Genomic DNA, 144179 nt, shown 5'->3' with positions numbered 1-144179 from the left:
ACAGAGAGTTTACAAATTAAACTGAATTACAATTCAATAAGTAAACATGCTCACCAACTCTCTACACAGCAGAAGATTAAAACCAAAACACTTCTACATCCATGCTATAGAGAATATACCTCAGCGTCTACGACGGTTACTCGAGATTCTAACCTGCACAAAACGCTACACAATGGAATAGTGCATCGGATTGAAACAACAAATCCGGTAAGCTTTTGCAAGCTCGTATGAGTAAACCTAAATAACCACAAAACACCCTTCCGACCCAAGGACAATAAATCAACACAATAATAATTTTCCAAAAGCAAAATTCTTTTCTTTTGAAGGAAAACACGAGTCACCACCATGACAAACCATCATTTGAAAGCTCAACTACAAACCAACGAAATCACTCATTTCCTCTCGACAGGAAGCATTTATCACCACAACGACATGATAAAACATTTCTCGACTCACTATGAGTCTCAGCCACAATTGCACTCTCATCATTAAAGTAAATAAAACCAGTAATCTCTGCTTAGAAAATTAGTTCAGGAGATCACTAAAAGCACACAATTCAAAATCATAGTAATCCTTGCATATAGTTTAGTTCAAGAGATTACATTAAAACCAATCAATTCAGAAATAGTAATCCCTGCATATGATTTAGTTCTTGAGATTTCATTAAAACCAATCAATTTAGAAAACAGTAATCCCTGCATATAATTTAGTTTAGGAGATTACAAAAGCAAACAACAATTCAATAATAGAAATAAACTATAAAACAATACACCATCAATCATAGATAACACCAATCACCCAACAACCACAACCCACATCATTTACACACAATCATCACGCGAATCATCTCACATATCACCATTGGTTATCACAAAAGATTGTTTCTTCCTCAACTCTACAACCTCAAAACAATAATGAAGTCATTTTTCAAATATTGTTTTCTCAACTCAAAACCATCACCAAAATCATACCTACTTCTTTCAAAAGTCAAAGCCAACAAACCATCTTCTCTTTTCAAAACCATATATTTTCCTCAACATCACATTGCACAACAATTGTAAACTACACATTCAATTCCACCAAGATATATATATTTCACATATATATATATATATATATATATATATATATACGTAGTCACCCGCTCAGGAATGTTACTAATACCAATTATAGTTCACAAATACAAAATCCGTGAAAAATTATTTTTATAATAAAACTTCATTTGACTTACCTATGAATCGTTGACGATCAAGTTCATATAATTTTAAAACAAATATTTATTTATGAAAAACGATTTCACAAATTAACCATTAATTCCGAAAATAAAGTAACTCCGTTCATAAATGAACCTCGTGAGATTTACTCACCTCTAAATCTTACTGCGTCTTCACACGCTAACCAAGATAAGCATAAATCTCCGCAATCCGCTCAACACAATTCTGTCAAGTACCTAATCACACACGGTCTCATCTCAGTACACGAATCACCACAACAATTAAATTTCAAATCTCCCAATTTGATCCAAAAATCCGAAAGTGACGCCAATAGAGGCGAAACCTCATCCGAGACCATCCAAAGTCTCTGAAATACTTCTACTGTCAATATATCAAAATTGCAAGTTGATCAGACGGTCCGATCCTCACTGATCGAAAATCGAAATAATTGAAACCGTAAATTTCCTAACAATTTCATGCGATATCCAAAATTAATGAATTGTATGTCAAAACGATCATATCAACATTTAGAACACAAAGAGGGACATAAACTGTCCATGAGGTGGCCGGAGCTAGCCGGAAAACACCACCATAGTGGCAGCGCCGCCGCCCACCCAAAGTCAAAATTTGACAAAACTTCCAACACAAAAAATCTTCATCTCAACTCCAATTACAACTTTCATAACTAGCACAAAGTCTGAATTAAAACCATTTGGCCAGAATTTAACTCACAAGGTTTGAAACCCGAAGAACCCTAGTTTCCCAATCTACAAAATCCAAGCTCCACAGGTTGAATCGTTGCAAGCTACCGTGGGAGAATCCTTCCACGTCCTCTGGGCTCCAAAAGCCCCCAAGAATCACTGGAAACGGTGGCCGGAGGAGGGAGAATCGATGAAGGAGATTTGCAGCTTCATTGCGGAGGTTCCCAGCCATGTTGTCTGTCTACGGTTAGTCTCGTGCTCGATTACCACCACAAACGTCACAAGAAGGAAGAGGCGAAGCTATTGCACTTTGTCTCGCGGCCAACGGTGGCCAGAAGGCGGAGAAAAGGCCGAAACACGAAATGCCCAAAAACCGAGCTCGGGGGGAGAGAGAGAGAGAGAGAGAGAGAGAGAGAGAGAGAGAGAGAGAGAGAGAGAGAGAGAGAGAGAGAGAGAGAGAGAGAGAGAGAGAGAGAGAGAGAGAGAGAGAGAGAGAGAGTCAGTTTCTAAAAATGGAAATGTGGCATTCTTTGGAATTTTCTGATTTTTCTGTCCTTTATACCAAAATGGAAATTTCTCCCGAACGCAATAACTTCTTCATACGAACTCCGATTTTCGCGTTCCACATATGTAAGAACTCGTATCGACGTGCTCTACGACTTTCATTAAGGAAATTTTCACAAAATCAAAGTGTACAAAAAGTCAACTCTTGAATCGAAACATTTCGAGCTAATAATAGTTCGTAATAATTTCCGCTCCACTCTCAAATCACGAAATCGTACTAACGAACACTTTATTAATTCCTATAAATTCTAAGAAATTAATAACGAAGTTTCGAGGTATTACATATATATATATATATATATATTAATAAGATAAAAGAAGCTTACAAACAAAACCCTAGCTCTAATACATTTAAGGAATCAAAAAGAAAAGCTTGAGCAACATTAAGGGGAAGTGAGTTAGACCAAGCCTGAGCACTACTTATATGGCCAATTTTGGCTATTGCATCCGCTAAGAAATTTGCCTCTCGATTAACATGCTTGATGAAATTGATTTGGAGCTAACTTGCTATAAGTTTAATGTCTCGAATAATTGACTTTAGACGCTAAGGAGTCTGGATCTTGCGAGCTATAGCATCGATTAGAACTTTTGAATCGCCCTCAATGTCTAAAGAAGAGTAACCATAAAGCAAAGCTGCATGTAGACCTACTCTAAGAGAAAGTCCTTCTGCTAAAAGGATATCCACCTGATGAAGATTCTTGTAGGCTTCTAAAATGTGGAGATCTTCAGCATTTCTGATGGCAAATCCACCAGCTGCATTTGAATTTTTTAACCATTAAAATTAAGTTTAAAGCAACCTTCGTAGGAGGGCACCATTATTTATGATTTTAGGATCAGACTTTTTCTTACTTAGGGTAGAGTTCATCTGAAGATAACTGTAGTAAGAAGAAGCTGCAGTAAATAAAATTCTTGTTGAAGAAAAAGATTTCTTTTTGGTGCGGAAAAAAGAAGAAGATTTGTTTATGAAGATAAAGATCATGAGTTAATTACAGATAAGTGCATCTTTGAATGTTTTTTTAGCCATACGGTCACCAACAAATTTTTCCCCTCATAAGGCCACTAGATTAAAAATGAAGTTATATTTTGGATATAAAAACCAACATATTGACATACTTGCCACTAGAGTAAAAAGTCAACCGCCATTCTCTCTCTCCTCTCCTGCAAGGTCTCCGGTCAACTCCGGCGAGTCTTCGGTAGACCTCCGGCGAGTCTCCGGTAGACCTCCGGCCAACTTTGGCGAGTCTCCGGCTAACTTCAGGCAAACTCCGGCGACCACAAAAGTTACTGTCACTAGCAACAAAAGCTACTGTGACTAGCAACAAAAGCTACTCTGATCAGATTTCCGGCAACCTCCGGTGAGGTCACAAAAGCTACTATTACAAAAAAAAAACTACGCTCCTCAAAACCAAAGCTACCATCCCCACAAACAAAATCGATTGTCACTAACGCCAAAAACTACTCTCACCAGTAACAAACGTTATTGCACCAACACCAGAAAAATACTTTCACTAGTAACAAAAGCTACTTTCACCATCACCAAAAGCTACTCTCATCAATGCCAAAAGTAATAACCAAGCAGAACAAAAACTACTACAACATAGAAGAAAAACTACTCCTAGAGACTGAGAAAGCTAATTTCAAAGATTAACAAAGCTATAGAAATGTATAATATACAGCCAAAATAAAAAAGCCACTGCAATTAAGACAAGAAAACATATTCACTGATACAAAAAGTATGCAGGGTTCAACAATGATATAACAATGAAAAGCTACGTCTATAGTTGTAAAAAGTCACTACCATAGTTGTGAAAAGCTAATACAATGGTTGTATAAATCTATTGTCAATGTTGTAATGCTACTATCATTTTTCAGATGACCACCATTGATGTTTCTTATTGTCAAGCTCTACCACACTACACTAACTATAGAGGCATTATTTTGCCACCTTCAACACCAGACTTCATTTCAACTTTATTTGGTTGGCCAGATGATATCTTGGTCAATGGAGGCTTCACTAGCCAAATTCACATGATTTTTGGATTTTACTACTGCAAATGAAAAGGGGAAGAATTCTGCAAAAACAAAAATACAACAAAACAAGCAATCTTTATCAACTAGATATTTAGGTATAAGCAATCTAAAATATACTAACATAGATACAGAAAGTTACTATGACATATGTAGAAAGATACTAACCCAGTAATAAAAAGCTACTAACATAGATACTAATTGCAATAAAACCAATTGATTATCCATGTTAATAGTGTAACACAAATCTCAAACGAGAAATGCCACATATACGAAATCACAACAAAAATAAAACTAAATTTCATATAGAATCCTAATTTTTCAAATAGAATCCTAATTTTTCAATATGATAAGCTATTAACAGAAAATAACTTGAAATCAATCAAAATGAAAACAAAAAAGCTACTGGCATCAGCTTAAAAAGATACTAGCATAAGCATAGATAGCTACTATCATTGTGTTGAAAAATCACTATAATAGTTACAGAGAGCTACTGTCTTGAAATTAATCAAAATGAAAACAGAAAAGCTACTGACATCAGCTTGAAAAGATACCTATTTAAGGATAGAAAGCTACTATCACTGTGTTGAAAAGCCATTACAACAGTTATAGAGAGCTACTGATTGCAACAGAAAATAAAAGAATTTTTGAAAGACAAAGATATGACAAAGATCAGCAGGCAGACGTGAATGAAAACACATGAATCTAAAACTAGATAATCACTGTTGAAAGCCCTATGAATGAAGAATCTTATTAGTTTCCATGTACTAATTCTTAATTCTCCTTGTGCATTTTTTATCGGAAAAAGATTATATACTTACTGAAACGTAATAAAACCAGAAGACATACAAAACAACAAACCTTGAATATGACATCTAAAATTTGAACTATTCATCATCTTATTTCCTTTAATAAGAACAAAATGTTACAAATATGAATAAAACACTATGAAGTAGAATGCCAACAAAACAAGAATAAAATATGGCTGATGATCATTAATATAAACAAACAGCAATATAATACATAGAGTGCATTCTCTTATAAAGTTCACAAACTAATTAAATAAGCCTCGCCTTTAGTTGATAACCTTGGTGAACGGAAGAGCAATGCATCTTGGAGTGCTGACCTCCTTCCATCTTCATAGCAACCACAAAGCTCTAGAGGAATTAGACCAGCGAATGTAACTGGGACTACCTCTGATGGGAGAACAAAAAGGTTGTGTTAGAATCATCATAGAGTAAATTAAAGCAAAGTATCTATGTAGATCAGAAGATGGGAAGGGCATCTATAGTTAACAGATGCTGCTCTTGTGGTTCAAATTATGAAGAGTTCGACGTTTCTCCATATTGTACTTTTGTAGAGATATTTAGCAATTTTGGTCATTCAAAAAAAATTAAATAAGCCTTTAGAACTGCCTTTACATTCTCAGTTATTGCAAACACATGAACAACATGCTTCAAACCATGGCATGCGATTACAACAAGCAAAAGCTCTCTACATTTCAAAACCAATGAACAAATAAAATCCATGGATTCTTAAGAAAGAATAGGAAATGAAACTGCAGAAGCACAATTTTAAATAACCAAAAATCACCTATTCTAACCAAACCATCTACTTGGAGATCATTGATTTTGATAACCTAATTTCATCTCCATTACCAAAAAACACTAATCAAAACTGAACACAAGATCCACATCTTCGTACCTATTTGGCAGAGATAAGCCAATCGGATCGTTATCGAAGATACTGATCGGAGCTTCATTGAGATAAGGCCATCAAAACATCAAAATCAAGCAGTTCCAGTAAGTCAATCTGTTCAATTTCGCAAATGCTCAACCAAAATCCTAACAATTTCCATAACCGAGTACAAGCAAAATGAAAAGCTCCGGAATCCAGTAATGACCTATCGCTATGAAGAAAATAAAGAAATTGAAATCGAAAAAGTGTAGAAACTAAAAGGATATCAGATTGACATTACGAACGAATCGCCGATTAGACCTAGATTGAGCTTGGCATCGGGAATGGCGAAGATCTGGAGATCGATCGGCTAGCAGTATGTGAGGTTGGTGAGACCAAGAAGCTATCAGGTTAGTTAGAGCTCGAGCATCGTCATCGGATCTAATGGTTTCATCCATAGCCGTAGTCATCTTGGACATTGTCGGCGGAAGCTAGAGAAACAAAAGCGAGACGAGTGGTTCGTCGAAGGATAAAGAGGAAGAAAGAGGGCTTCTAAGGGAAAGCCGGAGAGAGAGAGAGAGAGAGAGAGAGAGAGAGAGAGAGAGAGAGAGAGAGAGAGAGAGAGAGAGAGAGAGAGAGAGAGAGAGAGAGAGCAGGTTTTGTTAAGTGGAGGGGCAAAATCGTCATGAATGAAGAAATTTGTTGATGCAAGTGGCCTTATTTGTACAGGAAAAATTAGGTGGCCTTTTGGCTAATTAAAGTTTCAAAGTGACACTTATGTGTAATTTTCTAAAAGATCATTCCTAGCTTTCCAAATAAAATAAGCAATTCTACTCAGACGTTGAACTTTATATTTTTCAATTTTCAAAATGAAACTTTTTGTTTAGTGGAAGAAATCAATTTTTCTTAATAAAAAAATTACTCAGAGTACCGTGAAATAAAAAAATTATTATCTAAATAATTCTACCTATTATTGAATAGTCATTTAAAAAATGGACAAATTTTAGAAATTAAACAAATTAATGAAAGAATAATTTATAGTTGAATCCGACTATGACATTTTAACTAACTGGCATTTTAATAAAATATGCTTCTATTATGGTTTCCTAACCGTCAACCTCTTTTCACCTAAGAGGCGGGAATGACAGTTTCAGCCTCCATCCATTTCCCTTATAGCGATCTCCATCTTTGGCTATCGCTTCTATACCTTGCTTTCACTGGTGGACCCAGCTTGGGACAAGTGGGAGCTGATGTGCCCACTCACTTGTTCTTCTAGTATTAGTTAATTGATTCAGCTGATAAACGTTTAGTCTATAATTAATATATAAAGCCCCCACTAAGTCTAATGTGTTGGTCAAAAGGCAGCCAAATCAAAGTGTAAAACTCTATTGTTTTGGACTAATTGCTTTTATTAATAATAGAAGACGATGATCTCCATGTATCTAATAATAGAAGACAGTCACCACTGATCTCCATGTATAATCAATGTTTGATTAAAAATTTAAACAAGGGTAAGCAACAGTACAAGAGGGTGGGCACCAAGAGTCCAAAATATAAAGAAAAAATAGAATAAAATTGCAAACAGAAGAAAAAGTTTAACAAAATTGTTTTGGTTGAGAGTTGAGAGGAAGCACTAGAAGATAAAAAACTTGGGTGGTGGGCATAAATGACCGAAAGACTGAAAAACCGGAAAGAACTGATCCAGACCGGGCGGTCCGGGCCGGGTTTTACACTAAAAATTAATCACTATTTTTAGTCTGGTTCTGTCCCAGTACTCAGTGTTGGCGGTCTGGTCTCGGTCCTTGACTTTCACTGACTTCGTGGACCGGAAAACCCGACATGTGTATATGTCCTCCATTTATAGGTTAGTTTTTTATGTCTATTCTATTAGTATAGACATGACCACACTTGATTGATAAAGTCAAAAGGTAAAGTGGTAAATATTATATTATTCCTCTACCTCAAAAGGCACTATTCATCTCCTTCTCTCTTCTTCTTTCTCTTCTGCTTCTCTCTTCTTCAGTTCTTCTTCTTGTTCTTCCTCTTCTTCAACCAGTCAACCCCAATTTTGCTCCTCCTTCAAAAACTAGAGATCGACCTTCTCCCCGTCGTTGTCTTATTTTCCTTCTCCCTTCCTTAGCCACGACCTCTCGCTCTTCAAGTTCAACTCCGACGCCGTCGTTGTGCTCGTTCTCTTCATCCTCCTTCGTCGCCATCGCAACTCATGCAACGACTGTGACATCAGGAACTAGAAGAACCCAGGACCTTTCTTCTTTTTCCCAGCAATCCAAATCTCTTCTCCCTTTGATTTTTCAAAGCCAAACACCTTTCTCTCTCCTTGTTTCAAAGCCAAACACCTTTCTTCATTTCTATTTCAAAGCCAAGCACCTTTCTTTCTCTGTGTTTCAAAGCCAAAGATCTCAATGTGTAAAGGGTGAGAGCCTGATGGAGAATTGGACATCTGCACATCATTTTTTTCTTCTTCTAAGGACGGGTTGGGCTCGAAAGCTAGAAAATCTGGCCTGTTTAACTGCGGTCCGGGCTCAGTCATATCCCTAATGTCTAAAAGTGAAGGCCGGGCCCGAATTAGTGATGCCGGTTCCGGTCTTGGTCCCTGGAAAAAGGGTGCTGTTCTGGGACCGTGCCCAGCCCTAAGTAAAAACTTGTGAAAGCAAAAAATTCTTCTACAAATTAATTTTGTTTATGCTTGGCTTACTTCTGTTGGCGTGTTGCTGCACAACGATTCACCGACACAAGTTAGATTTTGTCACGCTCTGATTTTTAAACACAAATAAAAATTAATATATAATCGCATAATTATACATATGTGATGGTTCAGCCATCAATACAAAATACCTGGAAAACTTTTTCTTTTTAACCCAAGTACATATTGATACCCGAACCTACAACGTCAATATATACCTGCTCAGCAGAGTCATATATTACACGAGTTTATGAATTAAATTGCCATAACAAGATATATGTAAATGCTCCTCAGAGCTAACTACATAGTAGAAGTCATAACAATGGCAAAACCAACAAAATTTGCTTCCTACCCGTTCTGTTGCCAACAAGCTACCTCAGCTTCAACCACGATTACCCTGACCTGCAAGATTAACCCCTACACCATTAAATAGTGTACCGGGTTGCCACACAACAAACTCTGTAAGCTCATGAAAGCTTGTATGAGTAACTCATAAACATCAATCAACAACTCACACCAATCAACTTAAGGAAACAATGCAACTATGATTCCTTCCCACATTCCATGTCCTTTCCACCTTAGGAACAACATAAGTCACCGCTGTGACAAAGTACTATTTGCTAACTCAACAATCAATAAACAAATCAAGTTTCATCTAGACAATAAAAGAAAAAAAATACTCTCGAGACTCTCTTTTAAACTACATACTTACGAGTCTCCAGCAATCTCGACTGTTACCCCCATAAGCCATAATGGCAGACAGACTAGAGCTCTAACAGATCGTAACCACTCGCTCGTCCAAAAGCGTGATTCCTAATTTCTTGCCTTGGTCACCATCTGTGACATGATTTTCAGACCCCGTCTGATCTTAGAATCAAAAGTTAAGTAAGTCGCACCCAACTTAAAAAATTTACATAAATCTAAAAGAAGATTTCCTCATCCCTACTCACCATCTGTGACTCTTGGTACAAAGACCAATACATTTAAAATAAGTCACGCTTGACTAAAAAATGTAACACCAAACTCAACACTTTTCAAACAATAGAAAACATCTTTTTCCACAATATTGTTTCCCAAAAAGTCGCATTCAACAATAATATGAACGATTATACATATTAGTCATCACACATCACTCACAAGAATATATAAATTTCATGTAAATATATATATATATATATATGTAGTCATTCGCTCAGGAATGCCTATTAATACCAACTATAGTTTGTAGTTAAATAAATAACGCCAAAACAATAATGGTAACTCCGTTCGTAAATGAACATTTGAGATTACTCACCTCTGAATCCTGTTGCGTTTTCAATACAAAACAAAGTAGCACAACCACAAAATATCCGTCCGAGAGTACATCGTCAAGTATCTAATCACATACAGTCTCAACTTAGTATATGAATCACAAGCGATTTAAGTCCGAAACCCTCATTGTGAACTAAAATCCCCAAATGTGACGCTAATCGAGGCAAAACCACATCGAGACAACCCAAAGTCTTCGGAATACTTCTACGATCGATATGACAAAACCACAAGTCAATTGAACGCTCAAATCCTCACGAATCGAAAATTGAACGGTTCGAAATTGTAAAAATCATAACATATTCACCGGAAAATGGAAAATCCGACCTGGTTGGTCTGCCGCCACTTTTCACTGCTTCGATCTCCTTCTGGGTTGCTCTACCAATGAAACTGACGTTAGGCGTCAACGGAGGAGGACTGGGCGGATCGATCTGGGCCGGGTATGCCGCCGTACGTCACCGGGAAACGGAGATGGGTCTAGGTGGGGTCAGCCGGAATTTTGTCGGGTCTGAGGAGAGAGAACAGAGAGAAACCGGGGGAGGAAAATACAAAAATGGAAATTTCTGGGTTTTATGAAAAAAAATCAGGAAATTTCCATATTTATAGAAATTTCCCCAATTTTCAAACACCAATAACTTTCTCATACGAACTTCGATTGATACGTGCCGCATGTCCATGAACTCGTATCGATGCGCTCTACGACTTTCATGAAGGAAGTTTTTAGAGAATCTTAATGTATAAAAAGTCAAACTTCATACTCCCCCCTAAATCCACACTTTTCGAATAATTATTCATCCGAAAATAATTCCATTTCACATATGACTTACGAATAAAGCGCAATACTCATAATTTGTACAACTGGTCCATTATTAATTACTAAAATTAAGTAACGAAAATCTAGGTCATCACATATTTTCTCTCTATTTTTAGTTTTTTACAATTGTTTCTTTCTTTAACCTCCTAACTTGTAAATTGGCAATAGATTTTTTCTCAATTTTTAGTTTGATTATTATTGTATGACATTCAATGTTTACAAGTTGTGCTAAACAATGAATTGTCTCTAATTTTCTTGTTTAAATTTTTTGATATATTTTTCATTACGCCCCCATATAAATAAAATTCTGGGTCCGCCACTGTTTGCTTTGATTATCCATTATCAACAGTCTATCCTCTATGGAGCAAGATAATGCCTCACGCTCTCCAAATAATGATTGCTCTGGCGACGATGCTTTGGTCTAATTCTGTGTACTTGGTGTCGCTGAAGGCGCACCATGGATGGAGCAAGAACGATCATCCCTAAACCGAGGCTCCCATTGTCAATCTAATTCCAATCAGATTTGGTGATTAGTGTCTCAGTTTTGGCGGCCCTACTAGGAGTTAGATGTATGGTTAAGGGGCAGCATGTTGGCACTCTCAAGAATTGTACGGTGGCCCTCGATGTGGTCTCAATGGTGTCGGGTCAACGCTGCTGTCAAGCTTACCTGAGCCTATTTGTTGGCTTGCTTTGTGGAGCTAGATAGGGCCTTTGGGCCTCGTAAGGAGTGGGTTAGTCTTTTAGGGTTGGGTTTTATTTAAGTTTTTTGTACTTTGCCTATTTACTATGTCATAGTGTTACCATAGTATATAGGCTTGTATTAAATAGGTGGGCGATTAATTTGAATATAAATGGTCTATCCCTACGTACCATAGTGGCTTCACCACAACTTTTTGATTTGTCTATAGAAGACAGCAGAATGGTATGTATGACTATTTTAGCATGCATATCAATGAAATTCGTTTTTTTTTTAAAAGGACATTTTCATAAAAATAAAACAAAAAAGCTAAGTTTTGAGAACACACAACAAAAATTTGGACACAGATTAGCTACATGCTTAGCAGACTTATCCCCAAGGAAAACTTAATTATGAAATTTTACATGTGGTGTAAGAAGAGAGTGAGCTATTGTCAACTTAAACCCTAGTTCCAAAACTAACGAAAACAGGTTTAGCTAAAAGTAGAAACCACCTTCCTATTTACTGATAGAGTTTTTCATAGTTAGCCAAAATCCAGCATTGACTAGAGACAGGCCATCCAACTAAAAACAAATCATCACTAACACAATAACATCATATAATATCGACAATCAATCAAACATCATCTTCATATACATAACAGTTGCAAATGTTGAGTAGAAAAGTTCCTCAAATTAAATAGAGGATATCATCTTGATCAGTGAATTATTGTATCACACAAAACTATCTCAAAAGTTTCGGATACCATATCTGAATTCAAAATATGGTCATCTTCATTAATAAAAATATACCAAAAAAATCACTTTTCAATAGTAGTTTTTTTTTCTTTTCCCTTTTATAGGAAGCTGAGATGACAACAAAGTTATACACCCATCCCCTTCGAGCACGACATAAAGAGCCACTAATTTCAGTCAAAATAAGTCTCTGAATTTTTAGTACCATGACTCCATGAGATTTCTTCATTTTTCCTCCCTTAACTGGTCCCCCCTATGTTTTTTTCCTCCAAGGAAATGTCTTATGCTAGTAGATTGAACCCAAAGTCATATTTTACTCCAAGGACAAAAATTGATGTTAGCCATGTGTGCCTTACACCAAACATGGCCCTATCTTTAAAGCATCATCGTGTGATGCTAGATACGGAACCATGGAATCTGCCATCATCAAATTTGTCATTAAATCACCATGTCTAGGTTGCTTCTTAGGCAAATTCGTCACTCTTGCATCTTCTAAGCTAAACTCAAGTCTACCAAGCTTGAAATGTCCTAAAAACATTGTTTTAGCCTAAAAAATCATAGTTGCCACTATAACAAAACATTCTATACTACCAACAAACAATTTATCCATCCATAACAACCATCACTGCCATCTTCACTAGCATCCACCAATCCAACTAAAGAACTAGCTAGGCCACCAACATGATGCATCAACATGAAATATATCAGTGCAGTATATCATAAAGAAAAAAAATCCAAAACAACCATAGCCAAATGTCCCAACAGTCGAGAAACACAATCCTTGACAAGATGTATGCCTAGGAGAAGACAACTCCAATCTAGAACTAGAAAAGAACTACTATAGATCCAAAGAAGGAGCTTAATATGCTGTCAAAAACCTTAAGTCACTACTACAAAAACTGTATCACACAACGGTTGAAATCTGTTGTGTGATGTGGACCATGTCTGTCGTCTATCTCGATGTTGTGTGATGAGCACAACACCGTTGTGTGAATATCATAGACACAACGCACTGCTTATTACCGTTGCATCAATTATGCGCATGCCAATGCCAGAAATTGGATGCGGCGCATTCAATTGTTGTTTCGATGGTGGTCAGACAACAGAAGTAAGTATGGACCGTTGTTCTCACATAACATAAAAATGACACTCAGACAACGAAAGTAATACCATACTATTATTGGTTAACTTCTCATACAACAGAAAAATATAGGAACCGTTGTGTGATTTAACGTTGGACAACTGATACCTATTTATTCTGTTGTGTGAGTATTAATGAGACGACAAAATTTTATAGGTACCGTTGTGTGATTAAAATTGATTTGTTGTGTGATTAACGATATACGTATTCATACAACGTAATGTAATTGACTGTTGTTTGATTACTTTCAGTTTTTTACCGCCAAATATTTGCTAAAAAATAATGCACAATATAAGATTGAGGCATTGGAATACTCTAATTCAACCATTTAATGTACCAAAAAAGTTAGCATTTGTCAATTGTCTATACATTCATGTATCCAGAAGGCATTCTAGCTAGCTTGATGGCTGCTGCATTCTAGCTAATTACATTGAAAGATAGCAAAAGCTGATACAATCAAATAGTCGTGATCGAGAGAAACTTTGCCACTAACGTTCTCCATACTTGCATAGTGTAGTGCCAAGGCAACAACACCTACCGTGTCGGGTGGAGCATCCAAAAGCTTGTCCTCCAGTTCTAACTTCTTTTTCAGAATGATCTCTTTGAGCTTACTTGACTTGAGCTGCTCCAATTTTACACTTCAATCTCAACCTGCAGAAGGAAAGTTAATACTATTAATTAGCTCATATAGAATAGAGAACTCTAACTTTTGTATGGTACTACTTGCATAGTAAGTATTGCATCTAAGGTGGGCTACCATATAGAATAAAGAACTCTAATTTTTGTATCTCTAATGAGAGAAGATTAACTAGATTGTCGAGCATCAACTCGATTGTCCAATTATATGTTTGTCTCCATTGGGGTCCGAAAAAATCAAATGGATTATATGATTGTATGGTATTAGCCACTCAAGAAACCCACCAAAGAAGCCATAAATAAGCAAATATAAAATCAAAACCATCACCTCACAAAATTGGTAATAATAATGAGAAAGGGATCCTAGAGTATAGACTACCTGGCTTATCACCATTTTGGCTAAAACAGGGTTTCCTTGGAGATCGAGCTTGTTCATAGGCAATCCAATTATGTTCAGGTACATACTTCAGTATCTCGTAAAGGGTCTATCCCTAAAAAATAGCTCAAAATTAGTTCTAACATGAAAAATGCTACATACATATATAGACAAACCCCTCATTCAATGAGGAAAGAACTCGAGTTTGGTTAAGCTCATCATTAAGTTCCAAACCCAGAAGATACTTTGTATAGTCTAGTAACATCAATAATGTATTCACGATCAACTAAATCCAGCAAGAAAGCTTAGAACTTCACACCTATCATGAATAAATTAAGACATTCCTAGTCCAAACTAGTAGAGGAAAGAACCCAACTTTGGTTCAACTCAGTCATTATACTAAAAAACATTCTACCTAAACAAGTTCTAAACTTGGCTGAAACCAAGTATAGTTTCGTAACATCATTACCTATCAAAGATCAACTAATTCCAAAACAAAGCTTAGAGCTTTAAGACATGCCCATTTCAAAGCTTATTAATACTAATACAAACCAATTAAAACCTTTGCAGCTTATTTGCATATGAGCATCAAAACCCAACATATATAGTAACCATAATAAAGGATACCATAGTAAACAAAACGAAGAACATAATCTAATACAAGAAAACATACATGCCAATAATCATGGTCGATCGTAAGCAAGCACCGCAAAGGTCCCATGATTGCTTCCATCTTTTACTTTGTAGTACTTAAAAAATAATTGACGAAGACCTTAAATTACTTAGTTGGCAACTGGCACTATACAAGTCCTATTAAACTTTTTTAATACAAAATTTTAAGTTCTCTTTCTTTTAGCATGTAAATTCCAAGTTCTCTTCCTGTGTCTTCAGGTGATCACATTTAAGGAGTATATAAATTCCTCTATGATTATGAAAAATAGAACAAAACTACAAGGCTGCATACAGATCATCTAAGTTAAATATTAATTTCACAACTGGACATAGCTATTAAGGATTCATGAAGGTTTACCTCAATGAATTGGCCAACACCTCCAGAAGCATTTGTCAAACCCCTCTAGAAATAACTAACCTTAACGATTGAGTGTGGAACATTCCTGCATAGTACAGCCCCCCATCCAACATATAATGAAGTTAAACCACCCTTCTGAATGATGCCAACCAAAGCATTCCTAAAGAAAATGAAAGGTGAAGTAGTATTTTGAGTTTTGACAGAATAGAACTTCTATGTAGGGGCATGCCAACCAAAGCATTCCTAAACAAAATGAAAGGTGAAGTAGTATTTTGAGTTTTGACAGAATAGAACTTCTATGTAAGGGCATGCCACAACTAGAGTGATATATAGCTACGAGAAGGCTTCTTGCAAGAAATTCAAACTACATGTTATTAGCAATAAACCTTAAATTTCAATATTCAGATAAGAATCTGAAGAACCCAGCAACAATACTATATGAGTAGTGGTATTGGTAAAGATAATATCAGGATCTTAAGAATATACCAGCAGTTGTGATACTGTGACCTAACTTACATCTGTTACTTTATACCAAAAATAATTTTATGCAACTGAACTCCAAATATCCTGTCCTCTTGTAGATTTTAGAAAGCACTGCACTCAGAAGGGGTGGTTGGCTGAAAATTTTCCCCTAAGATCAGTTTTGAATAAAACTACATGTGTGTAAGACAAAGCAAAACTCTTTTTACTACCTCAAGATCATTTTGTGGCTTGCCTTGTCCTAAAACTTTGTAATCTGCTGCAACCAAATTTTCTTGCAGGAAAGAATCATTCCTATTATCCATTTTAGATATAAAATCAGTCAAATCAATTTCTTGGTCAATAGCCTTGCTAATTGTCTAGAGCTCTTCAAGTAGTATGCTACGAGCAACTAACACTGATTTAAAAACATGATCCCATTCAAGTCTGCAGTAGCTACTTACCCTACTTCCTAGTCAATCACAAATTTTCAACTGTTAGCACATGATAGAACAGTACATCAAGAGAGATGGAAAATGAGATAAAAACAAATAGAAAAAGATATCAAAGTGCCCATACTTGACATTCAAATCACTAATCAAGTATAAACTCGTCTACTCAACCAAATCAGCAATTCACCATCCAATTGTCAATCTTTTAGGAAAAAATCCAAAATGAAAGTAGCCTAGAATGACCAAAACTCACAAAGACACTTAATCAAACACTCAAGAAGAAAAGAATGAGCTGAAAATAGATAAATTCTTTTGATACTAGACCGTTGTGACACATCTAAGGAGGTTTATATTTGCTAGATAACATAATGATCCATTTAATAATAAGTCAAACAAATAATATGCGTAAATTATGTGTTAAACAAAAAGGACATACATTACAAATCTACATCAAGTCCCTTCCTCGGTAAAAGGACCAATGATCTAACTTTACACTTCTTCCCAACAAAAACCAGTCCCACCAAATTACTCTCTCCCTGCAACCACACCCCAAAAATCTAGTTTAAATTAATTTGTTCCCCTTTCTACCTTTATACGGTTTCACTATTTTGAACTAGAACCTCTAACTAAAAATTCAATCTAACTCTTCTTCTCATGAACAACCACTTTACACTTCTACTCAAAAATAAGCATCAATACTCCAGTTAAGAAATCTGTAATATATTTTTCAAGTTGTACCTTTTCTCCAAAGGCATGCACTAACTCTCAACAATCAAACTCACACCACCTTGACACTCAGAAATCATGTTTGTCTCAACTATACAGATAGAGTGTAAAGTACTGAGAAAGGTTACTACAACAGTAAATTATGAAAGAAACGACGATTCCTACTCAATTTAACAAACCAAGTTTTTTTAAAAGAAAAAAAATTTTCAATGAAGTAATACCATAGAAACTCGTACTTGAGTAGTTCAATTTGTTATCCCAGTAATCTTACAAGCTGAGAGAGAAGCCTAGATGAATTAAAACGCAATAAACATTCTATCCATCAAAAGTTGAAATTCACAAAATAGTACCGTCCAAAATTCTCCAGAGTCATCATCAATCAAGCAAAAGCAAGAACAGAGAAGAATTCCAGTTGTACTGACCCAATAGATGTGGAACGAAACCGGATAATTTTGACTCACTAACACAATATTGTCGCCGCCGCTCTCCCCCTTCAAGTACCGTCCCTCACGTCGGAGTCGGCATCCTTGAGCCTTTTCACGATGTGGGAGATGATCTTGGTGAGATGGGTCGATGTGAAATCAGCGTGGGAGACGGAGACCAATGCGAGGAGGCGTAAAAACTCAAAGACCCTTTCTTAACATCAGGTTTGGGATCGGCGAAGGCATCGTAGACGCAGTTGAGGAGGACCGAGAGGCTGTTAGTGGCGAGGGTCAGGGTTATTTTCTCTAGATCTTCAATGGCGATTTCGAAAGTGTTCCGGTCGCCCAGATTTGGAGACAGAGAAACCTGATATCTAGGTTTCGAGAGCGATTGACAGTGTTTTGACTCGGGCTAGAAAGTTTATATAGTGATTTAGAGTTTTGATAGTGATCGAGAGGGAAAGAACAAGTTTTTAGGTTTACAACAATTTTTTCCTTTCTCTCGACATATAGCTAAGTTTGGTGAGAAGGAAGTAGCGGCTTGGTGAGAAGTACGGTTTGGTGAGACTAGCTTAGACACTTGAATAAATTTGTCCAAGTTCATCGTACAACAGATAATTAAACAACTGTCGTAGGAGAGTATATGATGTCAAAGCAAGGACGGAAATTTGCCTGCCTAGCTAGGTTTGGGGGAAGCAATTCAAATATATTTGAGCCTTCACACAACATAATGCCCACAATCTGTTGAGCCATTTTTTATATCACACACTCGGTATACCTAGTAGAAGGTGTCAAATTTTTACAATATTGCCGCCCACTCAAAATTTGGCACAGAATTTGGTGCCCAGTTCTAGTCATACAACAGAAACAACTACACCGTTGTAGCATGCAGCATTCTTACAACAGATGAAACATAATTATGTTGTGTGATTAATTTGGTGAACTTGTCTTGAGAGGGAATTTTGAGTTCAGTGATGGTGGGATATCTGCCGCTAAATTTTGTGTCATTTAGACAACAGAACATGCATAATTGTGTTGTGTGATAGAACTCTGAAGACAAAGTCATCAATTTGGTAGCATTCCCACAACATAACTTCATTAACACCGTTGTACAATGGAGTTCACGTTATCAGACGAAGGTAAACTTTTAATCTCTTGTCTGATGGGTGTTGTGTGATGCACTTTTTATAGTAGTGAGTTCCAGTAATATAAGTCATTGTACTTTTCTTTGTAATAATATAATTCATTTAAAATGGGACTAGTAACATCAATTTTTATTAGTCCCAAACCTTTCAATAGGTTCGAAAATCTGCTTCTGGTACTGCACATAGATGGATGCCAAAATTTTGGTTTCCACCTTCAGTTGGTTGGTTAAAAGGCTATATTGATGGGGCATTTAATTTTCACTCTAAACATGGAGGAGTGAGAGTTGTTTCTAAGGACCATGAGGGGACTATGGTAGCTGGAGGTTGTGTGACTGTGTAGCGAGCATCTTCTGCGAAAGAGGTAGAGGCACTAGTAGAATGGCAGGTAGGTTTGCTTGCTTTTTGGTAGTGGATTTTGCTCTCCCTTCGGTCAACTTTTATGAAAATTGAAATTCATGCCTCTATCTAAATGGACCATCTTTTATGTTTTTTGTTTGATAGTAACTTCTTAGGCACAATAGCCCACAGAGAAGAAAGAAGAGGCTACAGGATCGGCTCAGAGAGAAGAAAAAAGCTATTGACGGTTCATGAAAATGTTCATCGACCACAAATTCAAGGCCTCCCTAAATTTAGCTATCAATTTTGAGTTGTTACCCGTAATTTGAAGATCATCCACGTATAGACACACAATGACAACATTTGCTCCTCGCTGATCTATCTTTCACTGTGAATCTCACGTTTACATATCCACCTGCTTGATTTACCATGTATTTGTAAGCATGGCATGGCCTAATTGACACTCAACATATGGCTTGGGCATGGGCCAAGTCTGCTTTCTTCACTTTTCCATGTGACCGCAAGAATGGGGTCTCCCTCTTTCAAACTCAACATGTGCTCTTTTACAAATGCTTTTACGACATACGCTCTTTCTCTTCGAATGACTCCTTGACCATCACTATTCATCTTTCTGAGTTTGAAAGAGTTAGAAGATAATAGGAGTGTGGAAGAAATAGAGGATAGTGAGACTGTAGAGATATGAAAAGGATAGTGAAAAGAGTGCTCAGCGGTAAGATTGCAAGGAGTGCAAAGATATGAAATCCAAAAAAGTACTTAGATAATATGAAAGCACCATGTTCCCGAAATTTGCAGAGTAAAAAAGATAAACAGTACTTAATTTAACAAACTCGATCATCTCAAAAAGCTGTTTCACTCCCAACCTCATTTTCACCACATTCCAATTCATACCTAACATAAACCCAACTCAATACAACCGTTAAAATCAAAAGCATAGTCGTGCATGAGCTGGGTTATATTGAAATTGAGTTATTCTAAATACAACCTTTAGAATCATAACGATAGTATTACCTACATAGCAGGTAGCCAGTCTCTTATGTAATTGCTTTGGTCTTTTTATAACCGTTGAATTTACCCTGTGTAAAACAGACGGCCCCAATGCAATGACAAATTTTAATCTACTAATATACATTAATGCTCGGCAGAACTTTGCTTGCACATTTCACTTCCAAAAACTTCGCCATGAATATGACACGTATGTTTCTAAAATGAACGAAGAGAGATAAAGTAAGTGAACAGAGTTATTCTTTTTTGTATGTAAATTATATAGTAAATTTTGTCATTTAAAAAGAAAAAAAAAAGGAGCTGTGAAGAGTATGAGAGGGTGGGGGGAGGATTTAGAGGTTTTAATAGAAAAACTCATAAATTGGTTTTACTTTTTCTTTCTTAAGGTGGCATGTGAATATGTAATTATTAAATTTACAATACATGGCGAGGATAAAAAAAATTTAAAAAAAATTTCTCTCTACTCTGCCGCCTCTCTCGTAGCTTCGTCACCTCTGCAACTGAAGTTTTGATAGACTATTTTCTTGAGGAAATCAGAGAGGATATTCTGTTCAAACTAAGTGGCGGTTGACCAGATGCACCTCGGTGAACAAGACATGGTTATCCATTGTCAAAATTGTTGAAATTATGAATTTCAAAATTGTTGACTTACATCACTTGGTTGGCTAAGAATAGGAAAAAAGATAGGAGCCTAATTCTTAGCATAGACTAACACGAAATTTATGTAAATATATATATATATATATATATATATATATATGGATTAAATTCTGTTTACTACCCTGTACTTTCAAGGGTTCCTCAATTCAGTCCCTGCACTTTTAATTTAATCAGAAAAATCCTCGCACTCTCCAATTTCATCAAATCGATCCATTCCGTCACTATTCCGTCAATTTTCTCTGTTAAGGTGCTGACGTGGCACTTTTTCATAGGGAAATTCCCAAAATACCCTTACTCAAAGCCTCTTCCTGCAGAAGCACCTCTCTCTACCTCTCTCTCCCACTTCTTCTCCGTCCTTCCCTCACCCTTAGTAACCACCCAAATCAGAACAAGCCCACCACCTCTCTCTCCAAAACTCATTTCTCCAACTTAGCCTCCCGCGCCCTTTTCTAATCCGCCATTGACAACACCACCGCCGCCGACGTCGTCTTCGCTCAGCCGCCACCGAAGAACATCCCCAAGCCCATCGGAGCTCGTTCGTTGTCTTCTCCCTAGATCGGATCAGCTTCTCCCTGGATTGGATCATCTTCTTTCTTGGCCTCGATTTTGGGTTCGAATCTGAGCTCCAGAGAGCTGCTCCACCTTAGAGCACTCTGTCGCCGACTCCGTTTTGGGTTTGGCGTTGTTGGACCGGACGAAGTTGGAGAATCCGATTCACAAGGTTCTGGGTTCATTGTAATTGTGTGTTGATGATGGGTGTGATGAGGTTTGGAGAAGAGTTGCCGAAATGAGGAGTTGGGCTTGGAGGGAAGTGAGAAATCCGGAGAGGAGGATTTGAGGGAATTAGGTCTGAGGGTGGCAGAGAGGATTTGTTGGAAGAGGAAGTAAGGAGGTGAAGAAGGAGAAGAGTTGGAAGAAGGAGAAGAAGAAGAGAAGAGTTGCTGAAATGAGGAGTTGGGTATTGTTGGTCTCCTCCGAGGTTACTATTCACGGCGGCATCTCCGGATTTTTGGTTCGATTATGGTGCTGGCTTAGTCACAGAACAGGAATTGATATTCAAATTGATTGTCAAAGGTAAATCTAAGTTCTTGGAATGAAACTGTTCTTCAAGAGATTTCTTGTTGAAAGTTTGGTTGGATGGAAACTGATTGGAAAATTGAGTACGGACTGATATGTAATTACATTGAATTGGCTTTGGAATTCTAAATATGTTATGATTGTTCTTGGCAGTGAAATCTTGAATTTTGCTACTGAAGTGGGTGATTTACATTTGAACTTTGAGTTCGGGTCAAGTTTGTTAATTAGACTTTGAACTCTGTATAGCAAAGAGGTTAGAACAAATTGATTAAAGGCAAAACTTGTTGTGCTGGAAGGTGATATTGTTATCTTGGTCTAAGTATGTTTACTGTGAAATTAATTGGGAGGTGGGCTTGGAGGGAAGTGAGGAATCCAGAGAGGGGGATTTGAGGGACTTGGGTCTGAGGGTGGCAGAGAGGGTTTGTCAGAAGAGGAAGTGAGCTCAAAGGAGAAGAGTTGGAAGAAGAAGGAGAGTTTGTGTTTATACTTGTAGGGGTATTTTGGGAATTTCCCTGTGAAAAAGTGCCACGTCAGCACCTTAACAAAGAAAATTGACGGAATAGTGACGGAATGGATCGATTTGATGAAATTGGAGAGTGCAAGGACTTTTCTGATTAAATTAAAAGTGCAGGGACTGAATTGACGAACCCTTGAAAGTACAGGGTAGTAAACAGAATTTAATCCTATATATATATATTTGAACTAGAAATAAGGCAATATAATAGATAACTATCATAGGTAGGTTGGGCATGAATTCAAATAGGCCTTTGGGTCATATTCAAATAGATTACAAATGCCATTATGCGAAGTCAATTGTAAGTTTATAGCCCATAGAGCAATTTTCACAACTTGGCTTTGATCATCCCTCAAAACATTTTTGATGCAACATGTTGAAAATGTTACCAAATGGTGTTTGAGAAAACTTATCTTAAAAAACATCTTTCATTGTAGTTAGGGTTTCATAGTTTGTGATAAAATTTGATATTTGCTTGGTTTGCACATTTCACCTCTAAAAACTTCGACTACGAATATGACATGTATGTTTCTAAAATGAACGAAGAGAGGTAAAGTGAGTGAATTTGGAGTTATCCTTTTTGTATGTAAATTATTTGAGTAAAGTTTGTCATTTAAAAAGCAAAAGGGAGTTGAGAAGAGTATGAGAGGTTAGGTGGGGAAATTTAGAGGTTTTAATAGAAAAACTCATAAATTGGTTTTACTTTTTCTTTCTTGTGGTGGCATATGAATATGTAATTATTAAATTTATCATACATTTTTTTGAATCGAAGGAGGTCAGCAATTTATTGAAATTGAAAGATTACAGCAATACAATGCCAAAAGACGTCAATAAGAAAATAAAACAGTACGAAAGGACAATTGCAAATGAAATATAAAAACTTAATAACGCAAGAGCAACAACATTGAGACGCAGCACTAATTTTACACTACGGATTGCAGTCGTGTAGTGAATTGAGTAGTCGGTAGTTTGACTACCCATGCAACTCCAACGCACAAATTGACAAAAACCAACTTGGTGCCGAAATGAGGGCACTCTCCCACCTAAAGATCGAAGCCGGCCAAGGTTGTCAGAACATGGTCATGTTGGCAAACGATCTTTCACGAATAGATACCATAAATTTGGGTCTCGAATCCAAAACCAGTAACATGCAGGAGCCCAAACCATTCTAATATTTGATAAGCAGGCTACCAAATAAAGTGGGTCATAGTCCAAAACCCACCTGGATCTCAGATCTGGATCCTTTTGAAAAGTCCACCCGGATCCCAGATCTGACTTCTTTTGCACAATCGGCTCTTGAGATTAAGTTTTGGGCTCCAAACCCAGAGGAACCAATCCAGCCAATTGTGACCCATGACCTAGTTAGCCCCCCACTAAGCCTAGGTCCAAATTTTTCTAAGTCTGCCTAACTGCTATGGTCACCGCCGACAAACCTGCCGCCACAGTCATAACACCAGCAGCCCGACTCCACTCCACGATCATCTCCATCCGATCCCAGGCCTCCAAAGCAAACGATGTCGCTGTAGCAGACGTCTTCCTTCGAGCCAGTCACCCAGACAACGTCAACTACCCGAAACTGCAGAAGGAAACTACCATGTCCACCAAAAGAGAAACTACCGCATCTGTGGCAAATTATCGCCCCAAATCCTATCTCGGACCATGCCACAGTCTAGAAGATCCTCAACGGTTTTGAAAGGAGCACCAACAACCACTAGCTCATCACCAAAGTGAAAAGAAAGTAGAAGAAGAAGAAGAAGAATTAGGGAAGCACCATGGAGAAGATCTCCGCCACCGCTTCCCACAATCCGACCAGAGAAGCGAAATAAACAAAGCCCCGTCCTCCTAGTTGCAGGTTCACCATTACCAGTCATTTGTCGAAGACGGCCAGCCAAATAGTAATTACATGGAGGTCTTGAGCGCCGTTGAGCAAAAGAAATAAAAAAATTTATCATACATGACATGGCTAGAATCAAAATAAATAAAAAATACAAATAATTCAAATAAGCGGAGAATCCAATGTACTCGTTGAGTTCTTTCATTAATAGAGTTTGATGTTTTGCCTTCAAATATGAAAGAAATATACAAATAAGCGGACATTCTAATGTATCTAATAAAAAATAATTGCAGTTCGGTTTAGAAATTTGAATATCACTAGTTGAAAAAAAGGCACTTCATTTTTATTTTTTGAAGAAAAGGCTGGTGCAGTAGGCCACATGCCTTGATTAATAATACAAATGGGAGACACTAATTGTGCCCAAACTAGATATTCCAATAAAGGTAGAGAGACCGTCCTGAAATAATAACAAGAGTATCAATATATATTTTGATTTGCACAAATAAACAAAGAGTGCTATATTGGCTACTTTATATTCTTTACAATGGTGAGATACCGAACAAGGCGTGATGATATAATTAGCCAACTTTCCCCACAACGCTAATGACCATAATTATAATCAGCGACCCTTCATTTCATCCTGTTACTAGGAGGTTGCGCTCAACTAACATAGGCTCACCACCTCCCTAGGCTAGACAAGGCACAATAAATTTGTATACTGGACAAAGGCGCCCAATTAGCCCTATCACTTCAATTTTATTGGCATGGTTTTTTTTGTTTTTTTATTAAAAATTTGTTTACTTTTGATATTAAAGCTACAATATGCCTTTTATATTAGATTAAAAGGTTTACATTTGGTATATATACAACCATAACATTTGGCTATTTCAATATCATCATCCTATTTTTAAGAAAATAGAAAAACTTGAATAAAATTTGCATTTTATTCTTAAAAATCCAAGAAGAACCACTTAAATTGTACTCATATTAATCCAATATAGTGAGGTCTAATGGTGTAAATTTCTCTTCTGTAGGTGAGAAGTCTTGAACTAGTGCTATTATCTATTTTCAATTATTATGTAATCAAAAGAAAAAAAAAATGGTACCCCTTACCAATCAATCTATTAATAATTCCAAATCCTATTATGTTTCAATTTTTTTAAAATTTACAAAATAAAATTAACTAATAGGTATGATTCGAGCAACAAAGAAGGCTCTTTTTTGGAGACATATTACCTCATCTCCTCTTTGTTCTCTCTGCTCTTCAGAGGTGGAATCTATAGAACATGTATTCTTCTTTTGTCCGTGGACAATGTACGCGGTTTGCTCTTCTGGTGAGTTATATATATAGAGTGCCACTGGGCTCCATTACTTATTATTTGATCGTTGGTTTGAAGATTTTGTTCAATCTCACACTCTACCTTATGTTTTCTCATTTGCTTACTCATATGGTCTTTATGGTTTGGCATTTGGAAATATAGATATTCATGTTTCTTTGATCATTGCTCCCTGAATCCATTACTGGTTGCTCGTAAGGCTCATTCGCTACGCTTGAATTTCTTAATCTCTATCCTAGTTATTCTAACATGACTCCTTATATTTCTTCAAGCCCCTCTCATCGATAAAATCTACTGAAGTTGGGAAGAGTTAAGGTGAACATTGATGCAGCTTGGGATCGTGTCTCTCTTAATGGAGGTATTGCTGTTAGGATTAGGTGGTTCTAATGGGCATCTCTTGGCTAGTTCTACTCAATCTGTGCTGGCAGCTATTGCTGCGGAGGGTTTAGCTATTTTGAAAGCTCTTTCACTTGCCTTTTCTTTATCTTTATCTACTATTTTTGTGGGATCAGACTCGTGGTAGCTCATTTCTACTCTCAATAACCATTATGTGGTGGTGGACTGGTCCAATAAAACAACATTCATGCTATTATATCTTTTTCCAAATCTTTTGTCTCAGTTAGCTAGTCTTAGTTTAGCGGAAATGCAAATTCATGTTACGAATCCTTTACCTATGAACAACTTATCTCTACTACTATAAAAGGAAGTCAAAGTTTGATGTCAAAATCTTCACCAAATTTTGGATTGTCATATATGTCTTTTGAATAAAATAAACTAATTCATATATAAAACAAATGTCCTTCTAGTAAAATGCAAAAATCAAATAAAAAGAAATTAAAAAAAATTGATGTAGACAGTTTCTCAATTAACTTTTATTCTCTTTAGTTACTGAAATTTGAGACAAAAAATATCAAGTTTCTACTATTTTATTCAGGATGGAGTAGATGGAGGAGATGGTGGTTGTGGTGGTGATGATGGAGGAGATGGAGTAGTATGAGTATTATGGATTTGGAATTTAGGAGGTGAAGATGGAGGTTTTGTGGTGGAGATGGAGATGGAGAGAAAAAGAAGATGTAATGGGGTGGTATAGTGGTGTTTGAAGAGTGAAATGAAGGGATGCCTATATGAGGAAGAGAGAGAGAGAGAGAGAGAGAGAGAGAGAGAGAGATGTAAGATGATGAAGAAAGCAAAGAGAGTAGTTATGTTTCTTGGAGGAAATGAAAAGGCAAGGAGATGGAGTATTAGAGTGGGTTTGGGTCCCAAAACCAAGGGAAAAAGTAAGGAAATAATGATGTAGTTAGTATAGGTAATGATGGGTAGAATATGATGATTAAACCCTACAAACATGACATATTTTATATGCTAAGGCTGGACTTTTGGGGTACTTATAGAGTAGGGAAAGTGTGTAAAAGAGGGAAAATGGATGAAGTTGATTTGGAACCAAAAAGTTGAGATTTGATTATGATAGAATGATGGTGAATGGATGCAATGAAATGGGTGTAATGTTACTCTTCTTGCTTGCTTCTCCATGAATATGGCCGAAAAATACTTGACACCACCATAAGTTGTGGTTGGCTGCCACCTGTGCTGCCAAAAGTGGTAATTCGCCGGAATTTGAAATTTTACTTTTTGTTCCACATTTGACCGTTATTCTTCCTAGCTCCAATTCTCTACTTCAAAGCCCAAAATGAGTGTTTCCTTCACTCTTGCAATATTCCTAGATAAATAAGATAATGATTTAGTGAAAATTAAAATAGATTAAAAAATAAGTTAAGTTCAATATTTAAGGGAGTGCATATACATGTATATTATGGTCTAACAAAATTTTGTAATTTAAAAAGCAAAAGGGGCTTGTGAAGAGTATGAGAGGTTAGGTGGGGAAATTTAGAGGTCTTAATAGAAAACCTCATAAATTGGTTTTACTTTTTTTTTTCTTTCTTGCGATGGCATATGAATATGTAATGGGAGCTTCTATTCATACCTCCAAACTCCAATATTGGTATTTGGAACTCTTTTTTTTTTTTTTTTTTTCAAATAACAGTTGACTTTGTCAACTGGTGTCAAATTACCAATAAAGACATAAATAAGGAAAAAAAATTTTATTCTTGTCTCTACGAACATTAATACTCTTCAACTTAGGGAAAACTTTATCTTTCAATGTAAACGCTAAAATATATATCGCTAAAAGTTATTTAACATTGTAATCAAAATTTTCAGAATTTGACTTTGTCATTGTAAAGTGATAGACTTCCTTACTCAGATAGATGACAATTTAAAAGATCTATCACTGCGCTATAAAAAAATAAAAAATAAAAGGAGAGAAAATGGGAAATATAAAGACACCTCAGTTGATGAAGCCCTACTCATTCTGAATGCAAACAAACATGTGAACGAGTGGCGACAAAAAGCAGTACTCCAGCACGTTTATATGATAAACGCAGCAATGGATAGTTGTCCACAAGATCTTCCCACACATCATCAGTCAGAGCAATTTTATGTGAAACTATTCTATAGATATGATGAAAAATTCAACCCTATGATATAAATCTATAGAGAATGCACTAGACTCATGGTTGATTATTGTAATTTTCTCCACTATCCCATACATATCTAAAACAAAAGATCCATGTTCATTTCAAGTTGCTATTGAATCAGTTTAGGGACAATGACACCTAAATGCAATGAACATAATACTTGGAAAACATATTTGTACGAGATGATGAGCAAACATGGTAGTGTTGCCTACGCTAACCAAGAGTTGACAATTCATTGAAAAAGTGCTAGCACCTCTGTAACTCGTATAAGGAGGATGAACTTCCAAAAAAAAAAAAAAATTGCTGCAATTCCAAATCTTCAAAAATTAAAGGAGGTCCAACTAATGATTTTTGAAAGTATGAATAGAATCTTAAAAAAAAGATGGGGTTTTATTGATTTTATTGGACGATGGGCATTATAGGAAGATTAGAGAGGTGTAGATACCTGTAAGTAGATCAGATTTGGATCGGATCGACCTAAATCCAAACTCGTTTACTTAAAAAAAAATTCGATCCAAACCCGCTCCGTTAACCCAACGGATCATTGATAGCTCGATCCAAATCCGTATCCGCTGGATTAACGGATACCTGATCCGCTAATCCGACCATAATTTCAAATATTTTAAAATTTTAAATAATAATATTAAATTTATATAATGATACCTCATAAAATATTAAAGCAACATGAAAAGTATCATCAAAAGTAGAATTACATAACCAAAATTCTTACTACTTTTTGGAATCTTGGGTGATGGACTGTCCCTTAGATTTCTGCAAAAAATTTGTATTAGAAATTCTTCATATTTTATATTATATATATATATATATATTTTAAATAATATTATATTAATTAAAAATAATATTTTATTATTACGAAAACGGGCCGGATCATTAACAGATCGGATCGACCTAAATCCGTATTTGATTCGTTAAATAAACAGGTTAATGGATTCGGATCATTAACGGATCAAAATTTTCGATCTAAATCCGTCCAATATCCATGGATTTGGATTTACAGGTATAGGTGTAGATAGCAAAATGATTATTGATAAAAGTAAGTTGGAGGTCTACTAAGTGGGGAGGTCCAAATGCCAAATTTGGAGGTATGAATATAAGCTCCTCTATGTAATTATTAAATTTATAATACATGTCTAGGATCAAAAGAAATAAAAAATACTAATAATACAAATAAGTGGAGAATTCAATGTATTTCGTTGAGTTCATTCATTAAAGTTTGATGTTTTCCGTTCAAATATGGAAGAAAGATACAAATAAGCAGACATTCCAATGTATCTAATAAATAATAATTGCAGTGTTGTTTTGAAATTTGAAATCTAAATATCACTAGTTGAAAAAAAGGCACATTTTTATTTTTTGACGAAAGAGGTAGTGCAGTAGCCCACATGCCTTGATTAATAATACAAATGGGGGACACTAATTGTGCCCAAACTACATATTAGAATAAGCGTAGAGAGACCGTCTCAAAATAATAACAAGTGTATCAACAAATCTGTGTATTCTAATTTACACAAATTAGCGAAGAGACTTTATTTATTTATTTATTTTTATTTTTTTGCAATGGTGAGATACCGGAAAGACAAGGGCGATGATACAATTAAGCCAACTTTCTGTACAATTCTAATGACCGTAATTAAAATTAGCGACACTTTGTTTTATCCTGTCACTAAGAGGTTGCGCTCAACTGACAACAGCTCTCCGCCTCCCTAGGCTAGAGAAGACACATAAAATTTGTATGTCAAACAAAGCCCACTTAGCCCTATCAATATTTGCTAGGAACTTATTAATAGCAAAAAAAAAAAAATACAACCTACAACTTCAGTTTTTTATTACCATGGTTTTTTCTATTGAAAATTTGTTCACTTTTGATATTAAGGGTATGATCTGCTTGAATTAGATAAAAAAAATTTACATTTGGTATATGTACAACCACATTTGGCTATTTCAATATCCTCATCCTATTTTTAGGAAAATAGAAAAACTCGAACAAAACTTGTACTTTATTTTGAAACTCAAGAAGAATAACTTAAATTGTACTCATATTAATCCAATATCATCAGATCTAATGGTATAAATATCTCTTTTGTAGGTGATGAGAATTCTTAAACTCAACTCATAAGCTAGTTGTTGCCTATCTTCAATTGATATGTAATCAAAAGAAAAAGAAATGGTACCCAATACCAATCAATCTATTAACAATTCCAAATCCTATTATATTTTAATTTTTTAAATTTACAAAATAAAATTAACTAATGGATATGATTAAAGGAGGCTCTTTTCCAAAGGTATATTACCTCATCCCCTCTTTGTTCTCTTTGCTCTTCATAGGTGGAATTTATAGAACATGTATTCTTTTTTTGTCCGTAGACACTTTATGTGGTTTGCTCTTCTGCTGAGTCATATAGAGTGCCACTGGGCTCTATTACCTCTTTTGATCATTGGATTGAAGTTATGTTTGTTCTATCTCAGATTCTACCTTGTGTTTTCTCATTTGCTTACTCATATAGCCTTTATAGTTTGACATTTGGAAACATAGATATTTATGTCTCTTTGATCATTGTTCCCCGAATTCATTATTGTTGCTCGTAAGGCTCATTCGGCTACACTTGAATTTCATAATCTCCATCCCAATTCTTCTAATGTGACTCCACATATATCTTCAAGTCCCTCTCATCGATGGAATCCACCGAATTTGGGAAAGAGTTAAGGTGAACATTGATGCAGCTTGGGATAGTCTCTCTCTCTTAGTGGAGGTATTGCTGTTAGGAATAGTGATTCTAATGAGCATCTCTTTGCTGGTTCTGCTTAATATGCGCGGGCAATTTCGGCTAGTACGTGTTTCGAAGAGTTGCTTGCCTCTTCTTTATCTCTATCTACTATTACTGTAGAATTAGACTCGTTGCAGCTCATTTCTACTCTCAATAACTATTATGTGGTGGTGGACTGGTTTGTTGCTTTATTGTTCATGCTATTATATCTTCATCCATATCTTTTGTATCAGTTAGCTGGTCTTGGTCCAGCATAAATGCAAATTCAGCAGCTCAATATGTTGCTATCCTAGCTTGCTCATAGGAAAGTTTGCCCTCTGAATTCGGATCTCAATCCCTCTTTTTTTCTATCTCAACTTTTGTTGTTTAATGCCGGTCATATTCCACCTTCTATGCAAGATTTGAACTTTGGTTTCAGTTTTCCCTATAGTGTTCTTCATTTCAATAAATTGTTTCTATACCCCAAAAAAAAAAAAAGAGGAACAAACCGTACATAACATTTTGTTCTTTGAAATTAACATTTAAAAATCAAGAAATCTATGTACGTAAAAGTCCGGAAAGGTTGAATTGGTCAATAAGGGTTCCTTTTGAAAATTTGAAAATCAAACATAATCTAAGTTTTGTACGCTATTCAAGAATTTCAAACTATTTTTTCAAGGAACGGCGACATGTTTCTTACTTTTTTAGACTTTTGGAGTGGGGTCCCCACTCCTTTGCTGCCGTCCTAATAAGAAGGAGGGGCAATTCCGTCCACAATAAAACAAACCCCAAGCTTCATTCAATTCTTTCAATTTTTTTGACATCCCAAAAAAGAAAAAAAAAAAAAACGAGACAGAGAGAGAAGAAAGAAGAAGAAGGTGAGCTCCATTTTCAACTCCGCCATGAAAGTAGCTTCAGAACCCTAAAAAGAAACCTCACCTTCCATGCCCATCTCTCTTTCTACTCAAACCCACTTCTTTCCTTTGACCATGGGCTCTCTCCTCCCAATTCTTGACCTCAATGCCTCCCCTCAATCCGTCCCCAATTCAACCCTAGCCACCGCCACCATATCCCTCAAGGTCCCCAAAATCGAACCCAAGCCCGAACCTTGCGACGACCCAGCTCCCCAACCCCCCTTCGATCCCAGCCCCAGCTCCGACATTTTCCCCAATCCCCAAACTACCCCTCTCCCCCTCCCCCACCAGACCTCGATCGTCGCCGCCGCGCCGGACCACGTCTACTCCGAGTTCCACCGCATTTCCGAGCTCTTCCACACCGCCTTCGCGAAAGGGATTCAGAACTGCGACGGCGGCGGCCGCGGCGGTGGCGGAGACGAGGACGGCGTCGTTCTGGACCCGGAGTCCGGCGCGATTGTTCCGGTGGAGGACAACAGCCAGCAGCAGCAGCTGGCGGAGGTCGTGCAGCGGAAGAAGTACCCGCAGCGGTCGAACGAGCTCGTCCGGGTCACCGATCTCAGCGACGAGGACCACCGCTACTTCCGTGAGGTCGTCAGGAAGACCCGGATGCTCTACGATTCGATTCGGATCCTCTCGGTGGCGGAGGAGGACAAGAAGAATCCGGGTCAGGGGAAACGGACCCGGGGCGACTTGCGGGCCGCCTCCGTGCTCCGGGACCGTGGCCTCTGGCTCAACCGTGATAAGCGGATTGTGGGGTCCATCCCCGGTGTCTATGTTGGTGACCTCTTCTTCTTTCGCATGGAGCTATGTGTGGTTGGGATACATGGTCAAGTCCAAGCTGGAATTGACTATCTTCCAGGGAGCCAGAGCTCGAATAGGGAGCCGATTGCGACGAGCATTATCGTCTCTGGCGGGTACGAGGATGATGAGGATGCTGGGGATATTATTATCTACACAGGACATGGAGGGCAGGACAAGTTTAATAGGCAATGTGCACACCAGAAGCTGGAGGGTGGGAACTTGGCGTTGGAGAGGAGTATGCATTACGGAATTGAAGTGAGGGTTATTAGGGGGAGGAAGATTCATGGGGCTGTTTCGAGTAAGGTGTATGTTTATGATGGTTTGTATAGGATTCTTGAAACTTGGCTTGATGTTGGGAAGTCGGGGTTTGGTGTTTATAAGTTTAAGCTTTTGAGAATCGAGGGGCAGCCTGAGATGGGGAGCTCCATTCTTAAGTTTGCTGAGAGTCTTAGGAGTAGGCCATTGAGTGTGAGGCCGAGGGTTATCTTAGTTTGGATCTTTCACAGCAGAGGGAGAAGATTCCGGTGTTGCTTTTCAATGACATTGATGCTGATCAGGACCCCTTGTATTATGAGTATCTTAGGACACCTGCATTTCCAACTCATGTGTATCATCAGTCGGCAAACGGAACTGGCTGTGAATGTGTTAACGGTTGTAATGAAAATTGCTTTTGTGCTATGAAAAATGGAGGGGAGTTTCCTTATGATCAGAATGGGTTTCTTCTGAGGGGGAAGCCTGTGGTATTTGAGTGTGGGACCTTCTGCCGTTGCCCCCCGCAGTGTCGGAATCGTGTCACCCAACATGGATTGAGAAATAGACTGGAAGTGTTTAGATCAAGGGAAACAGGTTGGGGGGTTAGGTCTTTGGACTTGATACATGCTGGCGCTTTTATATGTGAGTATACAGGAGTTATTCTCACGAGGGAGCAGGCTCAAATTTTTTCCATGGATGGTGATAGCTTGATCTATCCCCATCGGTTTTCTGATAAATGGGCAGAATGGGGAGATTTATCTCAGATCTATCCTGATTATGCGCGTCCAACTTATCCGGCAATCCCACCGCTGGATTTTGCAATGGATGTGTCAAAAATGAGGAATGTTGCTTGTTATATGAGCCAGAGTACCACTCCAAATGTGATGGTGCAGTTCGTTCTCTATGATCACAACAACTTGATGTTTCCTCATCTTATGCTATTTGCAATGGAGAACATTCCTCCTCTGAGGGAGTTAAGCCTTGACTATGGGGTGGCGGTGGCTGATGAATGGACAGGGAAACTTGCTATCTGTAACTGACTAATTTTGTAGGTGTGATACATTCTGAATCATGCTGACAGAGTTATGGGAATATGCTGCCGTAAGGTAAAGCCAACTTCATTTTAAAAAGCATTTCTATATTTTCTTCTATCTTGCATCACAGCTTCCCCTGGTTACCTTCTGATTGTTGAGATCACATACAGTGAGGGTGTCTTTTCCTGTGTTTGTTGTAGCTTGAGTTCAAACTTTATTGTCAACTATTCAACCATTTTAGGTGTAGGTGTGTGATTCCTTAAGAAATTCATTTGCATTATTCCTGGTTCCATGAGATGGAATTGTTTGTGTTGTTTCATATGATTGGCAGACATGTAACTCCAGTATTTCTGTGAAATTTTTATAAACTCCTATATTGTCATTCAGTTTGTTCTGTATTTTGGATAGTTTCTTATTCATCTGCTCTGCCTGTGTGGTAGTATTTGGATCATTTCATATTCAGTTTGTTTCATATGCGAATCTTTTTCTATTCATATTAGGATTCCTTTACCCTTTTTATTTGTCCCTCTTATGGAGCAAGACGATTTCACTTGTTTCCATTGGGACATTAAGTGCGTATTAAATAGTTTTAGATGTTTCTTCAAAGATTAATACTCGAGGGAGTAAAGTCTCAGAATCTCTTATCTGCTTTGTGGTTGCATCATGAATTTCAATTAAGTAGATGGGATGGGTTTTGGATTATTAGTATGAATCTAGTAATTTGCAACTACATTTACAGGATATCATAGTCAAGACTTAGATTGTGATAGTTAAACAAGTTAACTGCAGTGAGGAAAAAGAGCATCAACTTTACAGGAATAGAGGCTTTTTAAATCTACTACTAGAATAATTTGTCAGCAGCAGTGCTCATGGCTAAATCTGCTACTAGCAGTCTTTATCTGGACATTTTGTTTACCACTAGTTTTGGCTTCTGCTGTATGTCACTGAGTATACACAGAATTTCCATTTCTGTTCATGTTCCAGAAGAAAGGAACAATCTCCTACTTTCCTAAATATAGAACTATTCTGTTTTTGTATTGAGTACTCATCAAAAAATTTTGGATGCGATGTTTTGTTTGTTTTTCTTTTACATATGGATAACTTATCTATATGGACGAGGCATAATTTAGGTTGGGTAGGATTAGGTGGTCTGAAGTGGCCAGCTTAGCTTTGACTTGTTTGTATGCTTCTTCTTCACCACTAGCAATTCCGAAAAATATGGACAAAAAGTGGTAAAAAAAATCCCCCTTTCTGTTCCATGTGGCAATAAAAATGATGATAGTTGGTCAGCCGTCATCAGTAGGTAGATGTGGGTATATATGTGGATATTCATAATATCTCAAATACTGATATTAGCATCACACAAGGTGGCAATAATTCAAAGGGGAATCACATAAGCAAACTTATAAATCAGTAATATTAGGAATGTTTGGAACCTGGAATAAAATTCTGGGGGTTAATGAAGTAATACCTAATTTTGGAGTGGTTTTAAACATACTTCTTATGTAGGAGTGTCTGTTCCCGAGTGTAGCTTTAGTGTTTCATCCCTAAGAGCTCTTTTCTCTGTTCTGGATGGCAGGATTTTGTTAGATTTCACTATAATGGGGTTATTTGTTTGCATCAGCAGGAGCAGGTCTTAAAATAGTTAGTGGTGGGGCATTCTTAGTGAAGACGAATAAAATACATAGATATATCTGTTGATGTCCTGAATGATTAATGTAGATTCTTCATTCTAACAAGAGCATTTTAAAGTTATATACTTTCTGGTCCCCAAAATATGAGTCCCTATTTGTACTTCAAACCCACTGAAATTGCAGTCACCAAATATTTGGTGCATCTTGCAGTAATGATTTTGTCATTTGTAATCATGTCACATTGTGTTGTAGTCATTTGGGTAATAACTTAATGAGAAATCATTTTTGCTACATTGAAATACTAAATAGGATGCCTTTGTTGGCAAAAGCTAAGTACTTAATCATGGACTTGATCAAACCTGACCATCCGTAAAACTTAATAAAGACCAACACATTGGTTGTTACAACTTATGGATGACCAATACAATGGGCATCTCATTAAACAAAGCAGCATGTACTTTTGTGGTTATGATTTCAATTTCAAAACGTATATAAAAAAGAGTACGGTTTTGAATATCCCTTGACTGATGGAATTGGTGTCCAAATTCATTGTGCAATATTTGTTAGTATGACAAGGCATTTATTTCCTTAAACGTTATGTGTATATTACCTTTTAAATATTTCATTTAATATTAATGTTCAAGTCAATAACGTGTCAGTCCGAGTTTTTAGAGAGTTGCTGTGTCATGTCGTTTTAAATGTCCGTGTCCGTTTCGGTGCTTCTTAGATTGTGGTGAATTTTAAATAGTTGTTCCTTGGAAGTAACTATAGGAGTAACTTTCTTGAGTTTTCAATAAAAGATGTTTCTTTTTCAAAACTTTAAAGATGTCTTTGTTGGCAAAGTTAAGTACTTGAAATATTTTCTAGTCAAAGGAAAATAAGCTATTTTAGTTGTCTGGCGTTTCTAGTAATTGTTGAAGGGAGTCTAACTCGGAGAAAGGTAACAGTTCATGTTGGATCTGATATGTGAGTGTGTAATGAAAAGAATGCATACTGTTATATGGATTTGTGGTTTACTATAACAAAACGGCAATATTTCAGTTGCTGCAGTTTTCAGAGAAAACTTAAAAAGTTTTGTTTGCTTGTTTGTTTTTGTTTTTTTATCCTGGGGAAATTGAGTTAATTTAACCTTCCTATAGGTACAGTTGGTAGATGGAAGCAGATTCAATGTCACTTCTATTGGTTAAAATCTCTATATCGAATTGATGAATTATCAGTCAATATCGGAACATAATAGTAAATTAAATTTCTGACATAAAAGCTTTCTACATATATTATATAAATGCTATAATTACTTAGTTCTACCACTTCTAGGAGTATCCTTTTGAGTGCTAGCTGAATGTAAAGTAATGGCTTTTGTGCAATGTTGAAAGGATCCTGAATTCCTGATGTAGTGGGAGTGTTCGGATCGTGATAACCTCTAGCTGTTTATCCAGTAGTGCTAATTTCTCCCTTTTTAGAATGGCTCCAGTGACTGCATATAGGTTAAGTCTGGTTGCTTGGGCTGTTGTACCTTTTGGTTATGGATACTGAAAGGAACTTTATTTAAGTCTAGTTATAGTAGGGCTACTTTATTGTTTGCCATATCTTGGCTAGGTGTTTATGGAATCATCATAGCAGGTTGGTTTAGTAATTAGGGGGCAGTCGTTTTGCCCATTGGACTAGTATTTTCGTTTCAAGGTAAAGATGACAAGTATTTTGCAATCTTATTGCTCGTAAATAAGCTTCCTAGAACAGAAATTGATGGTATTCAGCATAGCTGGTGTGTTTATGAGGCATTTGAGGTAATTTAATTACTTTGTACAAAATCATGCTAGGCATTTTATTTAGGTAAGTGTCTGTTTTTGCCATTTTGGGGATTGGGAATGGGTATGGCTTTCCTTTCCTATGTTTGGTACACATCTTGGTAGTGATTTAACTTTTAGGAGGGAATGGTGTACCCAGGATACGGGAATAGGGTATCCATGAACTTCCTTGGGTTTGCAAAACCCATTCCATGAAGGTGGCTATAATAAATAAACATCACTCACAGTTTGTATCGTTAAGAACTAAAAATGTTATCGATATCCTCAAAAACTCTTTAGGCATTTCCCAGCATTTCCAAATACTGGAGTGGGATTCATTGTTTCTCTTTTCCTTGGAATGGGAATTGGATTCCTCATTACCCAGTCCACAATAAGTGATTGCCAAACTTATGAAGTAGGGTACTAGTAACTCTGGAAAGATTTTGCTGAACTCTTTTGTCAGGATTAAAGTTCTTTCATCATTACTATATGCTATCTACTTTCCTTATTGATGCATGCTTTTGCCTTCTTAATTCAAAATCAATTTTGATGTTTGCTGTAGACATTTTCTAACTCTAGTACTTTTCTATACTAGGAATGCAATCACGCAATTCAAGGCGCAATCAATAAGTACCATACATATACACATATGTATTACTTATTGAATATGCTTTGACAGTACTTGGGAAGTAATAGTATTTGGATATGATACAGATTAGGCTCTGTTGTAGAATTTATCCATTTCAAATGATATTTACTATATTAGTTGCCTAGTATTGTTATATAGTTATTTTTATTTTTTATTTTTAACCCCACCCATCATCCGCATGTGCTAGTGAGAATCAAACGCATGACCTGCCCGGTGTTGGTTTTACCCAATAACCTAGTATATATATTTATACTTATTGAGAATAGATCTAGATTTACTGAAAGGAATAACTAACTATAAATATGTAACTATATCGGCACTCCTTATCCGAACTCATGTCAATTTCCTTTTAAGATCATATTGGTTATTTCTCTCATATCATTCATTGTGCAAGTATTTTCAGACCAATAAGCAGTATCAAATTCATTATTAGTCTCACCACAAACCCATCCTAGTATTCTTAGCACTTGCCTTGGTAACGTTAGCTGCCTATCCTAGTTTCAGAGTCTATGAACTTTCTAAAGAACCATTCCTGCAACGTAGTGCACACTCAAAAAATCATACTGGTTAGAGTGCCATTTTCTCTACTTCTCATGCTGGGAAGGACTTATTCCCTTCACTCCACCAGCCTTCATATTTCTTGGCATTGCTAGTTGATCCTGATCTTTACTCCTACCAAGCTAGAGGTGGGGATCCTCTCTAAGCATGCCATTGAACAAACAACATTTTCATTGGTATCCTTTTATTTGAATATATATTCCTTCTCTGATTGAATTTATTAGCAACTTCTTTGTACAAAGTGCAACAATATGCTCTATATCCTTTTATTAGTCTTGCTTATGATCTTGAGCCTGTGTTAGGAATCACAGAGGAATTATCTTTCTCTGTGACCAAGTCACTTCTATTATTAGGAACTCTGTCAGGTTTATTGCTTTGCTAGAACTAAGCAGCATTACTTTCAATATTAAATATGTGTTTGTTAAAGTGTATTACGGTATTACCACACAACCCATGATTGCACACACACGTCGTCTGCACACGCATGCGCGAGCTCACACACACACACACACTCTTATTCAAGATGTATATTTCTTTTAGAAGAATAACCAGAGCAGGGGGGTCTTGTAAATCTTGGTATGTGAAGAGTGTTTCCGAAAGGAAGTAATAATCTTGTTGGAAAAGTTTAGCATATTGCTTCTGGGAGAGCAAGTTTTCTTAGTTATTTATATGAGCAATTATTATATAATTATAGGTGAGAGGGGCCAAAACCTTGCTAATGGCAAGACACTTCTCTCTAGCCATGAAACGGTGCACCAAAGTAGTGCGTATGTGTGTGTGGTGTTGTGACTCTGGTCACCCTACCATGGATGGAGGTATTTGGTGATTGTTGCATATTGCATTTGAAATAAGATATTCTATTGTCATTATGCTCACTAGATTTGTTATCTTATGCAGATAACACTCGGGCCCTGTTTACGGAAATTTGCTATCTTGCTTCTGAGTTCCCCGGTCCTTAAGTTTTGTAGATGCTGGCTATGTAAATTTTCCTATCAGATGATCCAAAAGAACTGACTTGGCTGATGAACACAGCAATTGCAGTCACCAGGTGGAGAAAAAAAAAATGCAATTACATTGCTAGCTGACCAAGCCACAGACGTTGCTGCAATGGTGTGCTCGACATTTTTGACTGTTCGTTTCCTTGACTTTTTGGATGGCGAAGTCTGCACAGCTATGCAATTCCCCTGAGACTGATAATAGTTTCCTTTAGGTTTATTGAGCTTGTAAGCACAACTGTACTAATCTTGTGTACCTACTTGTAGCATTGTATATATAATGACAAATGGCTGAAGTTTGTACAGAATCCCACGTATGTTTGCAAAGATCCATTTGTTTATAGATAATTCATATATTGTAGATAATGGTTGAAGATTAAGGTTTCAGGTAAATCGAGCAAGGAATTGCTGCATTTACTCGGGTAAAGCATCTCTTCTTGAAAGTAAACTGGATGGTGGATTGTGGTGAAACCTTCATGCTTGGGATCGTTTGTTTTGACTTGTTATGTTGCTTATTGCGTTACTTTCCTGCTTAGATACATCTTTTATTTTGCTCCAATTCAGTATGTATAATCATATAAATGTTCTTTGTTATCAATTCGGAGTTTAAATACACATGTAAAATACGATTTCCTGACAACTTTATGTATAATCATATAAATGTTCTTTGTTATCAATTCAGAGTTTAGATACACATGTACAATACGATTTCCAGACAACTTCGGTGTTCAAATTCAAGCGATCAACAAGATGAGAGAGATGGTTCAAGCTTGAGATGTGTGAGTTCCATTTTTCTCCAGGTCACGCAGTCTTGCTCGTTCCATCTTCCGTTTACGCCACTCTTCCAAGGCTGCAGAACATAATACAAGTTGGTCAAATCTAGTTCATTGTAATAATCAACAAATTTTGACATCCAAGGCAATAAGAGGAACACAAAACATTTACTCAAATCATGAGGTTATGTAAATTTTAATAAATTGTCCATAACCAATTCATATATGGAAGACTGTCAATCATACACAACAACAAAAACTATATCCAGCACCAACAGCAAGCACAATATGAGTAAATATTGTTTGATGAGTTCTCTGGCAGCAAATCCTAAATCATACGGAGGAATATTTTATCTATACAAAGGTAACAGACATGCTGCTTCTGGTAGACAGGATGTCACACATGGTCTGACACATTTAAGGTCAAAATGCATTACGAATTGTTCACAATATCATCAATTGTTCTTAGTTCTTCGTAGATTGAATACGCAATATGCACATCAAACAAATGCAATCTTAGAAAAGCAGAACTGTAGATATTCGAGAGGATAGGTAACCAAAGAAGTGTCACGTCGTACAGTCTGATCAAGACTAAAAAGACACAAAAAATTATCGACTCTAGAACCAGAGCCTAGAGAGACATGGTATGATTATAATACAACACAGGCAAGGAGAACACCTGTATCCGCAATTAAAACCCTGAGCTAAAAACTCAAGTGCCTGATAATCTATTACTAGAATTTAGCTTATTGCAAGGACAATTATTAAGTGACCCTGAAAAGGAATAACAGCTGTTTGACAAATAAAAGCAAATATGTAGGGTAGAGAGACATGTATTCACCTTTCAAACTGTTAGCATCATTAGTAGCATGCAGATCCTTCAATCTTTTTGAAAGGTCAACTGCAACTGTCTGCCTTGTGTCTTTCTCTTGGAGTGTTTCTGGTTCTCCAGATGCTTCTCGTTGGATTTCCCTCACCTGACAAGACAAGTTATTTTGATAAGGACAACTATTTTGTTAATATAAAAAACATTTAAACAAAAATCCCAGCTTAGTGGAAATCACAAATATTTCACAAATAAACTCTAAAGCAGATGCAGGTTTGGAGAGACGGTGTTCTAAAACAAGAAAAAGAAAAAGGAAAGGGCCCATGTAGAAAACAATTTCTATTCAGTTTTTGCATGGGCATTCACCACTTCATTTATGTTTAAACTTTAAACAACCAATAGCTGAAACTTTTAACTAGAATTGTAATTAGCAGTCCAATAATAACACCCATACTTACTCTTTTTATTAGTTCCAAGGGTCGCATAGCAAGACGGATCTCTTCAGATTCTCTGATATACCTGAGTGTGGCTGCAGTTGGAATATAAAAGATTGTGCAGCAGTAAATCAGATTGTTCCATGTTCATAAAGAGATTTGTATAGACAGGACATAAGAAATGCAAATAAAGTCAAGAATATCATTATAAATTATGAAACATTGCATTTGCAGAGCAGCAACAATATACAGTTTCAAAGTTTCTCAAGAACTGTGATGGCTCAGTCAAAGAAATGTGTTAACAATCACCACAATGTACCACATTTCCCTTAGAATTAGCTCATTGAGACCATCAAGTTAGATTCCATTATTTGTACTTCACAAGTTCAGTGAGATGAATCTGGTCTAAAAAAGTGATCTTAGCTTCTACTGATCCTACAGTTCAAAAGAAGGATTAAACGGAAAAACATAATTACGACAGAAAATCTAGAGCAAGGCATTAGTTCAAATTTTGAAACCATGTATTTTATTTGATTTCAAAATGAATACAGAGCTCTAGTCAGTCCTTGACTCCTGGCTAACCAGATAGATAGAAAGTAATAAGGCCCTAGTAGCAATACCTAGGTTCAATTTTGATGGAGTAAGTAATTGTATCCTAATGGTTAAGCCGTTAAGGGAAGGGGAAGACAACGTCTGTTTCTGTAGTCCAGACATTGGACCTAAATTGAAATAGAGACTGAAGTATATGTAAAAAACTAATGATCCATATTGGAAGGAAGAAAAGAAGGCACATCACGTTATGAAACTGAACAAATTACTGAAGATGACAATCACCACGCCTTTGACATTTTGTTTACGTACATTTACAAAACTTTCTGTCTAAAAAAAATTAATCTTGTTGTAAGGTGTTCCCCAATCTAAAAAAGGAACTCTTCTCCTAAAGAACCTGACATGGAATTGGAATATGTGGTGCTGTATTCTGGTTCCTCAATCAAACTTCATGGCTGTTCAACAATCTAAGTGCTGGAATATTAAGTGCATTGAACTAAAGCCACAATATTAATGGATATAAACCCACATTTAGTATTTTGTTTACTAATCTAGTCTTCAACATATAAGCTGTTCTGTATCCAAATTAGGAAGAAACTCTCATAAAACTTGAGTATAAGGATTCAATCAATGCATGTACATTCATTTCAACTCTTCCAAACCCAGTTCTTTCCAACACCCTAAATCAACAACAATAACAAATCCTTGACAATTGGGTTCCTCAACAAAAACCCCAAAACTCTTCATTGATCTAGCCACACCCAAAAAGGTTACAACTTCACCAAATCCAAATGATGGGTCATCAAGTTTTGCAAAGATGGACAATACCCAAGTGCCAAATTGGGAAAAAGAGAAAGAAATGGACCTGAACTGGGTGAGGATTTGGAGCGAGAAGAAGTAGAGAAGAGAAAGCCCTGAAGCAAAAGAAGAGCTGTGATGACGTTCAGCAAGCACATCATTATGGTGGCGCTCCTGAACGACAATCTGGGCCTCCATGGCTGCTGTCCGTCCATTCCTATTCCTTCTGTTGATTTTGGTGAATGATATTATGGCATTGAGCACTAGGTGTGTGTGTGTGTATATATTGGCAGCGGAGAAGACCAAACACCCTCCACGGCAAGACTTTAAAAAGTGTCTTGGACCATAAGCTTGAATTACTCCGGTGAGTCCGGTCCACAACCTTCTTTATTTACGAGTAGGTGCTGCGCTGTAGGTAAAAAACAAAGGTTGGGTCCTTGGAATCTATTCCCAAGTGACCCATTTCAAGTTTTCAACTTTTGCTGTCTTTTCCATACAATTTTTTGGTAGCACTTGACTAGACTAGACGGAAAAGGTGTCGGAACACTATACGCCAGTTTTTGTTTTTTTGTTTTTTTTTGTTTTGGTTTATCAGATAAATAACTCAAAATGCTACCATTAATCTTTCGTGAGTCGAACTCACAACCTCCTACTTATAAATAGGAGACTATGTTACTAGACTAAATGGTACTAGGCACACGACATATACTTGTATCTAATAAGAATAGACAATGTCCCAATCAATGACTCTCCAAAACCCTAGGTCAGCGGCGGGTTTCCAAGCCACAAATCGCCCTCGTCCGGTGGCGGCCCGAGCATAGGCTCGCCTACGCTGCCGGACGGGGATTGATGCTAGCATTCCGGGGATCTGGAGGGGTGGTGCTCAGAGTTCTTGCAGGCGGGGTTGGCTTTAGATTTCAAGTGGATATCTTCGGGATGTGATGCCATGCGGTGCAGGATCGAAGGCCCTTTTTTGATGCTCCTGGGTCGACGGAGATGCAGGGCGATAAGGATCTGAGGTGCTAGATCGGTGCAGGTTGAGGCGATGCGGGTTGTGGCGGCTTTATTCGTGGGTTTTGGTAGTGGCGGCAAGGATCATGGCAGACCAGTCGTGGCGGTGTGGGTCGACGACGCTTGCACTGGAACAGCAGTGTTGGTTCATCATCCCCTGGAGGTGGAACTTTGTTTTGGGCCAAGCCAGACCTCATGTGCTTGGGCGGGCCTTCCCTTGAGTTGCTCTGGATTGAAATATTTTGGGCTAGGGTTTTTGCCCTAGGCCCAATTCTATGTTTTCTAGTTTTGTCTAAATTACAATAATTCCTTGTATTAGGAAACTAAACATTTGTGCGTACTTTTAGTACCTCTAGTGCATCTGGAGTAGTACCAAATGAGGATCTCCGCTATCTCTACGTATTTGATTGTATAATGACTATGTCTATTTCTATGTACCACTATGGATACTACCACTATCTTCTTGTCTACCTATGTCCTTAAATAGTAGCGGAAGGGTATGTAATGACCTATTCTGGCTTGAGATGAAAGATATTATTGCCCCTTAGGCTAATTCAAAAAAAAAAAAATCTAATAAGAATAGACAGCTAGATAATATCAAATGTATTTTTTATTTATTAAAAATAAGATTGATTACAAATATTAAGAGTTGAGATCATCTAATAACTGCAGTGTCACTTGCACTGCTGATGCTTAGAAGAATTTTTGAGTAGTAGACTAGTTTTGTGTGGTCGTACACCAAATCTATACTCATACACTACTCCACAACTACATAAAGATGGTCCATTTCTTAAGAGAACTTGGTCTTCAGTTGATACTATCTGATTATCAATTATTTCAATATCAACCTACAAAAATCAATCAAATCAGAATTGACTTACGGACTTGGGCATTCAAATATATTGAATAAATGAAAAATTCATCATCATGAGAATATCATTTTGGTGCAATAGACATGAATTGATTTATGGGCATCCATGGCATGTTATCCTTAAACCCTAAATATAAGTGCAAGTGTTTAAAAAAGCGTGGACGGCAGGATTCGAACCTGCGCGGGCAAAGCCCACATGATTTCTAGTCATGCCCGATAACCACTCCGGCACGTCCACTTGAATGAGAACTCACCCCTAAACAAGCTACTAAAAGTAACTCAAGTTCAAGTTCACAGGTGTGACGGATTGGAGCCAATGTTATGTTGGACTGGGTTTTTATTATCTGATTCTGGGTGGTGGTAACTTCATCTGCTTCTGGTGCGCCTAAATTAACTCACTATCCACTTCACTGTTACTTCAGTTTTGGCTCCATAACCAAAACACCCACTCTTCTGGGATTACAAGTAAGTCTTCTCATTTTCTGTTTCAAGTGCTCTCTGTAATGCCATGAATGCCCTCTACCATTTTGATGAGTTGGGAATGCTGGGAATGTTGGTTTTTGGGTGGTATTGGAATTGGGTTTTGTGTTTTCTGTGTCTACTGTGATAGCCTGAGTTGGGTTTTTCATGTGCTTTGATTATTTGAATAAAGGTGACTGCTTTGGTTCGGATTGTGTTTTTGGGATTGATTGAGTTATCAGTTGTTATTCAATAGTTGATATTTCCAAGGAATTTAGACTCAAAATCTTATCTTTCAGGCATTGCTTCATGTTTGCAAAGACAGGCCCCTGCATTGTTTGATATTGAATTGAATCGAGTTTAAGAACATGGCCTCCACAATTTTCAGAAGCTTTCAAACCCACCCTTTTGTGTTCCATCCCACTACATTACTTAGAAGAAAGAATGTTCTTTTGTATTGCACAATGAGAAGTGAACAAACCCAGACAGCGACCCAAGAGAAGGTTAAGCCACAAGTGAAAGTTTCTAACTTGAACCCGAATAAGAAACTGGGGAATATCTCGAAGGACTATGAAGCAGTCATAGGTATCGAAACCCATGTCCAGCTATCTACTCAGACCAAGGCCTTTTGTAGTTGCCCTTATAATTATGGCTCTCAACCAAACACTAGTATTTGCCCCATTTGTATGGGTCTGCCTGGTGCTTTACCGATTTTGAACTTTAAGGTCATTGAGTCTGCTGTGAAAGTTGGACTTGCACTCAATTGCAAATTGGCAATGAACTCGAAGTTTGATCGGAAACAATACTTTTACGCGGACCTTCCAAAGGGTTACCAAATATCCCAGTTTGATGTTCCAATTGCGACTGGTGGCTACATTGATTTGGATATTCCAGTAGAGTTTGGAGGTGGGCATAGGAAGTTCGGCATTACAAGAGTTCACATGGAAGAGGATGCAGGGAAGCTGATGCATTCAGACGATGGAAGTTACTCACAGGAAAGTACCTTTCGCTTCATACTTGCCATCAACATTTTCTAGTTCTTATAAAATACTGTTTGTTTCTTTTCTGCAGGTTGATCTAAATAGAGCGGGTGTGCCCTTGCTTGAGATTGTTTCTGAACCTGATATGAGAAATGGTATTGAAGCTGCAGAATATGCTGCAGAAATACAGAGGGTGGTTCGGTATTTGGGAGTGAGTAATGGCAATATGCAAGAAGGTTCACTTCGTTGTGATGTCAATGTTTCTGTTCGACCAATTGGGCAATTACAGTTTGGGACGAAGGCAAGTAGCTTTTACTTACTTATTGATATATTGTGTTAGTAACTAGTAATCCAGTATACAGAGATAGTATTTAAAGAAAAGAAGAGAAGAACAAAGGACTGAGGGACAATACCATGATCACTTAATAATCAGAAATAAGAAAAATTTTGTATGAGGATAATTATAAATCAGTGCAATGAAAGCTCTGGATGACTTTAATTAGTCATCCTTACTTTGTTAATGCTTGGTGATCATTGCAATATTATCTTGACATGCCTAAAGAGTCAAAATTTCAGCATTGCCAATTGATTGAGACCGATAGAGCTCAAAGAAAAATACTGTAGATTTGTTTTTTGTATGAAGTTCTTGAATGTTATAACACATATCAGAAGGAAACATGAATAATAGAAAGGTGGATTGGAACTAGTGTTACAGCTTGGCTAGAAAAGAAGTACCCTCTTTGTAAACCCAAGGCATAGACCATGGGACCAACTCCAAAAACAAGGCATTCTTGGTCCAAAAATAAGTCTCAATGGTACTTTAAGAGTCCAAGTCAGTAAACATTAATATAGAAATAAATCAAGACTTTACTTGTTCATATAAAATTTTGTTAGAGTATATGTTTGCTGTAGTTCAATATCTTCAATATTCTATTTGAGTTTTAGTGTAAGTAGTACAATATCTTTAAGAACGGCTAGGATCTAATGGTATTTATTGAGTCCTTAATAAGTCTTTTGGTATTTTACTAGCCCAAGGGGATGTATTTGAAACCTATATGGTTATCTGCTGTAAATCGAGGCAGATTGGAACACATGAAAATAGAGTATTGTTTAAGGCTTGGTGCCTTGGTATCTTTTCAACATGCTCTATTCTTTATTTTCTTAAGTTCTCTGCAACTACAATAGCTAGAAACCATTTTTTTTTCTTCTTCTAAAACTGTTGTATATTTTAAACTTTCTACTTTCTAAGCTCACCATAGCCATTACCCAATCCTATAGGAGCACAGGTGCATTGTCCTACATCAACTACTATTACTCTTGAACACTTGGTCAAATATTCTATCAAATTAGCTGCTTCTTACCTTTTGAAAGAATGATCCAGTGAACAATATTCAGGAAATGTCAACTTTTGTTACTTTTAGTTGTTGGTGGCATTTTCCCAGAAAGAATGTGTGTGGTACTCAACCATCAAACAAAAACGTACACACTATAGTACCTGAATGAACAAATGAGACATGAAAAACAGAAATTGTTGTTCCATGTGATGAACAACATAAAGTAAGTTATATGTATGCCTTTGTATATTATTGACTGTTGAAGTCACAGCTCTGAAATTGGAAATCCACTAGTCACAACACACACACACACTGAAAAAGTGGGAAGAAGAAAGAAGTTGCAACATAACGATTGTTTTTCTTTCAGTCATCTGATGATATAATACTATCATTTATTGCCTTTGGTGTCTGATGACCTTCTTACTTTGGTAGGTGGAGATAAAAAATTTGAACGCTTTTTCGGCAGTGAGCAGGGCAATTGATTATGAAATTTCGAGGCAGGTGCTTCTTCATAGTCAAGGCCAAGACAAAGAAATTGTACAGGAAACACGGCTATGGGAAGAAGGAGCTCAGGTGACTTTACCTTTTCTTTTCATTCTCAGCATCTAGTCAAACAAGTACTGTGTAGCTATCATTTCCTTTGTGTCTAATTACATGCTCTGTGAACATTATTGTAATGTTCAGAAAACAGTTACAATGAGGAAGAAAGAAGGACTATCTGATTACCGATATTTTCCTGAACCAGACCTTCCAGGAGTTTTCCTCACCCAGGACTATGTTGATGGTATTCATAACTCTTTGCCTGAACTTCCAGAAATGAAGCGTCGGAGGTATGAAAAGATGGGCCTAAGCATGCAGGACGTTCTTTTCCTTGCTAACGACATGAATGTGAGTCCCCTGGATTATTCTCTAAATGCTTGCTCTGTCTGGAAGTTGCTAATTGCTCTGGAATTTGTTATCAAACGAACAAAGCAGAAGTTGAAATTTATGACTGAAATGTTGCTTGAAGATCCAACAGAGTAGCTAAGAAATATAGAAAAGCTAAATGTATTTTATCCTTATATTTGTTACAGATATATTCGGTGTAAAATATAGTTTCCAGGGACAAATTATTCAATCTGCATTTCAAACAAGATTAAATGGCAGGGAAAACTGGATTAGGAGATAAAAAGAAAGAAGGAAAGAACTTAAGAACCAGACAAAAGTGAATGTCTGTCTTCTTACATGGTCTGGGCACTGAGTGTAAAGTGTGACCAGAAGGTTTTAGTGCTAGATGTTTCTTAAGTCTTCCTTCAAGGAAATTCTCTAATCGGTCAGTTATATTAATCATCAAGTACTCCTAGTGATATGTTATCTAAATGGTATATCATCTTACATGACCTGAAGCGGGGCACATGCTTAATGTATACCTTAGGTTGCAGAATTTTTTGATACTACTATTAAGAAGGGTGCTGATGCGAAGCTAGCTGCCAACTGGATAATGAGTGATATTGCTGCCTATATGAAAAATGAAGAGTTGTCCATCACTGAGGTCAAGCTTTCCCCTCAAGAGTTGGCTGAGTTAATAGCTTCCATAAAAGATGGGACTATTAGTGGGAAGATAGGGAAACAGGTAATGATTCCGTTATCTTTTTGGGACAAGTTTTACAATTTTATTTATTTCTGAAATCAATAAATTTGCAGATATTGTTTGAGCTTCTAGCAAAAGGTGGTACTGTGAAGGGACTGATAGAAGAAAAAGATTTAGTTCAGGCAAGTTGTTTATTGTATTGGCAGGCTCTTTAATTCATAACACATAATTCTTGTCAAATGGTCAGATGTGTGAATACTTGATGGATCGATAGTCGCAGGCCAGAGCCTGTGGAACTGCCTAATATAGCATTCACTTTTTAATTTAATTTTCTTTTGTTATTTATTGTGTCAAATTCAACACATATCACCATGTTTCTTAAAAACAACATTTTATATTGTTTTTAACAATTTGGCGAATTATTGGAATGTCCTAAGATGTTCTCTAGTTTGAGAAGTTAAAAGACAAACTCTTTTTTTCGTTAGTGTACCCTCTATATGTTAGAAAGTCAATAGACAGAGTCATTAAAAGGATAGTTATGGAAATCTTTACATGTGTGTGTGTGTGTGTGTGTGTTGTATTTATATTTTCAAAAACAATATAAGGAATGATGTCTCCTTCCGAAAGCTGACCTCTTCTTTCCAAGGACCAAAAATTTGGAAAGTAGGGAATAGCTTTTTGGCCTTTCTCCCCAGCTGTATGGACTATTAATTTCTGTACTTAACATAATAAGTTTATAGAATAGAGTAGTTCTGTTATATGATGGTAAACAGAATTTGTACAGTTCAGCAGCCAAGAAAACAGTGAAAGAAAATCATCTTATGATAAAAAAAAAAAAAAATTTGTTAGAAAATTGATGGTTCTCTAATGGCTTTGGTTTTAATAGATTGTAGATCCTGCTGAGATTGAGAAAATGGTGGAAAAGGTGTTGTCAGAGAATCCAAAGCAGCTGGACCAATATCGCAGTGGAAAGACTAAGCTGCAAGGTTATTTTGCTGGCCAGGTAAAATTCTGTCAAATCAATGGAGATATTCTTTTGTGTTGATCACAAGGGTAGATTTTTTTTATCTCTCCCTTTTCCATTCATGATTACACTATTAGTAATTATTTTATTTATCTATTTTTTGAGTGAGGTGGCTTGAACTTTTTTAACTCTGCGCAGATAATGAAACTTTCAAAAGGAAAAGCAAATCCAGGGCTTCTAAACAAGATTCTGTTAGAGAAATTAAATGCCAAAAGCTGATACAGGTATAAGTTATCTGCAAACAATTTCTGTAATTTGCATATACACAGAACTGCTGATTATGCATCTGTTACCATGTTCCTCTATGAATTTTGATGTAAATATAATACATATGTATTGCATTATATCTGTTGGTAACTAGATAATGCAATGACCTGGCCCCGAACTTCAAATTAGATGTATTCAACTCTAGTGAATTCGCTCACACCGGAAGGGCCGTTGCACTTTGTAGCATGATTTATATAGCTTATGGTGGAAGTGGAAGTTTATCTAGACTTTGATGTGTTAGTTGGCATCTCTCTTTCTGAACAAGTGATTGACAGCCGCTTGAAAATCTGCGTGCCCTATCTGGAGAGCCTAGAACTCATTGGCTTCTGATATTGTATTTCCTGCTTCTGTTGACTGGTCTTTAATGCCAGCAAGTTGGATGGATCAATTTTGAATTGTAACCTGACATGCTCCAGATATATAATCACCTCCAGTTTTCAAGCTCCTAATTTTGAGTTCATTTTCTTTCTCTAGATGTTTATCTTCGGCGGACAGGCATACCATCTTTCCTTACCGACTGTTGCCTAGTAACTAATCTTTTAAATATTGATTTATAGAGTTTGTAAATTACTTATTTTTGATGGCTTACTTACCACCGACAATCTTGACGGGTTCCTAGTTGAGTTTTTTTTCTCTAGAAAGCTTAGAGAACATAGAATTTTGAAGGTTGGTGAAAAATAGATAAGAAAAGATTGTCAGTTTTGAAAGACAACTTGGTGATGTTCATACTATTGTTTTGTTTGTTGCTATTTGAGAGCCCGTCAACCAGGTTCTGTCGCGAAGATCTTCAGTGATGCACAAAAATCCTCATGTTCATACTTTTACAATGCAAATAATCATGAAAAAGTAGATTTTAGGTACCCGTCGTATGGCTTATGTTTTGATGTTAGTTTGATACCAAAATAGCTGACTTCAGTCAGCATTTGGTTATCTAGGACCGTAACATAACCATGAATATCAGTATACTAAATTGAACGGAAAGTGCTCTAAACAAGTAAACTAAATTGAAAACATAACATGTACTCATCAGTATAACAGAGAAGTTCCTACTTCAGGGATAGATTGGGAACAATCCAGAAAGGTTCTTTATACGTTGTGGACTTGTCAAATCTGTAACATGGCTTCACAACTTTATCTTTTAAGTTGCAAACGAAAATGCGACGACGATGATAACAGTAAATCGAGTTTTCTTCAAATTCTGTAAAATATGAGGCGGATAATGCTATCGAAGCTCGATTTCGACACCAAATTATAAATCTGTGACCTAAACTTTCCACTTTCTCCCACGTGCCTCGACTTGTTGTAGGCCTCAAATTCATCTTATAGACCTCAAAATACGATTCTTTGTGGGAACTATCATCCAAGCTATTGACCAAAACCAGCGTCACACGCAAAATCTCACCCAATGACTCCACTAAGCGAGAGTATTTCACCATGTAAGTACGAGTCAAAGATTGATTCCGTAATTTCCGTCTGAAAATATATACAGTAGTCCTATCACCACAAGATTTCTTGAAGTCCCAAACTTGAACTGCATATTTGCCCAACAATGCGAATAGTTTGCTGTTGTGGAATACAATCTCCCGAGAGCTAGCTAGCAAGGGACTCCATGTTTTGTCTCCATGATTATAGACTGCAAGGTTATCAGACCCCATGCTTCTTGATGTTTGTCTAATGCAAATCGTCAAGAAAAAATTATTCAGGCCAGACGGCTCCGAAGAAAGGACAGCTTTCAATATTTCACTACTAGAAAAGCTGGAAAAGCCATCAAGAGCTCGAATATCTGAGAGTTGAATGCTTTCACCTGAAACTGGATTGAAAAGATTTAAGATTGAATCCTTGTTCATAATCACCAGCCACCCATGTGATGAGCCCACACAACAGCCTTCAAATAATATGTTCTTGATGGTATAGACCTTTTTCTCTTCGAGACTGAAAAACCGGCAACTGTTGTCTTCTTGACCATTACCAAGCACGAGCCATGGAGATTGAGGCAATGGCTTGTAATAAGGTGCAGCGATGTAAGAGTTTGCAGCATACTTCCAAGAAGAACAAACTGCTTTGAAGCGAAGGATGTCAATGGACGCAAGCTTTTCCAAGATCAACTCTGCGATTTCAATTGGGAGCTCGGACCACTTTGATTCGCATTGTTGTGATCTCTTTTTGGTGCAACAATTCTGATCATCGGCCATGGCTATTGGGATAGTAGTGCATACTGCATAGCAGGATGGGAGAGTATCTATATGATTATGATTTCGGGTGGTGGTAAAATCCTAATCAAATACTACTAGCTAGGGCTAGGGCACAATATTATGAAGTCGTGCTTAGGGATGACCATGGCCCATGAGGAAAACACAGCATCCGGCTTGGAAAACGGTGATCATAATACAATTCACCGTAATAAAGTTCAATTCTTTATTGGAAATATATTTTAGGTAAAAATATTATAATTTGGAATGGAGAAACTCATGGATCAGCTATAAATTGAGAGAGAAATAAGAGAATGGATTGGTATATATTGAAATAGTAATTCCCTAAAGAACGAAAATGGATCAAATATTTTATCCCATTAACAGATTTTTATTCTTAATAACCTAATTTAATTGCTAAATGACAATTTTGAGCTCTAAAAAATTAAAAATTACATATTGCCACTCTCTCTTTCTCTGTGTGCAAGCAGCTAGCACCGACTCCAACTTGGTCACCAAGGTCGTCATCACACCTCTGAAGCTCCACGCGCTAGTACGGAAGTTTGGGTCCGAGCTCTCCCGGTAAGGGCTCTCGACGACGTCGTTTTGGCTGAGTGAGTTTGAGTCGTCATCGGACGGATCCGGATAGTCAGAGTTCAAGACGGACTTGGAGAAATCCATGGGAGGTGAAACTTGGTGGAGGACGGCATTAATTTTTAGATCTAGCTTCCCTTAGCCGGCCAATTTCCCTTTCCTGGCTTTTGATCACTGAACAAGACCCTTGTTTTTTTTTGATACGTGAGTGTGGGAGTGTGGAGTTATAGTCTGTTTGTACGTTTTTTTTTCCAACAAAGTTTGATTGAGCTTTGTACTGAGTGGATCAATGTATAGGTGAATAGATAATGTTGTTTAGATGTGCAGACGTGCCAGCATAATACCGAATTCTAAATTAAAAGTTGTTTATTGCCCTCCTAATAAAACGTTATGAATTGATGTAATCTTCTCATCTTTTTCCTCAATCAAAGTTTTAATTTGTTTAATTTTAGAAAGATTAGTCTCCCTTCCAAGTGCTCAAATTTTATGGGTTTTATTGCTTCCTAATAAACACTTATTGCCCCCAATAAAAGGTTTTAAATTGATGTAATCTCCTCATCATCTTTTTCCTTAATCACAGTAGCTTTTGTGATCTCACCTAAAGTAGCTGGAAATCTCACCAAAGCAACTTTTATTGCTAGTGACAATAGTTTTTGTTGTCGCCAGAAGTCGTTAGAGACATCGCCGGAGTTCGCTGGAGACCTCATCAGAGAGGAGAGAGAGAATGATTGTTGATTTTTTACTCTAGTGGCATTCGAGTAAATATATTGATTTTTATATCCAAAATTTAACTCAATTTTTAATTTAGTGGCCTTATGAGGGAAAAAAATAATAATAAAAAAAATAGTTGGTGACTCTATGGTTAAAAAAAAAAAAAAAAATTCAAAAATGACCTTATATGTAATTGGTCCATCTTTATACTCGAGGTATCAATTAAGCAAGGGTGTCAGTGAGCTTTCAACAATTTAATTTTCCTACAGGAGTTTCCATAATTAAGAAAGATTAGTATCATCCTCAAAAGAGCACAACGTGAAAGAAACTTTTCACACAAACTAGAGTTTATGTCTTTTGTGTTTTATTTTGTTTACTATAATAACCTTTTTAGATAATTTCATTATGAGTTTTATTTATTATAAATGGTATTTTGAACATTCAATATTTGGCTTTCCTTTATAATAGTAGAGATATGCAATAACAATATGATTCTATATATTTATCCTCCAAAACAATACAACACACATTTTTTTCAGTAGTTTGAGTAACCTACCATATCAACTAATATTGTTAAGGTCACAAATTTAAATTTTTATTGCCATCCTGAAATATGTCAAGTAGATAGGGGTGGAGATAAAAAAAAAGACATAAATAGAATCACGGCAGCAATAAATAAACAGTATTAGTTGACATATTTCAGGTAGTTGGTCACTCAGTGACCATTTGTGATATTTTCCCTATAAATAAATAAACAAACAAGTTTCTGCAGCTAGTTTTGAGTTGAAAATCATGGCAGCAAAAAAGACCAAAGGTCACCAAAAGCTGGAACTAGTGAAGATGACAAATGAAACCAGACTCCAGGTCATCTTCTTGAAGATGACAAATGACAAAAGCTGAAATTAATGATACAATTTTCCCATGTCAAGATGGTCCGAATTACCAAAGGAACTCTGTCAAACTAATCCTATCGTCCCTCAACATCCACCCTCAAAAGGCTCATGGGCTTTAAAGCAGTTAATTTGTCCCTCTTGGTCTGCTGCAGTTGATGAAATTACCAAGTCACCATCCTTCACTTGGCTAGCTAGCCGAAACGTGTGGCTCGTTCTTCCTTGAGATCTGAACAGAGATGAGGCCATTGGTCTCCAATTACACTATCCCCATTCTGTCCCATGCATTCATTGGTCCACAAAAATTAAGAAAATATTTTCTTAATCTTTGTGGACCAATGAATGCATGAGACAGAATAGGAATAGTGTATTGAGGACAGCTGATTTCATCCCGCCATTGAGGGGTCTGGGTTTTACAGTCTTGAAGGCAGCTTTTACAACTCGAACATCAACCTGCGGCCTGCCTGAGAAATCAAGAGATGCAATTTGCCTTGGATCGTCTCACGGTTGGCTAGTTTTGTTGAACAACCGGCTCGAGTTTATGCCCTCAACTCCATGCACACTTAATGAAATAAGTGAATATATTACGAATGCCACTGGAGAATCAGTTACAGCAGATTCCAGTGTCCGTACTATACATAAGTATCGTGACACTCTTCCCAGAGACAAGTATGTGTGTTCCATCTGAGATTCAGCTTCCCCTCCAACCACTGAAGACTCTTCCAGACATACTTGGCAACAGTTGAAGTCGTTGAACTCACTAGAAGAGCTGAAGACCAGGGTGGCTCAGGAGGCTATAATACAATAAAATATTGCAGATCAGGAAAATGCAGAAAGCTTTATCTTGCAACAATTGCAGCAAAAGGCAAATGTCCATACCTCGCCGTTTCTTGTTGGCAGTAGGAGTGCAGATTATATCTCCTCCTACTCCAACTGTTGCTTCCGATCACCCGCCAGGACCCTATTGAGATATACAACAAATTAAGAGTTGATGTCAGAGAAAGAAACCAAATATATCAGCTGTTCAAAGGTACAAAAGATTATTGTCCTTTTGATTACTGGGATCATTGCAAGCAAATAAAAAAAATACAAAATAAAGATAAAAAAAATTTATAATCCTCCAAAAACATCAAATCATCGACAAGGTGTTCAATTTTTGAAGAAAATTTGATTTCAGTTAAAAAAATACATTCCAGCGCCATAACTCATATCGTGTGAAATGGATCGAAAACAGAATTAATGGATAGAGTACCTTCTCATGCTCTTCGATTTCTCTGGGGGATATCCCGCTAATAGTCCTGAAGGACTAGCCCTATATTCTGATATAAATTAAAGCAGAGTAAGAAGAGAATGAGGAATTGTTAGTGATAGTAATATCAGACCGATCCAGTTACAAGATTAATGGTATAATAAATCATTTAAAACCCTAACGATCAACACCGACTAAAGAAATGTTAAAACCTGGTAGATCATTGATTCGATGAAGATTAATTGAGAGCCCTCTCCCAGATCTTGGTCTTCGTCGCTGTCTTCATCCCGGGATTCTGCTGGTGACCAGGTATTCACTCCCTTACAGGTATCCATCATCCTTCTTGGTTTGTTCTGTAAACCTTATTCTCCCCGGCTCTATTTAAACACGATGGGAAGGTTCGAGAGAAGGTGGTTTTGAAAAAAAAAAACCCTGTGGGCGATCTATAAAAGGTATGTTGTGTGTGTCCCTGTTTTTTCTGTTTTCCTTTTCTGTGATTTGTGTTGCTCAGATTTTTTCTTTAGGGTTGGCAACATCTTTTTAATAAATGGTTTATATCTTTGTGTACGGTGCAGATTGATAGCCTGTAGAGAAAAATGTCTACAAGATTTTAGCATATAATTCAGCAGATCTATTATTGAGTTATGAGTGCATGCAAGTTTTTGTGAATTAAAAAAACCCGATTACGTGCATGACTATCAATGTATTTATTTGAAACTTCTTTTAATTTCATGCACAGAACGTAAGTTAAATTATTATTAATTTACTTGGAAGTAATAAATTTGGTTATGATATCATTGCGTATTTCACATTAATTAATGAGTACTCCTTTGCAGGATACGCTGAGAGGGTTCTGGAGTGTTGAAGCATGAATTTATGCATTTATGGTGACAACTTATGCATGAGCTTGGTGCATTGTCAAGTGCATGCATCGAGCATAAATGCATGGTCAAATTCATCTATTGACCTTTTAGTGTTCTTGGGGAATTAATGTGGGAGATGAGTGGTTGATCATGAATGAGCATTAATGAAGTAACTCTAGAGATTTCTATCAATGGTACAAATAGAAGAAGCTTGTGTGGAGGCAAGTAAGATGACAAGAACAAGTCTAGGGTTCTTCAAGATTAGAAGTTAGGAGGAGTTGTGTTTAACGGTGTATATAACTTTTGGGGTAGAATGATCTTCTAGGATAAGAGAGAGGGTGTACAAGGGGACCATGTTGAATACAAGGGCTTGGGTTGGGAATAAACTGGAGTGCTCAAGTTGTGTATAAACTTAAGTGGTGTATATCTTATATTTGTAGTTCTATTTATACACCTTACTTTGCTTATTCGGCCCTGGATCTTATGGAGCCAATCCATATCATATATGACACGACCGGGTCTGATCATAGAAAGGATTCTCTTCAAACGAACCAGCCTATCCTCTGTATGGGGCTTACACGATGGTTGGAACAAAGACACATTTTTGTTGTTATTGCAAATGTGGCAGACAAAGACATATATCTGCACGGCCCAATCAATAGTTCAAGTCACACACTCCCATTATCCATTTTATTTTCGGAGAATTCATAATTCTCTCATAGTAAATATGGAAACTTTCCGAAGACGTAGGCATGAATTTTGACTGATCCTATTTTGTTATCTTCTTGGTGTGGTTAATTATTCTCGTCATCTCTACTAATTAAGTACTCACCGGACAGGGGATTAATTTCCCGACATTACAGACTTCAAAGCTTTGGTTATGTATACTTTGCGGTGACTTGGGTTTCTTTTGCGGTGATGCGTACTATGTGATCAGTAGGAAAACCTCTAGTGAGATGAATAGGTTCTCAAAAATAATTTTGGTTCAGAAGACAAAGTTAGGAAGTCATAACCGTATTTAACCAATTGGCAAAAAGGCCAAAATTCTTGTGTAAATTAGCCACACCAATTTGTGGTAAAGAACAATAGCAATGCTGAAGGTAAAGGATGGTGAGATACTGACATAGTTTTCCTGCTACTCGTATTATTCTCAAATAAAAAGAGTAAAAAAAAGATTATGTAACTTGCCAGAATAACTAATACTGTTCATGAAATACACATATTTTCTTCAATCAATAAGTTTATGTAACTTGCCAGAATAACTAAAACTGTTCATGAAATTAAATCTTATTCATCGTGGAATATGTGAAGAAGATAAGGGTGGAGATATAAAAAAAAAAACATAAAAATAAATAAATAAATAATCAAAAAAGTTTATGTAACTAGTTTGCAGTTGTAAGTCATGGCAGCTAAAAAAGAAGAAAGGTCGCCAAAAGCTGGACTAGTGAAGATAACAAATGAAACTACACTCCAGGTTATCTTCTTAAGGCGTCGCTCAGGCCGGGCTCTTTAAAAACGCATCTGAACTATGCACTCCTTCAGCCGCCCGAACCAGCTTCACGCTTTGGTTATGAACACAGACATCAACCAACATTTCCCAAGTCCCAATTGCATTATGGTCGATCTGGTTCGCGGAGAGAGAGAAAAAAAAACAAACCAAATATAAGTATCAATTGTTCAGATATACAAAACCTAATAATCTTTTTGATTACTAGGATCATTGCAAGCAAAAAAGAAAAATTTAAGACAAGTTGTTTAATTCTCGACTAAAATTTGATTTCAAGTAAATCAATTCCAGGACCATAACTCAGATGAAACATATGGATAAAGCAGTTACCTCCTTGTGCTCTTAGACTCCCATACCAGCCGTGCACTCTTCTTTATCGATCAGGACAAAGTAATAGGCAACGTGTTGAGGTGAAAAAGGAAAAAACCTGCAGATCCTTATCGATCACCTGTTGAGGTAACTCTCGACCAAAATTTGATTTCAATTAATAAATAAATTCCAGGACCACATGGATTCGATGAAGGTTACATAAGAGCCCTCTCCAAGATCTTGGTCTTCGTCGCGTCTTCATCCTGGGATTCTGCTGGTAACCAGGTATTCACACCCTTACATGTAGCCATCGTTCTTCTTGGTTTGCTCTGTAGAATTTGCTCTCCCATGCTCTATTTAAACAAGATGGGAAGGTTCGAGAGAAGGCGGTTTTGAAAGAAACTGTGGGCGATCGTGTGTCCTTTTTTTTTTTTTTTTGTGATTTTGTTGCCCAGCTTGTTTTTCGCTTTAGATGGCAAAATCTTTTAGAAAATTGTTTATATTTATCAATATACTGAGTTATTATGCAAGATTGCATGTACGATTTTTTTATTTTTATCAAAACAAAACAAGAATACACGATAACGTGAATGATCGTCAATGTACATGTAAAAGTTGAAAGTTTTTCTATTTTCGTGCGCGACAAGCAAGTTAACTTATTATTTTTACTTAAATGTAACTTGTTACAATATAGTTTGTATCTCACGTTTATTAATAAATACTTCTTAAAAAACAATGAAAAAAAAAACTTTAAAGCAATGTGCATACATTTATGTAGACTAGCAACATGCCCACGTTTCTCGTGGGTGACATTGTGTAAAGGGAAAATGGTCGACTAAAAGGAATAGTTTTTTTTTTTTTTTAACATAGAATAGTGGTGGTTTGACTATTTTTAATTTCAATTTATACTTTTATCTATTTATATTTTATTGACTTAATTTAATAATTATGTTATGAAAAGGTATTATAGACACTTCAAAATTTGGTGAAGCCCTTTGACACTAAAAGAGAGCCTCCATTTATAGTAGTAGAGATGGACTAACTGAAATTTTTTATGTTTGTGCTCAGTATACTACTAGAAAAACCCCTTAGAGCAAATGCAGTGGTAGACCGGTTGACTGACCAATTGGAGAAAAGAGAAGGTTTGGCTGATGCCGCGGTATATAATTGCCTGACTGATTGGAGGGGGCCACCTGGGGACCACTCGCCCGGGCAATCGAATGACTGAAAATTAGCAAATGAATCGCCCGACCGTTGGTGGTGGGCTCCACTGCACATGCGCTGCTACCAGCAGCCTTTTTTTTTTCCTCACCAATCCTTCTGTGCAATGGTTATTTAATCTCAACCGTTGGATCAAAGATCCAACAGCTATAATTAATTCACAACGGTCAGTTACTTTTCAACGGTAACTTAAATTTTTTATCTTAAAAAAATAATCTGAAATGTAAAAAAAAATCATAAATTGATTTTTTTAAATTCTATAAATACCTACTCCCTTACCTTAATTTCTCACATCAAAATTTTCAATAATTTTACCTCTCCATCTTCTTCCTCCATCAATATTCTCTTCATTTCTTTCAATTATCATCCAACAATGGGAGATTCGGGTACCAATTGGTCTACCGACGAGCAAGTTCAATTGTGCGATTCATGGGCGCGTAAGACCGTGTGCCCGATCACCGGCAAACAAATAACTTCCTCAAAGTTATGGGAAAAAGTTCATGCCGATTATGTGCAAAATTGGCAAGGTCCACCAACAAGCCGAACTCCTCAAGCTCTCCAATCTCAGTTTCGAACATTGAAAAGAATTCTTAAAGATTGGCACAATGCACAAATGACTTCTCGTAATCGTATAATGAGCGGAACCAATAAAATGGACGAGGTATTGATTTTTCTCCCAATCCTATTTTGTTATATTATTATTATTATTATTTATGTTTTTAAGTAAAATTTGCCCCATACAAATGTTATATTAATTTTTCGGTTGATTTTTATTGCTTCATTCTTCTTGTTTAGGAAAATCAAACTCACGATATCTTCATGAAAAAACATCCCAAGAAGTTTGATAAATTTGAATGTTGGGAGAAAGTTAAGTATCACCCGTATTTTGTGGATCCACCATCTAATTCTCAACCACCGGCATCATATTCAACAGCTAGTTTCTCCGAAAACGAGTCTCCATTTGACTTGGATGATGAAATAGTTTTGGAGACACCATCAAGCTCCATGCCGAGACCAATGGGACAAAAGAGAGCCAAGGAAGCAAAGAAAAAAGGAAAGAAGGCGCAAAATGCAGCAGAAAGTATGGCTCTTGCTATTCAAGCCATGGCAGAATCAACTCAAGCTTCTGTTGAGCTAGTGAAGAAAAGAAACGAAGAAATGGCTGCTCACACAAAGAAGGTATTTGAATTTGAAGAGGCGAAAGAAGATGCAAGAATTATGGCCATGGATACTAATTCCATGACACCACAATCAAAGGCTTGGTGGAAAAAGAAAAAGGGTGATATCGTAGCAAAAACAATGTCCGATGGTGGTAGCAGCGGTTGCTACATACCTCAATTCGACTAATTTTATTATGTAAGAGATAATAAAATGTTGTCTAGGAAATCAAGTTTTATTTTTTAATTTTTTTATGTAATCTTAATTTCACTTATGTAATTTTAATTTTATGAAATAAAATTTTTATGCTTTGAATAAATTGATGAATGAACCTAACAATAATAAGAAGTATGTAACTCCAAATAACAATAGTTTTATTAATGTTAAACAAATTTTATTCTCAAACATAGATAAACATCGATTAAAAATACAAATAAAACCAAACATATCAGGAAAGCACACAAACATAGAAAACATTGATTAAAATTACAAACCACCATTTATTCAAATCTAAATCCCAAATTGTGGTGGTTCATACTCAGTTACCATCCATGTTCCAATTGTGCATCACCAAATCATCTTGCAGGCACTTGTGGAGGTAGGCTGACTCTACCTGAAATTCACGAACCATGAATGCAGGAAGATTCTGTCCATCTCTCCCTACTGGTTCGAAAGGAATAGGTGCTCCAGTATCGGGATGCACAGGCCTATCATAGACGGTTGCCATTGCTGGATTCATTAGATCAGCTTCTTGAGACTCCACAAATTCTTCCTCAACAAACTCATCATCCACAATCATGTTATGAAGAATGATACAACTTATCATAATGGCTCGAAGATCCTCCAATTTAAACAACCTAGCACCGTGACGCAGTATGGCCCATCGAGATTGAAGGATACCAAAACACCTCTCCACATCTTTGCGATAAGCCTCTTGTTTTTTACAAAAGTGTTTCTCCTCTTCTGTTCTAGGGTTTGATATTGTTTTGACAAAAGTGGACCACCTCAGATATATTCCATCAGCAAGATAGTAACCATTGGTGTACCTTTTGTTGTTGACTTCAAACTCAACCAGAGGAGCAGTTCCACCTATGACATGCTCGAACACATTAGACGCACCCAGAACATTTAGGTCATTTTGAGCTCCAGGGGTTCCGAAGAAGGCGTGCCATATACCCGTGTCGTAAGACACCACTACTTCAAGAATAATAGTTGGTCTACCCTTTCAACCCGAGAAAGCTCCAGCCCAGCCGGTTGGGCAATTCTTCCACTCCCAATGCATGCAATCGATGCTCCCAATCATGCCTGGAAACCCACGGCATTGTCCTCTGTTGAGAAGCCTATATAGATCAGCGGGATTTGGAGGACAAAGAAACCACCCACCATAAAGAAACTCGACTTGTCTACAAAATTTCTTGAGACATTCCAGCGCTGTAGAAGCCCCCATCCTAGTGATCTCATCACATTGATCTACAGCTGCACCGTATGCAAGCATTCTCGGGGCACCTGTCATTTTTTGTTCGGGAAGCAGTCCCATTTTTCCAGTGGCATCTACTTTTTGTCCCCAAAAACTATCGAAGTTGCATAGGTCTTCCATTATGCGTTGGAAGACATGTTTTTGCATTCTGTACCGCCTCCGAAAACCTGCTTCGTCGTACACTGGACGTTCGACAAAGTAATCCTTCAGGAGAAAATGACCTCGAACTTCTCTATGTCTTTCGACATTTGGGGCACGGCCAGGTCGTGAACCACGCCCTCTAGGTGCATCCGATAATTGATATTGCGCCACCATCGCAGCCGCTTGAGAGTTTGTTGCTTGAATCCGCTCAAGCTCTTCCATATTTTCACGTTCCCTGTCTAACAACCATTTGTTCAATTCTTCCATCGGAAAGATGAGAAAAGAGATGTATGATAGATTTGGAAAGAGATGTAGGTGTAGAATGAGAGGAATGTATGAGCAGAGAATGGAGTCTGAAGCTTATTTATTACCAATATTGAAAGATAAAAAGTTAGGATAAGTACACGTGTCACGTATGTATAGGTTGAAAATCTTATCACATATCCTAAATATATTTTCAGAAGATAACGATATCTGTAATTGACACGTGTCCAATGATGATTGGGCGATTATCTTATCAGAAATTATATATATTTTTTGTAAGATAAATGTATCTAAAGTCGACACATGGCAAATGGAGATTGGTCGGTAATCTTATCAATTGTCATAGATAATTTTTTTTTTTATGATAATGATATCTATGTTTTTTTTTTTTTTCAATCCTTTTTTATCGGGAACAATATTTATACTTGATATACAATTTTATTTGTTTTTAAAATTTATTCATTAATTTTTTATTACATTAACATTGGATGATTAATTTAATTGTTAATTAATTAGTTAATTAAATTATTAGTTTAATGAATTATTCAAATTTGAAGTGTGAATAGTGGATTGGCAGGCAAATAGCCTTTCACTGGTGCATTGTATAAGCTAGAGGCAATTGCTAATTTGAGATGAATAGTGAATTGGTAGTACCAATTCGATTGGCAAATTAGCAATTGCTCTTGGTTCATGGGTGCATTTGCTCTTAGAGGGAAGCCTTGGGGACAATATATGTGGTGTTCCGGTGGGCTTGTTGATTGTATGGATTGTGCATTGGTTTTTCATTAGGTTGATTGAGGCGGTGGCTCTTTTCTCCAGACAATATGGATGTATATTGGTGTAACAAGTTTTCCAAGCAAGCGCCAATTGTAGGTTAGTGTAATCAGTGGTGGCCCTGCTCTCGAGGCAACGTGACTATGAGTTTGTGAATTGGGTCACTTGCACTGTCGGTGTATAGAATAGAGCACCGACGTGCACTTGCACCAACATGAATGGACGGCTGGATTACATTAAATACACTTTATGTTTATTAAGAAAAATGTTGGTTATAAATATCAAAAGTTGAGATCATTTTATAAGTATTGGGTCACTTACACTGTCGGTGCATAGAATAATTTCCAGTGAAACACTTATAAAACGTGAAACTCTAGAGCGGCAAAATCTTTTAGAATGTGGTTTATATTATCATTTATCGTACAATGTATATTGTGGTGAAAGTAGATGAGAAAATTAAGGATTGTTCTAGCTGTACTAGATAAATTTATTAATATATTGAGTTGTTATTATCATGCAAAATTGCATGCATGGTTTTTTATTTTTATTTTCTGTTATTTATTTTTCATCAAAACAAGAATACATGATTACATGTATGATCATCAATGTAAGCGTAAAGTTAAAACAATTTCTGTTTTCGTACACTACAAGCAAGTTGAATTATTAATAATTTTATTTAAATATAACTTTGTTACGATATAATCTTCTATCTCACAATATCTCACAATTATTAACAAATACTTAAAAGGAAAAAGAAAAGAAAAAAATTAAGGGCCAATGATAAAAGAGGTCATTTTGAAGTGCTTTATTATAATTCAGGTGACACAAAATACCCCATGATAATTAAGGTCACTCCTTAGCAATCTAACACTACAAATGACAAAAATTACAACTCATGCCATCCTCTCCCACTTCCCCGGTCCATTTCAGAATATAATTAACCCTTCCCTCTCTCTCTCTCTCTCAACTGACCTCACCGTCGTGGTCCAGACTCGATCGCTCACCGACATGCCCCCACCCAGCGACGGAGCTCTGCGTGTCGTAACCAAAATCCCTGGTGATGGAATCGGACCGCTAGTCACGAACGCTGTAGAGAAGGTGATGGAGGCGATGCAGGCGCCGGTCTACTTCGAGAAGTATGATGTCACCGGCAACATGCCGAGGGTTCCGGAGGAGGCGATTGAGTCGATCAGGAGGAACAAGATGTGTCTGAAAGGTGGGCTGGCGGCGGCGTTAGCTCGCTGAACGTGCAGCTCCAGCGAGATCTCGATCTCTATGCTTCGTTGGTCAACTGCTTCAATCTGCGTGGCTTACAGACCAAGCATGGCAACGTCGACATTCTGGTGATCAGGGAGAACACCGAGGGTGAGTACTCGGGGCTCGAGCACGAGATCATTCCTGGAGTTGTTGAAAGCCTTAAGGTATAAACAATGCAATTCTGAAATCTAAAATTCGTTATTAACTGTAAAATTTATAATTTTCAGTCAGTTTTGGAGGAGCAGGAACAATATATATTTTTCGATTGTGATTATTATGAACTTAATTAGTTTAATTTTTTTTATTGTAGAATCTGTTTAGAGGAGGTATTGGTATCAGTTGTTGTGTTTGATTGTCTCTATAATTTTATCCAAATTCAAAATGATGGTTTTATCTTGTGATTTTCATGCTAGATGTAGAGTTTTTGTTGTAATTGCTTTGTCCTAAATAAGGATTTTCATATAGATAAATCTTGTGTGTTTGGAGAAGTTTAGCAACAAGCAATCTTTTTACTTTGATGAATTGTGTATGCTTATGTAATTGGTTTGCTTTGATCTTGGCATGCTTTGATCTTATTTTTCTGAAGAGCTCTTTTGTTATTCGGGTTTTGTGGTTTTATGGCTTTACAAATGTCTAGTCATGATATTATGTACTTCACAGTGTGTTTCTATATCTTGGATAGTTCAGTTAACACTTAAGTATGCTTATTGAAGTTAGATGGCTTTACATATCTGACCAGGTGTGGGATAGGATCGCTCTAGGTCTAGCCTCTCAGTATGTAGTATGCTTACTACATATTCAAATCTTGAGAGCCATCCTGCGAAAATCGGAGCTCCAGAACTAAGTTGAAAGAAGAAGCAGCTTTCAGAAACTTTTTGGAGGCTTTGATGCCTCCAATAATTTGATAAAGCTTGGAGGAAAGCAGATGCTGCCTGTGGACTTCTTGCCTCGTAATAGAAGATCTGTTGCTACAGAGAAGGTGGAAGATATAGGTAACTTGAAAACTGAGCAGCATAAAGGAAGCAACATGGATAGGAGTCAAAGGTGGAGAAGAAAGAGGGGAAGGTATGGGCCTGCTATTTGTTTTAGCTCATCTTAGACATGATATTTTATTCATCTTGCCTTACCATTAAAGATTAATATGCCAGCTTATGATAATGAAAATCTAGAAACTGTCATTGTAAGAGTAAATTGTGATCATATAACTTGCATTCAAATATTTGATAGCTACTGATTTTGGCATTTGATAATTCCAGGAATTGTACCTTCTGTTTTGTAGTTGTGTTGGTAAATTTATGTTGGTTATTTGATGATAACTTGAATATATCTGAGTGTAAGTAGCTGTCAAAGGAGGAAAGACATGAGGCATGGCACACTAAAAAGAAATTGAAGAAGGGACTTTACAAGGGTGAAGTGCAGCATTCTCATAGAGTAGCTGCTATATCTGGCACTTGTTCCAAACGTCTGATGTGATTGTGCTGATCATCAAATGGTAATGGGAATAGAATCACCTAGCTGAATCCACAGAGGACTTATCAAGTTGTTATGGCTGCAACTCGAGAAATGGGTATTGGAAAGGATGGGAAACTGCCTTGGAGGCTTCCCTCTGATCTCAAGTTGTTTAAGGATGTCACTGTAACTACACTACATCAGATCCTGGAAAGAAAAAAGCAATTATAATGGGCAGAAAAACATGGTAGAGCATTCCGCCTGAGCATCAGCCTCTATCGGGACGCCTTAATGTTATTCTGACTTGTTCGGGGGGGGGGGGTTATATTTATCTTTAAAACAGTAACTCTATTTGTGTTTAATTTGTGGGTTTTTTTTGTTGTGGTGGTTATTTATTATATTTTATGGGAGTGATGTGTGGTGATTTTCGTTGTGGGGGTGGTTATTACTTATTAGAACTATAGTCAGTATAGCGTTTGAGTTCTCATGCCTTGTTCCTTTTTCTGATCTTGTATTCCCTCTTGGCATGTTCCTACACAACAAATGGTTGAATATAGCCAAACTCCTTAAGTCACTAGTCAGGTCATTAATCAAGTCACTATCTGGGTAACTATTAACCTCAAGTAACTAACTAAGTCACTGATCATGTAAATGCCAAAAATCACTGTTAATCACGTCACTAACTAAGTAACTGACCATGTTACTAACCAAGTAACTGTCAGTAGCCAAGTCACAAGTTGATAGCCAAGTTATTGTTAATCACATGTTACTAACTAAATAACTGACCATGTCACTGACAATGTCACTAAACATGTCACTGTCAATCTCTGGCCATGTCACATAACCTCAAGTAACCGGTAATGTCACTATTAACTTCAAGTCATTGGCTATGTCACTGGCCAAGTTACTAGTCATGTCACTGTTAATCCTTAGCCAATGAAGTCATTGTTCAAGCCAAGTTCCTAGTTAGTGAGGTCACTGGTCAAGTCACTGTTAACCTCAAGTCACTGACCATGTAACTGTCTCAAGTCACTGACCATGTAACTGTCTCAAGTCACTGACCATGTCACTGTCTCAAGTCACTGAACATGTAACTATCTCAAGTCACTGTCAATCACATGTCACTGACCACATCACTGTTATACACATGTCACTAACCACGTCTTGAGGAGAAATCCCCTCACGACCAATATAGGTGAGAAGTAATCTCCTTCCTCAAAGAAAATCTGTGTGAGGAGCTATCCCCTCAAAGAAAATTTGGGTGAGGAGTAAGTAATTCCCTAAAGTGGAATCTGTGTGAGAAGAAATCCCCTCAAGGCCAATATGGATGAAGAGTAATCTCCTTGAGGAGATATTTGGGAGATACCTTTAAGGCAAATTTGGATGAGGAGTAAGGTAATTCCCTAAAGATGAATCTCTGTGAGGATTATGAGGATAGATCCCCTCAAAGCTAACATGGGTGAGGAGCAAGGATTGAACCAATTTACTTGTAAAAGTAATTTTGATCAAGTCCCTAGTTAGTGATGTCATTGGTCAAGTCACGGTTAACCTCAAGTCACTGACCATGTAACTGTCTCAAGTTATTGACCATGTAACTGTCTCAAGTTATTGGTCAAGTCCCCGACCATGTAACAGTCTCAACTCTCAAGTCACTGGTCAAGTCACTGACCATGTAACTGTCTCAAGTCACTTACCATGTCACTGTCTCAAGTCACTTACCATGTCACTATCAATTCTTGATTTGATGTTCAATTCCTGATTTAGTTACATGTTCAATTACTTGGTCAGTTACATACATTGTAAGTGACATGGTCAGTTACATGATCAGTCACTGGCCAAGTTGCATGTCACTTACTATGTCACTGTTATACACATGTCACTGTAAACCCTTGGCAAAGTCATTGTTAACCTCAAGTCACGGGCAAAGTCATTGATCATGTTGCTGTTAATTCTTGGTCAAGTTACTGACAAAGTCACTGACCATGTCAATTACCATGTCATTATTATACACGTCACTGACCATGTCACTGTCAATTCCTGACCAAGTTACGGTCCATGTCATAGGCTATGTGACAAGACCCGCCCCGAATTCCACCCTAGAATCCGAAGTGGCCCTGCAGGACCTACCTTTAAAGGAGATTTACCAAAAATTTCGGCATAACCTCCCTTAAAGATGGTTAACCCAAAAACCTGCGGAAACCAAAATTCACTTCTAATTAACCAACCACAACTCCTGGAGCCACCCTGCTCCTAAATTCAGACAATCCATCTCAAGGCTAACAACATCATACATAATCTCCAAAGAGTACCAATTACTACAATCACCAAAGTTGGGTCATAGACCTCAAATATAATACACATAAGTTGGGTCACATATCCCTTAGTAATCAGAGCATTCTAGGAATATAAATAGACAAGGAATATAGTAGGTTAACCAGGTAACCTACAGAATGTGATGGCGGAAGCAGGTGCGGTCACTATGGCTCACTCACGTACACCGAGCAACAGTACTGTAATCTGGGCATTTGAAACCGAAGGGCCCAGGGAAAAGTATATAAAACGTTAGCGTGAGTGGACAAAAATAAATAACTTTAAACAAAAAAGATTTTATACTTTCCCCCATTTATTTCTTTAAAAACTCCCGATGCATGCAATAATTAAGAAAAGACCGACTAGCCCCGCTAGTCAAGAACAACAACAAAAGAACAGGGGGAAAATGGGTTCACCATACGGGAATGGAGCCCCTCAGGCTCAACCTACCCTCGACTGCCACTCACACATAGATTGTGCGAGGAGGAGAACTAATAACCTCAACTTCCATTCACACATAGATTGTGTGAGGAGGAGAATATCACCTCGACTACCACCCACGTGAGGAGGAGAAAGCTACCTCACTGCCACTCACAAACACAAAGTAAGTGAGGAGGAGACCTATTCACATGACCCGCGTATGGTGAGGAAGAAGATCGTCAAAAGCCAGTAAATCTGTATAATTTCCCCACTTATCTCGAAAAATCGGAATCCAATGAATAAAGACGTGACCCCGCACGCCAAGCTCATCTCAGGTTCAAATATAAATAGGGTATAAATAAGTATCGATTTCCGAATCCGCATAAATCAAAATCCTCAAATCGAGCATAATGAATCTAAATTCAAAAGTTCAAACCAATAAATCATTCAATAATCCAAACCAAAATAAAATGCTCGATAATTAAATTGATAAATCGATAAACTCAAAACTTGCGGAATATAATTTGCATGCATCAATTAAAATCAAAGGTCCACTCACAATAAGCGGTCAATCCTGACGTCGCTCGTGATTCTCCTCGTATGGAGACTCCTCTCGTCCTGTACGAATACAATCATAAATATATATATAATCCACAGGACGGAATTTTAATTTTACGATACTTATAATTGGAAATTCAAAATAATCCCCCCTTCCTAAAACCGACTTCTCAACACTTTACAACATCCATCCTTAATACTCCGTCAATATTCAATCACCGATGAATTAATTCTCGAGTGAATTCGAAATAATTCCGGCGTTCGAATTCACGTAAACCGTTAATTATACAATTTAAACTCAATCCGAAATTCCTCCGATGTCAACCAAACTTCACACATTACATTCTACAATCATTAACTGGTATAGGGGATTAAAACGACATCTAAAACCCTGCTATACGCGCCTCCACGCGCTACCTACAGTGGCGGCGCATGGGGACCACGTGCCGGCGGCGACCTTCTCCGATGACCACCAAATTCCGGCAACAACATCATCTCAACAGACCCAAACAACTTCTCAACTATAACATTGATCAATTTTACCTCTAAGTGGCCGAATCGAGCCGGTGAAGGAAAGCCCCGAAGCTCCAAGAACCCTAGAATGGAAAATTATCAATTCGGCTTCTACAATGCAAATTGGAACGAACCACCTTAGGGAAAATAATCACCATCAAAAACCGTACCTTCGATGGGAATATGGCGGCCGGAGGTGGCCGGAATGGCCAGAAATCGGCAAAATCCCAAAATTGCAACCGGGGAGGAACTTCCTTCGATCCGAGCTTTTCCGGCCAAATCGTCCAAAGATACCTCCACAGACGTGACCGGGGGAAGAAACCGAGCTTGGGGGTGGTCGGATTACGTCTGGAGTCGGCCGGAAGAGGAAGAAATCGAAGGGGAAAGAATTCGGCCGAGAGGGGAGGAAGAGTCGGGGAGAGAGAGAGAGAAAGAGGGGTGGGTTTCCGGTTTTGGAAACCTACCCGGGTAACTTTCCTTATATATCAAAATTTTACCATGAACAGTAATTTTCGTAATTCACTCATAACTTTTGCATACGAACTCCGATTTTTACGTACCACATATGCACGCGCTCTGTTTAACATCCTCTACAACTTTCATGAAGGAAATTTTCTCAAATTTTTAACTCATAAAAAGTCAATTTTTAACCACCCCCTAAACGTTAAAATTATAACCGCGAACGGTAACCATAAAGAATTTCATGCAACTCAGTAAAAAGGTATAACAGGTGTGGGGTGTAACACTATGTAACTAGCCAAGTGTAAAGAAATGAGAGTAGAGGTGGAGGAGTAAAGAATTAGAAGTCCAACTATCATTTAACAAGTATCATTATGAAAAAGAAAAAAGAAAAATAAACTGATGAATACATTAGAAATTTCCAGACAAAAAGAAATGAAATATGTTGAAGAGAGAGTTTATTATCTTCAAGCTCCAACCACATTACATATGATTCTAAAGAACTACTCAACTCATATCCTATAAATTATGGCATGTCCACATCATCAGAAACATATATTTGACTTGATGATATGTTGTTTTAAACCAACTAGTATCCATTCTCTCAAAGCTGATGACATATACGTGCTTCAAACCATGAAAGCTAAGGGGATGCCACATTTCTTGACAAAAATCCAGTGCATTCTTAGATTTCACCTAGAAGAAAACATGTAAACAAGCCAATCAATATAAAGCATACTAAGCATATTCATTACCAATCTGATTTTAAAGCAATCAGTGACTTGATGCCCCTGAAACCAAAGGTGTACAAAAATTGGATGAGAAAGAAAAAAGTAAAACTACCACGACTGTAGCTAGCTCAAAATATCGGACAAGGTACTCCTGCAGAAAACTAATCCAAAAAGCTCAGTGCAAAATGTGCATCTCAATCCAGAGAAAATTTAACAGTGACTAACAATTAATATACCGAAATTTGCAGGATAGTATTCATATACCATATCTATTATGACACTAACCAAATCCAGAATGCATGAAAGGCTATACTCTTCTCAGGCGGATTCCACAATAGGCTATGTTCTTTGCAGCACATCTGTGCCTGCACAACACAATTCAAAGGATCGTAATTGATAAATGGAGCTTTCCACTCCAATATAATGAACTGACCTAACTGAAAAAACACATATAGCAGAATGAATGTGCATAGGCATTCATTCAGTAACTCAAGGCTAGTGTCAAACAACTAAACCTTCAAATACAAGGAAACTCTTGTTTTCCCCAAATTGAAGCATAATATAGTAAAACAGCTGTGAATGCCCCACCTTTACTATTCCACAATGAGGCTTACCAAAGAGATATTACAATGAGACACAACATTTCCAAATTTTACAATTTCATGTAACATACTTCCATCAAATTTTGCTTCTATCTTACACTTATCTTTTTCACAATGATGAATGTGATCATACTTATTCAGTAAACTAAGGCTAATGTCAAATAAATACCTATACGAACAAATATCCAATTGACTGGAATTGAACCAATAGTTTAAGGAGAAAATCTTGTGTACCAAGGAGGAGCAAGCAAAGAGCAATTGCTGCCACCTCCACCGAGCTCGTGAGGCCCCGAAATGGAACTACCCGAAGACACACTATCAATATTGATATCTATTCCATGGGGACTTGCAATTACACATAACATCATCCAGAACTTCAAATGAAATAATGATATTTTCAAATAGAAAAACTAAAAGTTCAAATGGAGAAGCATCATTACTTGCAATGCTGCTGTCTAAGTCAATTCCAAAATTTAAATTCTTAAACAAAAGGGGTCCACCAGGATAACCAAATGATGAATCACTACAAATACATATAATCAACAATATAAGTACGCGGTCCGGATTGAAGGTAGAAGTGGAATAATGAGAGGCAGAATAAAGTTGAGAAAAAGAACTTGAAGTACGCAAAGGAGTTACTTGCAGAAAAGAAATGAAAGATACAATTAAAGCACTCGTAAAAAAAGAATCCCCTGGGGATGGTGTGTGTGCACAACTAGGCCTATATGATTTTACAAACATGAACTTATTATAGGAGCACCAGATCTGTCATCTGGAGTTGAGAATTCAAATTTATAGCTACAGATGAAAATGCCAGAGCGATTAGTAAAGTAAAGCTGGAAAGAGAAACTATAAGAAAGTCTAATTAAAATGTTGTTTATAGACCACAATAACATATCAGCACATACTAAGGTCATTTACAATTTCATCCACATGTCCCAACTGGTCCAATGCTTGCATATAAGTAACAGAAGACATGAGGTCTTGTAAACACTAATATACTTACTGCAGGCCAAATGAATTGCATAACAACCTAGCGCAAACATAACCTTAATCCAACTACATCCACACTCAGCATTCCCGAATTATATGGTTCACCAATAACATACACCATATCTAAGCAGTAGGAATATAGGATATGATAGCTCAATCATATTTTACAAAGAAATCTAACCTCTCTTTGGCGCTCATCCTTCCTCTTTAGCCTATCTAGCTTTGCCATATCACGTTCAGAGCATGGGATCATCAATCAACTCCTGCTTCTTCTTTGGTGCCTGCCCCTCATCCATTCCATCATCCATTCTCACTGGCGCTGCAAGACTCCACACAGTTGGTTTGCCTTTAACCAAACCATGCTTCCCAAACTTTTCGGTTAACGTACTGCAAACCTATCAAATGTCAAGAAAAACACAAATCACTATCAAAAAACTTGGTTCTTCAAATCAGCATCACAATCAAAAATACTATTTCAGAAGCAATGTCATCTCAACCACGCCTAATTGTAAGTACTAAACAGCTAACATCATAAAGCCTACAATTCAATAACTCATCGAGTATAGTTCATTAGAAATTCACAATTGCCTATCTAAATTTCACCAAAACACTCTTTAACTTTAACACTCCACAATTCCAATGCAATAAGCTTATTGTAGAAACTAAGCTAACAATTTTGAGAAACTAAGCAGAACGAATCAAAATAGCCAGGAAGATAGACTCACCTAGCGGCACTCATCAAAGTCAGTGACGCAGCCAGTAGCAACAAGAAGCTCGCCAAGAGCGGAGAAGGTCGCCGAGAGCGGAGAAGGTTGTGCAAGGACCGGTGCGAGATCCGACTGGAGGATCCGAACTCCAACGATCTTCGTCAAGACCGTGCTCGACTCGTCTCGCTACTTCGTCCTCAAGATTGAGGATGGCACTGGCAAGCACACCTTCCTCGGCCTCGGGTTCGCCGAGCGCAAAGCGGCGTTCGATTTCAATGTCGTGCTCTCCTATCTCGACAAGTACGTCAAGAGATGAAGAGGCGTCATACGACGCCCGATCGACCTGAACGATCTGGAGAGATCCGATTACCGGCGAGTCGGCACCGCTTCAAGAACTCGTAGACCGATCCCAAGGACGCGTCGTTCTTTGGCATTCACACTCTCTGAGGTCTCTGCGTGTGTGGAGGAGGTAAAGACGATAGAGAGAGAGAGAGGTAGTTGGTTTAAGGGCAGAATAGGAATGAGGAAAATTAAAAACTGACTTTTTTTAACATCACCTCATTATTCATAAGGACTAGATTAATATTACTAACAATTCATAGTGGACATTTTTATCAAGTGGGAAACTAGGTGACATTTTTATCATTTCACACTCTAATGTGACCTTTTCCATCATTTCCCTAAAAATTAAAGCAACGCGCAAACATCTATGTAGATGTGCTAAGTGAAATTCTTTATGTTTCTGCTCAATATACTATAACCCCTTTTAGAGTTATAGGGATGAAGCCTTGAGAAACGAGATATATGGTTGTTCTGGCGGGCTTATAGTATGAGTTGTGCGTTGATAGAGGTGGTGTTGGTTCAAACACAACAGGTAAATAGACAATTTACAGTGTGCAAAATGAGTCGTAAATGACTTTTTACGGTAAGTAAGAACTAAAAACACACTCTCATAGACTGCACCGTAAATAACATTCCTCATTTATGGCGTGCATTTCACACATCATAAATAAATAAATAAAGGTCCTTGACCAAAAGCCCCAAAACGAGTCAAAGTTATCCCACTTACCCCAGCAACATATTTTTATTCCCACTAACCCAATTTAAAGAGAAATGACAACTTTACCCTTCACCTAATTAAAAAACTACATGATGCCACTCTAATCTCTCTCTTCCCTCAGATCTGGTCTCTCTCTCACACCAGACGTCGGCTCTCTCTCTCTCTACCCGTCGCTCCTTGTCGGAATCGGACAGACGATGTCACTGGCCAGTTTGCCTCTGTCGTCGTCTCCGTCGCTTGCCTCCGTCATCGTCTCCGTCTCTCTCATCCCTTCAATCTACACACTCTCTCTCTCATCCTTCGATGCAGATCGGAAAACACTAAGTCTCTCTCTCTCTCTCTCTCTCTCTCTTCCTCCCTCAGCCATGGCATGACGCTTGCACTGCCGCGCCATGGAAGCTCCAGACCCGGAGGACGAGATTGGAGCTTTCTTCCAGTCCAGTTTCAGATGGTTTCGCCTTCGACAGCCAAAGATCGAAAATGGAGCCATTGAGTTCGATGTCCAGCACAACACCGGAGGCTTTTGGTTCCTATTTCGAAAAGAGGGATGGATAAGAGCTTTTCGGCCTCTCTCTCTCCACCGCTATACCTACAGCGACTCCGACCGGGTCCTTGATTGGGTCGGGTCTGTTGGTGCTTGACCCAAATCAGTTTTTTTTTTGTGGTAAAATATGGCAGAAGCCTAGAAAGAAAGAAAAAAAAAAGGTTTTATTGGGGCTAATAGACGTCTATTGGGAGCCAATAGATGGTTTTAAAATGGTGTAATCTCTTCGTTTTTTTTTCTTTAATCAAATTTTATTTGTCTATTTTTAGAAAGATTAGTTTTCATTCTGCAAACGAAAGTTCTATTGGGGGGGGGGGCGCAATAGACTATTGGGGCAATAGACCTTTATTGCCCCTTTATTAGGGGGCAATAGATGTCTATTAGAGGCAAAAAAACCTTTCTGGTGAGATTTTCAGCAAATTCCGGTGGGCGACAGCCGGTGACCAGAATCCCGCGAAAGTTGACCCGATTCCGACGGCCGGAGATTAGATTCCGGCGGCCTGAGACGGGGCTCCGGCAAAGTCTCCTATGGTTTCTCTCTCCGTGTTCTCTCTCTCTCTCTCTCTCTCTCTCTCTCTCTCTCTCTCTCTCTCTCTCTCTCTCTCTCTCTCTCTCTCTCTCTCTCTCTCTCTCTCTCTCTCTCTAAGTAATTAAGAAAGGGGTGAGGGTAAAATGATATTAAAAAAAACTAAAAAACAAAAAAAAAATCTTAATCGGGTATTAGGGAGGACCTCCTTAGAGTGTTTTAGGTAAGAATGAATTAAAAAAACTTAATGGGGTTAGTGGGAAAAAAATCTCTAGAAATGAGGTAAATGGACAAAAACCCAATAAATAAAAAGCACGCTGTAAAATATTATTCATTGCAGCTGTAAAATGTTCTTTTATATTAAAAAAAATTATATAATATACTTCAAATCAATTTCTTCCAAATTTCCAATCATATTTAAAAGATCGAATCTATAGAAAAAGTTATTCAGTATACATACATTGCTTTGAAAAAGCAATCACATTTGAAATTAATGGCAAAACTAATACAAGAACGAACCCAAAATACAAGCAGTGTCATTCCTTCCTCCATGGGGGTTCTCCAATATTATATAATGGAAGAAAGCAGAGTTCATGCGGACTACGATTGTAATTGAACTTTATCGACTTGAAGAATGACGTCTATGTACAAATGGTTCTAAATCTCAAGGAACAGCTTTGCGACCCTGCGGCAAAAAGAAACAAGACCTTCATTAGTTTGGCTTTAGTTCTCAATAGAAAAGGAAAAAGGAAAACAATGAATTTACAAAACCGTAAACCATGTTTCTTAGATTTCAACTAATTTGGGAAAGATTACGAGCTTCTTACCTGCTATGTCAAGCTCTTTTTAGCACGAAGTTTTGCAGGAGTTTGTCCCTCCATTGAGCTGCAAGTGATCATGAAAATATGAGATTTTAAATGCTCTAAAATCTTCTGCCATGCACAAGCAAGCACAACTACAACAGCTGTAACATTGATAAATTCAACCCTACTAACACGATTTATTTTGTGCCTCACATAATACAAACTTACCAGCATCTCTGTAACGTTCCTCAACAGCAGAATAAGCATGTTCCGGCACAAGATTAAACTCCTCTGTTTCAACACATGGCTGACCATTTGGCCTGAAACCATATCAACTTCCAGTTCACTCATCTACTTCGTAGTAAAATAAATTGAGCAGAGGTTCTATATTCAGATCAATAATGCAAACACTAATCTTATATAACTTGCCACGCTCAGAAATTGGAGTCTGCCACCCTGCCTAGATTATAAACCCCTTTTAACATGAATCTCAGAAAGAAAGAACTAAAGTTCAAATATAAGACAGATAACACTATAACAGTAATATCATCTGGGGGAAGTCTAAGGTGTGTTGATGTTTGTCATACATCAACTTTTTAATAAATATATATTAAATTAAATTAGTTGGTGAAACCTATTGTACAGGTCAACAGGTTATCCACTTATAATTTGACATGTGTATTTTTTTTATAAAAAATTACCATTCTAAGTACTCATTAATTATTTTATACGTAAATCATTCAAAATTTTGTAATAAACATCGTAAATATAGTAATTACTTCAATTACAACTATAAGTATCACTAAATACGTAAAATGTGGTGGTTTGTTGTAAAGTATCTCATCGATGATATAATTTACAAAAAAAAGGACTCTAGTTACACAAAGAACAACTGGATTATAAAAATAAGAACTTGAGAAGTTTTAGGTCTAATATGATTATTTACCACATCGACAAAACATTTGTTGTAACATTGGTAAAGTGATTGTTTGTTTTCTAAATAGAATCATATTTCAAGTAATTATCATAAAAACGACCAGAATTACCACTTTACACCTCAATTGTTGTCATTTATAGTAAAATGGGTTGTCAAACGAGTAATTATCTCATGGATGATGAGATTTACACAAGAAAAGTATTAGTTACAAAATAGAGAACTTTATTACACAATTAAGGACTCGCGCCTCATTTACTGTATATACATAAAGTTTTACCACTTTAACAGCAATTGGTTGTCACATTAGTAAAATGGTTCTCAAACTTGTAATATAAAAAATTACCATAAATAAGAGCTTGATTACTACTTCTACAACAATTTATTGTCTCATTAGTAAAATGATTCTCAAACTTGTAATTTTGAAGAATTACCACAAATACAACCTTGATTACTACTTTATACCTCAATTGTCGTAAAATCAGGAAAAAAACGTCGTCAAATAAGTAAATAACTCCTAAAGGACAGTACTTACAAAATAGACAACCTCATTACAGCATAAAGGACTCACCGCAAATTTACTTAAATATATGAAGTTTTACCAGTATAGCAACACATTCGTTGTTTTATTAGTAAAGTGGTTCTGAAAACTTGTAATAGTGAAGTATTAACACTTATTACAACTAAATTACCACATTTTACCACAATTTGTTGTTTTATTGGTAAAACGGTTCTGAAACTTGTAATAGTAAAATATTAACACTAATTACAACTTGATTACCACTTTTTACCATAATTCGTTCTGTCATCAATTTTATGACTTAGGTTTCCTTTCCCTTTCTTTCATCTTCCTTCTTCTTCCATAGTTGAAATTCTGTAAACCCTAACCCCTCAACCTAACCCTAAACTCTAAATTTTCCAAAATTTTCTGAAATCGTAAACCCTAACCCCTAAAATTTTATATATTCATTATTAAGATCCTCCTCGGTGAGATATTCCCACCTAGATAAGATATCTGCTCCTTGACAAGATATTTCTTCATCGACAAGATATCTGCTCCTTGATAAGATATTTCTTCCTTGATGAGATATCTCTTTCCCAACGACATCTCTTCCTCAACAAGATATCTCTTCCCAACGACATATCCCCTCCTCGACAAGACTTCCTCGAAAGATATTTGCTTCTTGATAAGATATTTGTTCCTCAACGATATATCTCCTTCCCGACGACATATCTTCTCCTCGCCAAGATATCTGCTTCTGGACAACATATCTCCTCCTCAACAAGATATCTTGTCCTGTTTTTCACGATTGAGTTCTTTCATTGCACAGAAAGCTGACCAAGTGGCTACTAGTTTTGTCTACATAGTTCACTTGTACATTGCATTACGATATATAGTTTAGACTTCTACTACAAAATTCATCTAATTTCGTCTATATTTCATCTAATTTGGTGTAAAAAATTTAACCAAATTTTCGAAAATCCACTGATATAACACTAATTCATCGAAGTATATTACCAAATTTTCCAATTGAGCCATCGTTTTCCTTCTAAATACTTCTAGGTGAGCCACGTTTTTAGTACCACGTACATCACCGCTTATGTGGTAGCTAACGTAGCACACAAAACCTAACCTATTCATTGATGAAATTCTCTTATAGGTTAGGCCTTGGTGCTACATCAGCTTCATTGTTAAAACTCAAAAGTTTCATTTGGCCAGTATGTAAATTGTCACCAAGATAGTTGTACGTCTATCCCAACTCCAAAAATGACATATGCACGGGAAACCTTGGTAGCAGGGTAAAAACTCAACTTCATAAGTTTATTTGGAAGCATTATATTTTGAAGAAGCACAAATACAGTCCAGGAGTAATTTTTAGCATACAAGATGTTCAAGTTACTAATGATGTAAACAGATGACATGTCTCATAAGCATTCATGTAAACTGTCTCTCTAGATCTGTCCCAAAATGACATCTCCACCAGAGACCTTGATGGCTGATGGGGCTTCCTTATCATTTAGAAGGGGTCAACTACATATGCCAACCATCTGCAGAAAGAGAGCAACAATGTCTTCAAGACTGACAAACTTCTGGATATAGTAAATCACAAATAGACTACAATAAAACTGACCGAGGGTGGCTCTATCCCATTAATAGTAGGGAAAAGAGGATAAGGAGGGAATTTTTCAATAAATTATGGATAGAACGATTCCAAGACCATCTAATGCAACCAAGTTCTAACAACAACCGAACCGGACAAGTGATTTTACCTCTGAGAGCGGGGTCCAAGCAAAGCAACAGAGAGATCTTTATCCAACTCCAAGCTTTTGTGGAAGCTCCCATGAAAGTCCCCATAGAACTCAATCTATTAACGAAAGATTCAACGAAGTCAAACGATGCTGCTCTAGTTTAAACGGAAACAACAAATTAACTCATGCATCATAGGAAAAATTGAATCGCACCATTGCTACACTTTGGAAGAGTTGTGCGTCATGTACAAGTTATGTTATTTCCTTAATTTACTTTACAGTGACGAACAAAATTTGAAACATGAACTGAAACTATGAACACGCAAAAGCTAATAACTTTAGGACTCAAGTTACCTTCAAGAGTGACCGGTAATATAATTCAATACCCTGCAAAATACCTTTTTTTTTTTAGAATGTGCAAAATAAGATTTTGGAACTTTGTATGGAAGGAAAAATTGAATCACACTATTGCTACACTTTGAATTGCTCATTATGAACGAGTTACCTTATTTCCTAAGTACTTAACACAAATTTAAAAAAAAAAAATTAATTATAAAAAGGATTAAATTCAGATTACCCCCCTAAGGTTTGGGGGTAATTTCATGTTAGTCCCTGTTCTTTCAATTTAATCAGTTTACCCCCCAAGCTTTCCAATTTCAATCAACCGTGTCCAATTTCTATTATTCCGTCCAATTTGGACCGTTAAGTCTGACTTTTGAGGGCTAAAATTGTCATTTCAAGACAAAAAAAAAATGAATTTTTTTATTTTTTATTTTTTTTTTTAATTTCTGTTTTTTCTTTTATTATTATTTTTTTTTTCATTTTAAATTTTCATTTCAAGACAAAAAAAACTATAAAAAAAAGGAATTTTTTTTCTTTTTTTCTTTTTTTATTTTATTTTTCATTAAAAAATTTTTTATATATATAAATTTTGTCTTCAACCAATACACCACAAGTTATGATAGGTTTTTAAAAAAAAAAAAAAAAAATACTCTAGGTGGTTGAAAGTCTCTCGCTGATTTACGATATTTATGATATATCTCCGATAAAGAGAAGAATTTTAGGATATATCCCCAATAAAATGAAGAAATGTTTGTGTAAAATTATTTTTTACAGATATTTACAGATAAAGTGTAAAATCGTGAAGAAATATCTGTGTAAAATCATTTTTTACAGATATTTATAAATAAAGTGTAAAATCGTTTTTTACAGATATTTCTTCACTTTATTGAGGATATCTCTTAAAATTCTTCATTTTATCAGAGATATATCACAAATATCGTAGATCAGCGAGCGGCTTTCAACCACCTAGAGTATCTTTTTGTTCTTATAAACCTATTATAACTTGTGGTATATAGGTTGAAGACAAAATAAAAAAAATAAATAAAAAAAAAACAGAAGAAAAAAATATTTAAAAAAAAAAAAAAAAAAAACTCTTTTTTTTTAATAGTTTTTTTTTTGTCTCGAAATGACCATTTTAGCCCTAAAAAATCAGATTAAACGTCCAAATTGGATGGAATGGACACAGTTGAGAAGAATTGACAAGTTTGGGGGGTAAACTGATTAAATTGAAAGGACAGGGACTAACATGAAATTACCCCCAAACCTCAGGGGGGGGTAAACTGAATTTAATCCTTATAAAAAAGTACACATAGAGGAAAGCTAATCCTCTAGAACTCATTCAATCTCAAGTCTTCCTCGTAATATAATTCTCACTACAATGCAAAATACGAGTTTGAAATTGAATGATCCAATAGTGGCTACACTTGTACAGTAAATAATACAGACATCAACTTAACTACTTTTCCAACTAAAATAAACAGTGAATAAAGAGTATAAGGGAATTCATATTAGTACAAAAGAAGCATAGGATTGCAAATTGAGAAAACATATTTATCTCTGCAAATCAGAAGAGATGGAACGACAGTTAAATATTCACTTACGGAATCTTTAGCTTGAAGTATCTGCCCATCTATTCAAAACAAACGGATCATTAACCGCTACACAAATCACATAATCAATCCCCTTATATAGCCTTAAACTTATCAATGTTGTTCTTGTAACTAGGCACATGCTGCTGGAAACAAAAGTCCGTATACGCACCCTGACATACACAAATAACAATACCCATTTATATAAATCCCTTGCTAACTTAAAACACTTACCGATTCAATGTTTCTCATTCATGTTCATCTAATATTTCATTTTCTCACTAAACCTCACGAAAAACATAAACCATTACACTAGAGTAGAGTAGAGTAGAGTAGAGAGAGAGAGAGAGCAACTTACAGGGAGGCCAAAGTTGATGACTTTCTTGTCCTGAAAACACAAAATTCACCAAAATTGAGTACCCAAAATGATGAGAATTACATGTAAAGAAAGTTAATGGAGAAGAAAGACAAAAGGGACGACCTTGAAAAATGTCTTTGAAAGGAGTGGTGGCGAACTTGGAGGAGACGCCGTTGTCCCAACTCTGAGCTTTCTGGAGGGAAACATCCAGTATGGCGGAGACTAGCTCCGTCCCGACTGTGACCACCGCGTAGGCTCGTGAGGAGGCTCCGATTGGATGATTTCTGACGGCCAATTTAGGGTTTTTCCCAAGCAAATACGTAAATTTGTTGCAGAACAAAAACTGAACGGCTTTTCTCAGCGCACTTCCTCCTCCCTCTGTCTTCTCCTATTCAATTCAGGGTTTTCTGAAAGTCGCTCAAAGTTTATTAGTACTATGATATTGAGAATTTAGTTAAAAATAAAAAAGATTATACAGGTTAACGGATGAGCAGGTTACCACAATCAAATATTCTAGATCGTTAGATTTATTCCACATTTTAATTATATCCAATGGCTTAAAATATTCAAAAAAGTTAGTGTATGTCATACATTAACATACACTAGAATTTTCCTATCATCTGATCAGCATCAGATAAGATAGATAGTATATCCATCCAATTGGTTTTGGGTAACCCAACTAAATGTACTATACTATACGTACTTAATCTCAGAAATTCTTCCTTCGATACAATACATAAGAATTGCATCCAACACATTCAAAATTTACCGATCTAGTTCAGTAAACAATAAGCCATTTGAAGTAGTGGTATTTGTAGTGATCAATAACTCTCATGTGTGCCATATACTTGTTAACTTGTATCGGAACCTACATAGAAGAGGAAAAGGCTAGTCGATTACTAAACTGTAAATTATTAGTTCACTGCATACCAAGACTGACAAAGTAAAAGCACCTTCAGAAAGGTTTACAACTACTAGTAAGTCCTCACAGTGAATGAGTCTAGTCTATTGAAGAACTGTTAATTAACAGAACCACTGATAAGGTTTAAAAATAAAAACAAAAGAAACGTAAAATCCACAGAGATAAAGTAACACTTGAACAAATCATTGGCACTCCTGCAATATTCGCGTACACGAGAACAGACATATTAAAGAGACTGCTGTTACTTTACTTCAAGCTTCTCATTTACCTTCTATTTTTTGGTATCACGCGTTTGCAATTGCTACCTATGTCATCAACAGAATGCCAACCCCAGCCTTGAAGATGAAGTCTCCCTTTGAACAGTTATACAAGAGTACTCCCTCTCTAGAAATACTCAGAGTCTTTGGATGTGCATGCTATCTACTGTTGAGTTCTCATAACAACAACAAGCTTCAACCCAAGACAGTAAAATGCATTTTTATTAGATTTGCAGCAGGTTACAAAGGCTATATTTGTTACAATCCAACTAGCAAGAAGTGCATCATCTCCAGACATGTGTTCTTTGAAGAAAATAATTTTCCATATGCAGCCAAGATCTCAACATACAGGCCAATCTACTTCATCAACACCTTCAATCAGCTCATGCTCAACACTTACTCAGTCTCTTCATCATCAGCACCAACCTACACTTGTCCAAAACATCATCACAACAACTCAGGTATCTTTTGCTACTGAGAATTCTTCTGCAAATAATGATACTCCATTACCTGAGACTACACATAATGTACCTGTTGATTCTATATCTGCTCCATTAGTACAGTCTGTATCACCTAGTTCATCAAATCATTCTTCACATAATCTACCATCATCTGTTCAGACTTTGCATTCCCCTTTTAGTCATGATCATCATACTGTCATTAACTTTGGAGAAGCCTCTGGGACTGTCACACTTGACACTCACCCAAGAAATGGTACCATCTCAGTCGTTTTAGATTGTGATCACACTAGAACAACAGCTCAAGTTTCATAAACTAACATCCTGCATCCAGTTCAAGGACTTACTAACACAACAGTTAATGATCACACAATGCTCACAAGAAGCAAAAGAGGAATACTGAAGAAGAAATGTTTTCTTTCTGTGCTTCAAGACAAGTCTACTGATCTATCTACTGTCGAACCACACAATTATAAAATTGCTCTTACAAATCCTATCTGGAAGAATGCCATGAAAGAAGAGTATGATGCTCTTATGAAGTAGCAGACTTGGAGTCTTGTCTCATTACCCTCTGATAAGAATTTAGTCTCTTGCAAATGGATTTTTAAGATAAAAAAGAATGTTGATGGTTCAGTGGCTAGGCATATAGCCAGGCTAGTTGCTAGGGGATTCTCACAAGAGTATGGAGTAGACTATGATGAAACCTTCTCACCTGTTGTGAGGCACACTACTGTGAGACTTGTACTTAGTTTAGCTGCCTACTTAGGCTGGAAACTTCACCAAATGGATGTCAAAAATGCCTTTCTTCATGGCATTCTCAACGAAGAAGTCTATATGGTTCGGCTTAGTGGTTTTGAAGATGCAGCTTATCCTCATCATGTCTGTAAACTTCACAAATCACTTTATGGTCTCAAGCAAGCTCCAAGAGCCTGGAATGAACGTTTCACTCAATTTCTGCCTTCTCTAGGTTTTGTTTGCTCTTATGCTGATCCATCCCTTTTTGTTAAAATCACTGGCAGCTCCATGGTATATCTTCTACTCTATGTTGATGATATTAGTATAACAGGTAATAGTGAAGTAATTATCTCAGAGATTAAGCAAAACCTTCAATTTAGAGTTTGATCTGAAAGACCTTGGTGATCTGCATTGTTTTCTGGGGTTGGAAATTGAGTACAAGGATGGTGGCTTATTTGTCTCTCAGCAAAAGTATGCAAATGAACTCATACACAAAGCAGGTCTTGATGATTGTCATACTCACTTAACTCCTTGTCAGTCTGGTGTCAAGTAATACAAAGATGGTGGCACTCCTTTAAGTGCATCTGATATCCCTCATTTTCAAAGTCTTGTTGGCTGCTTGCAATACCTTACATTTAGAAGGCCTGATATTGCTTATAGTGTCAATTTCTTCATTCTCCCACAAACTCTCATCTTCATGCTGTAAAAAGAATCCTCAGATATATCAAAGGCATTGTTGATCATGGCATTTATCTCAGGAAGGGTGATTCTTCAAATCCTAAGTTTCATCTTCATGCTTTCTATGATGCAGATTGGGTCGGTGATCCCAATGACAAAAAATCCACTACAGGCTTTGTCATCCTTCTTAATTAGTCTCCTATCTCATGGTGTAGTAAGAAACAAACTGTTGTTTCAAGGTCTTCCACAGAAGCAGAATACATAAGCATGGCAGACACATCTTCTGAACTACTTTGGTTGCAACATTTGTTCGAGGATCTTCATTTATGGTTAGATAGTGTTCCCACGCTTCATTGTGATAATATCTCTGCCTTAGCCCTTGCTACCAATCCAGTTTATCACTCCAAGCTTAAACACATTGAGGTTGATGTTCATTTCACTAGAGAACAAGTCAAGGCTGGTACTATTCGATTACAGTTTGTTACATCTCACGAGCAGTTGGCTGATTTGTTCACTAAGGGCCTCTATTCTCCGCAACATGTTTATCTCTGTTCCAGCTTGATGTTAGCATCCTCCCAACAGTCATCTCCATTAGTTTCTAGTTATTTCTTAGCTTTATTAGCTTAATTAGAGTTAATTAAGGTTAATTAGTTATCTGCATGCTTAACTCGTAATGTTGTCCAGCTGTGCTACACGTGGCATGTTCTCCTACAAACTGGAAATGTATATAAATAGCTCACCACCTACTGTAACAGTTTAAGACATTTTTCCCAAAGTTGGTTAGTAAAAAAATCTCATTCTCTCTCTCTCTGTCTCTCTCTCTCTCTCTCTCTCTCTCACTTCCTCTAAGCTCAGCTAACAATTTCCATGACCACCGTCCGACCAACAAGTCACAACTAATGATGAGTTAGCTCACAGAATTGAGTTGACTCCATGCGATCTGTAACTCATCAAACTCGATTACATTGAAACGGCGCTTCTTTTCAATAAACCAGCAGAGAAAGAACAAAGCGGCAACCTGGTTCAACACCTAAAAGCCAATTGCCAACCGCTTAGCAGCGATGGAAAATGAAGATAACACCACTTGTGTTTTCATCAGTTGTTATGGCTGAGGAGCCAAGTAATTTGTCCATGCAGTTGTTCATGGTGTAAGAGTGGCCGACGTCCTCGGCCCTATTTACACTACTGAAGACATGGTCAATAGCCTCTTCCCCATGATGGGGATTGTGAATGACCAAGGCATTTCGAAACCATTGCTTGCAGTGTGCAAGTAACTGAGCTAGTTGATGGCATCTTCAGTGCAACATAAACCACTCAGTTGTGGATGCATGGTATGTCTTTCTGGCATTTCTTTAACACATGGTCTGAAATCTCTTGTTCTGGCTCCGATTTAAAATTTCTCAACCTCCTCCCACTTTCAGCCCCGGCCAGTTTCTTGATATGGCCTAGTTGATCTCCTAGTTCATATACCCTTTTCCAACAACGAGATATTCATTGGCAACAATAATAAGCATCTTACTCCAATGCTATTTTCTGATTCTTTAAGAATATGATTATTTCATTTTCCCAAAGAAAAAGTTGCACAACTCAAAGCAAAGCCCAATGCATGCTGAGATGGCCACTAACAACATTTCGTCCCTCCAGGCAATCATGACACATATTTGGCCAGTCGCAATACGTAGCATGCATTTCGATCTAAACCCTAATCAGGAGGCTACTTTTTGGTTACGGCAGGGATGAGGGAGAGACTGAAGCCACCATTGCCGAACGAATAATTTGGGAACGCAATTTTAGGGGTTACTGTGACGTCCACTGCGGGTGAGGTTCTACACAATGGACTATGCTGGGCGGCTTTGCATATAAACAAAGTGATTACTTCCCTGACAGTTGAAAAGGTGAGGGAAAATTGAAAACGAGGAGAATGTTGGAAAATTTGGTCGATGGATGCTACTACCGTCACCAGATTTCACCTCCTACAAGATCTCAAAAATACAATATATTAGTAACAAATAATAATCATAATATTATTGTCATAATAGATTAAATAACAAGGATTATAGAACTTATCTCTTGGATTTATAGGCTTCCGAATGACACATTACTAGAAAAGAGTTTAAGGTTGAGGCGTGTAAACACTGCCCTTAAGAGTAGATATCGCCCCTCGGAGACAATGTCTCGGTGTAGCAGGTTTGTGGTGCCCTACCCTTCAAGGTACAACAACCTCGATCCTTGTAGGTGTACATTCACAATACTCGGATCGTATCGAACAGCTTGAAACTTTCTTTTGATGGAATAGATAAATTAAAGGAAACACATGAGTACTTTGAGCTCGGAAAGGAAACAAAGGAGATTGAATTTCTTGTTGTCTATTTTGATTTGGAAAGCTAGAGATTATATAGGGCAAGGATGATTAATGCAATAACAATTTGACAATAGCAATTAAGCTTTGTAACTTATGTAACAGAAATGAATATAATGACATTGATTAGGAAAAATCAAAACCAAAGGTATCAAATAAGGAATGAACCCTAATATAATTGTAGAGTTAACCAAATGAATAATCCAAACCGATGAAATCTTTGTAATAATCATAATCAAGGAGAGTTAATGACACAAAAAGAATTAATGACTATTACTATATGCAAATAACGGTTCAAATGAGGTTTTAAAAATGGGTCCTTGACCAAAAGCACCAAAATTGACCAAAATTATCCCACTTACCCCAGCAACAAATTTTTATTCCCACTTATCCTGTTTAAAGAAAATGACAGTTATGCTCTTCACTTAATTAATTAATTACATCTGCCTCAATGTCTCTCTCCTCTCTCCATGATCTGAACTCTCTCTCTCTCTCTCTCTCTCTCTCTCTCTCTCTCTCTCTCTCTCTCTCTCTCTCTCTCTCTCTCTCTCTCTCTCTCTCTCTCTCTCTCTCTCGCGTTTCCTCAGCAACCTTTTCATGCGACGATCGCTGACAATGGGGATTGGGAGGAGTTGGAGTGGATGGAGGTATGTGGTCAAGGACGAAGTGGCGCTTGGATTGGATGCTAGATTTTCTTTTGAGGCGGAGGCGGAGGCTGAGGTCGGTGAGGACTTTCTGGGGAACACTGTGGATGAAGAGGAAGGTGACGACGACGACGAGGACTAGTTCGATTTGGAGAAGAATGTCATCACTACCAGAAAAAAGGTCTTTTACGGCCCACAATGCACGCCGTAAATGACATTTTACAGCCCACAAATGCAGGCCGTAAATGGGTATGCCGTAAATGACAATTACTATTTACGACTCACATAAAATGCGCCGTAAATGAGTCACAATATGTGCCATAAAAGAGGATTACATTTACGGCACACATTTCATGCACGCCGTAAATGATGTTTAAGAAATTAAAAAAAAAAAATATATCTGAAAGGTCATAATTTCCATATTTTTGTTATTAAATAAACCTCATTTAAATTATATATTTATTGCACATCAAATAAAATTTGCTTACAACCAAAGAAAAATCCATCGCAAGCAAAACCAAACCTACACCACTACTTTACATTCATTCTCTCATCCACTCTACAAGATAAGCAGCTACTACACCAATTGAAAGACAGACTTATTTGAACCATCTTCTTGTGTCCGAGCTGCTTATTTGAGTTGCTGTACAACTTTTTGTGATTACCTGCAACACAAAATCAACATTCAATGTGGTATTCACATTGACATGCAAGTGTTCATCACACAGCAAAATCATCCTAACAAGAGGACAACCTTGATACATAAAAAGCTATTATCTTAGATAACCTGCCTTATAAAAATCATCCAAACTACTGAGCTATACAAATCCCAGTAAACTACTGAGCTATACAAATCACAAATGTATCATCAAGCTTCAAGTATCAATGAAATAATGAGAGAAGGGAAATTCGCAACATACCTTAACAAGTACTACTACGAAATTGATCACCAGTTCCTATAACAAGAAGAAATCCCCCATAGACATTGAAGATAAGTTTACTAGCATTGCTCAAAAAAGAATCAACTTTAAGTTAAAAACTTAAAAGAAGAAGATCATATATATATCAGCTCACATGAAACCTAGAATCTCAGTTTATGAAAGTTTTGCATGACTAACATTATGTCCTTCTTTCTTCCTCCATTTAGCAATGTTACCTTGACTCTACCAAGTAAAATGGTACGTTAGTAATAAACGTGAGAGACATTAAATTGCTAATTAAGATGTTAAGTAAAACTATTCCCTGCTCAGGCTTACCATTGTAGGAGACAAAGCAGGCATATCAAGGACAACATACAAAGGATCTGAAATAACAATCAACATGGTTAAAATGGTAAAGCCAAAGCCTTAAGTTTATAATAAAAAAGATATGTAACTAAATGGTAAAGCCATACCGGCAATTGAGTAATGCTTGACACCCGTCCAAGGCTGAAAATTATAACAGCATCAGCACATTGTTACACATGGATACATAACTACTATCTACTAATATACATTTCAAACACCTTGAGGTATGAAAATTTATACCAGACTCTAGTGGGCATGGACAAAGATGCAGGCCTGATCCACTTCATTGTTAGTAAAATGTCAGCACACACAAACACAGGGGATAAAAGTACTATATATGGAAGCAAGCTATAACCCAACCCAACTAGACCTATCTTGAATAAGTATTACTTGGGTGTACGAGAAACACAGTGAAAAATAGCATATGTTTAGACGAATCAGGAAGGATCTATGATGCCATTGTTGATTCTAGGATTTAAAGTTTTAATTAATGATGCTAACATGCGACCCCGACACTCCCAATATGGTAGTGGAGACAACGATAATCAAAATAACCCTCCTCTAGTTGGAAAAGGATAAACCACTATTCCTCAAATAAAAACTAAAAGCAGTATGAACAATTATCATGGTAACAAAGTAACTAGAACTCAATTTCAGAAGTGAAAGTCAACAACTACATACCCTAATACAGTAGTATCACCTCCCACAGTCAAGTTCTGCATATTGGAACTTCTACATCATCAAGCAAGAACAGAAATCACATCACAAGATCACCAAAACCCATTACCATATCATTAACAGTGAACATACATTTTACTAAACTCCCAAACAAAAAACTCCCACATAACAATTCTCAATACACAATCCCAAACCATGCTCTCTTAGCTCAAAGAACCAAGCTTGACAAAACTAAAGCCACTCTAACACACACCCGCCAATACCCAACACCCCAAAACCCAAAATTCTCATCATCCCAAGTTCAATTCAATCAAATATCCACTAACCCAGAACACAAAAATCAGTGACGGAATCAAAGACCCTTCCTTTAAAGTTGATCAAATGAGCAAATGGAATCGAGAACCATACCGAGTGAGTGATCTGGTGGACAAGGAGAGAAGGAGTGCTCAGAAAAGAGTAGGGGCGCGTGAGATCACAGGGTGTCGAAGCCGTGAGAGCACCATGTTTATTTTTCTCTATACACAGAAAGAAAAAGAAAGGCTCTTTCTTTTTTTCTTTTTCCTCTTTATATTTTTTTGGCTCAATCAAACGCAGAAACAGAAAGGATGCATATGTGAAATTTGTGATTGAATGAAGTCTGTGTATTTCATCAAACCAAACCGAAAGCAAAAGAGAAGGAACTCACCTGCTAGGAGTCGAGTTTGATAGACGGCCCGAGAGCACCGTCGGCGGACAGAAGTTGCCGAATCCTGGACGGCAAGCTTGATATGACTGTAAGATCTCCACCGCAGCTTTCTCTACTGCAAAAACTACTTCAACACCTAAAACCCAAACAAATACCACACAATTAAACCAAAACCCCCGAAATCCCAAAAAACCACCAATTTTGGAGCTTTTGATTGAAAAAGTAGATCAGGTAAATACAAACAGCGATAGATACAGAGAAAGAGGGAGAAAGAGAGAGCGGCCGGAGTACCTGAGAGAGGACGGAGAGAAAGGCGATGGATGCATACACATCCAGCGGTGGAAGCCTCGAAGTGCCGCGCAGAGCAGAGAAGAGAGACAGGGATTTGGAGAAGAAAGTGAAACCCCCGAAAGTGAAAGAGAGACGAAGAAGATAAGGGGTTTGTGTAGGTCTGGCCCTCTTCTTCTTCGCTCTAGTGGTTCTTCCTCAGATCTGAATGGAATTAAAAAAAATCAGAAACAAGCCCCAATTGAATTTGGGAGAGACATATTCACTCACCTAATGACCGGATTATTGGCTTCAGCCTTTATATCGATGGGATGGGATCGAGCGAGGATGAAGAGAAGAAGAGGAAACAAGATGAGGGATGAATGAGAGATCTGGGTTTGCGTTAGTTTTTATCTTTTCAAATGTCAAGTAGAAGGTTTGGTGGGAAATTAGAATTTAGCTAAACTGACTGAGTGGGATTCTTAAATTTTTGCTAGTCATTTACAGCGCAAGGTGAAGCAAGTCGTTAATGACTTTAGAAACACCATTTACGGCACACATGAAAAACGCGCCGTAAAAGACCAGAAAATTAAGTCTTTTACGGCACACAAAAAAAGCATGTCGTAAATATAACATGACATTTACGGCGTACATGCAAAGCACGCTGTAAAAGACCAGAAATTGAAGTCTTTTACGGCACACAAAAAAACACGCCGTAAATGACAATATTTTACGGCGCACAATTTATGCACGCCGTAATTTGCGCGTCGTAAAAGACAAGTTTTCTAGTAGTGCATCTACCATATGGGTAAACATTTTGGATCGAATCTCAGGTTTCGATCTCTGTGTGTGGGAAGTTTGAATTTGAGAAATGTGAGAATGTGGGATGTAGACTTGAGGGAGAAGAAGTAGAAGAAGGAGAAGACTGAAGAAGAGTCCGACTGTTGACTAGAATTTTATTTGGCGAGATATTTAATGAAGCAGCCTTCTGGTTGGCTGGCTCGGCTTTCACAATTTCACCTACGCAATTATTTTAATTGTCCGGTAAAGTGAGCAATAGGCTGCCAACAAGGGTTAGTTCAGTTTTCAACTTCGGATGTGTGTGTTTGTGGTTGAGTCCCGATTTAAATTTGATTTCCGTTGTTAGTGCTCCGTTAAAGGTCTACTGGTGGGGAGTGGGGACAACAAAGGGCTATTGGGGAGCAATAGAGGTCTGTTAAATGTCTATTGTGGGGCAATAGACGTTTATTGGAGGGCAATAAACGTTTTGAATTGATGTAATCTCTTCTTTTTTTCCTTTAATCAAAGTTTTATTTGTCTAAATCCATGGAGATTAGTTCCCATTTCGGCGACCGAAAGTTCTATTGGGGGGCAATATATGTTTTGAATTGTTGAAATCACCTCATTTTTTTTCTTTAATAAAAGTTTATTTGTCTAAATTTAGGGAGATTAGTTCTCATTCCGACTATCGAAAATTCTATTGGGGGGCAATAGACGTCTATTGGAGGGCAATACATGGCTGATAGTCGTCTATTGGGGGGTAGGGGCCGGCCCGGCCCGGCCCATTCATAGCGGGCTTGGGCCGGGCCGGGCCGGGCCTTGCTATATTTTTAAATAATTGCGGGCCGGGCCGGGCCGAGCTTTATTAAAAATCAAAGGATCCAAGCCCGTCCATATAAAGCGGGCCTTGCGGGCTTTTTCGGGCCGGGCCTGGCTTGGCCTTGCGGGCTTTTTTGGGCCGGGCCTTGCGGGCTTTATTTATAAATAAATATTTAAAGACACAAGTAATTTTTTTTTTAATCAAGCTTTGGAAATTCAATGGATAATGATCAAATACAACCAAAGATAACATATCTATATAACTATATTGTACCCAAAAAAATCTATATTTATATATAGATACTAATTTATTGATAAATAGATTTTTAAAGACACTAATTTTTTATAAATCTATATTTATACATCATACACTCCAAAGAGCAACCCCTATCAATTCAAAGAAAATGAAAAAACCGACCGTTGGATGAGTTTATTACAATAAATTATGAGTGTGGTAAAAAAATTTAGCCAATTTCACCATATTTTCGAATCCGATCAGATTGGTCAACTGTAGTCTCTTATATGTTTTATTGGTTGACCGATGGCGTGGCAACCGCGAAACGTGCTTATTTTTTCACATCACGTTTGTATATATTCCATTGATAGATGTGCGTGGACATAAGATAAAAAAAAATTAATTTTAATTACAAACACATTAGTCTATACCAATTTTATTCCTAAAGTTATATGACTTATACATTGCATTTAAATTGTTTAGGTTCATTCTAAAGCAACCATGAAGTGGAAAATGAATTTGGAGAAACCAACCGCTCGATGAAGAGATTGTAATGTTTTATGGTGGTTTTAGAAAATCCAGCCAATTTGGTTCTCGTTTCGAATTCGATCAACTAGGTCAAACTTAGTTACTCTTATAAACTTATATTTATATATCATACACTCCAAAGAGCAACCCCTATCAATTCAAAGAAAATGAAAAAACCGACCGTTGGATGAGTTTATTACAATAAATTATGAGTGTGGTAAAAAATTTAGCCAATTTCACCATATTTTCGAATCCGATCGGATTAGTCAACCGTAGACACTTATATGTTTTATTGGTTGACCGATGCCGTGACAACCTCGAAACGTGTTTATTTTTTCACATCATGTTTGTATATATTCCATCAATGGATGTGCGTGGACATAAGATAAAAAAAATTAATTTTAATTACAAACACATTAGTCTATACCAATTTTCCTCCTAAAGTTGTATGACATATTCATTGTATTTAAATTGTTTAGGTTCATTCTAAAACAACCATGAAGTGGAAAATGAATTCGGAGAAACCAACCGCTCGATAAAGAGATTGTAATGTTTTATGGTGGTTTTAGAAAATCCAGCCAATTTGGTTCTCGTTTCGAATTCGATCAACTAGGTCAAACCTAGTTACTCTTATAAACTTATATTTATATATCATACACTCCAAAGAGCAACCCCTATCAATTCAAAGAAAATGAAAAAACCGACCGTTGGATGAGTTTATTACAATAAATTATGAGTGTGGTAAAAAATTTAGCCAATTTCACCATATTTTCGAATCCGATCGGATTAGTCAACCGTAGACACTTATATGTTTTATTGGTTGACTAATGCCGTGACAACCTCGAAACGTGCTTATTTTTTCACATCACGTTTGTATATATTCCATCAATGGATGTGCGTGGACATAAGATAAAAAAAATTAATTTTAATTACAAACACATTAGTCTATACCAATTTTCCTCCTAAAGTTGTATGACATATTCATTGTATTTAAATTGTTTAGGTTCATTCTAAAACAACCATGAAGTGGAAAATGAATTCGGAGAAACCAACCGCTCGATAAAGAGATTGTAATGTTTTATGGTGGTTTTAGAAAATCCAGCCAATTTGGTTCTCGTTTCGAATTCGATCAACTAGGTCAAACTTAGTTACTCTTATAAACTTATATTTATATATCATACACTCCAAAGAGCAACCCCTATCAATTCAAAGAAAATGAAAAAACCAACCGTTGGATGAGTTTATTACAATAAATTATGAGTGTGGTAAAAATTTAGCCAATTTCACCATATTTTCGAATCCGATCGGATTAGTCAACTGTAGACACTTATATGTTTTATTGGTTGACCGATGCCGTGATAACCTCGAAACGTGCTTATTTTTTCACATCACGTTTGTATATATTCCATCAATGGATGTGCGTGGACATAAGATAAAAAAATTAATTTAAATTACAAACACATTGGTCTATACCAATTTTCCTCCTAAAGTTGTATGACATATTCATTGTATTTAAATTGTTTAGGTTCATTCTAAAGCAATCATGAAGTGGAAAATGAATTCAGAGAAACCAACCGCTCGATTGAGAGATTGTAATGTTTTATGGTGGTTGTAGAAAATCCAGCCAATTTGGTTATCGTTTCGAATTCGATCAACTAGGTCAAACTTAGTTACTATTATAAACCTATATTTATATATCATATACTCCAAAGAGCAACCCATATCAATTCAAAGAAAATGGAAAAACCGACCGTTGGATGAGTTTATTACAATAAATTATGAGTGTGGTACAAAATTTAGCCAATTTCACCATATTTTCGAATCCGATCGAATTGGTCAACCGATATGTAGAATATATATATATGCACATATTCTATATAGAATAATAGAAATATAAGAACTTCCACACACACACACACACACACACACACACATATATATATTTTATATATATATATATATATATATATATATATAAACACACACACACATATATATATATAAACACACACACACATATATATATATATCTATATATATATATATATATAAACACACACACACACACACACACACACACACATATATATATATACAGATTCTATCCAGAGCGGAGCTCCGCTTTGAAAATTAACGTGTGAAGTTCAAGTTTTGGGTCACTTTTCGGTCGCATATTCACATCTCGATCGTTCAGTTTTTAGGTACTAGTGTATAGATCGTCTCTGCAAATTTTCAGCCAAAATGATGATCGTTAAGGCATTGATAACTGCCTTAAAGCTAGTACGGTTCAGGTTGACAGATTTAGTCCCTCCATTGGTTTAAGCGAGTCAGATACCTTAACGATCATCAATTTGGCTGAAAATTTGCAGAGATGATCTATACACTAGTACCTAAAAACTGAACGGTCGAGATGTGGATATGCAACCGAAAAGTGACCCAAAACTCGAACTTCACACGTTAATTTCAAAGCGGAGCTCCGCTCTGGATAGGATCTGATATATATATATATATATATATAAACACACACACACACACACACACACACATATATATATATATATATCTATATATATAATTATATATATATAAACACACACACATATAATATATATATATATATATATATTTATTATGCGGTAATGCATATATATCTTTTCTATATATATATAACACACACACACACACACACACATATATATATATATAAACACACACACAAATATATATCTATGTGTGAGTGTGTGTGTATATATATATATTTATAAACACACACACACACACATATCTACACACACATATATATATATATATAAAATATTTTACGGGCTTTTACGGGCCGGGCCTAGCGGGCCGGGCCGGGTTTTTGCTGGCTTTTCGCGGGCCGGCCCTCGGCCCACCAAGGCGGGCTTTTGCGGGTTTTTTGACGGGCCGGGCCGGGCTAAAAGCCCTCAGGGCCGGCGGGCCTCCATCGGCCCACTTGATCCGCGGGCTTTTTGATGAGGCCTATTGGGGGGTAATAGACGTCTATTAGGAGTCAATTGACTATTGGGGCAATAGACGTCTATTGGGGGGCAATAGACCTCTATTGCCCATCTATTAGGGGGTGATAGATGTCTATTAGGGGCAAAAAAACTTTCCGGTGAGATTTTCAGCAAATTTCGGTGAGCGGTAGCCGATGACCAGAATCCGACTACCGGTGACCGGATTCCGTGCGGCCGGTGACCCGACTCCGGCGGCCAATGATCGGGCTCCGGCGAAGTCTCTCATTCTCTCTCTTTCTCCCTCATTAAGAAAGGGGTGAGGGTAAAATGGTATTAAAAAAAATTTTTAAAAAAAAATCTGAATGGGGTATTAGGGAAGACCTCCTTAGAGTGTTTTGGGTAAGAGGGAATTAAAAAAACTTAATGGGGTAAGTGGGAAAAAAATCTCTAAAAATAGGGTAAATGGACAAAAACCTTTTAAAAATAGCAGGTATTTTAAAATATTCTAATTAAATTCCAACAGAGAATTGGGTGAAAACCCGAACAATATTTCCGGAAAGGGATTTTGTCCATTTACACCATTTTTAGAGATTTTTTTCTCACTTACCCCACTAAGTTTTTTTAATTCCCTCTTACCCAAAACACTCTAAGAAGTTCTTCCCTAATATCCCATTAAGATTTTTTTTTTGTTTTTATTATTTTTTTAATACCATTTTACCCTCACCTTTGTTACTTAGAGAGAGAGAGAGAGAGAGAGAGAGAGAGAGAGAGAGAATGGAAGAGAGAGAAACCATAGGGGACTTCGCCAGAGTCCGATCACCGGCAGCCGGATTCCGGTCACCGGCCGCAGGATTCCGGCCAACTTCGCCGGAGTCCGGCCAATTTTCGCAGGAATCCGGTCACCGGCCGCCCGATTCCGATCACCGGCTACCACCCACCGGAAAGTTTTTTTGCCCCCAATAGACGTCTATTGCCCCCTAATAGACGTCTATTGCCCCCAATAGACGACTATCAGCCATGTATTGCCCCCCAATAGACGTCTATTGCCCCCCAATAAAAGGCCAATAGACGTCTATCAACCATGTATTGCCCCCCAATAGACGTCTATTAACCATGTATTGCCCTCCCAATAGATGACTATCAGCCATGTATTGTCCCCCAATAGACGTCTATTGCCCCCCAATAGACAACTATCAGCCATATATTGCCCCTCAATAGACGTCTATTGCCTCCCCATAGGACTTTCAGTCGCCGGAATTAGAACTAATATTTCTAAAATTAGACAAATAAAACTTTGATTAAAGAAAAAATTGAAGAGATTATATGAATTCAAAACGTCTATTGCCCTCCAATAGACATCTATTGCCCCCAATAGACATTCAATTTTTTTTCCCTTCCATTCTGCCCCATTACTTAAGAAAAAAAAATCGTTATTTGGGCACCCAGAAAATGATCTGGGCACCCAAATCCTCTTCTCCCTTCTTTCCGGTTGCAGACCCGACTACTTTCGGCGAGGCTGGGGTCGTGGATGATGTCTGTGCCGTCGGAAAACAAACCTTGAATGCCGGCGACCACGGCGGTGACAAAGAGAGGAGAGAGATCGAGGTGTTGATACTCCGCCGGATCGAGTCCTCGCCGGATCGGGTTCTGCAAAAAGATGGCGGTTGGTGGTTCTATGTCGTCGACGAGCCCTATCGGAGCAGCAAAGACGACTGATGGTTCTGCAGAACGATCAGAGCAGCTAGTGATTCTGCAAAACGATCCGAGCAGAGGCCGAGAGCGTCGTGCCGGATCGGGTCCTCGCCGGATCTGGTTCTACAAAAAGATGGCGGCTGGTGGTTCTGTGTCTTCGACGAGCCCTATCGGAGCAGCAAAGACGACTGATGGTTCTGCAGAACGATCGGAGCAGCTAGTGATTCTGCAAAACGATTGGAGCAGAGGCCGAGAGCGTCGTTGACGAGGCCGGGAGCAACTCGACAATGGCCTCCAGGTTATGCAGTAATTTCCGGCCATTCTGGTACCCTCCGGCATTGGAGACTCCGTCGTGGAGCAACTCGGGCTCGGAGGTGTCGGTTTTGAGTTGTCGTCGTCTTCTGGAGAGAGAGAGAGAGAGAGAGAGAGAGAGAGAGAGAGAGAGAGAGAGAGAGAGAGAGAGAGAGAGAGAGAGAGGCAGTTGAAGTAATTGTTTAATTGAATTGAGGGCAAAATTGTCATTTAGTGTGAAATTGTGTATGTGAGAACAAAAATCTGTTGCTGGGGTAAGTGGGAAAAATTGGGCTCATTTTGGTGCTTTTGGGCAAAGACCCTTCCGGAAATTCTGAGTATAACAATTAGTGCTGCCTTGATCTCACTCACCACGGTGGCGCGGTTCATTGTGTATGCATGACAATGATTTTGGTGCTGTGCGACGTGGAACAATATATAATATGTTTTTCTTTTCTTTCCAAACCGTCCACCGCCTAGTGGCTACAAGCTTACATCTAGAAGCCTGTTCAATCTCAAAAGTTACGTTATATTTAAAATTTAACATGGAAGCATGCCCGGAAAATTTGGTGAAGCCGATGAGAACCACCCGGGATTTGGCAAAGATTTAATTCTCTTTCAGAATAAAAAATAGACGCGGCTTCTAGAAGGGCTGACATGGATAAATGAGAAACCATTTTTTTACGTAAAGCATTGGCATACAATGGATGCTTCTAATTAGTGGGTCTTGATTCTGATGATGAGGTAGAAATGATGCCATGTGATTTTTGTGTCAAAAAAGCATTCATTATAAAACCCTTTGCTTCAAAAACTTCAAAAAGAAGCACACCGTTGCCAGAAAAAAGTAAAATAAAATAAAAAAAAGCACACCAACCAAGAAACTCCGGCTCCTGGTTTGGTTTAGTAGTACACCAGCCTCACCATCCTCAATCAATTTTATTAAGGGACTGTGACCACTTACTCAATTTCAGCTTAAGAATTGATCACTTACTCCATTAAAAGTTTTTTAACCCTATTTACCCAATCTAACATCTATTGATAGTATTGCCCTCATTTTAATTAATAAATTACACTCATCTCTCTCTCTCTCTCTCTCTCTCTCTCTCTCTCTCTCTCTCTCTCTTCGATCTATTCTCTCTCTCTCTCCTCCCCCCTCACCGATTTCTTCTCTCACCGGAGACTGAATCCGACAACGCTGTCATTCCACCATCCCCGCCACGCCAAATAAAAGCGCCGCCTCCTCCAAGCAAATCGATCCCCAGCTTGGATCTGTGAAACCCAGTCTAGATCGGATCAGTCCGATCCGATGCGATCCAGGCCGCCACAGATACGACGTCGCCTGGCAACCCTCGAACTTGCACCTCCAAGCCATTCCGCCGATGAGTACAGCGAGACAACAATCCAAACCCAACTACCAACTCGATCTTCCCATTCCAGCTAGCCACCGTGATCTCCTCGACCCGAACAACCATGTCAATTGAGGAACCAGGCCTTGCACCAGACCCACACGGTCTGCTGATCCAACACCGATCCCAGCCTGATTCGACTCCACTCCCCTTACACAACAACGCCCCGACCACTCCTGCACCGGCCTCACACTCCGGTGGGTGCCCATAGCACTTTTTTTTTTTTTTTGGTATACTGTGAGCTCCGATAATGGGGAAGGAAAAAAAGAAAAAAAAAGTGAATCAGTTGTGTCTGTAGTGTAATCATTTTGGTTTTGAGTGTTTATGCAATTCACTTGAGGGCAATAATATGATTATTGGGGGGCAATAATATGGTTACTGGGTATTATTAGGGGCAATAAATTCAGATGCCGGAATCTGGTCACCAGTCTGGTAGCCGGATTCTGAATTCCGGTGACCGGTCGCCGGATTTCGGTCATCGGTTGCCGGATTCCTGTGACCGGTCTCTAGAGTCCGCCACCTGAGTCCCCGGCCGGCCACTGGTCACCAGAGTCCGGCAAGGTCTCTGATGACTTCTCTCACTAAGTGACAAAGGAGATGGCAAAATTGTCCCAAAAATAAATAAACAAATACTTAATTGGGTATTAGGGAAATAATCTCTTAGAGTTTTTAGGTAAGTGGGCAATTTTTAAGCTAAAATTAAGTAAATGATCATTTCCCCTTTTATTAATGCCATGGACCAATTGGTCTTATTTCTCACAAAACTATGAAGACCCCTGTGACCGAAGACCAAGTGACCAACAGAGTATATTAACGAATAATCAATTATTATTTAGGGAATTAAAGAAACGTTTAGGCCTTAACTTTTTCTTGCCGTTTCCCTTTTCCTGTGACCCACAGCTGATGTCGGCCATGCCAGCCAGAGTCGATCACTATAAAAAGGGAAGCACAACACACAGTTTGCACATCCATTCCATTCCATTCCAGTCTCTCTAGCAACAAATATCCTACTAGCTAGCTAGCTCGTAATGGGTTCCATGACACTTCCCAAAGAGCTTCCCAACATCAATTTCTCCCTCCAAGACTTGAAGCCTGGCTCAAGCTCCTGGGCTTCCACCTGCAAACAAGTCCGCTATGCACTCGAAGAATACGGTTGCTTTGTGGCTCTGTACCAACAAGTTTCCCCACAGCTCATGGACAATATCTTTGGCCAATCCAGGGATTTGTTCGAAGTTCCCCTTGAAAACAAAGTCAAGAACACCAGCGAGGAGCCTTACCGTGGCTATATCGGACCAAACCCGCTCATGCCGCTCTATGAAGGCATGGCCATTGACAACGTCACATCCCCACAAGAAACTCAAAAGTTCAGGGACCTCATGTGGCCTAATGGAAAGACCAAATTCTGGTAACGTATACCTTGCTACTTATGTTCAGGGATCTCATTAGTTATAATATATATGTGTCATGTATGTGTACCGTGTACGTTCTTTTACTTGATATCAATCAATTAACTTTACTTTGTTCAAATTAATGATCGATCGTATGTGTTGCTTATTTTTGCTTGCAGTGAAATCACAGATCTGTTTGCCAAGTTGCTCGGGGACTTGGAAAACACAGTGGAAAAAATGATGTTCGAAAGCTTTGGGGTACCCCAAGAGCAATATGAATCGTTGGCGAGTTCAAACAGTCATCTTCTTCGTTTTCTCAAGTACAGGACACCAGAAGAGAGCGACACAGTCATAAGGTTTCCGAGCCACACAGACAAGAACTTCACCACCATTGTTGTTCAGCATGATGTCGGTGGCCTTGAGGTTCAGACTAAGGATGGTGATTGGATTAGTGTCGAGTCTGCACCTTCTCAGTTCCTCTTCATGGCTGGTGATGGACTTCAGGTACTTAAAATCCTATTCCATTAATTTCCAAATTAGAGCTCTCTAAGTTATAACAAGTATCCTAGTTATTCGTATACTACTATACCATACATATATTCCGACATGGAAGACAAAAACAAATAATTTGTTGTCCCTATAGTGAGTGAGAACAAAGAAGGTTCCGTCAATCGGCTGCTCTCTGCAAAACAACGAAGCAAATAATTATGCCTACTACAACATATATCTGGCCTCTAGCTTTAAATTAATCAAAATTTTAATTTTCAAGCTAGGTAAACGACCGTATACGTAGGTTTTTTGTCACTAGCTAATACATTAAACTATTTTTTAAAGTTTTGATTAAAATAATTTAAATAGTCATATATTAATGTAATTGATTTGGTAATAGGTATGGAGCAATGACAGAGTGAAAGCTTGCCACCATCGAGTGAAGCACGGCGGGGACAAGACTCGATACTCACTGGGAATGTTTACGTTTAACAATGGAGTATTCCAAGTACCCAAAGAGCTAGTAGACGACAGCCACCCACTCCTCTACAACCAGTTCGACAGTCGTGGCTTCATAAGATTTTACACCACAGAAGAGGCCAAGAAGGCAAAGACACCCATCAAAGCCTATTGCGGTGTTAAAAACTAACTGATTTGAATTGGTTCAGCTAGCTAGGAATCAGGATCCATGTTTTGCTTTGCGATCCAATATTTATGTCCTTTGCTTTGTGGTTTAAATTAATTATAAGTGGTTAGGGTTCATTGTCTATGTAATATATATCATCATCTATCAATCTATTAAGAAATAAGTTATGTATTACGAGTATACAAGATGGTTTTGAGTTTATCTCTGCCAAGAATTAATCTATATATCAAAACTATCACAATTATATAGGGCTGACAAGAAAATACTTTAACCATAGAAAGCTTAATGTTAAAGAAGAAGAATCACGTTCACAAAAAACTTGACATTACATACAAGAGCTATAACCATAGGAGCTTTGGTGTTCAAGAAGAACCAACATTATCAAAAAATTGCTTTAGAAAGATTCCTAACTTATAGAAGACATCTTTTAAATTAGAATAATTTTAGGAATGATTAACATTAAATATGGTATTCAATGTCATATCAATTTCATAATTTTATGTGGGATCAATATAGTTTAAGGAAGATATACGGGGTATATCAAATACACTTTTAGGTTATTAATAAAAATATTAATTATAAATATCAAGGGTTGAGATCATCTTATAAGTGTTGGGTCATTTACACCGTCGGTGCATAGAATAATTTCCAGAAGATATACATCAAATATGATATTAAATTACTAATCAGATTGCTAATTTTAATCCTATTAATTCTTGCCTTTTATGTGCAAAGACATTCAATTAGTCATGTAAAAAAGAAAAATTAATGAAAGTTGAGTCAGCAAGATGGAAAAAGAAATAAATCTGTGGCAGCTAAGTCATTGGACTGTAATTGACAAGAAAAATTGATGCAGACGATCTAGCTTTTAGACTTTAATCAAATTAACTATAAAAAAATTATAGTGCAGAATTTCGACCGTGTGAGAGAATTTTATTAATTGAAAAATAAAAAATACATTTAATCAGGAAAGGGAGGGGGGGGGGGGGGGGGGGGGGGGGTACGAAATGAACCTTTCCCCCCAAATGCATATACAAAAGTAAAGAACAAACTCAACAATAGCATAAACCAACTAAATCTAACTTTATGAATCCGTGAAGTTTCGAACTCTTTAATTACCGATTCATTGTCAATAGATTCAACATACTCTTTCTCAATGTGAAGGACCATACAATCATCAAGAAACTCATCTTCCATCTTGCTTCTAAGTTTATTCTTAATGATGTTCATGGCTGGAAATGCTCTTTCAGTGGTTGCCATAGAAACAAGAATAGTTAAAACTAGACAAATTAATCTATAAAGCTGTAAACACGAAAATCTGAAAACAAACCAAATGCAGACATGTGTACAAAATAATAATTTTATTAATTTAAGTGCGGGTTACAATCTTTGGTAATCCTTTGATTCTATCTCCAACGATGAATTTCACTCAAGAGCTTGACGCTTGATCTTAAGTGGTACAATGATCACGAGAGTTGACACGTGACGAACGTTTTGACTTGAGGTTGGTGAGGAACCAGTTATTTGGCAGCTTGAGGAGTTAGATCTAAAACAATTCAGAAGTTTTTCATCTTTATGGGGAATACATTTGGGATGATGAACAATTGTGCTTACCACATCCACCGAGCTTGGAGCAAGGCTGCTAAAAAGATATCTATATATGCAAAAGATTTTATGTTCAGTCATGTTGAACTGCCAACAAGCACATTCTTCAACTTCTTCAACCAACGTAGCCATGACCTATTTGAAGTATTGGTTAAGACCCTTAAGTATTTCTGATCCATTAAAACCTTTACAATGGAGGCAAGAAGATGAGGTAGCTAGTTTAGCTAGAATCCAACATAGAACACCAGTGGGGGACCTATAATAGAGGGCAGTTGTTATACTAATCAAGAATACCTATTCAAATCACAATCCAAATTGAACAGAACTATAGGTAAGTGAGGATCCCAATACAACAATCATCCCAAACACAAAATAGAAAATTCCTAATATTCTCATCATCCAAAGCACACAAACACCATTCCTACAAGATCATCCGATCAGCTAACCTTATACCGAATAACAATATACAGCAATCCTAATAGGATTATCCTATACTCCAAACTTCATGGAACTTGTAGCATATGCACCGGGAGGGGGGGTGGGAATCAATTCAGAAAGCATTTTTCTCTTTTAAAGCTACATCCAAAGTAAGTTCCACTTCATTATGCGATATCATAACGCAAAACACAACTAATAATTGCAACTGCATTTTGAGAAATTGCTCAATTCCTGCACAATCAGCCCTTCAGATCTTGAATTTACCTTCGAAATTCAAAACCCAGAAACAAATAAACAGTGTGACTGGATCCAAACAAAATTAAATACAGAACCCCCAATTCCAAACCAAAATCCTCCAACATATTCCAAAGTAATCAAATTGAAATCTTCTAAAATTCGAGAAAGTTGGACTATTACGAAACGAAATTGGAACCGAATTCCCGAGAGGGACCAATCAATTAGGTTTTGAATTGTGACATTGAGAGAGAGAGAGAGAGTACCTGAGCGTGAAGCAACGACGAAAGCCTCTGTCTTCTTCTCTATGAATGTGAAATCTCCCAAAGCTACTGCACGATGAGAGAGTACCTGAGGGTTCTCGTTTTAGGGTGTTGTTATTGGGTCAGTAGCATATGCGTAAATATTTCATCAAACTGAGCATTTTGGTCATTTTTTATTAAAATTGGGAGTCAAACTTATATCATTTGACTTTTGGACATGAACTGATGTTCTTATTTGTATAAATCTTTTTGAAAGTAAGTTTTCTGTATTTACATCTTTGGTCATGTGCTACTATGTAATTTTCTAATATATAAAAGGCATGTTCTCTGTGTCCCTGTTTTTACCTTTTTCCTTTTTGTGATTTGTCTCTTATTAATCAGTTAATTTTTTTCCTCAAATTGTTTTTGTAGGTTAGCAAAATCTTTTAGAATAGAGTTTATATTTTCGTTTACAGTACGGTGTATATTGTGGTGAAAATCGATGAAAACTAAAGATTGTTCTAGTTGTATTCAGCAAATTCAGTAATTCACCGAGTTATTATTATGCAAGATTGCATGCATGTTTGTTTTTATTCCGTGCATGACCATCTACGTATAAATCTAAAAGTTAAAAGTTTTTCTGTTTTCATGCACAGCAAGCAAGTTAAATTGAAATGCTCATGCCAAGAAAAGAAAATACAACTCAGGTTATGAATTACAGATAAAATTTCATAGTGTTTCCTTGAAGAGCTTTGGTGTCATATGACCGAGTCTCAAGGACGAGTATAACAGCCTATCCTAATAATAAACATAAACAAGAAGCAGTAATATGCCAAAAGGGTTTTGCAATTTGTAGAGTTGTGCAAACGTTGTTGATGTGGTGGCGGCAGCAGCAACCGGAATTGGTAGCGGTTGATGGTAGTGCCGATATACGTGGGTCATGCTAGGTGGTGGAAAAAGTGCACCGCCAGGACGGAAAATAATGGTGGTGGCAGATCCAACCCAAGAGTCAGCAGGTGCACTCCAATATGCTCTTTCTAAAGCAGTTTTTGACAATGACGAATTGATCCTTTTCCATGTCGAAAACCCTAATTGGTGGCGAAACACGCTCACCATGTTCCTTAAGAAACCTGGCCTCATGAATTCAGGCCCTGCCAGCACCAGTGCCGGTGCCAGTGCCACCACATCCGTAGAAGAAAGCTTTAGAAGAGGGGACATGGAATTTCTTGAAGAAATGAAAAATGCATGCAAGATTTGCAAGCCAAAAATCCACGTTCGGATTGAGAAGAAGGCGGTGGTGGAAGGCAAAGACAAAGCAACCATTATTCTAGATCAAAGCAAGGTTCTTGGGATCGATATTCTGATTATAGGACAACGAAAGAGCCTTTCTACAGTACTTTTAGGGTAAGTTTTTCCAGAAACTTCTCTTGCATTTGCTCTACTTTCGTTTCTGATCTGTGCATGCATTTAAGGATCTTCCCCGGAAATTAAAACAAAAAGATTTCATACCTTATTGTTGATTATAGTTTCCTGAAAGCGCCATAAGGACCGATCCGGTGGCCGGAGGCGAACACATTAATTACACAAGACATTTCATACATAGCTAAACTCAGAAGCTAGTAACCCTTAAATCATTTATAAGCATTACATATGAGAAGTAGTTTTTTGACATTTGCACAATCATACCCATGTCCGAAAATTTTGGGGCCCGACGTGGTTGCCAACCTTTGCTCCATCCGTGCTGGTTGGGAGTGCCATACAAATTTCACTTTATGCATTGTACGTATTCTAACAGATATAGGCTGCATGGAGCATCGTCACGAGGGATAAAGCCAATAGACACAGCAGAGTATTTGATTGATAACAGCAACTGCACTTGTGTTGGAGTACAGAAGAAGGGACAAAATGGAGGTTACCTTCTCAACACAAAAACCCACAAAAACTTCTGGCTTCTGGCATAGCTCTCAATTTGCCTGAGAACCACGCGTTCTTCATCTCAAGTTAGCTTCTTTCGCCGTCGGTCTGCTGCTTTACAATGTGATTTATCATTTTTTGTTGGCAAAGCAGAAACAGATCATTAACAACTTCCGTTCACTAAATCGGTTGACTGCAAGATTTAGTGAGCGTGACGAGCCTTCTCTTGTTCTCTCTTGGTTAAGTGAGCTATATGCATGGTATTCTTCAATTCATGTGCCCAAAAGATAGGCTGTACATACTTAACAGTGATGTCTTTATAAACCAACATGAAATATGTGGGGGCAGAACCAAAAGAATGAAACACTAGAAATCGCTTTCTTTCTTTTTTTTTTTCCTTTCTTTTTTTGGTTGAGAAACCATATTCAAAAAATGAATCATTTATACTTGCAATTAGAGAGAGAGAGAGAGAGAGAGAAGCTGTGATGCAGAGAAGGAGAGTCACACAGTCAACTCCCAACTTCAGAACATAGCTAACACCCTGTTAATGTAAAACAAAGCCTATGGAAGCTAGGGTCGTGCTATAGGCACTAATTTTAACAGAATTCCCGAGTTTGTGATGTACTGTAATTCATGCAACTTTAGCTCATAGCTAGCCTCTACAATCTGCTAGCTTATGCAATCGAGTGCCAGAAAAACTGTAATAGCAACACCAAATGAGTATTGATGATCGGGTAAAGACTAAAAAATTGAATAAATAGTACATTATCAGTTGCAAGAAGATTTCACCCCATCTGCTGGGGTGATAAACTAGATGAGTGGAGCAACAGAGCAAAAACAAAATTGTTGCAGCCACTACTACAAGTGCATACATATACAGATTGCAGAAATGCTAACCACTCTCCTTTAACCTACCAAAAGTTCAATGTACAAAAAGAAACAGGAGAAGGTTTATGGACAAACCGTCACACCTTCCAAGGAAATGTTGGAGGTGCCAAAATTCCTATGTTTACCATCAGCCACATTACTGAGATGGAAGCCTTGATTAGGGAGCTGGTTGATGAGAAGAGTCTCTAATTGGCAAGCCAAGCTCTTCCCCGGGACAGTGAAATAAAGAAAATTTGCCTTTTGCATTCCTTCCTTTGAACGATGTGTGCGCACCCGACCCTCCAAATCATCCGTCTATGACAACAAGTTAGATGCATTAGACAGGCATACTTGCCAAAAGCAAACTTAAATAATATACAGGAAATTAGACCAGTTAGCCAATGACTGAAATAAACCATTACCAACATCTAGTAACAGAGCAACCTTAGTACTAAACTTACTAACTGAACAGAATTTAAGTCGACAAAATGTACCTGTCCAACATACAGTTTCCTATCGGGTCTGAAAATCACATATACACATGAAGCACCTACGGTTGATGGAGGTGGCTGTTCCCTGACATGAATTGGAACACACTGTATATCAGTAAGTTCTGATGTTTTCTTATTGTCGAGCTCAATCAGCTTCTTTTGGCAAATCAAGGTGATTGCACTCTCAACCTCCTTCTGTAAGACTTCCATATTGTTCACTGATCCTGTCCCATCGACAGCTTCAACTCTAGCACTACTTGATTGAGGATGAGACCTATCAAAATTATTAAAACCTGTGGAACAGAACTCTTCTAGTTTTGGGTCAATCTTTCCTCGAATCACCTCCTTTGCATAAACTGAATGGTACAGGCCTTCAGCTCTTTCAATTATTGTTTCAGGAATTCCTTCCTTCTTAGCCGTTTCAAATGCAAGGCTTTCTCTACATATGCCGTCCATCAATTTCCAGGTTGGTTTTGGTTGTCTGTCAACATATACAGTTCCCATTGCTTTATGCACCGTATTCTTTGTATTAAGAGGCAAGCTAAATATCCCATGCAAGTGAGTAGATATGATACCAAGACATCCTATTGCATCAAGAGTTTCAACAATACTACCAGCAATACATGTTCCCTTAGCTGTTTCTGTTCCTCGACAAATTTCATCTACAAGAACAAGGCTTCTTTTAGTGGCTCCAGAAACAATAGACCGAATTTCTGCCATTTCCACCTGAAAAATTGAAACTGGGTTAGATGAGCAGTGTGCAGTGCTATAACTATTATCGCCCTTGTTGCCAGCATGAGAACCTAGAGAATTAGAAGCAACTGGACCTAGCACAAAGGTACCACATTGCTTCCTGACGATAGGCAACTAAAATATAGCATATCATAATACCGTACCTGAAAGGAACTTTTCCCATCAGCGGGGCTGTCATAAGATTTCATGTGAAGCATAATAGAGTCAAAATGAGGAATCGAGGCAGACTCTGCAGGCACCATAAACCCACAAACTCCAAGTAATGCAGCGGCACAAATTGATCGTAGCAGACTTGATTTACCACCACCATTGGGTCCAGTTAAAAGGAACAACGATTGCATATCCACAGTGTTATTTACAGCACTGCCTTCTGCTACGTCCAACCAGTATGGTGATAGACCAACTATCTCCATTCTATTTTCTCCCGTCAATGGTTTCACATTCTGCGTCCAATGCTTTTATATAAGACTTCCAAATATAAAAGACATGAAATGATACAAATATTAATATATGTGGAGCTGCAAGTCCACCAAAAGAAAATAAAAAACGTGGCGAAGGCATCATGATGATTTCAATACTACCTTAGACCAACTGGACTCTCCAAGGGCAGGAAAAACCCATTTCCTTCTTCTCCCTTCACTGTCACATATTAATTACCCAAAATTAGAGAATATGCATACCAGTCAGCAAGTGGTCTCGATTTGAACAACAGTTTACTTGCGGTACAACAGTTTCATTTAAAACAAAAAGGATGCAAACAAGGTGGGCATCTAACAAGTTGCTAACAGCTAACAAGCTTAGGAATTTATCAAACCTTCACTTGGCTAACAGCTAACATTTTGTGTTTCTTTCGTTAAATCAACTAACAATATCAAGAACCTGCAATTGTCTAATTCATTGAACAAAAGCCCAGTATATCAACCGCCTGAACTTTAGCAGAACTAAGAAACTAACCTCATTGCCACAAGGGACTAAATGTAATATCTGAAACTACGTAAAAGACATACCACGGAACTGAAGCATACCACAGATTTAAAATATCATATATATACTTGCTTCAGATCATAGGAGTATTATTAGAAGCTCACTACAACCATTGAGAACCAACCTCACATGAGCAAATAATGCCTTTGCAATAACTAGAAGCATTGAGGCAAAGACAAGGACATTGATCTTTGCTTGTAAGTCAGAAGAAAGTTCTCTCAACAACTCCAAAACCCTTGTTTTTGCTTTCGCACCTGCTTCATGGTACCTGTAAGAGAAAAGAGCAACTCTTACTTGAGCCCAAAATTCATAATATAAAACTATTAGAAAGAACTAGAGAGTCGGTGTCCCAAATAGAAGAAGCACCAATCTCACATCAGGAAAGTTGCACACCTTGTTAAAGCATCCTCCACTTTCATTGTCGTAAACCACTCTTCTCCGACCTTTCTACCTTTTGAATCTAAAGCAGGTTTAAGCTGTTTAATTTGTTCTTCCCCAGGGGTGCCAGCCCAAACAGCCGGAGCAAATCGTTTTCCTTTAAACCAAACAGCTTCATGCTCCCGCGCATATAATATTTCTCCCTTCGGGCCTCCAAGTGGAGCTGTGGTAGCCTTTATTCTAGATACGATGGGCATGAAATCTTCAGTGACCTGCAAAATGTATTTGTTTATGAAGTGTGAACATGAAAATATGTAGAGCGGTGTTCACCTAGTGATCAGGTGACCAAGAATGGGCCTGAATTAAATACAAAAACTTTAAATGATTCAATTTGAACCCTTGATATTAAATCCAAGGGTGGGTGACCACAAAATTCATGGTCACCGGGACCAAGTGAACACATGTATCTGAACACCTAAAAGAACTAGGAGCACAAAAGCAAAGATATACTTTTTACTTCCTTTTTTTTTTGGATTACAGATGACCAAATCATATATCAGATAGATTTAATATCAGAATGATTCTAATAAGATGGCTTGCAAAACATCAGAATGATTCTAATAAGATGGCTTGCAAAACATCCTACAAATATATCGTAGACGTACTTATTTCCATTTACTTGTGCTTAATGGTTTACCAAAACATGCTAAGGCCATTATATTTATCTACTTGCACATCAAATCATGACTTAATGACTAGTGATAATAAGAGAAATAATTTTCTCTAAAAGCATATTTTCTTGGAACGCTTATACATTTGTGAATTCAAATGCTCCCAAAGCTCATACCAGAAAATATACATTTTTAGTGTCAGGTCAATAATAGGCACCACAAAGTCACTAATAAGCAACAATAGATTACAATAAATTTTGTGAAGATGTCATCAGGGACCATATTAAGTTGGGCATAACCGGACAAAGTTTCATGCACAGAGAGAGAGAGTGTGTGAGAGAGAGAGAGGGAGAGAGAACAAAAAATTGTCATGCAAAGTTGATTCCGGAGACTTACTGCTAAGGATAACGCCTCAGCAGCCTTTTCCACTTCTGCAAAGGCCTCCTCTATATGGATTCTCTTTATACGACCTTTCCAAGAACACTCCATATCCTCAAAAAAATCACTAGGAACAACAGGAAAGGAACTAAGGTTTTGATCATGTTCACCATCTAGGGAGATCATTTCACCAATTCTATCAGAAGCGCATTCACATTCATTAACCTGGCCAGAAACGAATTAGTAGCCCCATATAAAACAAAGATTTCAATTTACACCTAAGAATTAGAACCATAATAATAAAGTTATAATTCTTCAACCATCAGAATAGTGTGTAAAGTGCTTTGGAAATTACAAAAATAGAGGATATACCAAATTTTTCAAAAGCTGCAGGGCTCTATAAAGAAATTAAAAATGAAATTTTTTGTATAATAAGTTATAACCATAAATTTAAGACCCCGAAGTGAGATGAGGACAGTTTAATGTAGGATATGGGATGTTTCATGGATCTAAATAGAATTCTTTAATTATCATGCTATACAATCTTTGGAAACCAAGATGGAATAACATAAAATTTGACTTTTGTGTATTCTGATTGATGTGCAGCAAACATTAGCATTCTTCAAACTGACTGTAACAACATAATAGATAGGTAAATATATAGTGATTATTGAAGCTTGAACACTGATAGTCTCATGGAAAACAAGGCTTCTACTTCTCAGGAATCAGGAGTAATGAATCTACCACATCAGGTTTGGAAGATGTTATTCATTAACTTATATTTTCCTGTTGTCAACATTCAACAAGGGACGCTAAGAAGAAAACATTAATTAACTCAACCAATTGGCTCCACTTACTAATGTCTCGAAGTCAATTTTCAACCCAGTCGCCACCCATGTAGGATCCATCAACAACTTCAGAATCTTACCCAGCTCAGGATGTTTATGCATGTGCAGTATTTCATCGAGAACATTTTTAATTCTGCAAAACTCAATATGATTGGCCTCCCTGAGTTCCAGAAGTTTCACCAGCTGGGGGATATACAACAAAAGGAATTTTTAGAGTTTGCAAAGACAAGCACACAAAGAGAGACCTCTAGATGAATGCATAGATATGCGTTTGTGGCTAAGCAGGTATGCCTATTTCATAAAACATCTATGTACACATTTAGAAACTAGCAGATGAAACAAACTGTCACCTCATCAATTTTTTTCTACCTCTAACACATTTATGTGGTGTACTAGATAGAATGCAAAAGAATGTGGTTTTGAGCCCCTGACTAAAAACTCAAATTTTACATCATTCACCTTCTGTAGTGAACTAAGATGAGTGAATGGATATGAACTTAGGTGTTACCCATGACCTTCTGTTTGGTCATAACAGAACTTGAACATATGACCAACAAGTCCTTTGGAACAAGCCAGATTGATTTATTCCATTGAACCAGAATTGATCTTTAATGAAAAAAGTAAACAAGGTAAAGGAAAGAAACCAAATACCAAGTAAAAGTTATGTTAAAATCCAACACGCTATCAAGATTAGAATATAACCTTTGCAGGTGAAACACAAGTAAACTCAGGAATCGAGCAAGTAATGCTGCTCATAAGTCTGCATGTTGCTGAATTACGAGTAAAACGGGAAGAAAAAGTAAAACAATTGTCAGAAGATTATCAAACAAAATATTATATAGGGACTGGACAATCTAATACAAGATCAACACAAAAAGTTTATCACAACTCGCCTTGAATTGTGGAAGATATATCATAAGGAGGAGGATTAAGAAGAAGATCTCTAACATACCTGGGAAATCAGAAACCAAAAAATCTAAGCAAACAAGTATAAGAACAGAATGTACACAAACAGCCAAACAGGTGTACTGTACCATACTGAAGATGCAGAATGAGCAACTGAAAGATTAAAATGTTTGACCAAAGAGAGAGTAAATTAAAATGATAAAACAGTAGTGATAATTATACACGTGCACACAAAAACAAGCATGCATGCACAAAAACCCAGCAAAAAATAGATATTGTGTAATATACCGTTTTAAATAAATGAAAACAGAAAAGCAGACAAATTGTACTTACAGTACAGGTAGGCCTGAGCAGTTTGAAGGAAGCAACACCTTCAACAAACAAGGTATTCCCTCAGTTGGTATGGCACCTGGAAATATGAAAAGACAGATCAATATCAGACTAAAACTTGAAAATATCTTCATATCATCAAAATAAAATTAAACTGTCCGATGCAAACTAACCAATTTGAGTCGCTGTTCCTAGGGATAGAGGCTGGGGTCTGTTTTCTGAAGACACAGTGACATTCCTAAATGTAACTTCATCATCAAGACCATATAAATCTTTAACCTGAGAATGGTCAAAATAAAAACATGAGTATGTAACACATCTCTTTGCCGAATGCAATTATCTCACCTATATGCTAACGAAACAAAAGGAGGATAAACCAAATGAAAATGAGATACGTTAACCTTAGACAAAAGCTCAGACACAGGATTGCCTTCAAACCATTCAAAATGCCTACCGCTACATTCTCCCCATAGAAGGCCTCCCTCACCAAATTCACCCCAACGACAAGTGCCTGTAATGGAGTCTCTTGATGTAATTAAAAGTCGAGAAATTACCTAAATAATAATAGGAGCACGATATGCTGACTATATAGAGTGACTAGAAATAAAATTTCCATTTACAGATTGAAGAGAAATAAGAAATGAATCCCCCAAAAGTTGTATGGGTGTAATTAAGGTTTCGGAAACCATCTGCAAGGCATGTGAAGGCAGAAAACCTTCAAAGGCATACAATAATAGAAACATAACTCAAAGGCACCAAGTCCAAGTTTTACATTTCACTTAGCAGAGAAAGGTGAAAGCCTCAACCAGAATCAGACACCACCTACTCTTCCCATACTTCAACACCAAAAGGCCAACAGGCAATAAATAATAGTATCGACGGATTTCTACATACTCTAAGAAGTTTAAATAACCTGAGAAATTGTTCCTCAATGATGTATGCAGGAACAAATGATGGTACCGACAAGTACGGAGCTTAGCAACCAAGGCTTCTTCAGTCAAACCATCCTCTGATGAATAAGTTTTCATGGTTTCCAATACAAAGTTGATGCAATAACCTCTAGCAGAACGAGATATTCCTGCCACATATATTTTACACGTATTTAAGAGCATATCATAGTTAATCCTAGATGATGTTATAGCCATTGATTACTATGCTAAACAGAGACCAACTTGCAGCACCGATAAAGTTACACCATATTACAAATTAATATGTTAGCATATAAGAAGGATATTATAAAAAAAAACATATAAATATGAAATTAGAAAGAAAAAAATAGAGAATTATAAGTAATATCTACTGGAATAACTTTTTCATGTAAGAAATACGTTCATACCAACTACAGGCATTGGTTCTGGAAAGTCAAGATCGTGATCGACCCCAACAAGACCAAAAACGTAAGGACTACCGGGATGTGCATGCCTGAAACACATATGAAACAAATCAGATACAATTTTCATGCATATGTCATGTATTTTCAACATCAAATTCGAAAGAAAAACTTTTTCCAGGAGACAGAAATTATGATACATCCAATCTCCATTTTCCTAACCCTGTATGACATGATACCCTCGGATAAAAGAATATGGACAGTCATGAGAACATCTACTTTTCACTTCTATGAAATACTAAATGTTGTAACACATAAAATAGGCAGACACCACTATTTGAGTTTTCCATGAAGCAACATGTGTCAATGAGTCTTAAAAGGAAACATGACTAATAAGAATATTTAACATTCAACATCACCCGTACTGAGAGTGTCAAATCAGAAGAGAGCAAAACATGCTTCAGAGTTGGAATATATGTATATGTCCTTTTTTTGGAACAGCAATAAACTTATTCTGTCAATCACTTTAAGGAAAGTCTAGAAAGAATGAACATAATCTCTGTGCTTTTCTTATAAATGTTCTGTTTTTTCTCAAAATAAAAATAAAAATATAATATATAAATATAGTAATTTAACAAATCAAAGATTAAATTAGAATAAAAGTTATTGACAAGTAATTACCCAGATATAAAACGACCTTTACGGGAACGCGCTTGTGTTGGACCCTGAACTTCTTCCACTATGCACTACATGGACAAATGGACCAAATGTCAACATTCAACACAGCCTGATGATAAAATTAATGCTCTGACATATGCATGCATGAAACAAATATGACTAAATAAGACGATGAATGCATATTACAGCACTAAAGCCAATACTAAACCTAATGATAAATGCAGGGATGAACACCCAATGCAGCATGCTTCAGTTTTGCACAGGTGAACATGTACTATTAGGGAATTAAGACTCCAGTCCACAAATGCAACACAAAATATTGGAGGCCAGAAGCAAAAGCTGAATTGCATATTCCACAGTAGTAAAGGGGATATATTAAATGGATGCTAAGACTCCAATTTTGAATTCCACGACCACAAACAATGAAAAGTACATCTCAGAAAAACAATACTCACCACTGAAAACCCATTCCGTGTCAGATCATCCAAAGTTTGTCGAAGATTCTGCAGATAATATGCAAGGAAGCATCAAGTCCCAAATAAAGTAAGCGCATGGTTATAGTTATACATACTAAATAATAGAGCATACAGAGAAATTTTTAAGAAAAATGGGCGAGGTACTTGTCCTTATATTGTGTTCAATGCCAAAAGGGAATTAGTGTGGCAAACCAGCAGCAGAAAACAGAACAATTGAACTAAGAAATGATATGCAAAAGAAATAAATGGAAATATATTGCTATTGCAATTATTTAACAAGTTCCCAAACATTGCATTCCACAACTAGGAAAAAATAAAAGCACATATGAAGGACCTTTTTAAGCATCTTATATTTTCTATTTGGAACAGAAGAACATAAAAAGTCTTTACTTTAATTCACACAGATGTCATGGCATGATTGGCTTGCTAACAAGGCCCCATGTTTGCTGTTTGGCATGCCAGTTATGATCTCAAAACACCTTTCTCTATCATAAGAGACTTCATTTAAACCAACAGGGTCAGATTGTTCTCTTGATCCAACCATGGGAAATACATTCAACACTTCATCAAAATAAGTACATTCAACACTTCATCAAAACAAGTAATGCCAATGCAAATGACAGTGGCTTTCGATAAGCACAAAATCCATTTACACAGAGACCACTTTGTAATAATTAGGAAAGAAAATGACGTATTCAGAATGTGTGAGCAGAACGAAACATAAAATGTAAGGAACTATGAAGTTCATACCACAACTGGGCAACCAGCTCTTGGGATACTATCTGAACGCAGACCCCCAAAAGGATTCAAACCTGCATATTCAACCAATACACAAGCATCTATTCCTAAGGCTTCATAAAAGTCACCAACCTGGAGGAGAGGAAAAAAAACAGAGAAGATTAATTCTAACACTAATAACACTCTGCACCCATCACTAACTTAAAATAAATAAACATCTAATGAAAGGGTATTCTTATCAACACTCCCCAATAGTCACTCTACACTCCATTCTTTTTTTATTTTGATATAACTTTACCCTTTTGATACCCATAACACCTCCCCTTTTCTTTTGACAACTGAAATGAGAAAGAGTATATGGGTAGTTGAAATGATGAAGTTACATATAAAGGAACGAAAAAAAAATAAGAGGGAGTGTAGATGACTACTGGGGAGTGTTAATGACAATATACTTGAGAATATCAAATTTTTAGTTGGAAACTCAAGTATAAAGATCAAAAGTCTTGTAAACAATTATGAAGGAGAAAAAGCTTCTAACAACAAAAGAGAGTTAATAGAGAATAGTTCCATACTCTGCAGAGCAAAACTTCACGTGGAAATTTTGACTTGAACTGCAAGATCTCTGAATTGAGTGTTCCCTCTTTCAGACTATAGCAAAGAAGTTTTACTCAGTGAACTTTACAAACAAACAAACAAAAGCGTCTTTTTTTTTTTAATCTTCTAAGACAACTGGCCAATTTTTTTGTTTCTAATTCATGCAAAGTCTTCTCATTTCAAACCTCTAACCAGACAATATTTCAGGTACGACAATCACTGGTATTTTTACCTAATACCCAACCCACAGTAACAGTGTGATTTGAAGAAATTACTAATTGGTTTTATTATGCGAAGACTTCATAAGAATAGCTATAAAATCGCACAAGAAGATCTGACCTCCCATTTTTTAAGTTGACATCCAAGCCTAGCAAATTAGAATAATCAAGCCTTTTCACCAGCTGGACAGTTGAAGGCTTCCTGCACAACTGCATCCTCTGGAGATGAAAAGAAAATGACCTTAGAAATATTATGCCTGTAACAAAAGAATAACAACTTGTCCGAGTGACTTAATAAAGTATGAAGTAGCATACCTCCTTCCACCACAATATGTTAGAGACAGCTCTCTCATCAATGAAATCATTCAAGGCATTAAGTTTCTTGGTAGTTTTTCTGCTTCCTCCTAAAACCTTTGGGTCTTTGAAACAATGAATCCTCCGAAACTGTCCACTGTTTACATTTGCAAAACAAAATGCTTGGTAAAAAGAAAGAACAGAATATGAAATGGAAATTAAAAATTTACATAATTCACTATCCCCCAGACAATTCTTCTGTTTCCAAATCCTTTTCAAAATGAAATGACACAAACGGTAATCAGAAAAACACATGCTAAGACATCCTTCACTTAACATACAAATACAGAGAAATGTTCAACAATACATCAAAAACTCTTAGTATTAACTTGGCGATTCTGACAAACACAATGCATATACGGAAGGTTCAAATATTTTTCTTTTTTTTGTTTCTGTATTATCTAGCTCTTAAAAAGTTTTACCATTTTTGTCACACGCAACGCTTCTGAAAGATAATATCCAAATCAAAACGTGCCAAGAACCCATCTTTCAAAATCTTTGTAGAATGAACCAAACTCAACTTTTGGCAATCTTATTCCATTAAACAAAAAGTATCAAACTTTATTCAAGATTCCAGAGAATCTTCTTTCCAGAGGCCAACCCAATAAGCCATATACAACATAATAAAATTCAAAATAAAAATTTGAACTTTAACAAAATAAAAATTTGAACTTTATGTGATTACAACAGCAATGGTACAGAGAGAGTACACGAGCATCGGAGAGGGGCTGACGGAGCTGCATTTACGAGGAGGGGAGCGGAGAAGAAGAGCCAGAGGACGGCAGACGACGCCGTTTCGAGTGGCCAGCCAATACATAGCGAGAGGCGGTGGTGGTGGGCGGTGTGTACAAGTTTTTGGAGGATTTGATTTTCTAGGGTTTTTGAGAAATAGCGAAAGCTGTGGCTGACCGTTCTTTTCTGGCGGGAAGCAGCGGCAGCGGCAGGAGAAGAAGAAGAAAAGTTACTTTGGGGACTGGAGTGAGTTTGAGTTGGGAGAAGTGAAAGGACAAGGACACGAAGTGGGGTTGTGTTCAGCTGCGGATCATGTCCACGCTTCACTTGTCCAAAAATACAACACAAGACACGACAAGTGTTTTCACTTGTGACCATGAGTCCTTTTTTTCTTTTTCTTTTTGTCGACGAGTATTTTGGATATTTACAAATTCAGACCTTCAAAATTAGTATCTAGACCTTATTTGGTATACATGCGTATTTATGCATGGAAGAATGATTCTCCGATTTGATTGGATCAATGTATGCATAGAACTATTCCGGACTTCTGGATATGTATGTTGAGTAATCAGTACTCATTGGATTTGTTGAGTATTATTTGGATTTGTAATGCAAGACTTGTAGTTGCCCTTTTGTGGAATATGTTCACTAGTACAATTATGTGCTCATTGAATGGTGAATGGGTGGAAATATGGTTTCTTTGTATTCTATACCTCGTTATCGGGATTCCTGGATTTTATCTTTTGTGGTTCCATTGACTTTATGGCGCTTTCAGATATATTTTCTATTATGTCTAAGTTAGCTTCAAGTAATTCTTTTGCTGTTGGTGTTATAGACTGTTGAATTTTTACTCTTTGGGGTATCCATTGGTTTTGCATAATGACCTTTAGCGTGTTTTGGACACATTCGTACTCTTTAAGTGTATCCAGGGTCAGCCATAGGCATAGGCCCAATAAGTCTGCGCCTATGGCCCCCAACCTTAAAATAATTTAAGCATGTTTTATATATTTATATAAGAGCTAATTTCATTTTACCTCCTTAACCTTTACACCTTATTTCAGTTGTGCCCCTACACTTTTAATTTCATCGGATGTACCCATGTGCTCTGCAATTCAATTACTCTTGTCAAATTGTTAATTTTTTTTTCATCAATTATTTGTAAATTGAAAATGTGGCTCTATTTGGATCTCTTATAGGATGGCGATTCACTAACGCGGAATGTAAAATTATAGCGTAAATGATGAGAATTTTAAGAAATTATATTACACAATACTGACAATAGTTAGTAAAAAAGCTAAGGATTGGACCTGATTGATTAAAATTGGTAAGTACAAAGGTACCCGTGATGAAATTAAAAGTGTAAAGGCACAAGTGATTTTAGTTATAAAAATCAGGGAGGTAAAATGAAATTTTTCAATATATATATATATATATATATATATATATATATAAGCCCGTTCTAGAGAGGACGTCCTTACTTTAAGAATTTAAGGATTTTTGTTATTTAACACAAGTATGTGACCTAATTTAATGATATCAACTGTTGATCATTTAGATTCCTGTGCAAGAATGATGTCTACAAAAAATCAACTAAATCCATAATCAATTGGTCATTCAAAATTGTGTAAACAAATGTAATCCATTAGATAACATTAAAAGGAACATTGTGCTAATCAAATGGTTAAACGTTTTTCGATTTGGCTAATTTTTTGTAGCAATCATATGTGTGTAGGCAACTAAAGAATGAGTGGTTGTGATTATTAAAATACATCCTAAAAATAAAAACATCCTCACTTTAAGAGTTTAAAGCATTGATAACTGCCTTAAAGCTAGTACTTTTCAGGTAGGACAGATTCATTTCGTTCATTGGTTTAAATGAGTTAGTACCTTAAAGATCATCAATTTGGTTGAAATTTTACAGAGATAATCTATACGTTAGTACCTAAAAGCTTAACAGTCGAGATGTGGATACGAGACCGAAAAGTAACCCTAAACTCTAACCTTGCACTTTAATGTCAGAGCAAGGCCTCTTTCTAGATTATATATATATATATATATATATATATATATATATATATACAGATCCTATCCAGAGCGGAGCTCCGCTTTGAAAATTAACGTGTGAAGTTCGAGTTTTGGGTCACTTTTCGGTCGCATATCCACATCTCGACCGTTCAATTTTTAGGTACTAGTGTATAGATCGTCTCTACAAATTTTCAGCCAAAATGATTATCGTTAAGGCATTGATAACTGCCTTAAAGCTAGTACGGTTCAGGTTGACAGATTCAGTCCGTCCATTGGTTTAAGCGAGTTAGATATCTTAACGATCATCAATTTGGTTGAAAATTTGCAGAGATGATCTATACACTAGTACCTAAAAACTGAACGGTCGAGATGTGGATATGCGACCGAAAAGTGACCCAAAACTCGAACTTCACACATTAATTCCAAAGCAGAGCTCCGCTCTGGATCGGATCTGTATATATATATAACTTTTCAATCACATTTTGGCATCTCAACCACTCAGTTTTTAGGTCATAATGTATAAATGAATTCTGCAAATTTTCAGTCAAATTGATGATCATTAAGCAATTCATAATGATGGTTTACGTTTCTAAACGTGAATAGTTCAAGACAACCGATTCACTTCTTCCATTGATTTAATTTAGTTCGTTACCATAAAGATCATTAATTTGGTTGAAAATTTGCATAAGTGATCTATTCGTATGGACCTAAAAAATGAACTGTCGAGATGCCGCAATATGATTGAAAAGTTGATCCTACAAGCGATCATTTAAAATGACAAAAAAGAAAAGACCCCTCACGAAAAGAGCCCTAACAGTATTAATTGTTGCAATTTATCCCTTGCTTCCTTATCTTGATTACAAGCTCTATAGTTGAAACCGTAATGTGTAGCTTTCATTTGCCGCGAATGGAATTTAGCAACATTTTTCTGCATGGCTAGTTGACTTCTAAAAATTTATCATCATGAGTAACAAGATCCAGACGAAGGAACGAGTACGTGTAACGATACTTTTCAAAAACCAGAATACAAATTCAAGCAAAATATAGGGGGATAAATTTTGGTACAAAGTACTCCAACTATTTCGCCTCCGATCCTGTCAAAGCCCATCTGTGTCAAGGCTCTAGCGAACCAGATGAGAGTCCATGTACTATTCTTTAACTCACATAGACATGCAAATCTGTGATGCAAAACCCTGGATTTCTTCAATAACATATTAATGCTTAGATCATCACCTGAGAAACAATATACGATCGAGCTCGGAGAGCCAGGGCTAATTAATCGCTAGGAGATTGCATCACGTACATCTTAAATGAAGATGCCCAAATTTTAATGAGTCTAAAAAAGTTGTATTTTTTCAATGTGGGAAACACTTCACATGCATTCTCAACACTATTTCCATCCGCAGACTTATGGAATAGCGTTACATGTAGCACAATTAGTAACCAAACCTGCGGCAGCAAGACCGGCCTCCAATAGACGAAATGATTGGTACCATTTTTTCTGAAAGTATACAAAACAAAAGAAAAATCACATTATTTATATCCGCGGAAAAGTATGCAATGTAATATGGTAAAAACATTGATCAGCAAGTTTCTGTGCTTTATAATGCTTTGACATGCACTGGATGTGTGTAATGAGATGAAATCAAACATACTTACTCACCTTTTCAGGTATAGGTTGAACGTTGTAATTGTTATAAACCACTATAGTACGATCTGTGGCTTTGGAGCCATTGCCTACATCATCGATATATAGCAACCAAATTATTATCAGAAATAGGCTGGGAAAAGCTCAAAAGAGTTCACATATGCATAATGTGTACGTGTACGTATACATAACCCCCATAAGATCAAGTAGTTAACTCCATCCCCCTAGTCGATCCTAAACAAAAGCTCTCAACTCTATCTATGTCTGCTGGCCATGGCTGAGCTAATTATAATTTTTGGCTGAGTTAACAATGTATTACGCACTCATGAGGAACAATCAGATATAGATGTGATCATTTATAATTCAAGTAAACCCAATGAAGTTTTGTCTAAGCATTCCTAAACTCAATAAACATGTTTGGTAGTGCTCTTGGTAACTTCGATCAACTTGGGAACAATTCCTAAGAACGTACAAATTAAACGTATACTGATAAAAATGTTGATAAATAACAGGAAGAAAATGTATACCATCATCTCTCTACAAGATGATTCTAGCAAGATTGCCATGGATATGGAATATATGATCTACTTTAAATATTCTAATTAATATTTACCGGACTTAGACAAGAAGCAGGAGGAGAAGGAGTGCATCTTTTGGCCCGTAGCAGTATATATGGTTATCCAAGAAGTATGAATGATTGTGATTAAAATTCCAATTGCGATAGCAAACAGAACAAAGATCATAAGTGTTTTGATCGATCAGCACCATCAAAGCACGCTACGAAGGTGAAGTACAACCCGCAGAGGTAGACCCTGCACCCTCGGCACATGACACGCCTTGTTTTGATGATGTAGTAGAAAGTGAGCACTTCCTCGAAATCCAGGCCTCCATCGCGGTCGCGGTCGAGCTGTTTGAAGAAGTTTGTCATTGAGAATCCATCTGTGGCCACTTTGTTCCAGAAAGTGGTTGAACTCGGAGTTGCTGATCCGTTTATCACCGTTTGTGTCCATGGATTCGAAGAAAGACCATGCTAAACCCTGAAGTTCTGGACTGCCATGTTCATAGTATGCTAAAGCAGCTGCGTGCAGCTGTTCCATTTCCATGGGAAGAATTGTATGTATAACTATTTCACCCCTAGCTTTCAGGAATTTAATTAATAAATGTGGTCCGGAATAGCAGATATATCTGATCGAAAGTGGGAACGAAACCGCGCATATATGATCGAAAGTGGGAAGAAATTGCAAAAGTTAATTTGATCTAAAGAAATTGACTATATGATGTGAGAAACTGGCGGGCCAGGCTATTTCTAATTAACTTATCCCTTTATTACTAATATAGTAATAAATTAAATTTTAATTTTAACTAATATTGGTAGAGACGGAGAGAGAGGAATGATTTTACATGTATATGTATACGTGGGTCTTCAAAATCTCCAGTAGCGTGTAAATTCTGAATACGACTGATAATCAAAGACACGTTTATTTCCATTGCAAGGAGCAAGCTTCATCGTTCATCCAACTATCGCGTAATTATGTTGTGCAAATGTAGTCACTTGATGATCAATACTTCAATAGTATATCCTCTTCATTAGGAGCAATTCCATTAAAGAAAAAACACGAACTCTTAAGTTCTGACTTTGACATGGCAATATTTAAATTTAACCAAATCAAAAAGTGTTTAGTTATCCAAATGTTGAAATAGACAATGTCCAATAGAAACACAATAATAGAACAAGCGTTAGGAACTATTGCGTATATACATATTGTTTGAGCCCAAAAGTAATTTTGGCAAGATCATTTAGTGGATTTAGTGTAGCGGGCCGATACATGCGGCCCAAAAATAAGCCTACTTAGGTTTGGGTTATAGCTTCGCCCATCCCATAATTCATAAGGAAAAAGAAACCTTATTGGAGTCAAGTAGCAGAGATTGAATAGGAAACTTCAATCAATAATCCTTCGGTAGCAAGGAACAGTCGAAGACCTAGGTATAAATACTAGGGTTCAAGGACACAAAGAGGACCTCTCTCAAATAAACTAATCTCAGCGATCACAAAGCCTCCCCGGAGCAAACCTTCAACCTTGTTGAAACCCGGTGACCACACGCTAGTCCTAGTCTCCCCGCGAGCCGACTGTCAGTGCTACTGCCACCGACACAACCAGCGAAGCAAGGGTAACGCCCTCGCAACCCAGCGAAGCTAAAGTCACGCTTTAGCAAGACCCGTGCTTTCTCACAACTTCCCAGTGATTGCTCTGCTTAGTCTACAATACTAAGTATCGATACGGTGGACGCGAAGAGATCACACCCAAAGTCCTTATCCGTAAGGCAGAAGTCCTTTTCCGAAAGGCTAGAGAAGAACCCTGTGACGAGGTTGGTGCTCTCCTCATCCACAGCGCTTGAAGAAGAAGTCAGGTCAAGGGACTACCCTGACGACTGCACCCCACGGTGCTGGCACACCTGCGCAATCACTCGCTCAAATGAGACAGTTTGCACCCCTACAGGATTTACGCGTCAACCATTTTGGCACGCCCAGTGGGACTCTGCAATAGTGTCTTTTCGTGAACGTAGCCATTGGGAAGTCTAGCGAAAACCCTTACCAAAAGGTTTACGCTAACTGCTCAAAACACAAGACCTCTAGTTACAGACCGCACTCTCACGCGGACTGTCGTGGTCTTTCCGAAGAACAAGTGACTCAGTAATTGGCTTACCCCACCTGTTCATCCAACATGTCAACTGAACAAGGAAAGGATCATCCGCCCACTACTGAGGGCCAGAATGTTAATACCAATCAGGTCAGCGAACCTGTTATCCCCACCACCGTCATCGCCACAGTGGGCAGTGGAGACGAAGAGGCTTTCGTTCCAAAGCCTATTCCAGAGGGAGCGTCCTCTGAAGTCAGGTTCGCAATCATCATGGAGAATATCGAAAGCCATCGCAAGAAGATGGACGCTGATTTCGCCAGAGAGACCGCAAAAACGGAGAAGCTCATACGAGAAATAGATCAGCGAGTTATCCGCCATGCTGAGGAGACTAGGCAGCAAATCGCACAGTCAGAGAGTGCGGTGAAGGCACATGCTGCGAGCGTCGCTAGGGAGCAGGACCGGCGCCAAACGCAGATTTTGGAGGCTATCGCCGACCAAACCAAACAGACCGCGTCAGATATGGCAGGTCTTCACAAGGACGGTGCCAACCTGGCAACTGAAGTGGCCATGCAGAGAGCTGAATTGAACCAAGCGAGAGAAGTGTTGAACAAAGCCTTAGGGGATTCTAATGCTATCCTTGGCTCTCTTGGCCAGCCATCCGGTTCGGGCAAGTACGTGCCACCAAATCAGCGCGAGAAGGCTAATAATACATCTTCTGCCTCAGCTACAGTTACTGCTACGCCACTAAGGGGTAAAGAGCAAGCGTTGGTTATCGGTGGCAGCAAGGAAAAGCCTACTTCGTCGGGCGGACAGGCCACCAGACCGAAGCATCAGGCTTCGAAAGGTGCAGGAACTTCATCTGAGCCCGTCACGTTCGTCTAATACGACAGCGACGGAACAAAAATGACATATCAGGAGTTGCCAAGAAGTTATTACGGGCTTGACCAGACCGGTACCCCGATCAAGATAACAGCCTTGTCGAAAGAAGAGATTAAGCCAGCGACTACTACCCACGCGGTACACGTCGAAAGGGGATCGGCAACGGTGAACCAGGCAACACCTGTGCAAGCTACTCGCCAAACTATGGCAGTACCACCCCCCCCTCCGGGTCCAGAATATGTAAGACGAGATGAAGTAGAGGAGATGATCAGATTGGCTAACCCTAGAGCCCAGCCAGATGGGGTCTATGAGGGACCTTTCCCGCCACATATCATGCTCGCACCCTTTCCCCGAGGCTATAAGAACATAATATTTTCTACTTTTTCAGGGGAGGATACTGAGGACGCGGTGACACATCTAGCCAGGTTTAGGGTACAGTGCGGCCAGTACCAGAACGATGATATCCTTAAATGCAGGATTTTTGGCACTTCTCTATCAGGCGCTGCCTTCAGATGGTTCTCCAAGCTTCGGCCAGGAACAGTGGCTGACTGGCCTGCAATGGAACTGCTCTTCCGCAAAACTTTCAGAACTATCGAGCCTGAAGTAGACTTGGCCTCTCTCACCCAGATGGCCCAGCAGCCTACAGAATCAGCAGTGGCCTACCTTCAACGCTTCCAGATCCAGAAAGCCAAGCTAAACGTCATCCTGCCCGAAAAGGAATTAGTCAAGTTGGCAGTGAAAGGTTTGGAACCACGTCAATGGAAAAAGCAGCACGGTAGCATGATTCAGTCGATGGGAGAACTCATCACAGAGGTGGGAAGCTTCGAGCATCTCCTTAGAGAGACGGATGCAAGAAAAAACGCTTCCAGAGGGACATATGTGCCGGGAAACATCGTACCGTAGCGGCCCTGAGCTACCAGCCGTCGACCTATGACCCTTATTACCATCATAGCACTGAAGAAGTGGTTCAGGATGATGAAGAGGAAGAGGAAAATGATATAGCGGCCTACGAGTTAACCGGAAAAAAGAGTCCATCATTGAAGCAGCTCAAAATTTCCAAGGAGCCCGTTAAGCTCAAATCAATGGCCTTCACCAAACCTGAGTTCACAACATATACATATGATGCCAACAAAGCCCATGAGATCCTCGACGAAATGATCACCGCGAAGATGGTGAAGACTGATTTTGGACCTTTTCCTCGACCGGAGCAGCTGAAGGGGAAGGAGTATTGCAAGTTCCATAATTTATGGAATCATAACACTGCCGATTGCGTGAAACTCAAAGACCAGATTCAGGTATGGCTTAACAATGGTAGTTTGCAGGTGGAAGCTCCAGTCACGGCGGCAGCACTAGTAGACTTGGATCCTTTTCCTGATACTGGGATCAACATGGTCGATATAAACTGGACCAAACAACAGCAACGGAAACTCACTCTCGATTTGGGCTCAAATGAGCAAGGGGAGAAGTCTCCCGCAGGCGGAACACCTGCGAGGGGCAAGGCTGAGACAAAAATCCAGGCCTCGCCCGTGGTCTTATGCTCGCGATGCAAGGAAGAGTGCAGCATTCAGGTGTCACATGAAGAGGTCGAGCAGACATTTCACTTTGGTTCTCTCCCACCGGTCAAGTGGGCTTCATCCTCTAGGAACTATCAACCTTCCAGCCCAAGAAATAGAGAAGAAATGGAATCTGCACCATCCCCAAAGGATTCCAACTTGTTCAAAAAGCTAAGAGCAGCCGTGAACAATCAGAAACAAGAGGAGAAGGCCAGGACTGAGTGCAGGAATATTTTGATCGACCAAGCCCTACATCCCTCCTGCCTCAGCTAATACAATCAAGGAAGGCAAATGGTACACCAGGGAAAAGGGGAAGGCAGTGGAGATAAGTTCTTCCAAGAAAAGGAAGTTGCAGTGCAGGTTTGGAGAAGCAATCGTGCACTAGAAGCCCTTGACCAGGGCCTGATCAAGCCTTCACAGCTGGTCAAATCACCTGAGCAGTATCAAAAGGAAATGGAGGCACTCGCGGCCAAGCCATTAGTGGCCCCCCGCAGCTTCCAAAAACAAGCAATAGGGGCAGACAAGCCCAGTGTTTTATGCAGAATCACTGAAGAAAGGATACCTCCGACGTCTCGAACTGAAACTTCACCGACAAGACGACCTCACGTCAGGCGCAAGCTATTTCGCGAAGAACCAGAGGCTAAACCTTCGGTTTTTCGGAGGAAAGGACTGCCGAGACTTTACAGTGGAGGCCGAAAAGGGTCCAGAGTGTCGTGGTCGCATCCCCCAAGGTCAGCGCTGAAGGAGAACCGAAGCCAGACTCACCCTTGCCAACACCTGTAGTACAAGAGCGCGAGCAGTATCAGGTAAAAGGCCTTACGGAGGAGTCATTAGTCGATCGCTTGGCTAAGCAATTCAACACTGCCGTCCCTGTCAACGAACACACGCCTGGTCTGGAAACTGACGTGGAGGAGACAGATATGACTGATATATCCTGCAACATGGTTTTCGTACTCCCCGCGCGGTATGCATTACCGGTCGCAGCTCAGGACTGCGTTGAAGAAGGAGAAAATAGTCTGTAGCTGTTGCAGATCACGTCGGCGGTCACGACACCTGTGGAAGAAGTTGTGCTCCTTGAGACAGGGGAGGCTCATAACACAGAGTTCTTTATGAGTTTCACTAAGCCAACACCCGCTATGGTCCAACACATGAGACCCTTGTATATCACAACCGATGTGAGCGGCACCAAAGTTAGCAAGATCATGGTTGACACCGGCGCGGCTGTTAATGTCATCACTACCCGAACCATGCACTTGCTCGAAATCAAGAGAGAGAAGATCCAGTCTACATCCCTTACACTCAAGAACTTCGCAGGGACTGTAACAAAAACCTTGGGACTTCTTTTCCTACGCATCAAGGTTGGCCCAGCTGAGGGGGTTTATGCTTTCTTTGTAACAGATTGTTATGCGGCCTACAATGCAATTTTGGGCCGAGATTGGATCCATAGGAGTTATTGTGTTCCGTCGACTCTGCATCAAGAGCTCGTAATGTGGAACCGGAAGACTGATAAAGCGGAAGTGATTAAAGCGGATCCTCGTCCATTCCCCGTTTCCGCAAACTATGTAGATGCCAGGTACTATTTGGAGCCCATCACTCCATTACAGGTCAGTGGCATCGACGATAAAGGCCGGCCCACAGGGGTGACGGCCTCCGAATTGGCACAGTGGGGGCTGACGCTCGCAAAAGAGGGCTTGGAAAGGCCTGGCCAAGCTGTGCCCAAACCCTTAAATGATTAATGGATTACGACCTTCCAGAAGGAGGGATAGAGGCCTTCCACTCGCTATATGATAGACTGTCATCGTACTTAGTGGAAAAAGAGGCCTATGAGCGGGTCGCGACCTTAGAGGTCGTCCATGAGGAACTCTCTGACCAGGAACAAGATGCTGAGGTCGATGTTCAGCTCGCCCCAGCGGCGCTGGATGACACACCTCCTAAGGTCAAAGATCCTACCGAGAAAATTAATCTTGGAACAGCAGATGAACCCATAGAAGACCCATCAGCGCTTACTTGGAGCCTAGCGAGAAACAGGGGCTCATTGAGTTATTACATGAATTCAAAGACTGCTTCGTGGAGAAGTATGAGGATATGCCAGGCCTGTCACTGGACTTGGTGTGCCATCAATTACCAACACTCCCTGACAGGAAGCCTGTGAAATAAGAGCCGCGACGAATAAACTCTGAAACCCAAATTCTCGTCAAAGAGGAAGTCGAGAAAATGCACAAGTCCGGCGTTATCAGGGTAGCCAAATACAATCAGTGGCTATCTAATATCGTGCCAGTTCGCAAGAAGAACGGCAAGATGAGGGTCTGCGTTGACTACAGAGACCTTAATGTCGCTACACCTAAAGATGTCTACCCTATGCCAGTCGCGGATATGTTAGTAGACGCTGTAGCGGGACATGAATTATTATCCTTCATGGACGGCACAGCGGGGTATCACCAGATTCCAGTCACAGAAGAAGACAGACATAAAACCGCATTCCGTTGTCCCGGCTTCGCGGGCGTGGTTATGCCTTTTGGACTGAAGAATGCCAGAGCAACGTATCAGAGAGCCATGAACCTGATCTTCCACGACATACTGGGGAAGATTTTAGAGGTCTACATCGATGACGTAGTGGTGAAGTCTCAGAGGAAGGATGACCACATCACCGATCTCAGGAAGGTGTTTGAGCGCATGCGACAACACAAGCTCAAGATGAATCCAGCTAAATGCGTTTTTGGGGTTCGAGCGGGAGATTTTCTAGGGTTCATTGTTCACCAGAGAGGCATTGAAGTCCCTGAAGACAAAGCGAGCGCGGTCATCAATGCTACCGCCCCACGAACAAAAAAGGAGTTGCAACGCTTGCTGGGTAAGATCAACTTTCTGAGACGTTTCATCTCTAACTCTGCAGGTAAAATCCAGCCCTTCTCCCCATTGCTGAAACTACAGGGACAGGCTGAGTTCGTGTGGGAGCCTAAACATCAAGCGGCTTTCGATAGAATCAAGACCTACCTCACGAGTCCGCCTGTCCTAGTTCCACCTAGAGCTGGAATTCTGCTGAAGTTATACATTTAATCATCTGAGGCTTCCATTGGCAGCCTGCTCGCTCAGGATGATGAAGGAGGTATCGAGCATGCTATATTTTACCTCAGCTGGACACTGACAGATTGTGAGACGAGGTACACCCTTATAGAGAAACTATGTCTGACTTTGTATTTTTCAGCGTGCAAGTTGCGACACTACATGTTATCCATTACTACCTGCATCATCGCTCAAACGGATCTAGTCAAATACATGTTATCGCGACCTATTTTGAGAGGCCGCATTGGCAAGTGGGTCCTGGCCCTTTTAGAATTTTCGCTACAATACGTCCCTCAGAAAGCCGTTAAGGGGCAGGCCATTGTAGATTTTCTGGCACATCATCCTACGTTGGAGATTCCCATGGTAAAGGAGTTGGAAGTAGCGTCGGTCACTATAACACGGCCAGATTTGGCGCGCATCCCAGAATACGCAGTTTGGTACCAGGCCACAGTCGCCTTGCAGCCCTGGGTACTGTTCTTTGATGGCTCTAGAACCGAAACATTGGCCGGAGCAGGGATTGTTCTGGAAAATCCAACTGGCGATCGTTTCTCTTACTCTTTCCAATTAGAATTCAAATGCACGAACAATCAGGCCGAGTACGAAGCTCTTATTATCGGGCTCGAAGTCTTACTAGAAATGGGTGTAAGGGACGTTCAGATCCGCTGTGATTCTCAGCTCGTTATAAACCAGCTTCAAAACGTATATCGATGTGCAAGTTGGCTGCTCATGCCATATTTGAATCGTGCCATTGAGCTTCTAGATCAGTTTACCGATGTCGATTTGGAGCATATTCTCCGCGAGCGCAATTTCGCTGCCAATGAGCTCGCTCAGCTAGCCACGGGCATTACATTGAAGTATGGAGTTCGCGAGCGTCTCCTGAAGGTTAAGCGTCGCACACTGCCCTCATGGCTCGCACGGCCTGATCCGCCAGATGATCCAGTGGTCACGGTGTTAGAACCTATAGATGTGGATTGGTGCATCCCACTGGTTGCTTACCTCAAGCGCCCAGACCCCACAGCTGACAGAAAGATTCGCTTTCTCGCTCTAAATTATCTCCTCAGGGGTGACGAGTTGCGACGCCGTGGGGAAGATGGCATGGACTTTCGGTGTGTCTATGGTTGTGAAGCTAAACAATTAATGCGTGAAGCGCACACAGGGATATGTGGGGCTCATCAGGCGGGGCCCAAGATGCGATGGCTTATTAGGCGACATGGTTATTACTGGCCCAGCATTCTAAAGGATTGTATTGCATTCGCCAAAGGTTGCGAAGATTGTCAAGCACATGGTCCAGTCCAGCATGTTCCTAACATTCCTATGCAACCTATCATCAAGCCTTGGCCTGCGCGGGGCTGGGCACTGGACTTGATTGGAATGATCCATCCCCACTCGTCTCTCCAACATAAGTTCATCATCGTCGCCACTGACTTCTTCACCAAATGGGCTGAAGTGGAGCCATTAAAAGAGGCCTCCGGCGGCACCATTCGCCAGTTTATTTTTCGTAACATTATCTGCAGGTTTGGTGTCCCTGAGGTGCTCGTTTCAGACCGGGGGGCAGCGTTCATGGGAGGTCCCGTCGAGCAACTAGTCACTGATTTTGGCATCTAGTTCGTCCATAGTACCCCGTATTACGCTCAGTCCAACGGTCAAGCGGAGGCTAGCAACAAGATAATTATTACCCTACTAAAGAAAATGCTGGCAGAGAACCCTCGCCAATGGCACGATACTTTGCACGAGACACTTTGGGCTTATCGCACTTCTAAGCGGAGTCCCACCGCGACGACACCGTATGCCCTTATGTTTGGCCACGACGCTGTGCTACCCTTGGAGATTAACGTTCATTCCTTATGCGTCCAAGAGCAACATCATTTGATCGGAGAAGACTACGTCCAGGCAATGTGGCAGGAACACGAAGATTTAAGCGAGCAGCGGTTAGCGGCTTTGGATAATCTGGTCATGGAAAAGCAGCGTATCGCTCGCGCCTATGATAAGCGGACGCGGGGTCATAGTTATAAGGAAGGGGAGCTTGTTTGGAAAGCCGTTTTACCCCTTGGCGAAAAGTTAACAGGTCGCGGTAAATGGACCCCGCGATGGGAAGGGCCCTTTGTCGTCCACCGGATTTTGGAGCGCGGGGCTTTTCACCTCAAGGACATTGATGGGGACATCCATCGCAACCCCATCAACGGACGATTCTTGAAGAAATATTACCCTAGTGTTTGGGAGTTCGAAGATCCTTCGGACTAACCTTTGTCCCAGATATGGGGGGAATCATAGTGTTCCTCGGCTCGCACCACCTTTACATTCAGGCCTTCATCTCGTGGGTTTGCTTCACCTACGAACACTAGGGGGGCAACACTATATATTTCCAGGCCTGCTCTTGAGGCCTTATTTTTTATTAATTTTTGATTAATTTCTTGATTAATTTCCAGGCCTGCTCTTGAGGCTTTATGTTGGAATAATTTCCAACTTTGATTGTACTTTTTCCTTGACAACATGTGTTAAGAATATACATGGAGACCTATACAAGTGGCCTTATTTTACAACAATAACTTTTAACTACAAAAACATTCATTCATAAAGTGGCTTTGCGGCCAAAAGTAGTACAGATAGAAACATTTACATTTGCAATTACAAGGCCAAAAGTGGCTTTAAGAATCAAAAGGATTTCAGATCTTCTAAGAGTTTCTGGATCTTGCGGTGGCAAGGAGGACATGGGCAGTACCGCTGGCACTCTTCTTCTCTTCACCCAGATCCTCCTCTGATCTGAGTCGCAGCTGCTCTCATTTGTACCGGAGGAAGAGGGAAGGAAATAATCCATCCCAACCCTTCTAGTTGGTTGTCCTCCGGGATGGAGTTGGTATCCAGAGCGAGCGCGACCCACAACCACATCTACCTCCAGGGGAAAAACAGAAGTCTCGTAGTCAGGCCCTGGAGGTAGACAGCGAAAGAAGAACAGTCGGCCTCAACGTGGCCTTCGGCCCTTCTTCCCCATGCTCCACGCCGGCAGTCTGAGAAGAGGGACCCCTCAGAATAGGTTTCTGCCGCGTTAGGAGCGTGACATGCTCTTCGGTTTAACTGAGACTGGCAAGTTCATCCAGATTTTCAGAAACCGAAGACATGCCACTGGACCTGAGATTAAACCATGAGGCCTATCTAGGTCTTGAGATTAAGCCATGAAGTCTATGAGTTTGGGGCTGAGGATGAGGCTATGAGGGGAAGATCTCAGAAAATGAAGAAAGAGAAGTAAGGTTTGCGAAACTATATCTGGGAAAGCCATACTTGCTGGTGTTTATCTTTTCCCCAAAGTGTTGGTATTTATAGAACCAAGTTCAGTGGCCTCAACCGTGCGATGGACGGTTGAAGTACTTTCAACGCCATCAATAAGAGTATCAGAGGAATTGAATGCAAAGATCTCGGAAATGAAGGTACTTGAAAACGCGTGGGAAGCGGGGCAGTCTCCGAGGAGATAACCGCTCTGTTTCAAAACTTTTCGTCAAACCAACTTCAATGACAATAAAGGCAGACATTAATTCGTAAACTGAACGTATGTTTGGGCCAAGCAATGTGGGCTAAATACATTAGATAAATATAATATTGTTCATACAAATTGGGCCTAATAGGGGCCTAAAGTTTTCGGCCCGCATGGGTCAAGCGAAGTAAGTGTTCATCCAGACGAAAACTGGCGTCGGCAGCAGCTCGCTCCGCTTGTCTGGCTGCTTCGCGAGCCTGAGCTAAATTTTGAGACATCGCTTCGAAAGCTGCTAAGGGTTGCTCTAACAGAGGTTCCTCATGCTCAAGCCGGGCCGTCACCGCAGTCAGTTGGGCTTGCAGGTCCCGGATTTGTGTCTGAAGATGATTCTGCATGATGCGCAAGTCTCTGACAAGGACGGCTCTATCGCCCAAGAAGTCACGAGATGTCTCTGTTTGGTGTGCAAGGCCCCGATAGTGGACCTGAGCTTGCCTCGCTTGTGCGGTCGCGTTCGTTCGTTCATTGATCCACTCAGGAAGGTTTTGTAATAGCTCATATATCTCGGTGAACTCAGCCTCAGTGATGGTTCGCTCGCGGCGAAGAACCATCAAGTATTCCTGAGCTTTGGCGGGCGCACCTGGCAACAAGATGTCAGGACCCAGAAGTCGCTGCAACCCATCCCTCGCTTCATCTATGACTCCTGGAGGGGCCACTTCGAGTACGCGAACAAGTCTCTCCAACCTAGAAGGGGGTTCGGAAGGTGGAGCAGGAGCGTTAGTATCAGTAGCAGCAGTAGGGGCCTCTTGAGGCTCTATAACGGGGACCGTTTCTGGCTCCGGTTCGACATTTGCTCCTTCTCCCACTTCAGGGACATGGGGGGCAAGATCCTGGACCACCACATCTCTACCAATTAGGTCTGCCGGATCAGCGACATGCACCTCTGCAGCAGTTGCTGTTTCCCCGACAGGATCAGGACTCTGTGGTTAAGAAGGACTTTTTAGAATGCATAGAAAATAAAACAGACTAAGGCCTTCGGTTCAAAGTGTACCTCTACAGCCAGGGGCTCACGCAGAATTGCTATTGGCGCAGGCTCTTGAGTTGCTTCGTCAGGGAGGGGATCAAGCGCTACCTGCATTAAAGGTTGTGCAGCGATCGGTTCCTCAGGTGGCGAGTTTGAAGGGGCTATTCCTTCGTCCAGCTCGGGCGAGCTGTCTCTATAACCTGCACCGGAATCAAAGCCAAATGCGTATCACTCGCGTTGCTGGCGGGAGGTGGCAGATTACTTGAATCCGTGGGTGTTTGGGCCCGCGGGGCAGTTGTTCCTTCACCAACAGCGGAAGAGCCTTCCCCAGTGTGTCCGGAGGGCCGGCGACGGATCTGCGAGTGAAACAGTTATAGGAATTGGACTAAAAGATAGATAATGGATAGTATGATTTTTCCTATCTCTTACCAGTCGATCAGCGAGTGGCTCATCCTCTTCCCATGGGTCAGTGCGAGGGTCTGAGCGGTTGCGCTTGCGAGCCAGAGCAGCCGCGATCTGCCAAAATTGCAAAGTTAGACTTGATTCATCAGAGGAATGATCCTGAGAGTAGAGGGTTCTTACAGTTTGCGTATCATCGTCGTCGGAAGAAGATTCTTCAGCTTCAGGCTCTGTGAACACCTCCTTCTGCTTTCCAGACTGGCCAGCGGCAGGGGAAGTACGGATTGTGCGAGCACCAGAGCGTGGCGTCGTTCCCTGACATAGCGAGGGGTGAGTAGAAAGAAATAAAAGGAAAATTGCAGAAGATAAGGCTCAGATACTTACCTCCGGAGGGGGTTCGCGGATTACAATACCAGCCTGTGCCGGGAGAGGAACTCGCGTCGGTTGTGTCACCGGAAGAGGCTGGGACCGTGTCACATCCTCGGAAAAGCGAGCGAGCACTTCAACATCGACAGGATAGGGGTTTTTCAGTTCTCCAAAGAGGGCTGCGAAGAGTTCGTCGTCCTGCTGAGTCCAGCAATTAACTGAAACCTCCGCCCACCAGTCTTCGTATCCTTCTTCAGCCCCGTCCACAGCATCAATAACTTGGGCCCAGTCAGGAAGATCAACCAGCGCAAGCATACTTTGCGCCGGCATCGATCCAAGGGGGGGCCCGAATCTGCGCCAGGAAGTGTTGTAGTTCCAGGCGTCGTATAGAGGGAATGGCACCAATTGGACAAGGCCGAATTGGCGAGCAAAATGATTAGGAGTGTAGAGCTCGTAGTTGAGTTCCTCGGCAGCGATCCTGATGTCTGAACAGGAGATCGCGCGACGGAAAGCCAAGCGTGCGCGATCAGTGTAGCGAGGATCGCTAGGAAGAAAGCCATATTCAAGTAAAGAGGGGAATTTTCTACCCAAAATTATGTCGCAATATGGCATCTCGTTTAAAAGGTACAGATAAGAAAAACACTCGGAGTAAGGGGGGGATGAATACCTCCCCTCGCGGCAGAACCACCGACCCAAGAGTTGGTCGGCCGGTGGGAGTAACGGGATGTCATCACGACGGAAGAACGGGAAGTAAGTTTGGATCCAGAAATCCAAAATCCAAAATCCAAAAGGGGCCAGACATGCTAGTCTCAAATGGGTGCATGGTGGCCTGGTATAGCATGCGGTAAAGGGCTCCTAATACTGGCTGCCCAAGTCCGATGTTGCGGCCGTTGTAAAGGGCCATCGCTAGAAGAGTCCAAGTACCAGTGGGCTTGCAGGAAGAGGTGCAGAATATAAACTTGCAGAGCCAATACTCCAGAAAAGAGATTTCGCCGGTCGCATTGTGTTCCCGGCTGTAATAAGCCAACCATCATGAGTAGGAGCCACTGTGGGAACTACGATCGTGCTGGGCCATGGTCGAAGTGAAGTTGACAGAATCAAATTGACCATGCACATAGGGTTCGCCATCGATGGGCAGGCCAGTGATGGCGAGAATATCCAACAGAGTGACACTCATTTGACCAAATCTAAAGTCAAATGTGTTGGTGGCGGTATTCCAGAAACAAAGGAAAGCAGCGAGTGGCGAGCGAGTGCCGCCACGAGGAAGATTGAAACATAGATCGATAGTATGCGTGATACCTGCTGCGTTCCAACGAGCCAGATCCCTCGCCTGCGCTGCGCGATACCAAGAAGTCTCTGCTACACTGATGGAGGACGGCCAATGCCCTATTTTGGCTCGATGATTCTGGGCGCCCCAGCTACTGAAATCTCCAGGGGTCCTTCGGAGGACTGGAATGGGTCGACGGACTGGTAGGCCATAAAGAGCGATAGCGTCGTCAGGAATAGCATCTCGTGGCGCTAGACCCAGTCCAGTTTGATGGTCGGAGAATCGAAGGAGCAGGGGTCGATGGATAGGTGTGTGGAGATGAATGCGAGTACCAATGTTGGTTCCCCAAGTATGGGCAACCTTTTCGTTCAACTCTTCCTCTTGATCGATGATTATCTTCTTTGGGGGAGCCATTTCTGGGTTTCTGCGAAGGAGGTAATGGACGAAATGGATTTTTCTGGGCTTAAGAGACTGGAGGGGTTTCTGATGTGACAGGTCTAGCGGCTGTGGGTTTAAATAAGGATTTTTGTGAGGGAAACGATACGACAGAAAGGCGTTTTTGCAAACGAAAGGACGCAACCTTCATTAATGACATCGTTTCAAGCGATCGGCGCATCGTTTTAGTCCCCTTCAAGCAGTTACATCTTCGTGGGCCTGCTTTCGGGGCCTGGGGGGAAATGTTTGAGCCCAAAAGTAATTTTGGCAAGATCCTTTAGTGAATTTAGTGTAGCGGGCCGATACCTGCGGCCCAAAAATAAGCCTACTTGGGTTTGGGTTACAGCTTCGCCCATCCCGTAATTCATAAGGAAAACGAAACCTTATTGGAGTCAAGTAGCAGAGATTGAATAGGAAACTTCAATCAATAATCCTTCGGTAGCAAGGAACAATCGAAGACCTAGGTATAAATACTAGGGTTCAAGGACACAAAGAGGACCTCTCTCAAATCAACTAATCTCAGCGATTACAAAGCCTCCCCGGAGCAAACCTTCAACCTTGTTGAAACCCGGTGACCGCACGCCAGTCCTAGTCTCCCCGCGAGCCGACTGTCAGTGCTACTGCCACCGACCCAACCAGCGAAGCAAGGGTAACGGCCTCGCAACCCAGCGAAGCTAAAGTCACGCTTTAGCAAGACCCGTGCTTTCTCACAACTTCCAGTGATTGCTCTGCTTAGTCTACAATACTAAGTATCGATACTGTGAACGCGAAGAGATCACACCCAAAGTCCTTATCCGTAAGGCAGAAGTCCTTTTCCGAAAGGCTAGAGAAGAATCCTGTGACGAGGTTGGTGCTCTCCTCGTCCACAGCGCTTGAAGAAGAAGTCAGGTCAAGGGACTACCCCGACGACTGCACCCCACGGTGCTGGCACGCCTGCGCAATCACTCGCTCAAAAGAGACAGTTTGCACCCCTACAGGATTTACGCGTCAAACACATATCAAGATGAGGGATACGTACGTCAACCTTTCACTGTTTAATTAAGCTTTTAGAAATATAATGGCCTTTCTAATCAAGGCTTAAATTATGTGCCTAAGACAGAAAGACTTGGACACGGTCCCCGACAGAAAGACGAAGAACCTAAACGAAAGTTAAATAAGCTCTTTCATGGCTAGCTACTTGCGTCGATATCAAGCCCAGTCAACTCCTTGTTTTCAACTAAAAAATAAAGTGAACTCCTTGTCTCATCCAAAAGACCCGGACTACGTACAGTAGCTAGCTTCCGGCCATTGATTGATTCATATAGTCTAGTTTTTTCCTTCTTTTTTTTTTCCCAAGTTGGAAAATAATTAAGAAGAGTTACAATAATTCACTTTAATTATATTTTTTTTCGATGACAATTCACTGTAATTATTGCAATAGCTAGCTACTGGGCATTTTTTAATGCAGGTTACTAATTTTTGTTCCTATAAATATAATTAACTTTATTTATATAATATTGTAAGTTCTAGCTAGGGTTTTACTATTTCTTGCAGCTACATAACCCTTATCACTATCATTCTACGCGGCACGTAGTCAAAGATTAAGAAAATTTAGAGCTAACAGTAGAGTTTTCTCTATGTTTAAATCTAGATATATTTAAAAGTTTTCTCAAATTTTATGCTATTAACTCAGAAACCTTTTCTTGGTGCATGTATCGCATCGATCATTTAGGGAAGTCAACACCCACTTCCACGACTTCCCCATTCAATAATAATATATACTTCTTCTGTATCTCACTTTCTATATTTGTATCCTAGCTTCCACTCACTGGACCCCTAGCTAGCATAAGTAACTGGAGAGTCGTCGGCCTCCATATATAGAGACCGTCCAGGTATGTCCACGGCCATCTTTAGGTGTAGTGTGGATCCAAGATTTTATTTATATATATGGAGGCATATTGTTATATTTTCTTTATTTAAACTGCTCTTTGGGGGTATATATGTTTATATTTAGGCTAAAATTTTATATGCTAGCTAGTAGATCATCAATTAACTCCGCTACGGACAAAAACTTAGTGGGCGTATGAGTCCTCACCTGCCCAACTACGTCTCAAGACCTGCCCTGAGGGTTGCTGCCTGAGGCGGCTAGGTCTCCGGTGGGTCTTTTATTTTATTTTATATAAATATAGACTTCAACAACCTCGGTATATTTTTCTTTGCACAAATTATACCGCGGATGCCTGTAGTTTAGTTGGTAGGGAACCACCTATTTTTTAATGAGGCACACCACCCCAATAGGTTCGATTCTAGCTTGTTCAATTTACTTTGCTTTTTCTTTTTTTTTTCTTTAATTTTTTTGACTGGTTTACTTCCCTTCTTTTATTTTTCTGGCTTCTTTTGGTATAATCACCTTTAGTTCTTTTTCTTTTTTATTCTTACTAATGTATATGAGTTTGATTTATTTTGCCCCTTATAATCTTAAGCAATATAGTTGTAACAAAATACTATGAAAAACAAATTTTATTATTAAATAAAACAAATTTGGTTATTGATCGAACACCGTTCATTACGCCACATTTTTATTATTTGCCCCAAGCCTCTACAATGTCAGGACCGACCCTAGTAGGTCTACCAGCGTTAGGGTGTTAATTCAGGAAGGAGATATGAGAGTGAAATACACAATGTGCTTTTTGAATTCTTGTCCTTTGTTTGGAGAAAACAAGAGCCACTAATTAAGCTAACGGTTCTTGCTTGATTGAAACAAAAAGCAAAGAGGGCAGGACAGGAAGGTTAATAGTTCAATCAAAATGAAGCTCAAACGATGAAGCTCGATCAATTGTAATTACGTACAATCATGAATCTTAAAATCGGTCTGTTCTAAATAACAGAAAAGAAAAAAGAAAAAGAAAAAGAAAAAACTCTTTTAATTTATCTTTGGTTACATGGAGTCATTGAAGCGGAAGGAAAACCCTCTAGCTCTCTCCCTTCAGAAAAGAATGGCGCATTCAAATCCTCCAATGGCTGTCCGTGATCAATTCTACATCATTTCATTTTTTGTTAGTCTGATCACATCAGATAGACACCGAATTTGGACTCCAACAATAAACCCTTCTTTGTAATGACATTACATGATTGTACAAGTAGCAGCCACACTTGCAGCAGCAAGAGCCATCTCAAACACTCGAAATACCTGGAACCAACTATGCTGCAAATATATATACACAAAAGAAATTATTAAAAAAAAAAAGTTATTAATCACATATATATTTATACCAGTACAAATTTCGTGATGTAAAAATCACTTTGGTTTTGTGTTGAAATTATGTGACAAAATCATATGCACTCACCCTTTGAGGTGCAGCAGCGATGTAGTAATTAATATTATTATAAACTGCTGGAGGCGGGGTTGGAGTCATTGCCTGCATTGTATTAGCAACGCCGACATATACGAATTAGGCAAAAGTAAGCTTATATAGACAATTAATGAAAATCAGCAACATGACAATTGAGCTGTCTATGGTAGTGTTGCTACTTATATTGAAGAGAAACCCTAGCAACGTTCTTCTTTCTTTTTGCTATCTTGCAATGCTATAGTCCCTATGAGCCGAAGATTCATTTTATAGATTACCCTTCTTAAATCTTTAACTGAAATGAAAACTAAATGGAAAGTAGTTTATAGTTTCCTAACAACTATCATTAAATAGACAGATTTCCTTCATGAATCTGCCTAATTGTTTAGGAAACTGTTTGGCAACTATAGCAATACATGTATACAAAATCTTTAAAAATTCCATCTACAAAATTAATGAACAATTTTAATCATGGAAATTAATACATTGTGGAATGAGGATAATAACAGGAGAAAGTTAGTGGGAGAAAACTGCAGCTAGCATTTCTCTTGATCTGCGTATATGTTAATTAGTAACTTTTTCAGGAGCTATCACACAGATATGGAAGTTATATTAGAGGTCTACGTACAAATGTAGAACAAAGTGAAGGTCAAGGCGCATAAATGTGATAAAGAATGTAATACAATTATGTACCATGTTGAGATTTGGTGGAGCATATGGAGAGAGGCCTCGTTTGGAGCGCAGCAATACATGATTATCCAAGAAGTATGTGTGGTGCTGGTGGTGATAGTAACTCCGATTGCGATAGCAGGCAGGACAGAGATCAAAGGTGGAGCAATGCTCATGAGATCCGTCAAAGCAAGCAACGCAAGTGAAATACAAACCACAGAGGTGTACACCGCACCGATACCCTTGGCACTTGATGTACCTCGTTTTAATGATATAATAGAAAGTGAGAACTTCCCCAAAATCCAATCCACCATCGCCATTGCGGTCAAGTCTTTTGAAGAAGTTTGGATCGTTAATAATCCAGTTGTAGCCACTTTGCTGGAGGAAGTCATTGAACTCCAAGCAGCTGATTTGACCATCCCCGTTGGTGTCCATAGATCGGAAGAAAGACCCTGCCAGATCCCGAAGCTGTTGAGTGCCATTGTCGTAGTATGCTAAAGCAGCTGCATGTAGTTCTTCCATTGCCATATATATAGCTGGCTGCTAGATAGAACAATACCAGCTGCTTGATCTGTTAGCTTGTTCTTTAATTGATTGGAAACCCAAAATAAGATACTGATCAATCTGGTTTAGTATAGGAATATATATATATAGAGGCATGAACATGTACCGGTCAGTAAACTATCCAATTGACAAAGAAAAAATGAAAGAAAAAAAATTCCAATAGTCTGCAGTCTACTCGTAGTAATACCGAGTCTTCTTTAGCGTGTTAGGTAGCTTAATTTGTTAATTAAATCAAGTTGTCACCCGGAGAATTGGCGCGGGAGAACCAGCGACCATGTCGCCCCGAGTTTAATTACCGATGAGAAGAGGATGAGGTCAAGGGCAATGATTGATAAATTGGATGACATAGAGTATGTATGACGATTACTTAAATTACAAGTATGTTCTACGATATCATAATAAGGTATAGGTTGAATTGACAACGGTTGGAGAAATGCAAATCCTTATAACTTCTATTGTAAAGTCATTTTTTTACAATGGGCAATGATAGGCTCAAGTGAGTCTAAGATTTGTAGCCTCAAATTTTCAATTTTAGTTGTCATGTCATGGATATAAATCCGATTTTTATTTTCAATTTCACGTAATATATCTTACCACGTCATAATCTTGCAACACTAAATTTACCCTTTTATATTTTATTTTAGATTTTAAGGGGTGGATCAATGACATTACTGAATTTAATTAGGCGACGTAAAAAAAACATTACTTGTTAATAGTCATTGATTATGTATTCTTTAAGGGATTGTTAGAGATCCACTCTTAACTCTTTTTAATCATTTCTTTTGATCATTTATTAAGAGAGTTTAATATTACTTCAACATGATCATGTACAAGAGAGTTAGCTTTTGGGTCCTTTGACCCAAAGCCCCAAAATGAGCAAAAAGTATCTCACTTACCTCAACAACAAATTTTTATTTCCACATACATTATTTGACATCAAATGACCATTTTGCCCTCAACCCAATTAAAGATTTACAACCAAACGCCACACTCTCTCTCTCTCTCTCTCTCTCTCTCTCTCTCTCTCTCTCTCTCTCTCTCTCTCTCTCTCTCTCTCTCTCTCTCTCTCTCTCTCTCTCTCGGCCAGATCATCATCGGCGTGGTCGCCGGTCGTCGGAAATTGTAAGGTAATTCTTCCTGATTATTCGAGAAACATAAGACTGCTCGATCCGCTTCTCGGACTCGACGACGCCCCAAGCTGACCCCTACTTCATCTTCCGATTTCGGCTACACCATCCACGCTGAGATCGTCAAGCTGAGCATCTCCATGGGGAAGGAGTACTTCGAGCGCAACGTCGTCGACATCGTCTTCTAGAGGAACGCCGTTGTTTGCATCACCAATTTGAATTAGCTCTTGAATATCGGATTTCTAGAACACGAACCTGGTGCTCGCCAACCGGGAGATAGAGGACCGCCACTTTGATGGCTGTGATAGAGGACCTGCAGCTTTGTATGGCCGTGATCGAGGACCCACAACTTTGTATGGCCGTGATCGAGCCGCAGTAGACTATGTTTGGCAAGATGGGAAAAGAGGACATGGGTGCCCAAATCATTTTCTGGGTGCCCAAATCAGATTTTATTTTATTTTTTATTTTTTTAAGTAACGAGATAGAAGGAAAGAAAAAAAAGTTTTGAATGTCTATTGGAGGGCAATAGACGTTTTTAAATTGATATAATCTCTTCATTTTTTTCTTTAATCAATGTTTTATTTGTCTAATTTTAGGAAGATTAGTCCCCATTCTGGCTACCAAAAGTTCTATTGGAGGGCAATAGACATCTAATATTAGGAGGCAATAGATGTCTATTACCCCTAATAGACGTCTATTAGGGGGTAATGGACTATTGAGGGCAATAGAAGTCTATTGGGGGGCAATGGGGAGCAATAGACGTCTATTGGGGCAATAAAACTTTCTGGCGATCTATGAAATCTTTGACGACCTCTTTGGGGATCTCCAGCAAGGTTTTCAGAAAAATATGGTGGGCGGCGGCCGATAACTGGAATCCGGCGACCGGGTCCGGCAAAATCTCCTATGGTTTCTCTCTCTCTCATTTTCTCTTTCTCTCTCTAAGTAACAAAGGGGTGAGGGTAAAATGCTATTAAAAAATAAAAAATTAAAACTTAATGGGGTATTAGGGAAGACTTCTTTAGAGTGTTTGGGTAAGAGGGAATTAAAAAAACTTAATGGGGTCAGTGGGAAAAAAATCCCTAGAAATGAGGTACATGGACAAAAACCTAAATGAAGCTTTTTTCAAAAAGCTCTCGCTCTGAGAGCCGCGCAAGAAAGCTAGTGTTTTC

The 144179-nt window shown here is 38.5% G+C and overlaps 10 protein-coding genes, 1 long non-coding RNA gene, 1 other non-coding gene and 1 pseudogene across 17 annotated transcripts; 5 read left to right on the top strand and 8 right to left on the bottom strand.

Annotated features, from left to right (window-relative positions):
* Positions 1-31682: 31682 nt before the first annotated feature.
* LOC112196395 (histone-lysine N-methyltransferase family member SUVH9-like) lies at positions 31683-39859 on the top strand. The gene is given in 3 exon segments (XM_024336720.2): positions 31683-33101; positions 33104-33984; positions 39435-39859. Coding segments are annotated over 2 exon segments (2064 nt in total). The 5' UTR covers positions 31683-31852; the 3' UTR covers positions 33919-33984; positions 39435-39859.
* Positions 39860-40151: 292 nt separating this feature from the next.
* LOC112196396 lies at positions 40152-43271 on the bottom strand. The gene is made up of 4 exons (XM_024336721.2): positions 42980-43271; positions 41590-41660; positions 41147-41282; positions 40152-40382 (listed from the first exon to the last, which is right to left on the bottom strand). Exons 1-4 carry the CDS (start codon positions 43125-43127, stop codon positions 40297-40299), a joined length of 441 nt encoding a protein of 146 aa, XP_024192489.1. The 5' UTR covers positions 43128-43271; the 3' UTR covers positions 40152-40296.
* A 1679-nt stretch (positions 43272-44950) lies between these two features.
* Positions 44951-45032, bottom strand: TRNAS-AGA. Its single transcript has one exon. It is a non-coding gene; the product is annotated as a tRNA-Ser (tRNA).
* Positions 45033-45098: 66 nt separating this feature from the next.
* On the top strand, positions 45099-51041 carry LOC112199721 (glutamyl-tRNA(Gln) amidotransferase subunit B, chloroplastic/mitochondrial). 5 transcript variants are annotated; one of them, XM_024340699.2, is made up of 10 exons: positions 45099-45259; positions 45553-46248; positions 46325-46534; positions 48000-48140; positions 48252-48455; positions 48982-49179; positions 49251-49319; positions 50024-50140; positions 50300-50385; positions 50903-51041. In XM_024340699.2, exons 2-9 carry the CDS (start codon positions 45622-45624, stop codon positions 50378-50380), a joined length of 1647 nt encoding a protein of 548 aa, XP_024196467.1. In that variant the 5' UTR covers positions 45099-45259; positions 45553-45621; the 3' UTR covers positions 50381-50385; positions 50903-51041. The 5 variants fall into 5 exon arrangements, with proteins under 5 accessions (XP_024196467.1, XP_024196466.1, XP_024196465.1 ...); XM_024340698.2 differs by lacking the exon at positions 50903-51041 and adding an exon at positions 50590-50877 and having other exon boundaries at positions 50300-50384; XM_024340697.2 differs by lacking the exon at positions 50903-51041 and adding an exon at positions 50558-50877.
* Positions 51042-51474: 433 nt separating this feature from the next.
* Positions 51475-53298, bottom strand: LOC112198811 (F-box protein At2g05970). The gene is made up of 2 exons (XM_024339915.2): positions 53151-53298; positions 51475-52643 (listed from the first exon to the last, which is right to left on the bottom strand). Exons 1-2 carry the CDS (start codon positions 53296-53298, stop codon positions 51475-51477), a joined length of 1317 nt encoding a protein of 438 aa, XP_024195683.1.
* An 8359-nt stretch (positions 53299-61657) lies between these two features.
* On the bottom strand, positions 61658-63004 carry LOC112198810. The gene is made up of 2 exons (XM_024339914.1): positions 62425-63004; positions 61658-62313 (listed from the first exon to the last, which is right to left on the bottom strand). Exons 1-2 carry the CDS (start codon positions 63002-63004, stop codon positions 61658-61660), a joined length of 1236 nt encoding a protein of 411 aa, XP_024195682.1.
* Positions 63005-79594: 16590 nt separating this feature from the next.
* On the bottom strand, positions 79595-82718 carry LOC121052781 (annotated as a pseudogene).
* Positions 82719-100853: 18135 nt separating this feature from the next.
* On the top strand, positions 100854-102571 carry LOC112195801 (deoxypodophyllotoxin synthase). Its single transcript, XM_024336002.2, has 3 exons — positions 100854-101286; positions 101449-101773; positions 102159-102571. Exons 1-3 carry the CDS (start codon positions 100910-100912, stop codon positions 102405-102407), a joined length of 951 nt encoding a protein of 316 aa, XP_024191770.1. The 5' UTR covers positions 100854-100909; the 3' UTR covers positions 102408-102571.
* Positions 102572-103748: 1177 nt separating this feature from the next.
* Positions 103749-105081, bottom strand: LOC112195802. Its single transcript, XR_002934769.2, has 2 exons — positions 104948-105081; positions 103749-104265 (listed from the first exon to the last, which is right to left on the bottom strand). It is a non-coding gene; the product is annotated as an uncharacterized LOC112195802 (long non-coding RNA).
* Positions 105082-105759: 678 nt separating this feature from the next.
* On the top strand, positions 105760-107290 carry LOC112200766. The gene is made up of 2 exons (XM_024341782.2): positions 105760-106327; positions 106719-107290. The coding sequence occupies exons 1-2, from the start codon at positions 105864-105866 to the stop codon at positions 106882-106884; spliced, it is 630 nt and encodes a 209-aa protein (XP_024197550.1). The 5' UTR covers positions 105760-105863; the 3' UTR covers positions 106885-107290.
* A 246-nt stretch (positions 107291-107536) lies between these two features.
* LOC112200765 (DNA mismatch repair protein MSH1, mitochondrial) lies at positions 107537-118886 on the bottom strand. 2 transcript variants are annotated; one of them, XM_024341780.2, is made up of 22 exons: positions 118542-118886; positions 117793-117928; positions 117599-117696; positions 117238-117313; positions 116678-116797; positions 115907-115954; positions 115455-115519; positions 114780-114865; positions 114357-114521; positions 113845-113954; positions 113617-113722; positions 113447-113522; positions 113101-113159; positions 112910-112977; positions 112217-112390; positions 111378-111584; positions 110326-110582; positions 110057-110200; positions 109530-109587; positions 109092-109391; positions 108199-108921; positions 107537-108019 (listed from the first exon to the last, which is right to left on the bottom strand). In XM_024341780.2, exons 1-22 carry the CDS (start codon positions 118646-118648, stop codon positions 107789-107791), a joined length of 3414 nt encoding a protein of 1137 aa, XP_024197548.1. In that variant the 5' UTR covers positions 118649-118886; the 3' UTR covers positions 107537-107788. The 2 variants fall into 2 exon arrangements, with proteins under 2 accessions (XP_024197548.1, XP_040374528.1); XM_040518594.1 differs by lacking the exons at positions 115907-115954; positions 116678-116797; positions 117238-117313; ... (1 more) ...; positions 117793-117928; positions 118542-118886 and having other exon boundaries at positions 115471-115492.
* A 9557-nt stretch (positions 118887-128443) lies between these two features.
* On the top strand, positions 128444-131972 carry LOC112198809. Its single transcript, XM_024339913.1, has 2 exons — positions 128444-128880; positions 130385-131972. The coding sequence occupies exons 1-2, from the start codon at positions 128444-128446 to the stop codon at positions 131970-131972; spliced, it is 2025 nt and encodes a 674-aa protein (XP_024195681.1).
* Positions 131973-140264: 8292 nt separating this feature from the next.
* Positions 140265-141902, bottom strand: LOC112195752. The gene is made up of 3 exons (XM_024335943.2): positions 141344-141902; positions 140648-140719; positions 140265-140505 (listed from the first exon to the last, which is right to left on the bottom strand). The coding sequence occupies exons 1-3, from the start codon at positions 141845-141847 to the stop codon at positions 140425-140427; spliced, it is 657 nt and encodes a 218-aa protein (XP_024191711.1). The 5' UTR covers positions 141848-141902; the 3' UTR covers positions 140265-140424.
* Positions 141903-144179: the final 2277 nt, after the last annotated feature.

Source organism: Rosa chinensis, chromosome 4 (genome assembly GCF_002994745.2).
Source record: "Rosa chinensis cultivar Old Blush chromosome 4, RchiOBHm-V2, whole genome shotgun sequence".
Taxonomy (NCBI): Eukaryota; Viridiplantae; Streptophyta; class Magnoliopsida; order Rosales; family Rosaceae; genus Rosa; species Rosa chinensis.
This window is presented reverse-complemented; position numbering and strand designations above follow the sequence as displayed.

Bases quoted from the DNA above. Each gene is read 5' to 3' on its own strand.
- LOC112196396 (XM_024336721.2), bottom strand. From the start codon at position 43,127: ATGGACGGACAGCAGCCATGGAGGCCCAGATTGTCGTTCAGGAGCGCC. The intron at 41,661-42,979 runs GTCCATTTCTTT...TTCCAACTGCAG, and splicing joins CAAATCCTCACCCAGTTCAG to CCACACTCAGGTATATCAGA. The intron at 40,383-41,146 runs GTGAATACATGT...TATGTTCTGCAG, and splicing joins TGATGCTAACAGTTTGAAAG to CCTTGGAAGAGTGGCGTAAA.
- LOC112199721 (XM_024340699.2), top strand. From the start codon at position 45,622: ATGGCCTCCACAATTTTCAGAAGCTTTCAAACCCACCCTTTTGTGTTC. The intron at 46,249-46,324 runs GAAAGTACCTTT...TCTTTTCTGCAG, and splicing joins ACGATGGAAGTTACTCACAG to GTTGATCTAAATAGAGCGGG. The intron at 49,180-49,250 runs GTAATGATTCCG...ATAAATTTGCAG, and splicing joins GTGGGAAGATAGGGAAACAG to ATATTGTTTGAGCTTCTAGC.
- LOC112198811 (XM_024339915.2), bottom strand. From the start codon at position 53,298: ATGGATTTCTCCAAGTCCGTCTTGAACTCTGACTATCCGGATCCGTCC. The intron at 52,644-53,150 runs GTGTGATGACGA...CCTGCTATGCAG, and splicing joins TAGCGCGTGGAGCTTCAGAG to TATGCACTACTATCCCAATA.
- LOC112198810 (XM_024339914.1), bottom strand. From the start codon at position 63,004: ATGGAAGAATTGAACAAATGGTTGTTAGACAGGGAACGTGAAAATATG. The intron at 62,314-62,424 runs GCATGATTGGGA...TTCTTGAAGTAG, and splicing joins ACAATGCCGTGGGTTTCCAG to TGGTGTCTTACGACACGGGT.
- LOC112195801 (XM_024336002.2), top strand. From the start codon at position 100,910: ATGGGTTCCATGACACTTCCCAAAGAGCTTCCCAACATCAATTTCTCC. The intron at 101,287-101,448 runs GTAACGTATACC...TTTTGCTTGCAG, and splicing joins AATGGAAAGACCAAATTCTG to TGAAATCACAGATCTGTTTG. The intron at 101,774-102,158 runs GTACTTAAAATC...ATTTGGTAATAG, and splicing joins TGGCTGGTGATGGACTTCAG to GTATGGAGCAATGACAGAGT.
- LOC112200766 (XM_024341782.2), top strand. From the start codon at position 105,864: ATGCTAGGTGGTGGAAAAAGTGCACCGCCAGGACGGAAAATAATGGTG. The intron at 106,328-106,718 runs GTAAGTTTTTCC...GTATTCTAACAG, and splicing joins CTTTCTACAGTACTTTTAGG to ATATAGGCTGCATGGAGCAT.
- LOC112200765 (XM_024341780.2), bottom strand. From the start codon at position 118,648: ATGTATTGGCTGGCCACTCGAAACGGCGTCGTCTGCCGTCCTCTGGCT. The intron at 117,929-118,541 runs GTACTCTCTCTG...AAATGTAAACAG, and splicing joins AGCCCCTCTCCGATGCTCGT to TGGACAGTTTCGGAGGATTC. The intron at 117,314-117,598 runs GTCAGATCTTCT...TCTTTGCTATAG, and splicing joins GTCAACTTAAAAAATGGGAG to TCTGAAAGAGGGAACACTCA.
- LOC112198809 (XM_024339913.1), top strand. From the start codon at position 128,444: ATGGTCCAACACATGAGACCCTTGTATATCACAACCGATGTGAGCGGC. The intron at 128,881-130,384 runs GTACTATTTGGA...TTCCATTGGCAG, and splicing joins GCAAACTATGTAGATGCCAG to CCTGCTCGCTCAGGATGATG.
- LOC112195752 (XM_024335943.2), bottom strand. From the start codon at position 141,847: ATGGCAATGGAAGAACTACATGCAGCTGCTTTAGCATACTACGACAAT. The intron at 140,720-141,343 runs GTACATAATTGT...AATACAATGCAG, and splicing joins CTCCACCAAATCTCAACATG to GCAATGACTCCAACCCCGCC. The intron at 140,506-140,647 runs GTGAGTGCATAT...ATATATTTGCAG, and splicing joins TCGCTGCTGCACCTCAAAGG to CATAGTTGGTTCCAGGTATT.